General features: G+C 47.3%; 5 protein-coding genes across 13 annotated transcripts in view; 1 reads left to right on the forward strand and 4 right to left on the reverse strand.

Annotated features, from left to right (window-relative positions):
- Tmco4 (transmembrane and coiled-coil domains 4) overlaps nt 1–10,957 on the reverse strand; it is an 82,714-nt gene extending 71,757 nt beyond the window's left edge. The window contains exons 1-3 of one of the 8 annotated variants that reach the window (XR_008213529.1): nt 10,515–10,948; nt 6,881–7,018; nt 417–512 (exon numbers count right to left, since the gene is read on the reverse strand). Coding sequence is in view for 4 of the 8 variants with exons in the window: in XM_052715239.1 (XP_052571199.1) it covers nt 417–512; nt 6,881–6,938 (154 nt within the window). In the remaining 4 variants the exon portion in view is untranslated. Of the gene's footprint in view, nt 1–416; nt 562–6,880; nt 7,019–10,514 lie in introns of those variants that run through there. The other 7 variants (XR_008213530.1, XM_052715239.1, XM_052715244.1 and 4 more) reach the window with 7 other exon arrangements.
- A 4,561-nt stretch (nt 10,958–15,518) lies between these two features.
- Rnf186 (ring finger protein 186) lies at nt 15,519–16,809 on the reverse strand. Its single transcript, XM_052718491.1, has one exon. The coding sequence runs from the start codon at nt 16,652–16,654 to the stop codon at nt 15,812–15,814; it is 843 nt and encodes a 280-aa protein (XP_052574451.1). The 5' UTR covers nt 16,655–16,809; the 3' UTR covers nt 15,519–15,811.
- Nucleotides 16,810–23,563: 6,754 nt separating this feature from the next.
- On the reverse strand, nt 23,564–78,562 carry LOC128096204 (60S ribosomal protein L31-like). The gene is made up of 2 exons (XM_052715460.1): nt 78,378–78,562; nt 23,564–23,943 (listed from the first exon to the last, which is right to left on the reverse strand). Exons 1-2 carry the CDS (start codon nt 78,560–78,562, stop codon nt 23,574–23,576), a joined length of 555 nt encoding a protein of 184 aa, XP_052571420.1. The 3' UTR covers nt 23,564–23,573.
- Otud3 (OTU deubiquitinase 3) lies at nt 78,481–103,011 on the forward strand. Of its 2 annotated transcripts, none has more exons than XM_052715904.1 (8): nt 78,481–78,778; nt 83,691–83,839; nt 88,008–88,120; nt 91,753–91,875; nt 95,825–95,998; nt 96,428–96,524; nt 97,083–97,249; nt 98,073–103,011. In XM_052715904.1, the coding sequence occupies exons 1-8, from the start codon at nt 78,561–78,563 to the stop codon at nt 98,250–98,252; spliced, it is 1,221 nt and encodes a 406-aa protein (XP_052571864.1). In that variant the 5' UTR covers nt 78,481–78,560; the 3' UTR covers nt 98,253–103,011. The 2 variants fall into 2 exon arrangements, with proteins under 2 accessions (XP_052571864.1, XP_052571865.1); XM_052715905.1 differs by having other exon boundaries at nt 78,484–78,778; nt 95,825–95,956.
- Nucleotides 103,012–128,750: 25,739 nt separating this feature from the next.
- Pla2g2e (phospholipase A2 group IIE) lies at nt 128,751–132,097 on the reverse strand. The gene is made up of 4 exons (XM_052715089.1): nt 132,058–132,097; nt 130,730–130,868; nt 130,467–130,573; nt 128,751–128,893 (listed from the first exon to the last, which is right to left on the reverse strand). Exons 1-4 carry the CDS (start codon nt 132,095–132,097, stop codon nt 128,751–128,753), a joined length of 429 nt encoding a protein of 142 aa, XP_052571049.1.
- Nucleotides 132,098–142,879: the final 10,782 nt, after the last annotated feature.

The following is a 142,879-nucleotide window of genomic DNA, read 5'->3' on the forward strand; positions in this document are numbered from 1 at the left end:
AGGGCCCACTGGTCCAGGGAAGGCTTTTCTCGTGTTCAAAGCCAGTGGCCACCCAGGGAGGGGGTGAGGGAACACAGGAGTTTCCAGTATTAGTTCTGTAACTTCCTTTACATTCGACATCTCTTTGAAACAAAAGTCAAAAGAATCCACTAGGAGCATGTAGAGAACATAAAGAGGCTGTTTCTTGGGGCCCAAGTCAGTCTTAAGTGTCCATCCCCACTACAAACTAACCAGCATGTAAGATTTAAGAAGCATGTACTGGCACTTACCAGGTGCCAGACACCAGGCTGTCTGGTGGGGACACAGGGGGACTGTGCCAAGACAGACAGACAATGGCTCCCCTCGTGGGGACTCTAGGCTAGAGAGAGAGAGAGACTTTAAAGAAATGCAGCAAAGGAAAGCCCCAGGGTCCTTACCCAGGTCTGGAGAACCAACGTGGGCGTCCCTTTCTCTCAGTCCCAGGACAGGCTGTTCGGCTTCAGAGGGTTCTTCAAGGAAATATGCAAATTGCTCTAGAGACCAAACGAGAAAAACCAGCCATGGGTCCAGAGGGTGTGGAACCTGGAGCAGGTGGGAGAAGGGGCAGTCAGCCTGGGCTGTGCCCCTTGACTCACTCAGGTGCCTGTCCCAGCACAGCAGCAGGCAGCCTCAGAGTGCCAGGCACAGCTCGGACCATCTCACAGATGTCCCTGTGCCTTGGGCTGTGGCTACACTTGGTCCCTGGGTTAGCCTGGTCACCACAGGCAGGAATTATCTCTCTGTACGGCAGCTTGCTGGGTCCATGAAGCATCCAGCAGAGCAGCTGCTCAGAAAACACCTGTTTGTGAACAAGTTAATGAGCTGAGGTTAGATGGGAAACTTTCCACACCCTAACTGGACCTCAGATGGAAAGGGAGATGGGGCTGTGCATGAGATCACTCAGGGATGGTTCTGAACCAGGGCACCCCCAAATGTCAAACAATTTGGACTCCAGTCTGTCCATTTGTTTCAACATTGCCTCACACATGTGCTAGGCAAGGGCTCTACCAATGAGCTACAACCCTTTCTTTCCCATACACACGCATGCACGCATGCACACACAGAGTCCACTAAGTTGCATAGGCTATCCAGATCTTTTTATAAGATAGACACTCACTATGTATCCCTGACTGGCCTGGGACTCATTATGTAGATCAGGCTGGACCCAAACTCACAGAGATCCACCTGCCTCTGCCTCCCAGGTCTCCTGACTGCTAAGATTACAGACATGAGTTACTATGCCTTTACACCTTTGTTGGGAATCATTGTCCGTATGTCTGGGTGTCTTGTGTCTCTGCTTTGTCTGGCGATCTGTTTGTCTATCTTTTGTGCCTTCATGTAGCTTTAGAAGCCTTGAAAGCAGGGAGTGTTCTTCTTGTACTTTGTTCTTTTTCTTTTTTTTTTCTTCTCCTATTTAAAAAGTCATTGTGTAACATGGTACTGGCATCTCCAAAATGCTGGAATCTTCTATAGCAACTGGGGCTGCATTCCAATAGCCTTTCCTGGGCTCTCTTTATGGTGCCAAAACCTCAACTTCTCTCCATGACCCCTTCAACCTTGGGCCTTCAACTGTTACTCTGGCTGCACCTGCACCAATGGCCGCTCCTGGCCTCTCACAGTGCCAAGCCCCAGCTGTTCTCCATCACCCCTGCATGCCTTCAAAACCAGTACTGTGGGAGACTTTGATACATGACCCTGTTCAGCTACCAGCACAAGGTACAACTTTGACTGCCTCTGAACCACAGCTTCTGTATGCTGACTCTCAGGAAACACTTCCCAGAAGATTGCACCTCAGTGATGCTGGTCTTGTCTTAGTCACCAATAATTTCTCAGCTCCAGCTGACCAGCATCAATTATCTCAGCAAAGTAAAGGTTTTCACTTTAGTGGTTCTGGTCTCTTGCTAACCACAGCTGATTCTTCAGCCCCAGCTGACCAGAACCACAGATTCTTATTTCAAAATATGCAATGGCTTTGATCTTTTTTTTTTTTTTTTCTCGAGACAGAGTTTCTCTGTGTTGTTTTGGTGCCTGTCCCGGATCTCACACTGTAGACCAGGCTGGCCTTGAACTCACAGAGATCCGCCTGGCTCTGCCTCCCAAGTGCTGGGATTAAAGGTGTGTGCCACCACAGCCCAGCGATCAAGTCTTTAAGGGACCCTCAAACTTCCCTCTGGAACTTCAGAAGCCAGGTCTTCATTGTCTACATTTCTCCCAATATTGTTGTTTTCCAAGATCCCACAGGACAGCTCACCAAGGTTAGAGCACTTGATGGCTTTTCTAGTCCAAAGTTCCAAGTCCTTCCACAATCCCCCCAAGACATGGTCAGGTCTGTCACAGCAATGACCCACTCCTGGTACCAATTTCTGTCTTAGTCAATGTTTTCTGTTGCTGTGATGAAACACCATGACCAAAAGCAACTTGGAGAGGAAGGGGTTTATTCCACTCACAATTCCATTTCACTGTTCATCATGGAATGCAGGTAGGGCAGAAACTCAAGCTTGGCAGGAACCTGGAGGCAGTAGTTGATGCAGAGGCCATGGAGGGGAGCTGTTTACTGGCTTGCTCAGCCTGCTTTCCTACAGAACCCAGGACCATCAGTTCAGGGGTGCTCATACTCACAATGGACTGGGCCCTCCCCCGTCAATCACTAATTAAGAAAATGCTCTACAGGCTTGCCCAGAGCCTGATCTTATGGAGGCATTTTCTCAACGAATGTTCCCTCCTCTCAGATGACCCCAGCTTGAGTCAAGTCGACATAAAACTAGCCAGCACACACATCCAGCAAAGAATATTACTTTTTGCCTTTTTAAAAGCTAACCAAGTTTTAAATACTTCATCGGTGCACAAGAATCCCTAAAACTGAGGAGATTTAAATTGAATCTAATCACATAAAAACATGCAGAGAGAAAAAACATGATAAGGGCATTTTCCAAAATCATTCCTGAGAGGTAAACTGTCAGGGATGTGAGTGTATTTCTACTGTTTTCTGCCATAAACTCCTTTGAACTTTCTAGAAGGTGCCATATGCGTGCGTGCGTGCGTGCGTGCGTGCGTGCGTGTGTGTGTGTGTGTGTGTGTGTGTGTGTGTGTGTGTATACATGGAAAGGGAGCTACTGAAACCTGTGACAGGAGCTGACCATGGCCCACTCCACAGAGATAGAGGCTGAATTCAGGGTAATTTTCATATTTTTCTTTTATGTTTGTGTTTTGTGAATTCTTAATAATGGGTGAATATTGATTTTAAGATCAGAAAAAAAAGAGATTTAAAATTTAGAATATTGCTGCAGTTTATAAATCCCCCCTCACATGTCCAAGTGGAGAGAGAGGGCTTGGTGTTCGGTCTGCTATAGTGTTTGAAGGTGGGGTGACAGGGCAATCTTTAAGAGGGGGAGCCCAGTGGAAGAAAGTGATGTCATTGGGGTGCACCAGCTCCACCATTTCCTAACTCTCTGCTTCTTGGCTACTGTGGGGTGAACAGACTTCCTCCACCCCTCATGCCCAACATGATGCCCTGAGCTGCCACAGGCTCCAACAGGAGGGCCAAGTGATCCTGACGGAAACCTTTGAATCTTTGGGAACCTCATTGAATTAATTATGGAACCATCAGACGTGGGGGTGAAGCTGGCTCAGGCTGGCCCGTGGGCATCAGTTTTCTTCCCAGCTCTGTGTCCAGTGCTGCTGTTAGCCTGGAACTGACAGTGAGGGCATTTACACCACAGGAATTGGCAAAGGCTACAAATCCTGATTTTTTTTTTTCCTAGAGAGGTGGTTAACTTAGCATATTACCAGATACGTAATTTGAGTTATTCTTTAAAAATTTATTTATTTATTTATTTATTTTTATGTGCGGGGGCGGGGGGGGGGGGGAGTGTCTGCATATAGGTATGTGACACAAGTCCAGGTGCCTGAGAAGTCCAGAGGCATCACATCTCTAGAGCTGGAGTTACACATAGTTGTGAGAAACCTGATGTGGGTGCTGGGAACTGAGTTTGGGTCCTCTGGAAGAGCAGCAAGCGCTCTTAGCAGGGGGCCTCTCTTCAGCCCTCTAGTTACGTTTTACAAAATGTTTACAGAGTAAAAAGATCTGAAGGGAAATGTTCATGACCCTTTTCTCTTGGCCAAGGGACTAGTGGTTACTGGGTTCTATTTTTCTGGCATATTCTGTCATGAGCTTATTGATATTATTGTAATGAAAAGAGATAAATCAATTAACTTAGAATTACATTCTCTCTCTCTCTCTCTCTCTCTCTCTCTCTCTCTCTCTCTCTGTCTCTCTCTCTCTCTGTGTATGTGTGTGTGTGTGTGTGTAGGCACACATGCCACAGTGCACATGTAGAAGTCAGAGGACAACCAGCAAATGATGGTTCTCCCCTTCCACTGTTTAGGACCCCAGGATCAAACTCAGGCCCTCAAGATTGGCAGTAGGCACCTATACCTGCTGATCCCATCTCCCTGGACTAGAAAAAGATAAATTAAATGACAGTTCTGTTACTTTCTCCTTGGGCAGGGGGTGTTTTTGGTCAGAACGACAGCTCCATGTAGCCTAAACCAACTCAGTGGGGCCAAGGTCACCAAAATGTTCCATTGCTTGACCAACAGGCAGGTCAGTAAAACAGACGCCAGAGGCAATGCTCAGCCATCTACAGTGTAGGGATGAAGGAGCCTGGGGTTCCAGCTCTGGGTTATGTGATTGGTTGGGCTGCCCCCCTCCCCTCTACCTAAGGAGTGTGGTGGCACCTGTGGGGGGGGGGGAGGGAGCACCGCCTGAGCTGTGTGCACTGGTCCAGGGAGCCTCCACTCCTTGCCGTGGGTTAAGATCAGGACTCAGCCCAAAGTTAAACTGAGATCCTCAAGTGCGTGTGAGGAGACACTGATGCTAAGAAACACCGGATTCCTGTGGCAAGAAAACCATGCTGCTGGTCCCAGCATCTGTGGGCCCTGGGTTTCCCAGCAGTACTAGGGACAGGAGGTCATGAGGGTGGGAGTAGGCACCATTTCCCAGAGTCTCCGGGGGATCATGTCCAGGTATTGTAAAGACATCCAGGGACTCCAAGCAAGGTCCATGTTTGATCTAGAAGAACATCTATGCCAGGGGAACAACTTTTACAGCCTGAGAGCTGCCCCACCCACAGTGAGGCTGTGAACCCAGACTCATGCCGGACAGGGATGGCTCTGGAAAGACCTCATTCCTATCCTTGACGATTGTGACTTTTAGCCAACCAGCCACATTATCTACCACTAAGGAAAATGCTGGTCAAGTGATTTTGTCACTGGTGGGACTGAGAGTCAGGCATTCCATAAATAGTAGCCTTGTGCCCAGCCAGCACCAGTGCTGAGCACCCAGTGGGCGTTTGCTGACTGGCACCCAAAAAAAGGCAGTGTGATTTCTTTTTAGAGGAAGAAGAAAATCCCAAAGCCAGCATGGAAAAGGCCATCAAGCATGGTCAATATCATGCTTTAAGTCATCCTAACACTGCATGGCCCAGGCCCAGGCCTTTCTTTATAAGACCCCACACAAGAATGAACTAATGTTTTTCCAGCTGTGGCTCTTGCTGTGAGCAGTCTGTGAAAGTCAAGGTCAGATATGATAGGAATGTGTGTGTGTGTGTGTGTGTGTGTGTGTGTGTGTGTGTGTGTGTGTGTGTGCTCGTGTGAACAGAAGGAGGTGTTTTTTCTCTCCTTGTTCTGGTCATGAGTGAATTTTTAGATGATTCTACAGGGCAATCAGATAATTAATAGAGAGATGGCTATGGTGTCTAGGGAGGGCTGGAGACTGAAAACCCCAAGCACAGGGCCAAGAAAAACATTTATCTCAGAAGTCCATTTCAACACAGATCCACAGTAGCCTCCTTAAACCTTTAAGAGTATAATTGCAAACTCTCTCTCTAAGTCTCTGTCTGTCTCTCTCTCTCTCACACACACTCACCTACTCATAAGATAAGAAGCTTCTAGAAGCAAGGACTCCAGCTCCCCCTGCTTCTCCCCCACCCCAACACAATAATCACTCTATACCTCTACCTCAAAGTCTAGCTGGAAGCTAGAGATAAATCAAGTTTGTTAGGAGATCTCCATAGCAACACTTCCAACACAGAAGAGCCTAGAGGGTCTGGGACAACCACCTTACATACCAGAAGGAGGAGATGTTGGGCCTGGAAGGTACCATCGCCTCCCTTCAGCAGCCTGGAGTGGGACAGAAAGGGAGGATGCATGCAGGACAGGCCCTTGTGGTCTGTGTCCACATTTGCCACTGCTCCCTTTCTCCCTGCTGGGGCCCTGGCACACACCACCACCATTTCTCGTGGGGGGCACAGAGGAGCCTCCTCACTAGTCTCCCATGTCTTTCTGCCTTCGCTTATCGCCATTCATCATGTGTCCTGAAGACAGCACCATCCCAAAGAAGTCACACTGCATACACTCCTCTGCTTCCAACCCTTGGAAGAGCCCTTTCTCATCCAGTCCAGGCCTTGACGAAGGTGACAGGGCCATAGGCAATCTGGTCCTATGGCCTTACTACCCTCCCGTCTGTTTCCTCCTCCCTCACTCTGCTGTTGCCACATTGTCCTGCTGGTCCCAAGCCCCCCAGACACTGCAAGACCATGGCCTTTGCACTATGTGTCCCTTCAGTGAAATGTTCTTTCCCCCAGATGGCCATGGGGGCAACTAACCCCCTCACCGAAGCCACTCAGCCTCCCTTGGTCTGTGTCCCCATGTCCAAGTGGGGCCTTTTATATATAGCAATCATGCTAACAAATTCTGCTAAGATTCCCTGGGGCAGACTGTCACAACCCTTTGTGCTTCATAGCATCCTTATGAGGAAGACACCATCCTTATCCCCACCTGACACGATGAAACCAATGCTCACCAAAAGTGGGGGTCACATCACTGGCATGCGGCAGTCCCACCACGAACCCTAGGTGCATGTGACTTCAGATTCCAAGTTCTGGCTGGAATGTAGCCCAGTGACAGAGTGTTTATCTAGCACACACTATGGCTCCAAGAACTGAAAAATACAATAAGATTAAATAAATAAATAAATAAATAAATAAAGAAAGAAAGAAAGAAAGAAAGAAAGAAAGAAAGAAAAAATACAAATAAAAAAATAACCCAGAATATTTTTTCCTCTGTCATTTTACTAAGTGGACTCAGCTGCCATGAGCCTTTCTGGGTTTGTAGTGCTAACGTGGGTTCTACCTCTTCCATGTGCCTGCCTCCCTGGCCAAAAGAGTCAGGGAGTCAGTGGCTGAAGCCCAGGGCATCAGTGTGTCTGTCAGTCCACTCCACTCCCCCACGTCCCATAAGAGCTCTAGGTTCACTGCAACCCCATCACCTCGGCAACCCCATCACCTCGGCAACCCCATCACCTCAGCAACCTCATCACCTCGGCAACCCCATCACCTCGGCCCTGGGTAACTCTTCTGTCTTGATTTGTTTGCTCAAGATCAGTGGTTCTCAACCTGTGACTCAAGACCCCCTCAGGGATCACATATCAGATATTTACATTATTATTCCTAACAGTAGCAAAATTACAATTATGATACAAGTAGCAACGAAATAATTGGTCACCACAATATGAAGAACTGTATTAAAGGGTCACAGCATTAGGTTGAGATCTGCTGTGAATCAAGATGATGTCTCTCCAACTAGAAAGTGGCACTTGGGTTATGTTACTTGAGGTACCCTGCGATAGCATCTGGCAGAAACAGTGCTGAATGAATGAATCAATGAATCAGTGAATGAGTGAATGATGAATGCCTCTCTCCACAGCTGAGAAATGACTTCAGTATATCCTTGCAAAGGGAAATGTAGTTTTATGTCCAACAAGGTCCTCAGCTTTCTCAAAAGGTTCTTTCTACCAATGGCTTTCTCTACTGAACACCTAGCAAGCAGCCTCAGACCAGATCCTAGAAGTCACGCGCTCCCTAGCACATGTGGGGTGGAAATGAGAGTTCATTGCCACCTGGACTTAACCTCTGACACACAGATCCCATGACTAGAGTGGCCTGGGCCTTTGGAACACAGAGCTGGGCTGGGCTAAAATCTGATGAGCACGATGTTTATCAGGAAAAGGGGCAGCGCAGAGGTGAGGCAGGGGACTGTTTGTGGGCACTCTAAGCTAGAGCAGGCACAGGGGAAGGACCTTGGAGTCCGTGACACATGGATTTTGCTCTTTACCCTAAGAAAACAGGGAGCCGGGCAGGTTTTAGGCAGAGGCACCATGGCCTTGGTTCAGCTGCCTGTGTGGGGAGGTCAAATGGAACAGACTGAACTCTGCCTGCTGTACCAGGTTCAAGGAGGACCCCACTCCTCTGCTCCCCCAACCTTTGCTGGATAGCAATGTCTCAGAGACCAGGGATCTCAGTTGAGAGAGTGCTTGAAGCATTCTGTGTGCTATTCATGCCTGCTTGAAGCACTGTGTGCTATTTTTAGCATCACAAAGTCAGGTGTGAGGGCACACATGTTTTATCCCAGCACCCAGGAGGTGGTGGCAGGATGACCAGAAGAGCTAGGTGGTCTTTGGCCACATAATGAGTTCAAGACCAGCTTGGGCTACACGAGACTTTGTCTCCAAGAAAACAAGAACTACTGAAGGCACGTAAGATGACTATTAACTGCCTAATGTAATGGACCATCTTCAGGTCCCACAGCTGCCCACCCAGGTTCTGGTCTAGCCTTCCCAGTCCCATGGTATCCAGGTACAGGCAGAGTCACAGCAACCTAAACCATTCTGTTGTGTCCTCCCAGCCACACACTGAAGCCTGGGCCTGTAAAGGTCCCAAGGGTGCCAGACATGGCCCTGCTTTGCTCCAGTCCCCTGCCAAGCTTGCAGACAGATTATTTTGTAAATGAAGCCAAGGTGTTCCCGTGAGGCCATGGCTTGCTGAGGAACACAACCGGACTGTCTGACCCTGTGTGAGTCTGTAGGAGTGCACAAACCGGAAATGCAGACTGTGAGGTGTGCGTTGTGTTTCCAACCCCAGAGGGAGCCTCAGCCTCCTCACCTGGAACTCAACCACCCCCAGCTCTGCTTCTAAGATTTCTCCACTGAGAGCAAGAACAGGTTATCAAGTCGCTAGACCTCTGAAGAAAGTCATCTTTGCTTGCTTGAGGTATTTGATCCCCAGCACTCAAAGCAAATATTTTAATCCCCCCTCCTTTTTTTTTAGACAGGGTCTCTACATAGCCCTGGCTGTTCTCGAACTCGCTAGGTACACCAGGCCAGCCTGAAACTCACAGAGATCTGCCTGCCTCTGCCTCCCAAGAGCGGGGATTAAAGGCGTGCGCCACCACACTTGGTATTTAATTTACTTTTGACTTGGTAAAGACCCTCTGGACTGTGCTTTTGCGTTCACGAAGCATTCCGACAGTATCTTCAGCTCCAGGAGGAATTATGATCCCTTTGTGTTATATAAGGAAACGTAGGTCCAAGGAGACACCCAAGGCGATGGGGAGCGGAAGCGGCAGGAGCACGATTTGCCAGGTTCCTAGGTTCACTGAGGGCATCTGTTAGGCCCAGGAGATTCATTAACCTATTCCCCAGATCTTTGGGAAGTGGGAAACTCAGGCTGGAAGAAGCATTTCAATGAGGCATAGACCTTCAGAAGGTTTAGTACTGTTCTAACTATGAGGAAGGGTCCCCGGGTCCCTGCTTTCTCCACATCTGGGTAGTTGGGAAGATTTCGGTGGTCTGCCCAGTCTCCAGCTGATTCATCCTCTGGAGAGTACTCCCGAGGAAGGCTGTTCACTGCTGTGTCTTCAGAGCCTAAGCAGTGTACACACTGACACACGGTAGGTGTTCGATAGATACATAGTGAGTGAATGGAGGCCTGGGAAGCCTCAAGGGTTTGGTGTTCCCACTACTTCAAGGCAGCAGTGGCCTCTGGATCAAACCCACAGTCTTAGCCAGGCTCTGCTTCTACTCCAGGCCACACCTGGGAAAGACAAGGACATCAAGGAGGCCAACTTTGAATCTAACCCTGGGTCAAACTCTGGAGCCAGCTCACTCTTGTTATCCTCTTTGCTCCGATTGCCTGGTCCTAGCCAAACTCACCCCCCTGTCCCCAGCCTCCGTTTTCTCTGTAAAATCTGCTCCCACGTCAGTAGCAGGAAATGTCCCCAGTTCTGTAAATACCCGCCGGGCGAGAAGCCACGCCCCGGCCACAGTAGGACGGGCCAGACCTTTCCCGGACTCAGGGGCTTCCCAGGCCTCTGGGAATTGAGTCTAGGGACTTGGAGAGCGGGAGCGGGAACCCGGGGCCCCCAGTATGCAGGGGGCGTCCAGTGACCCTGAGTGACCTTGGGCAAGACCCTTTCTAACCTTCCAGCCCAGCCCCTTATCCTTAGGGGAGTGGTTTGGTGCCTTGGGCTGTGCTGGCCCGCGTGCTCCACAGGCATCAGTTTCCCCTCCTGCCGCCCCGCTCGAGTCCTAAGTGCACTTCCGGGTCCGAAAGCGCAGCGGCCGCGGTCTGGGGGGCGCTCCCGGCTCCCGGCTGGCTTACCTGGAGGTGGCAGCGGCCCATGGGACGACGACTTGGATTCCGGCGGCCCGGCTGCTCCCGCCCCGGCGATCCCCGCCCGTCCTCGCCCAGGCCCAGCCGCCCCACACCGGCCTCGGCCGGTCCCGCCTGCGCAGCCCCAGAGCTCCGACCTTCCGGGCTGGGCCGGGCGCACCGCCACCTAAGCCACCAAAGCCACCACCCCGGGTGCTGGCCTCGGGGAGGGACCCGCAGATCTGCGCCCCAGGAAGCGAGAACGCGGGGCGCAGAAGGACTCTGCAGAAAGTGCTCGCCAGGGGCTCGGCTGGTAGGAGAGGGTTACGCGCAGACACTTAAGAGGGAAGTTTCCAAATTGTGCCTCCACACATTGAAAAAGCCTGTCCTAGAAGCAGCCTCTCTCCTGCATACACTGCTCTGTGAAGTTTGCAACATTCACGCCTCCGGATTCTTCTTTCACTTTCTCTAATGCTGCCTGCCAGTCTGTACCCGCAGCTCTTACATCCCCCAGGCCTCCACTTTGGGACCCCCATTCCTGTGAGACTTCCCTAACCACTCACTCAGCTTTAGCCATTTAACAAAATTTGCTGAGCACCTACTATGTGCCGGGTCCTGTTCCAAGGCCATGGATTGGCACACCAGGTATTCAGGCCCGTAATATTTTAACCATAGTACTTAAAACTGTGAAGTCGATCGTTTTCCTGTTTGCCAAGTTACAATCTGTGTATCCCACACTAGTACTTAAAAGGCCCAGAAATGGGAGTCTCCCATGCCTCATTCGCTGCTCTGTGCCCAAGCCTCAGGGACGGTGCCCCAGCACTTGGGAGATGGCTCTTGTTGCCCTGGTAACCTGTGAATTTTCATCACACCTAGTCTTACAGGCGGGGAAGTAGGCGGCCATCCTGGTCAGGGTTGGAATATGAGTCACCATGACCTAAGCAATGACCCCTAAGGCCGTCGCTCTTTCTCCTGGAAGGTAGGTTGGAGCTGGAAGTGGGAATAGTACACTAGCGGGCAGGTCAGACATGCAACGTTCCAGCCCAGAGCCTGTGACTCAGGACCCCGCTGAATGCCATGGGCCTCCGTCACCTGATCTCCCTATCGGCCAATCAGGGCCAAGATCAGCTAGCGGGTTATTGTAGGTCAAAAGGATCAGTTATGGAGGGCAGAGGGGTTCCAGCTGAGATTCTGGGCATCACTAAGGGCAGGCAATAGCCACACGGAGGTGGCCTATCCCGCCCCTTCCCCCTCCCGCGCGCCCATAAAAACCGGAATTTAGAAAGATCCTATTGTTGGCTATGAGGAATTCAGGACAGGCGAGGCCAGAGGGTTCCAGGCTGAAGTACCCAGCCTCGGCCTGAGCAACTAAGAGGTTCTCAGGCTTTCAGTCGTGAGACAACTGCTGTTCCTATTTCAGCATAGGCTGATGTAGTACAGTCTTGATATAAATAAGTAAATAAATGTAATTCTAAAAGTTAAAAAAAATCAGCTTCCTTTGCTAATGGAGGAAGGAATAACAATAGATAAATGAAATCAATATGGAAAGTAATTTTAGAAAATAAGTTACACTCAGTACAAAGTGGTCCCCTAGTGGGTTTTGGGACAATAAAGGCATTAATTAGGAAACTGATTAATGAAGCCTCTGCTTTAGACAATAGCCACATACCAATATTGATTTTTTAAAATCTTGACAAATGTATCAGTGTTAAGATTGGAAACCAGGGCAACGGGCACATGGATTTTTGCTAAGAACCCGCCACTGTCTCTGCAACTATCCTGTCAATCAAAAACCCTTCTAACACACAACATTTGCTAAATAACACAGAGATTGAGTCCTTCGTGTAGTTAGCAGCCACCCTGAGCTAAGCCCTGATTTGCCTTTGTTTAAACAGATTATCAGGCCTGATGGTGAAGGGCTGAAATCACAGCAACTTGTAGGGACTTAGCAAGGCTGAGGCAGAGGGATCACAGGCCCAAGGTCTTTCTGGGCTTTAGAGTGAGTTAAAGGTCATCCTGGATAATTTAGTGAGACCGTGTCTCAAAAATAAGAAAGTGGGACAGAGGTTCCATCCCCCAGAATCCACAAAAAAGGATGGTTCTCTCCTGCTGGGTGACCGTCCAGAGTCTGAGGGCGTCACACCACCTTCTCCACAGAGACCTGAAGGAGATGGTGTTCTCCAGGTGCGATCTGAGAACGATCAACACGTGTTCATGGACTGGTTAAAAATGTGTTGTGTATCACCAGGATATGAGTTGCAGACATTAAAATGATGTATCAGATTGGGGACAAATGCCAAGGATTCTCTTTTCTTTACTGGAGGTTGGACCCAGGCTCTCAAAGCAGTGCTGTACCACTGAGGTGAACCCCACCTTCATTTTAGGTCAGAGGAGGGCATCAGCATTCTGCTCTGTCACTCTCCACCCTTTTCTTCTAAGGCAAGGTCTCTCGGTGAACCTAGAGCCACCCTCCCATAATCAAGAGGACAAACCAAGGCTCAGATACATTCTGGAACTTCCTCCAGCGCGGGCCAGAGCCCGGCACTGAGCCCAGGGCCTCTCGGCTGGTCCCTTCCACTCACACTCACCTGTCACGCTGCCTCATTCCTCTGCCCTCTCCAGGACAGCACTGGCCTTGACTGCACCCTTGTCCCCAAGCTTTGAAGTTCCAGAAGATGGGACCAGGTCAGCTTCAAAGGGCCAGAGGACTGTAGTGCTAGACTACCTTTGCTCAGAGACCCCAAAGATGCCTCGGTTGGGGGCCAGAAACGACAAGCCAAGGCTCAGGACACTAGTCATGTGATCACGAGGATGCACCTCAAGCCTGTACTCCAGTGTTCCCCCCAGTAGGGTTCCCTGCAGGGAAGGCTGGAGGGGGAGGCAGCAGGCCAATCCTGTTTTTATCAATCTTCCTTCTAAAATGCTGATCTTTGAGTCCCGGAATCTCTGGTTCCTGGAGTTTGTCTCATATTTTCTACGGCATTTCTCCCAAGCCCATAGGTGGCGATCAGTCTCCAGGTCGTTCTGTGGACAAAGGAGGCCTCATGTTGAGACAAAACTTGGGGCTAATTCCCCAAAGATCTCTGGCATAGACTGGCTGTGCAACCCTAAGCAGGAAAATCCACCTTTCTGATGGCAGTGTCTTCCTCTGCAAGAGGGAGCACCGTGGTTTCAACTTCACAAGGCTGTTAGGGACCCATAACTTGGCTGTTAGGGGAACGCCTGGCTATCTTGTGAGCGCTGAATAAACACGCTCCCACCAAATGGTAACAAATGGTATTTCCTTGATCAACTGAAGACTTCGGGGTGGATTTTGTCTCCAGGAAGTACAATGGGCCTGGAGGAGCAGGTGGGGAGACAACGTCCTTTTGCTGTCTGACTGGCAGCCATCCCAAACTGCACACACCCAAGGCCAATGGGGGAGATGCTTGAAGGCCCTTTCCATCTGCTCACCCTCTGGAAAAGGGTATTCTTCAGGCCCACGCTGGCTGACTATAAGAGCCTGAGTCCATGCACACACCCCCAGCACTCTCTTTCTGCGCTGAGAATTGCCTGACCTCCTAAGAAAAGTAAGGAGGCACTGTGATTTTCAGGACAGTGTGCTGCACATGGACTTTTGTTTACTTGGGCACTTATTTATTTCGTGGCGTTGGGGATGAGTGGAACCCAGGCCTTCACATATTCCAGGCAAACACTTTACCACTGAGCTCCACCCTCAGCCTGCCACACAGTGAGACAGGAGTCCTTGTTGTGACCTCCTTGCAGGCATTCACAAGAGTTTGTCCCCTCCATCCACCTGTGGCTTGAGCCATGCCCTGAGCAGTTGGGACAGCCTGGAGTTTTTAAGACTAATTGATTCAGACTTACTCAGTCTGGGGAAAGGGAAGGAAGCTGAGAGCCAGAGACCTTGCTCAACAGCATGTGACTACTGACCAGTGGCAGAGCCCTCTCATCACTCCTGACAAAGGTCCTGTCACCATGAACTGTGCCCTGTCTGCCTGTTATTCTCCTATTTCAGGAAATGGAGAGTCCCTCTGGAGTTTCACATCTGTCGCCACTAATCATAAGGACCTTCCAATATGCTAATAGGCGCCACAGGCATATGTTGATGGATGGGCCAGAAGTCCATGCTTCCAGCTCCCATGCTGGACCTCTTGTCCTCCCATTTCCACCCTGGCAGACCCTTAACCTGGAACCCACCAGAGCTGACTTCTGAGGGCAGATGCTTCCCTGTGTGAAGAGGAAGCTCAAAGGGTCTTGAAGAGATGACCCAGGGACCTTTCTAGTGACTGTCTCGCTGAGTCTGAGGGGTGGGGGATGTCATTGCTGAGGACCGTTGCATTTACGAGATGTCTTATCTTTATGGCAAAGGAGCAAATAGGACTGTAGATGTGATAAGGAGGGTGGTACCATTTGGAAAGCTTTCGTTAGGTCATGTGGGTCTGGGAGTCTGATGGAGAGCTGGATCCCTTTCTCTCTCTCTCTCTCTCTCTCTCTCTCTCTCTCTCTCTCTCTCTCTCTCTCTCTGTCTCCTTATAACCCTCAGATTCTATGAGTTGGGCCAGATGGTACACAACTGATGATCTCAGTGAGGAGTCTGGGGACAATTCCTGGACCCACCCTCTCCACGCCTCCCCAACTCTGTCTGCTGAACCTGGGGTATGCCCCCTCCCCAGCTTTACAAGTTCACCTCCATGTGGTTTCTTTCTCTCCCACGCTGGGGTGGACCCTGTGGGAAACCCTGATGAGACCTTTGCCGTGGAGGGTTTAGGATGGGTACAGTCAGTGACTCTGGAGAAAGCCCAGCAGTGCTCGCATGGGCTCCGGCATCCCAGGAAGGAGAATGCACAACACCTAGAAACAGCCACAGACCTCGCGGCACACCAAACAGAAAAACCCGTACAAGAAAATGCAGCCAGCTACAAGGATTACAAAAGAGCCTCTGGTTCTATTTGCTTTGTAGTAAGGCCAGTGTCCCAATATGTCCAGAGTGATATATACAAAACCCAGGAGCTCAGGAAGAGGGGTAGGGACCCCACCACCTGTGAAGTCACTCATTCAGGGAATTTGTCTCCTCCCTTTCCCCCCTAAAAGTTGAGCTATGCTACACAAGGGCAGGCAGACAGGTCCAAGCCCATCGTCCCCGCACTGAGTCCTTGATCCAACACAGCCAGTCTGGCTTTGGCATTCAAGTCCAGTTCGCATGTGATTTCGAAGGGAGGCTCTTAGCCCCTTTCCCGTTTGGGTTATAAGATCTGGGGAAGGGGGAGCCATGGCAGCGCTGGTCCTGTAGGGATCCGGATCTCTTAGGCAATAGAAGTGATCTGGGCTTGCTTTTGTTTTCTGCAGAACAGAGTCCTGGGGCAAGGCCAGTTGCTGCTCTGGCTGTGAGGGTGACAGCAGAACAAGGTGGACATCAGCAGTGCCAGGGCGATGATAATGGCCAGCACCCACCGGATGATGCCAGGGTAGATGAAAGGCAGGATGAGGACAATGAGAAGAGCCAACAAGAGCAGGTGTACGGCCAGGCGCCGGGCAGCGACACGGTTCACATTCACTATGTCCTGATCATCTTCTCCTGTCCAGTTGGCTGGCCGCGCTGCTGAAGAGGCAGAACCCACTAGCCCCTGGGGACATAGGCGCACCTCTGGGTATGGCAGGGCCAGCCGCCTCACCATCGCCTCCTGGTCTCGCAGGCTGCAGATAAGACCTCCTGGGACAGCGGTGACCTTTCGGCACAGTGGACAGGGGATGGACCAGGTGTCTTCCTGCACATAGAGCAGAAGCTTCAGGCACACGGCACAGAAGGTGTGCTGACAGCTCAGCAGCTTGGGGCACCGGGCACAGTTGTAAGGCTCTCTGCACACCAAGCATTCCAGGTCAGCCTCCATAGAGATGCTGAGGCGCCCAGTGGGTCCCAAGGCAATGATGGTGGTCGTGGTGGTGGCACCTGCTGAGATAGGCTGGGGGGCCTTAGTGCAGGATATTCTGGGTACGGAGTTGCTGAGATGAGGCTGTTCTGGGCAGGGGCATCCGCAAGGAGTGTCCACCGGTGCTGCCGGAACTTGCATGGATTCTGGCCCTGTGGAGACGCCTCCAGCCTCCTCTCTGCTCTCTCCAGGTACCTGCTGACAGCAGACGTCTGGCATCTTTCTCTCCTGGTTGTCCAGCTTGCTTCTCAGCTTACGTCCTCCCCTTCAGTTATTATTATTACTTTACTCGAAACCCAGGGTTAATCAGTAACTTGGAGACCTGGAGACTTTGAATTACCTGATAGAAGGGCCAAAGGGGGCGGAGTCTCATGAATCAGGACTTTCCTGTTGGGGCCCTGCCTGGTGAGTGTCTGTGTACATGACAACCAACTAAGACGCTGTGATGACAGAGGTCCCTCCTAAGCTCTGGGGTGCATCAGCGACCCCCCCATCAAGTTTCCTGGTCTGGGTAAATGAGGGGACTCCCCACAACCTTTTTAAAAAATTACATGTATTCTGTGTGTGTGTGTGTCATGGAACACATGTGGAGGCTGAAGGACTCTGAGAGCCTGTTCTCTCTTCCCACCATGTGGGTCCTAGGGATCAAACTCAGGTCGTCAGGGTTGATGGCAAGCGCCTTTACTTGCTGGGCCCCCTCACCAGCCTTTAAAAATGCAAAGTGCCGGCCTTCAGGGCTCAGAGAGGTGGATGTATTAGGCCTGGATGGGGTCTAAATAGCCAAACAGTTCACAAACATTCATGTGGTCCTGAGGAGGGTGACTGGGGAGCCTCACTTGGAGAAAGGCCTCCAGAGATGGGTTTCTGACCAGATCTGGGTTCCAGAATCAATGAGGCAAAGTGTGTGTGTGCTTTGAGCACATGGGTAAATGGTTGACCTGATGAAAAAGAGATGTGGTAGGGGAAGTGTTGGGAGCAGAAGAGAACAGAAAACTGAGTCTATCAAAGTATCCGTTGGCCCATTCAGCTCTTTGTCATCCTGACAGCTGGATTAGCAGCCACTGGTCCCCAGGCATCTCATCGGTGTACCACAGGAACAGGGACCTTAAGAATAGGCACCATTGGCTGTGTCCTCGGGAACCATGAGCACAAGCTGCCGTTTATTTGGGCCTTCTCAGAGCAAACTCTCAGAGAAGAGGAGGCCTGGGTCCTCATCTGTGGTCTCCTGGAATCCCAGCTCTATAAGGAAGGTCTGGGCACAGGAGCAGGGTGTTGGCCTGCTGGCTGCCCGCCAAGGGGCCTTCCACAGGGGCAGAACCCAGTCGTGTCCAAGGTCTGGTTCCCAGTCTCGTGGAACTCAGCCATGTCAATAGGTGCAGGTTCGATTGACCTCCAGGCAGCCGGCTTGAGCTGGCAGGACTCACATGGGATGGCAGATAGGACACAGCATGGCAGTTACGAAATTCTGTCCCCCTTACTATGCCTGGGATGCTAGAGCTGGGATGGATGTCCTCACCCTCAAAAAAAAAAAAAATGCCTCCGCAGCCACCCCAGAGATTGCTATCAGTGGCTACTGGGGTCCAGCTCTTTGAATTAAGCCCTTCCCTCCACCCCAAGGGTGGTGCTGCAGGCTCAGCCCCTGTGTGTGGAGCCCCCAGCAGGCAGAGGCCGCTGATTTTTCCATCCCCCCCCCCCCCCCCCCCCGTGGCCCTCTCACTCTGAATCCCAACCCCAATTTCTATTCTTTTCTGCCTTAGGCTGGGTAAACGGTGATTTTTCTCTACCACAGTTTCTGCCAAGTTCACTTAAAGGGGCCTTGGCTCTAGCACTGGATATCTGTGCCCAGTACGTTTCCCACTTTCTGACTGACAGTGGCCTGTCTTCACTTTGGGTGATCACTGCTCCCCCATAGCCCTCTTGTGTGGCCCCACATCATGGGCTTCAGGGTGGAGACTGGTTGATGCCTTGAGATTTAAGGAGGGAGGACCAGTTAGCATATTCCATCCAGCTGCCTGCAATGATTGGTTCTGGCCTAAGCAAAGCCAATGAGATTGGATTCTGGGACTCCTGTTGGAACTCCTGTTGAGGGTGGCTTTCTCCTGGGTTCCCAAGCTTAAGCCCTTGAGCAGGGGACAGGGCCACAGTGTGCAAAGAACTTGCCCAGGAAGAAGATCAAGGCCTGAGACAGTCTTTTAGCACCTGGATCTGGCCATGCCTGAAGTCAGAGAAAGTTATGTGTAGATTTTTCAATTATATTAATGATGAAACCTACTTCTCTTTTTCTTAGTGCTCGGACTAGAACCCAAGGCCTCATGCACCCAACTCCCCAGTTCCTAGTAAGTCAGTTCAAACTGGATTCCTGTTTCCTGAAAGTGAAAGATACCTGGATAGCACCACAGCAGCTGAGGAAAAGCAGCCTCTGCTCTCTTGTGAGTGAGAGTCCACAAGACAGCATGCACACAGCCACGGGTGACGCAGCATGTCACCCTGCTAAGATACTGGCTTTCCCTGCTTTAGCCTCAGGGAGCATTCCTTTCTGTTTGCTGGGTCTAGACGGGGTTGAGGAGGGAAGGGGAGAAACTTGTCTGGCCACATTCATTTATTACATAATAAATACATAATAAAATTAAAAATTAAAAAAAAATCAGGCAGACTGCAGAGAGACGTGGGATGGCCAATGTCTTCTCTCTCTCCCACCCACCTACGGGAAGTCAGGTTCTCAGAAGGTCCTTAAGGAAGGGCTAGGGGATGTAGCTCAGTTGATAGAGTGTTTGCCTAGTGCATGAAGCCCTGGGTTCAATCCCCAGAGCAGCATAAACCAGGCCTGGTGGTGCACACCTGTAATCTCAGCCTTTGAGAGATAGAGGCTGGAGGATCAGGAGTTCAGGGTCATCCTCAGCGACATAGTGAGTTCATGGCAGCTGGAATACATAAGACCCTGTGTCAGAATGTGGGGGGGGGGGGCAGAGAGACAGCGCGGTGGGGGAAAGGACTTGCCATGGAAGCCTGCGGACCTGAGTTTGATCCTCAGAACCCATGTAAAACGCTGATTCCCTGGTGTGTGAACATCTGTAATTCCAGCACCCCACGATGGGGGTGGAGAGAGGAGAATCATCCAGAAGCCCAAGGGCCAGCCAGACACAAGTTCAAAGCTTTAGCAGCAATAGCAACAAGGACCCTGCCTCTCAACAAGGTGGAAGGAGAGAACCAACTCCCAAACGTCATCCTCTGACCTTCAGGGGAGCACAGGGGAGCGCACAGGTGGGGGTGGACATGAGGGAAGAAACACTGAGGAGACTGAAATGTGATCAAGGAAGGACACTTGGGGTTCCTGTCTGAAGAACAACCTTTTGATGTCCTTGGGTAACTGTCAAGGGACTGAAAATGTGGGTTAGAGGCAGATGCTGCTCCAGTGTGACCGAGGCCCTGGGTTGAATCTTATCAATGCAAAAGATAAAATCATAGTCGAAGTAACCAAAAAATTACAGAAAGATACAGTGGAGAATATGAACCGGGAGTGGTGGCTCAGACCTGCAATTCTAGGACTCCAAATACTGAGGCAGAAGGATGGCATATAAAGGAGGGCCTGGGCTAGATGGTGAGTTCTAGGCCAGTGTGGGCTATAGAATGAAACCCTGTGTCCAATAAAACAAAGCAAAGTAAAATGTGACCATTCCTTTTACTACTGCCCCTGAGACCTGACCTCCGTTATCAGTGGGTCCCTTCACGTTTTCTTCATTTTGGCTTGCAAACTGACTTTGCCTCCTCTCCCCCCTCCTTTTCCTTTCTCCCTTCCTTTCTTTGCTGATACAGGTCCTCCCCATGTAGCTCAGGCTGGTTTTGAATGCAATCCTCCTGCCTCACCTTCCCCAGCGTTGTGACTATAAGTGTGGGAGTCCACACTTAGCCTCACAATCTTGTCTCACGAAGGCTGCCTGATGTAGCCATCATCTGAACCAACTTCCCAGCTGGAGATCTGGCTCCTGTCGATTTGCTGTGTGCGGTTTGGCAAGACTTTAAACCTCACCGAAGCTTGATTTGATAGAAAGGGGACAGCAACAGGTCGGAACATTTGGAAGCCCCTCATCCTTATTGGATCCTGCTCAGGGACCAGTGTGCTCTGGTAACTGATCTGGGTGTAACTCAAGCCTCTCCCAGGGACTTGAGAAGACCTGAGCTGATCAGGTAGGGCGTCTGAAAGGGAAGTGACTCTGACAGGCTTGGGGCACAGCCTGAAGTCATCCATCCCCAGGGAAGAACAAACGGTTCCTGAAGACTGAACCCGCCCAGCAGGGTAGAATGCACCCTGTGGCGCATGTGCCGTGGTGTTGGGATCCTTCCAGCTCTCCAAGCCAAACTTTCATTTGTTTTATCATACAGATTGTACATTGTTGTACAGATACAAACCTTAATTTTCAGTAAAGCTTGTGGGGTTCTGTTTGTTTGTTTGTTTTTGCTTGGAGCTGCAGACTCTCCATTCTGAGGCTTCCGAGCCTGGGGGTGATACAGACTTGCGTGATGGTGGAATGTTCTGCCTCAAAGCCAGTGGAAACCAAGAGGTAGCAGTTAGAGGGGACTGTCCTGGAAGTCACACTGCTGATGTCACCTGATCAAGATACTTCCACCTAGCTGGGCAGCGGTGGCGCATGCCTTTAATCCCAGCACTCGGGAGGCAGAGCCAGGAGGATCTCTGTGAGTTTGAGGCCAGCCTGGTCTACAGAGTGAGATCCAGGACAGGCACCAAAACTACACAGAGAAACCCTGTCTCAAAACAAAACAAAACAAAACAAAACAAAACGATACTTCCACCTGAGCTTTAGGTCTAGCCCATGCCTGATCCTCTTGGGATCAGCTCACCTGGGGATGCAGACAGCCAAGTCCTGGCCAGCTACACACACACACACACACACACACACACACACACACACACACACACACACACACGCTTCTTTTATCTTCTGGAACTGGCTACCTTCAGTCTTCTCTCACGTTTTTGTCCCAGAATTCTCTGCTATGTGCTTTTAGACCTTAGCGACAGTAAAAACTAAGTACCAAACAAACTTGATTCTGTCAATCCTGACTTTACCACTAACATATTTACTTGCGGCATCCACCCCCAGCCTCTCCCCTATTTGGGACAGTGCTGGGAATCAAACCCAGGGACTCACTCCGTCATCGGCTGCTTTCTCAGTCTCAGAAACCTTATCTTTTTTAGATTTATTCCTTCTACTTTTCTGCATATGAGTGCTTTGCCTGCATGCATGTCTGTGCCCACAGAGTGCAGAAGAAGACATGGGATCCCCTGGAACTGGAGTTATAGATGGTTGTGAGCTGCCTTGTAGGTGCTGGGAATCAAGCCTGGGTCCTCTCCAAGATCAGCTAGTGCTCTTAACTACTAAGCCATCTCTCCAGTTTTCTGAAGGCTCTGGTGGAGTTGTGTTTTGGGGACCACTCTGACTGCTTTCTCCAACAGTTTTGAAACCTGTTCCTATATCCGGAGGCCAGGCCAGGACCCTGGATGTGACAGTCCTCAGTATCCCCTCACACAACATGGGAAACTGGTCTAGAGGAGATGAGCTTGAAGGGACACTTGGCTTCCCCGATGGTATGTTCTGTCCATCTACACCACTCAGATTTTCTGAACTGTACAGTTGTCTGCTTCCCAGTTTTACATTGGCTACCAAGCAGCTCAGCCATGGTTAACAGTAAAATACCACTTTTAGTACACACTGCCCTACTCTCTCAGCTTGTACTTTCTACTCCACTTTATGGCCTACCCAGTCTTGGTGCCTGGTATTTGATTTGTTTGTTTGTTTGTTTTTCGAGACAGGGTTTCTCCATGTAGTTTTGTTTTGGTGCCTGTCCTGGATCTCACTCTGTAGACCAGGCTGGCCTCAAACTCACTGAGATCTGCCTGGCTCTGCCTCCTGAGTGCTGGGATTAAAGGCGTGCGCCACCGCCGCCCGGCCGGTATTTGATTTTTGTATTTACATTTTGTTTGTAACCATTTCTTGTGAGCAATCCCAAGGCTTTCTGATTAAGAAGAAATGAAGATTAAAAAAAAAATGAAGTAGAGGGAGAGACGGCAAACAGGCTAGAAGGCAGAGATGGCAGGGAGAGTGGGCACTACCTGGCGTCCTCAAGACTAAAACCCTGGGGGGGGTCTCCCTGGAGTTGGCGTGTGCCTATCGTCGTGAGAACATTTCTCTGCCTGTTCCTACTCACATTCCAGGGAGCAGAGATGGGGATGTGGTTCACTGGACCGTGTGAAATTAAGCCTCCCAAGTACAATTTGTGATCCATTACGTTACTCTCTGGGGTGTTCAGCCTGAGCTCAGGAGGTTACGTAATCACCCCCTCTTTTCTCTCCATGTGTCAGGTTTCACCTTCATGGAAACTCCCCAAAAGAAAGAACATTTGACTAGAAAAGAATGAGGGTCCTGAGCACATGGGCTTTAGTGGCAGGTGTAAAGACTGCTTTTCTGAGTAGACTGATAGGTCAAACAGACCCTGAGTTCAAACTCGAGCTGTGCGTCCTTGGGGAACCAGTTTAACCTCTCTGATTTTTAGTTTAACCATCTTCTTAATGGAGATGAAAATGGTGTGCTTTTTGTTCCAAATCTTTCGATTCTAAGAGTTGAAAAATTCAACTCGAGCTGTGGTAACTCACAGAGACTGAGGACGCTCTGTGGCTCGTGTCACAGAATTCCAGAAGGGGTGTGGTATATTTCGAGCACGTGGCTCCTGAGAGCTAACATTAGGTAAGTGCGGTCCTTGGTGTAGTCATCCACAACACACCTGAGAAGTAAATATCATTTCTACTTTGCACAAGAGGAAACTGGGTCACAGAGAGATTAAGTCGGATTACACAGCTCACAAATGGAACGGCACTTGGGACACAGTCCAGAGAGTCCTGACTACTGAGCCAACACTCCATGGGCTGTGTGACTGCCTCCCTGCTGAGGCTCCCCCAGGTGGCCGTGCATAGCGCTCAGTGCCACCCTCAGTTTCCTCACCCATAAGGAGTTCTTTTGTGCGTATGCGGGCGTGTTGGTGTGACTACACATATTCATGTGTGTGCTTGTGGAGGGCAAAGGAGAACCTCAGATGTCATTCTTTTTTTTTCAGTTCTCCAACTTTAGTTGACACTCAGCAGCTTAGTTCTCATCCACACTGACTGTTTGAACGTGGTAACAGGTACATAATTTACCAATGTGTAGAGCTTGTTTGGTGAGTCCTCATCCTCATTTCTGGACAATCGTACACGGATACGGTATGGAACATTCCTTATTCCGACGGCTTTATGGAGCCTGGTATCAATGCGCACATCTGGAGTCCCCATCTCCTTCATGGCAAATTTCTGGATTTCTTTGAGTGCCCTAGGGGCACGCTTCTTGAAGCCCACTCCATGGATGCACTTGTGAATGTTGGTGGTGTGTTCTCGGGTCACCACCTCGTTGGTGGCAGAAAGGCCCTTCTTCTCACCACCCTTCTTTGCGGGGGCCGTTCTGCCGGGCCCAAGTTGGAAAGGACCCAGCTGTCATTCTTTAATTAACGTTTCATGCAGGAATTGTGCTGACTTGATTTCTGTCAACCTGACACAAAGTGGTGTCACTTGGGAAGAGGGAACCTCAACTGAGGACCTGCCTCTTTTCGATTGGCCCATGGGCATGCCTGTGGGGCGTTTTCATGATTGTTAACGATGTAGAAGGGCCCAGTCCACTGTGGGTGGTGGCATTCCTAGGCAGGTGGGCATGGCTAAATTACAAAAGTAGCTGAGTAAGCCAAAGAGAGCGAGCCAGTAAACAGCATTCCACCACGGTCTCTGCTTCGGTTTGTGCCTTGAGCTCCTGCCCCGGCTTCCCCTAATTATGGACTGTGACCTCTAAGCCAAATAAACCCTTTCCTCCCCAAGCTGCTTCTGGTCAGTGTTTTATTACCAAGGGAAAGCAAACCAGGACATGTGTATACTGTATTTACATCATTTCCACTCTGGTCTCTCCCCACAATTCCTCTGGTGTCCCCTCAACTCCTTCCATAATTATTAACGTTTTACACATAAACACATATAACCCGCCAAGCCTGTTTAGTGCTGCTCTTATGTACATGCACGTGTGTTTAGGACTAACTACTTGGGGCTGGAGAACTTACTGGGGGCTTCTCCCTGGAGAAAACTGATTCTCCTGCCCTCCACAGCCATCAATTGCAGTAGCTTTCCTATAGGGATGGGGTCCTGCGATATTGTCCCCCATTCTCTTTGGCTTGTTGACTAAGGTGTTCCTAGTGCAGGTCTTGTGCAGGTGACCATATTGCTGAGATTGCGTGGGTGCCGAGCCCCTGTTGTGTCAAGAAGATACCGTCTTGCCGCAGGTATCTTGGCCCTGTACCTTTTCCAATCTTTCTGTTACCTCTCCCACTATGTTCTCTAAACCTTACACGTAGGAGGTGTGTTATCAGTTGGGGTTGGTACCCACGATCACTTATCCTCTGCATTTTGGCCAGTTGTGGATCTTTGTAGTAGCCTCCATCTGCTGCAGAAAGCAGCTTTTTTTTTTTTTTTTAAATGAGAGGTGACAGTTGCACTTATCTGTGGATATAAGGATAAGTATTTAGAATATAGTTAGAAATTATATTGGTTTAGGAAAACTGCTATGGTAGATTCTCCTCTGTGGTCTATCACCTCTCCAGCCATAGTCCTCAGCTAGGTTCACTCTGTCAGGTGTGAGCTGGGCCTGTTTGCTGGTTTTGGGACTGAGTCTTCCATGGGCTTGGGGCTCACCAAACATGCTAGCCCGAGAAACTTCTTTTCTTTATTCTTTTTTTTAAAAAGATTTATTTATTTAATGTACATTGAGCTTTGCCTGCATATATGTCTGTATGAGGGTGTCAGATCCCCTGGAACTGGAGTTACAGACAGTTATGAGCTGTCATGTGGATGCTGGGAATTGAACCTGGATCCTTTGGAAGAGCAGCCAGTGCTCTTAACCTCTGAACCATCTCTCCAGCCTAAGGAACTTATTTTCTGCTGGTTAGCTCTCATGGTGCTGGAAGGTGCTGTTCAGGCTGCTGGGGGAGAAAAGGCATGAGCAGTCTTACTCCTCAATGGATTCTGTGAGCTACAGTACCAATCTGCTAGGCAAGGAGTGGCCACTTGGGCAGCAGCGGCATGACTCTTAAGTCGGCAAAGCAACTGCTTTCTGATTGGACTGGAGAGCTGCTGGGGTCGGGGGTCGGGGTGGGATTCATGTCCAATGTCATAAACCTGTCAAAAGCCTGGAGAGGTCATAGGCTAAAGTGGGGAAGCTAATACTGCTGCCTTACTAAATGGGCATGTTACACTTGTCAAATCGCCTTCTAAATCCTTGTGTTATGCCCACAGATGAGTGCTGCTGTCAACTCTTATCAGAGATGCTTCTTTTTACATCAGGCAGCAGATACTTCAGAGAGTCCTAGTTGGTCAGGGTGCTGAGAATAAGTGACCGATGAACACTCCATCCTAAATGGGATATAGCTCCAAGGCTCATGGGACATTGCAGAACAGGGCTTAGAAAGAAGGTAACAGCCAGAGAAAGGGGTGGAGTGATGTAGAACACCGTGTTCCAGGGGTGACATAGCCACTGTGCTCTTGAACCCTCAGGGGCTGTGATTGTCTGCCTGTCAACCTCTGTCACAGAAAGCAGAGGGTCTCATGAGGCCCCACCTCTCCTTGAGGAGTTCACGGTTTCTGGGGCAAGGAGAGTCGTTTTCTTCAGTAGTGTAGCCGCTGCCAGGGCACCCGTGCTCCAGAAAGAAACACACACACACACACACACACACACACACACACACACACACACACAGAGGACTAGCCTGGAAGAGAATCAGCTGAGGGGAGCTGAGGAAGCCTTGGGTGAAGATGTAAAGAACAGATGAAGTCCTGAGTGAATGCATACAATTCAATCACAGATGGAGCTTGTGCGTGAGAGAGAGTTCACGAGATGAGACAGGAATCCAGAGAACTGGGGACGGGCCAGCCTTGTTATTTTATGACAACCCTCTTGCAAGAACAAACCAAGGTCTCATGAGAAAGTACATCAGTTTCTTCCAAGGGTAATATCCTCAATGACCTAATCATCTCTTACTTAAGGGTTCCACCCTCTTCCACATTGCCATCCTGGTGACCCAGCTTCCAGCACTTGAAACACTGACACTGAAGGCCATATTCAAACCATAACCAATGCACAGGACATGTGACCCAGCAATGCCACACCAGGTGGACACCCAGCAGAATTGAAAACAGGGCCTTGGCTATCTGTCCACTCATTCCCAGCATCTCCACCAATAACAGCTAAAATGAGGAATTCACCCAGGTGCCCATCAGTGAAAGCAGGTGAGCAGATTGAGGTAGAGCCACCCATGAAGGTATTACTCAGCCTCCACAATGACGGTAGTTCAGACGCGAGCTGCAATGATGTGCTTTGAGGACAGTATGCTAAGTGAAACAAGCTGGTCATAAAAAGGAGCCTATGATTCCATTTATGTGAGGCACTTAGAGCAATCAAAACATAAGGCAGAACGTCAAGTGCTGGTTGCCAGGGACTGGGGGAAGGGGGAATGGAGAATTATTGTGTAATGTTTAGAGAGTTTCAGTTTTACAAGATGAAAAGCGTTGTGGGGGGTGGACAGTGATGACGACTGCGCGTGTTATGCAAGTGTTCAATGCTAAAGATGTGTTTGAAATAAAGGTGGTAAGTTTTATGTGATATGGATTTTTACAACAATAAAATGAGGCCATACCGTAAAGTTGATAGAAGCTTAAGGTGAACAGCAGCGTATCTTCCAGGGTGTTCTACCATCAGTGTTCAATGACACTGTTCGTATCTCAGTCCGTCCTTTCTACCATCCTATCTTACACAAGCCAAGTCCGTTTGAGGTATCACCTCATTTGGTCTCCCTTAAATGTTTTCTTTTAAATAAGACCAGCAATCTTCTACCTATATAGAAGTTTTTTTTTTTTTTGCTAAAGATTTGTTTGGTTTTGTTTCATGTGATAGGTGTTTTCCTGCCTGCCTGTATGTATGTATGTATGTATGTATGTATTGTATGTATATGTATATATGTATGTATGTATGTATATCTTGCGTGTGCCTGGTGTCGGAGAAGGTCAGAAGAGGGCATCAGATGCCCTGGAACTGGAGTTACAGATGGTTGTGAGCCACCACATGGGTGCTAGGAATGGAACCTGAGTCCTCTGCAGCAACAGCCAGTGCTCTAACCACTGAGCAGCCTCTCCAGCCCCAGTTTTGTTTTCTAAGATAGGGTCTTACTATACATTCCAGGCTGGCCTCAAACTCACCATGTATCCCAGATTGGCCTGGAGCTTGTGATCTAGGGCTTCCCTCATGCTTGGGGATGCTTCTCTTTTAGCTCAGCTGAAGCAGGATCTCATTCATCACTGACCTCCATGCTTCCAGGATCAGCGTGTAGTCCTTACTCCGTCGTTCACTCATGCGAGGCAGTGGTGTCCTCTGCCTTCCTGTCACTTTCCCCTTTCTCTATGGACTCCCCCATGCCGTCTACTCGATCTCGCCCCCCCCCCCCCCAGTCACTTCCCAGTCTCCCTTGCTGATCTTGTGTCTCGAAATCGCTTGTGTTGGAGGAGCCAGCGCTCGGGCCTCCACCCTCCTTGCTTCCCGGCCCACAAGCGCCTGCTTGGGCATCTCATCCATCACCATTCACTCTGGGTGTCACCTGTTGTCTTAGTCAGGGTGACTACGGCTGTGATGAAACACCATGACCAGGGACCAGGGAGGGAAGGGTTTATTTGGCTTACGCTTCCACATCACTGTTCATCACCGAAGGAAGTCAGGACAGGAACTCAGACAGGGCAGGAACCTGGAGGCAGGAGCTGAGGGAGAGGCCATGGAGGGGTGCTGCTCATTGGCTTGCTCTCCATGTTACTCAGCTTGCTTTTTTATAGAACACAGAACCACCAACCCAGGGATGGCACCACCCACAATGGGCTGGGCCCTCCCCCATCCATCACTAATTAAGAAAATGCCCTACAGGCTTGCCTACAGCCAGATCTTGTGGATGAGTTTTCTCAGATGAGGATCCCTCCTCTCAGATGACTAGCACACCTATACACCAACATGAAGCTCGAATTCTATAACTGGTCTTTTAATAATAATAAAAAAAAATGGAGCCAGATATCGGGGTAAATGCTGAAAGATCAGAGAGATAAAGGAACAAGCCACTGCCACATCTCACCTCGCAACTCCACCAACCCTCTCACCGAATGTCTCTGAGTCCTCAGCCGAAAGACTTCCTCAGCCGAAAAGCTTCTAGTTCTGTCTCCTCACGCCTTATATACATTTCTCTGCCCAGCCATACTACTTCATTCTTAGTGCTAGGATTAAAGGCATGTGACTCCCAAGTATTGGGATTAAAGGTGTGTGCCACCACTGCCTAGCTCTGTTTCTCTCCTAGACTGAGTTAATCTCATGTAGTCCAGGGTGGCTTTGAACTCACAGAGACCCAGACGGATCTCTGCCTCCCGAGTGCTAGGATTAAAGATGTGTGCCACCACTGCCTGGCATCTATGTTTTATCTAGTGGCTTGTTCTGTCCTCTGATCTTCAGGCAAATTTTATTAGGGTACACAATATATCACCACACCAACAACTCCTAGGCTCATGTCTGAAGCTTGTCCCTGAACTCCAGATTTGCATATGCGGCAGCCTGCATCTCCTTTTACGTGACTGACATCTCAGCCTCTGAATGTCTGTAACTGAACGTCTGTCTCTCCCCTCCCCCCATCCCAGAAGGTCCAAGATGTTTGCATCTTCTTCCTGCCCTAAAACAAAAGGACTTTCATTCTTCAGAGCAATTTTAGATTCCCAGCCAAATTGTGAGGAGTGAGTACAAGCTGGCGAGATGGTTCAGTGCTCAAAACACTTGCTGTGCGAACATGAGGAGTGCAGTTCAGGTCCCCGGGTGAGCAGGACAGTCAGCCTGTCATCCCAGCACCGTTCCCTAGGCAGAGATCCTGGATATACATGTATAACTATAAACAGAGAGAGGGAGCTGAGCAGCACGCGGTAGGGGTGGTTGTCTGTGCTTTACCCCCAAAGAAGCACCACGCCTAGCAGGCAGCAGATAACTGCTAGGTACCTGCCCCCACCAGGCATGGCAGAGGCGGGGGGGGGGGGGGGGGGACCCTTAAGACCTGAAATGCGCACATGCTCGCTCTCTTGACTACCTCATGGTCTTGGATGCTGGATGCTGGTATGGCGGACCAAGACAGAGTTCTCCAGAGAACTGCATTGGACTGTGCCTCACCTCTCCCGGATCCCACGACCAACTCCCCTTTGCTTGTTGTAAGTTAACTCAAAATAAACCCCTTTGACTATCAGACACACTCTGTGGAGTTGTACCAAATTGCCCTTTATCTGGCACCCGTGGCTCCCTCCTTCTCTAAACCCAAGCGTATTGCTGAAAGAAAAAGGCTAAGAGATTCTGTCTCATATCAGAAGAGCCATCTGGTGTGGGACAGGAGAAAACCAATAATTTAGGGACCATTGTCATCTAGACTCTGTTTCTCTCTATACATGTGTAGCGGGACAGGCCCATAGGGTTGAGGAAATTGGCTGAGACCAGTAGCCAAGGCATGGACATAATGCACGTTAGCACATGAACTCACAGTTCTCTTCTTCCTGCTGTGGATATCATGTGACCAGCTGCTTCAAACTCCTGCTCCCGTGACTACCCCAATACGATGGACTGTGCCCTGGGCTAGGGGCCAGAATAAGTCCTTTTCCCCTTAAGTTGCATTTGTCAGAGTTTTTTTTTTTTTTTTGTTAAATCACAGCCCTGGGAAAAATAAACTAAGACAGGAACTCAACTATGTGACCTCATTTAACTTAATTACCCCCATAAAGACTCCATCTCTAAACACAGACACACGAGGGACTGAACCTCAACATGTAGGTTTGGGGGGATGCAATTCAGTCCAAAGAGGGTGTTCTAGTTTGCACTTTCTTGCTGTGATAAAGCAATCAGACCAAAAGCAACCTGGTGGAGGAAAGGGTTTCTTTCAGCTTACACTTCCAGGAAACATTCTATCGTAGAGGGAAGTCAGGTCAGGAACTCAAGGCAGGAACGGTTGGGGAAGGCTGCTTACTGGCTCACTCTCCTGCTCATGCTCAGCTAGCTTTCTTATACAGCCCAGGCCCACCTGCCTAGAAATGGTGCTGCCCACGATGGGCTGTGCCCTCACAGATCAATCATCAGTCTTGACAGTTCTCCATGTCACAGGTCTTGACATGACAGCATGCCAATCTGATTTAGGCAAAACCTCAATTGAGGTTCCCTCTTCCTAGGCAACTCTAGGTTGGATCAAGTGGGGGAGCCCACAACTGACTCAGTTTCCCAGTTTGAATCTGAAGTCTATTCTGAGTCAATAGAGTTCAGACTTGCTTGCTCCAGGGCTGTGAGAAACTCCTGATTAGCCCATGGGAAGGAAAATGCTATTCAGCTAGACACAGGCTGCTGACGCCAGCCAGAGGTACATTGAGATAGAAAACGAAACTGTCTGCTCCTTGACGCAAGGACAGGATAGACAGTGGTTGAATGCGTGTGCTGTGCATTGTTCTACCTCTGCCCTTCAAGACTGTGTATAAGCGGGCTGTGAAATAAACTCGGGGCTGTCCAGCGTTGACTGGCACTCCTCTTTTTCTGTTCTCTTTTCCATTGTCTCTATAATCCACAAGCCTCCACCCAGATACCCGGCCAGTGGACTCGTCAGCAGGCTCCGACAATCAAGTCGACGATAAAACTAACCAGAACGAGTACAAGCAACGACGTAGTCAGTAAGGTGGGCACTGAGGACACAGTGGTGACCATGACTGGCAGTCCCGCTCCGGGAATCTGAGAACAAGTAAGCCTACAGTAAACAGAAAAGTGTAAAAGAGAAGGACAGTGTAGCAGACTTTCTTTTGGGCCACCAACCAGCTCCCAAATCCATGACATGGAGACTTATTGTTAGTTATCAAGCTCAGGCTTAGCTTGTGCTTGTCCCACTAGCTCTTATAACTTAACCTGTTTCTCTTCATCTACGTTTTGCCTCAGGCCTTTTTTTTTTTTTTTTTAATCTTTCTTTCATTTTGTGTGTTCTACTTTTCCTGCTTCTGTGTCTGGCTGGCTGGCAGCTGCCTGGCTGGCCGACCCTGGGCATCTCCCTCTCTTTCTCCCTGTTCTCTCTTCTCTTGTTCCTCTCAAGCCTAGATTCCTCCTCCTACTTTTCTCTCTGCCCGCCAGCTCTGCTTATCCCTCTACTGCCTAGCTATTGGCCGTTCAGCTGTTTATTAGATCAATCAGGTGCCTTAGGAAGGCAGAGCAGCACATCTTTACATCATTAAACAAATACAGCATAAACCAATGTAGTATAAACAAATGTAACACATCTTTATATAGTTAAAGTAATATCCCACAACAGACAGTAGTAAAAATTACAGTAGGGTGATATAGTCCTAAGTCATTGGGGAAAATATTTAGATTGAGAGTCAGGAAGTAATGGGTAAGCTGAGTTCTGAATGAGTGTTCAATCATAAAGAGCCACTGTTCTCAGCTATGAAAGAAAACAAACCCATGACTTGGGTCTGTTCTTGACCTTGCCTACCCTTTCTTGGTGCTCTTGAGCATCACACTTAATTGCTCCAATTCTTAGTTTTCTTATCTAAAAAAGAAAACTCCTTTTGTCTCCTTTCTCTCCCTGAACAGCTTAGTCCTAGATAGGGAAGATAAAACCACCAGAGAAAATCCATGCCTGGGAAGATTGGAGTGGTGTGGAGGTTAAGGTTGATTCTTGACTAGACAGGTTCTAGAATCACCCAGGAGACAGCCTCTGGGCATGCCCGTTAGGGAATGTCAAGATTAGGAAGAGGTGGGAAGACCCACTTAAACTATGGGCGGCATCATCCCATAGGCTGGGGTCCTGGACTGAATAAAAAGGAGAAAGTGAGACTGAGGATGAAATGTTGGAAACTACACACAGGGAGTCCCTTGGAAAATACTGGTGACTTATAAATTCCTGCTATTTAGGGGAGTTTCCATCCGTTTATTGACTATCTAGTAAGTGTACCAAACTTCAACGCACACACAATCAAGAATATGAACTTTCTATATAATTAGTTTATAAAAGCTGTGAAATGAACCACACAAAACAACAACAAACAATTTTAACAAATAGCAACAATGATCCCTTAGGAAGAGGAAGAAAATCAATTCCCAGTATTGCCACAAAGTATTACTTCAAGTGTTTAGTTTTCAATAAAGATTTAAGAAACATACAAAGAAATAAGAAAATATGACAGATTCAATAGGTGGGCTGGGCAACCAATCAATAGACCAAAGAAGCAATGGTATTGGGTTTAATAGACAAAGACTTCAAATGAACTATTTAAAATATATTCAAGGACTGGAGAGATTGCTCCATGGTTAAGAATGAGTTAAGAGACCTCTTACATAGAACCTGAGTTCAGGCTCCAGCACCCATATTGGCACTCACAACCTCCTGTAACTCCAGTTCCAGGGCAATCTGACACTCTGGACTCCATGGGTACCTGCACTCATGTGCACATACCCACCCATATACATACAACTAAAAATAAAATGAATCTTAAAAAAATATTCACAGAGCTAAAAGAAAATGCCTCTAATGACCTAAGTGGAAGTATGAGAATATCTCATGAAATAGGGAACTTTTTAAACAAACTTTTCAGAGATCTCAGAGTTGGAAAATTATAACTATAATAAAAAGTTCACAAGAAGCTCAAAAGCATATTTAGAATAGAAGGAAGACTCAGGGAACTTCATGATAAATTGAGAATATTCAGTTGGAGGAACAAATGATAAAGGAAGGGAAAATGACCAGAGCATCAGCTAGGTTTGAAGTACCATCAAATGCACTCATGGATGCAGAATGGGTGTATCAAGGAAGAGGGGAGAAAGGGGGGCAGAAAAAAAGTACCTGAAGAAACAGTGGCCATGAACTCCTCCGGTTTGATGGGTAACTGTGATGGATGGATATTGTGGTGGTTTGAGTCAGAGATGTCCCCCACAGGCTCATCATGTATTTGAACACTTGGTTCCCAATTGGGAGCACTGTTTGGGGAGGAGGGGTGGAGGGGTGGGCTCTGAAATTGTGTGGTCTTGCCCTACTTCCAGCTTACTCTCTGTTTCATGCCTGAGTCTGAAGAAGCAAGCTCTTAGCTTCCTGTTCCTACCAAGTCTACCATTGCTGCCATGCCTGCCCATCATGGTAGACTCTTATTCCTCTAGAAATGTAAGCTAAAATAAACTCTTTCCCCATAAGTTGTTTTTTTAGACTTGTTTTTATTATTTTATCTGCTGTGGATATTGCTCTGTATAAATAAACACTGATTGGCCGGTAGCCAGACAGGAAGTATAGGCGGGACTAACAGAGAGGAGAATTGAGGCAACAGGAAGGCAGAGAGGGAGATGGCCTGGAGCCGCTGCCAGGACAAGGAAGATGTAAAGTACCAGTAAGCCACGAGCCACGTGGCAAAGTAAAGATTAATAGAAATGGGCTAAATATAAGAGTAAGAGCTAGACAATGATAGACCTGAGCTAATGGCCAAGCAGTTTGAATAATGTAAGCGTCTGTGTGTTTATTTTATAAGTGGGCTCTGGAACTGGCGAGACTTGGTGGGACCTGGAGAGAAAAGCTCTCCAGCTACATTTATCTGTATGAGTGTTTTGTCTGCATACATGTTTGTGTATCACATGTGTACCCAGTGCCTGAGGAGGTGACAAGCCTCCATGTGGGTGCTGAGACTCGAACCTGGGTCCTTTGCAAGAACAACAAGTGCTCTTAAACACAGAGCCAACTCTCCAGCCCCCATGAGTTCCTTTTGATCATGGTGATTTATCACAGCAACAGAAAAGACATATCCAAGAAGCTCAATGAACTCCAACTAGGAGGAAATCAGAGTTCCACATCTGCATACTGTCAACTGTCATCAAACCTCCAGAACCAAAGACTAAGGGGTGAAAATCATGGAAGCAACATGAAACTATTCTTCATGTGCAAGGAGGGTCCTCCATGAGGTAACATCTGCTTTCAGAAGTCATGGAGGCCAGAAGGCACCGTGGGTTAAAGGCACATTCAACTAGGATATAAAGACTTCCCAATCAAGAATTCTATACCCAGCAACACTATCCTTCAAAACATTCAGAGAGTTCATCAGTGGTAGGCCTGCTCTACAAGGGATCATTCACGATGATGTGAAAATACACTACTGTGGTGAAGATGTGTCTCTGCCAAGGCACCTTCTGATTGGTTTAATACAGAGCTGAATGGCCAATAGCTAGGCAGGAGAAGATGGCAAGACTGCTGAGAAGAGATCGGAACTCTGGTAAGAAGAGAGGCAGGATTCGCCAGTGAGATGCAGAGCAAGTCAGACGTATGGTACTGAGGAGAGGTAACAAGCCACGTGGCAGAGCGTAGGTTAGTATAAATGGGTTAATTTAAGTTTCAGTTGAGAAACAAGCCTAAGGCCAAGCTTGCCAATAAAAAGTCTCCAAGTCATTATTAATCTGACTACACACTATGCATAACTTAAACCCTCATCAAAAAAGACCAGTACATGCAGCGTGTTTCCTTATTGTTGTTTGGTTTGGTTTGAGACAGAGCCACATTGTAGCCTAAGCTGGGCCCAAACTTCCCATGTAGCCAAAGATAACCTTGAACTCCATCCTCCTGCATCTACCTCTCTCTAGTGTCAAGGTTACAGTTGTGCACCACCACACCTAATCTTATGTAATTCTAGGAATTAAACCCAGGGCTTCATGGATGCTAGGCAAGCACTTTACCAATGTCAACTATGACCCTTTAGGGCTTTAAAGGTAGTTCTATAAGTAATGTAAAAGACAATATAACTGTACTTTTATAATACTTTTGGCCCTGTATGATTCAGAATACAACTATATAGGCCCAATTGTAAATAAGTATTGATGGACATAAAGTGCATGCAGGTGTAGTTTATATGGCAATAACGCAAAAAGGCAAAGGAAGGAAATAGATTCATAGTAATAATCTGAATTTGATGATGATAAACTGAGATGATGTTGCAATCCATAGAGCAACCACTAAGAAAAGAACTGAAAGGGCTGGAGAGATGACTCAGGGGTTAAGAGCACTGGCTGCTCTTCCAGAGAACCCAGGTTCAGTTCCTAGAATCTACATGGCAGCTCATACCTGTCTATAATTCCAGTTCCAGAGCGTCTGACACCCTCATACAGACATACATGCAGGCAAAACACCAATGAACATAAAATAGAAATAAATTATATATATAATATATATATATGTATATATATATATAAAAGCATCTGAAATGTATGCAGTGAAATAAGGGACATGGAAATTAATATTTAAAACATGTTAAAGTGTGTGTGTGTGTGTGTGTGTGTGTGTGTGTGTGTGTGTATGCATGTGAGTGCAGTTGCCCACCAAGACCTTCCAGGAACTAGGGTTGCAGGTGGTTGTGAGTCATCTAATGTGGGTATTGGGAACTGAACTCAGGTCCTTTGCAAGAGGAGTACATGCTCTTCACCATTGAGCAGTCTCTCCAGTCCCAGGGCAAGGAAATTAAAACAGCACAGGTGACAGTTACTACGTAGCACAAATAAGGCAGTCAGAGAAGCAGGACCAACAGCAAAGACAAGACATTAGAAAACAAATAGCAAGTCTTGTGTTGTTGGTGTCCATCTCATCTGTAAACTAATCCAACGCTACAGATGGCTCAGGTGATGAAGTGTCTACCATTCAGGCATGAGGAACTGAGTTTGGATCCCTGGCACCCACATCAAAAGTCAGGCATGGTTGCTCACATATGAAATTCTAGCACCAGATGATCAAACAGGAAGTGAAGACAGATTGCTTCAGCTTGCTGCCCAGCCGGTATACCAATGGTTGAGCTCTGGGTTCAGTGAGAAACCCTGTCTCAAAAAGGTGGAGAGCCATGGAGGACTCAGCGCTTAATGTCACCTGTGGCTCCCACGTACATGCACATGTGTGTAATCACACACACAAATAACCCAAAGAAGATTCTAGAAGACAGTTTCTTGTCTAAAAGAGATATGATTTAAATTCAATGTCAAAATGTGCTGAAAGTAAAAGAATAGGAAAAGACAGCATGAAGTGGTACCAGAGTGCAAGCAGAGCCTCCTAGTGCCAAACCAAATAAACAGTGTTGTGAGAGGTGGTTATCTATTAGGAATACAGAACTCTTATAGACGTACAGGGGAAAACAACAGAGTCCCAAAATACATTAAGCAAAACTTGTCATAATCATAGAAAACAACAATCATTGTTTACTAGGTCAAAGAAGGCAGCCACTAAAGGCCAGACATCCCCTAAGGTGTAGTGTCCAGGACAGGTGAATAAAGAGAGTCAGAAGGTCGGTTAGAAGCCGCGGGGATCAGAGGGTTGTTAAGGAAGAGTCAGGGCATCACTCGTGGATACGGGGTTTCTTTTGGGGGTGTCAAATATGCCCTAAAATTAGATACTGGTGATGACTGTAAAATATTACAAATGCATAAAATATCATGGAAGTATACATATTAAATAGGTGAATTTTTGTAGTTTGATAATTATGTCTCAATAAACAAGTGAGTCCAGGGCTTCATTGCTGGAGAAGGAGGATGCAGGTTGAGAAAGGGAGAAAAGTCAAAGAAGTGGTAAGAAGTGGTTCTGTGTATGTTTTGAAACTGGAGCCTTGGGGGATGGGTAGAGGGACAGGAGAGAGAGAGAGAGAGAGAGAGAGAGAGAGAGAGAGAGAGAGAGAGAGAGATCTCATAAATGTATGTGCATGGCCATACATGCACATACTTGAGTGCACACATTCCTCATCTTGTCCCCTTTGGGACCTAGGAGCAGTGACATCCCACAGCAATGAACACGAGAACCCCAGCCAGATCTTGGGTTCTCACTAATGTTTCCAGCCCAGGATTCTATTAAGAAATCCAAGGAACCAGGGCACCTTGGGAAAGTGACTGACAGCAGGACCGGGGTGGAGATGGTACATGATGGGTTGGAAGCTTGCTACGTCAGAAACCGAGGATGTGCTCAGAGCCCTGTACCCACCCATTGTCCAGGTCAGGGGCAGTTACTGCAGAAAGGACGGCAGAACTGTATCCAGATAGAAGTTAAAAATGGATATGACGGAGGACATCTGCACTGATTACAGAAGCATCATTTCTTAGTGGGAAAGCAGACATCACCTTAGTTGGGATGAATCACTGATAACAGGATGTGTCTACGGATTTCTCTCTGGGAGGATGTGAGGAGAGGGACTCAGCACTACTTCTGCATGATTTCCCACCAATTATATAAAACATCAGTAGAATTGTGAAGAAACAGCAGTTGACCCCAAATTTAGGGACATTTTATAGAATAGCTAGCATGGAATCATCCAAAATGTGAGGGGTTAGTGGACTGTGGGATGGTTCTGTTGGTAAAGAGCATTCTGCACAAGCCAGTGTGTGTGTGTGTGTGTGTGTGTGTGTGTGTGTGTGTGTGTGTGTGTGTGTGTAACCTGAGTTCACATGCTCAGCACTCAAGGGAAAGGACTGGACTGTGCGCCCACATCTGTAATTTTAACACCAGGGAGACAGAAGGATCCTGGGGGCTTGCTGACCAGCTAGTCTAGCTGAACTGGGGAGCTCCAGGCCAATGATAGGTCCATCTCAAAAAATAAGGTGACCTCTGATAAAGGCTCCTGATGTTGACCTCTGGCTTCTACATGTACACACAGGTATCTGTGGCTACACACACAGACACACACACAGACACACACACACACACACACACACACACACACACTCACACACTCACACACTCACACACACACACACCACATACACACACTGTAGCTGGAGTTTTCTCTCCGGGTCCCGCCAAGCCCTGGCAGTCCGACAGCCCATTTATAAAATAAACACACAGACGCTTATATTATTTACAAACTGTATGGCCGTGGCAGGCTTCTTGTTATCTAGTTTTATAACTTAAATTAACCCATTTCTATAAATCTATACCTTGCCACATAGCTCATGGCTTACCAGTATCTTAACATCTGCTTCTTATCATGGCGGCTGGCAGCGTCTCTCTGACTCAGCCTTCCACTTCCCAGAATTCTTCTCCTCCTTGTCCTGCCTATACTTCCTCCTGCCTGGCTACTGGCCAATCAGTGTTTTATTTACTAACCAATCAGAGCAACACATTTGACATACAGAACATCCCACAGTACTTCCCCTTTCTTTTTTTCAAAAAGAAAGGTTTTAACTTTTACATAGTAAAATTACAGATAACAAAACAATTATCAAGCAAGAATTACAGTTATAATATCTAGTCTATTTATAATAACTAGTCTATTTGGCAAAATTAAAGAAGATATCCTATCTATCTTATATTTGTGAATCTAAGATTTCATATCTAACTTATCTTTTATCATAACTAAGGAAAATTATAACTATCTCTAGTCTTCAACTACATCAAAGACCTCAGAAGGATATAATATTACCTGAGAAATGGGAGAAGGATGCAAGCAACTTTCGGGAGTCTTGCAGGGTAGACAGAGACAGCTGGCAGCCTGGACAGTCATCCAAAGTTCTCTTGTAAAGTTGGGGCATCTGTCTTCAGCCCACAGGCCTAGAGTCTCTCAGTCATTTTTCTCTGTGTCCTGTAGAATGTCTGGCAGTTTCCTCTGCGAAGCAGGAACCTGAAGGACCATTTTGCCATGCAAAGTTCAGTGGTTACCTTGTTATGGGTCCTGCATGTCCAGTCGATCAAACAGTCCAGGCAAGAACAGTTTCTTGCCCAAATGGCTATTTTTGCCAAGAAGAAGATAAACTCCATATGGAGTGTCTTCGATGCCCATCCTCCTCTCTGAAGTAAATTGGTGCTGCCAGGAGCAGACATGTCTCACTATCCAGAAAGTCTAAATTTTTAAAAATATTTGAAATGCCATATTCTGTAGGTCTTTGAAGTGTTTGAAGATTACCTGTCTATCTGAAATATATCTATGTGTACCTAGAAAACTTAACTAACATGGCGTCATTTGTAGCTAGAGAGTTTCTCTCCAGCTCCCGCCAAACCCCGGCAGTCCCACAGCCCACTTATAAAATAAACACACAGACTCTTATATTACTTAAACTGTTTGGCCTAATGGCTCAGGCTTCTAGTTATCTAGTTCTTACATCTTAAATTAACCCATTTCTATTAGTCTGTAAGTTGCCACATGGCTTGTGACTTACCGGTACCTTACATCTCCCTTGTCATGGCGGTGGTACAGTTTACCACCAGCTCTGGGGCTGGAGCTATGTGTACCATCAACTATCAGAAGCAGTTCTATCAAAGCAGCACATAGTCCTAAAACTTTTTTTTTTTTTTTTTTTTAATGAGCAAAGGCTAAATCCACCACGCAGCAGAGTAAAGTATCGCTTGCAGACTCCTCATTCTTGCCATACTGCAGGTCAAACGCACACACTAGGAACCCACCATAGTAGCTCAAACCGGCAGGCTGTCGATAACTTGAGAGAGACAACTAGGAAGCTGTTTTTAGCTCCGTTTTAGAATCTTTTTTCTCAGGTTTTAGGTGGAAACTCTTGCCAACCCGTTGGGTGCCAACACACCACACACACACACACACACACACACACACACACACACACACACACACCCCACATGCATCACACACACACACACACACACACACACACACACACACACACACACACACACACATCACACACACTAAGTAAAACAAGCAGAAGCACAGGAGAAAGGGTCTTCGTGTCAGCGTACGCTGTCACCTTCCTGACTCTCTTCAGTGACTTGTGTTGTCTGTGGTGGGAATGCACCGTCACCCCTCAGCATCCACAGGACACTGGACACCCCGAGAAACCCAAACCTGTGGGCGGATGCTCAAGTCCCTTATGCAGCGGGGGTGGTGTTTGCACGCAGCCTATGCCGTCCCTAGTGTGGACCGTGTAAACCGTCTCTCAGCTGCTCGCTGAACCCAGTGCGCTGAGTGCTGAGTAACGCCGTGGGCTGTGTTTAGTGAGTAACAAGGGAGTCTGCGCACATCAGTGCAGAGGCCACGTTGTCCTCAAAATTTTTGTCTTCAAGTGGTTGAATTCACAAATTCAGCAGAACCCACGGAAACAAAGGCCAACTGTGTTTACTCTGTGAAAAGCGGTTACAACCGGCTCTTCTGTTCTTTTGTTTTCTCCACCGCTCTGGCCTTACTCACCCTGAGCTGGTGTGCACTTGTGTGCACATTCCTCATTCTGTCTTTGGGGACATTTTTTTATGTGTATGTATGTATGTGTGTGTAGATAGATGATGCATGTATATGTGTATATATGTGTAGGTGTGTGTATATGTATGTATGTATGTACAGTGTGTGTATGTATCTCTGTGTATATGAGAATATATATGTATGCATGTGTGTATGTATGTGTATACATATGTGTGTATGTATATGTGTGCAAGTGTATGTGTGTGTATCTCTGTGTATCCATGTTTATGTACATAGATATGTGTGTATGTGTGTGTGTTTATGTGTATGTGTGCATGTTTGTGTGTATGTGTATCTTTGTGTATGTATATGCGGATACATATGTTTGTATATGTGTGTGTGTACAAGTGTTACAAGCATGACAGTGTATTGGTGTAACCAAACATGCACACATATGTGGAACCAGAGCAGGAGAGGATGTTGCATGTCCTCTGTAGCCGGAAATTTCTCTGGTCCCACCCGACCCTGTGGTCCAGACGAATCTCTCCCACCCGTGGTCCCACAACCGCTTATAAAATAATCACTCAGAGGCTTAATAATAATTACAAACTCTATGGCCTATGGTTCAGGCTTCTTGCTAGCTAGCTCTTATAACTTAACCCATTTCTATTAATCGCCACATGTTCCATGGCTTTACCTGTGTCCCATTATATGTTGCTCCTTGGATGGCAGGCTGGCGTCTCCCTTCCCGCCTGTCTCTTTCCTGTCTCTCTCCTTGGATTTCCCGCCTGCCTGTAAGCTGCCTTGCCATAGTCCAGTGCAGCTTTGTTTATTAGCCAATGGGAGCAACACATATTCACAGCATACAGAAAGACATCCCACAGCAGTCCCCCTCCAGAACTCTCTGCTCTATTCCTTGAGGCAGGGTCTCTCACTGAACCACCGCTGGTTGGGCTGGGCTGTCTGGCCAGAAAGATCCTGGCATCCACCTGCCTCCGCCTGTCTCAGTGCTGGGGGTATAAGCACACGCAGACATCCCTGGATTTTTATGTGGGTACTGAGGATTCAAATCCAGGTCCTCACATTGCACAGTGGTCACTCTTACCTGCTGCACTATCTCCCTAGCTTTACATGTCATCTCTCAAACTTTTACTTTTTTGTAATTGTTTCAAAAATTTATTAAAATTTTAAAGAGAGAAAGTGATCTAATAAGTTGCTGCTTAGCTTGAACATGGCTTGTAATAAACACACAAGCAATGTTTTGGAATATTTTATAATTAACAGGATCAAATCTCTGTGTTCACTGGTATTCTGAGAAGTCCTGTAGGTGGGAATCATTGTGCCTGTTTCAGAGATGAGGAACTTGGTAAATTGTGACCTTGGTTTGAGGACAGAAGCTTTCTCCAGTCATCCTTTTCTCTTGGCATCTTACAAGTGGAAAGGCTAGCTGTAAAGGACTCCAAACCTCATGCACATGCTCGTTTTAATGTTAACCATACACATGCTTCATGAATACATTATCATAATTTTTAAAGATTTATTTTATTTTTATTTGTATGTGTGTGTGTGTGTGTGTGTGTGTGTGCGCGCGCGCGCGCGCGAGCGTGAGCATGCATGTGTATGAATATGTCACAGGAGTGCAATGTGCTCAGAAGTCAGAAGCCAGTGTCAGATCCCCTGAAGCTAGAGTTATAGGTGGTTGTGAGCTGTCTAAAGTGCATGCTGGGAACAGAATTCAGGTCGTCTGGAAGGGCAGCAAGCACTCTTTACCATCATCAATTTTAATACAGGGTTGAAGTTGGAGCTCAGTCAATGCAGTGCTTGCCTGGCACACAGGAAGCCCTGGGTTTGCTCCCCAACATCATACAAAGTGGATAGTGGTAGGTAGCCCTTATCTGTGAGTCCACATTTGGGGGAGGATAAGGAACTCAAGACCATCCTCATTTCCATAGCAAATGGAGGTCCCCCTGGGCTACATGAGACCCTGTCTCAAAACAATTAACAAACACAAATACAATTGAACACACTAGAGGCAAGTTTAACCACGTTCATCAGCCTCCCACCCAAACCCCTGAGAGCAAGCTTCCCCAACAGGCCTTATTCTATGCACGCGGGTTTTCCTCCAAACCAGGCTTGTAGGGTGTCTTAGCCTAGCTGGCTTCAGCAATCAGGGCTGCAGTGTTCCCTGGCAATGATCGCTCACACTCTCCCAGATTCTCAATTGTCAACTTTGATTTCCCCTCACTCTTTCATGACAAAAAGGACAGTCAGGCCTAGGGAGTGTAGCCCAGGGGCAGAGAACTTACCTTGAGTGTGTGAGGCCCAGAACTTAAAAAAAAAAAGTCTTCACTGTGCGGCCCTGCTCTACCCAGAGGCCTCGAATTTATTTCCATCTCAGAGTGAAGTTCTAGTTTGTAGAAGCTGTCACAGAAAAAGTCTCACCAGGGTTGCTGCGTGGTTCCTTAACAGAGGTCTGTGCTCCTTAAATAACTGTGACTGCAAAAGGGAATCGAGACAGAATATCTTACATTTAAAAACGAGAAAGAACGCGTGAGAAGGGTGCTAGCCGGAAGGTGGTGCTCTCGCTGGTAGCTGTGGGTAAAGGAACCTTTATGAAGTCAGTTTACCCAGAGCCTTCAGAAAACGGACTGAGCTGGCAGCTGAGGACACCTTTGTTCGTGGGTATTGGGACATAGGTCAGAGCTCTAGGGCTGGCGGTGTGAGCTTCCTGCCTGCTACGGGTTTGAACTGGGAATGTCCCCCAGACGCTTAACACTTGGACCCCCTATTGGTGGCGATATTTGGGGAGGTTATGGAACCCTTGGGGGTGGAGTCTTGCTAGAGGAGTGGGGGTGGGCTGTGGGAGCTTATAACCTCACCCCACCTCCAGTTTGCTCTGTTTCCTGTGGAGAGGTGGAATGGGAGTTTTCAGCTCCCTTCTGCCACCATGGCTTCCCTCCCACTGGGGACACATAGCCCTCTGGAACCATCCTAAATCGGACAAACAAACACACAGAAATGAAACAAAAAACCCAACAACAACAAAAAGCCGCCTTCCTTAAATTGCTTTTGGTCACGGTATTTCAGCAGTAGAAAGGCAGACTGGAACACTGCCCAAGGTTCTGTATGCTCGGAAAAAAGGACACGGCACTGAGAGCAAACAGAACTCTCTGAGAGTCCTAGTAAAACGATAAATGAACGTGACATTCTCTTAAGCTGACCTGCTCTACAGAGGGAGGTGTCAGGAGGGTCGAGAGAAGTCCTGTGAAGGCCACCCTCGGCCGCCTCAACAGGAGAGGGAGTCATGCCTTTCTTCTTCAGGTTCTAGTCTCCACTCCCAACCAGGACTCATCCTTGACTCACGCGTGGTGTGAGGAGCATGGAACACACTACTGTGTGTGTGCGATGGTTCTCTGCAATACTCATTTATATCCGGATCCTAAGAAGACAGCCGGGAGCGGGGATTTCTAGGCCCTTTTTATCACAGGTCCCCTATCCGTGTCTAGGATTTGGGTGGCCGGAGTTGGATTGTGTGGGACTCTCAGAGCTCCAAGAATCAACACCACCAGGCAGATATGAGTAAGAAGAAGATAGGAAATCCTGTAGCCCAGGCTAGCCTCTATGTATATGTGTTCCAGGATGGCCTTGAACTCCTGACCCTACTACCTCCACCACCCAAGTGTAGGGATTCCGGGAGCTCACCACCATGCCTGGCTTAGAGGAGGAATTTGAGAGCACTCCTTAGAGAAAAAGAAGCATGGAGGTACAGGTCAGAGATGCTGCCTGGGCGCTGGGACGTGGGACCAGCAGACGCTCCACTGAGACCATTGGCCTAGGTTTGGCTCCAAGGCCGCAGAGATACCACCTTGAAGATTAGTCTAGGGTGATGGGTCTGGCAAAGCCTGGCTGAGGATCATAGGGCTCTTCCCTGAATCTTTCAGATGGCACGATTTCCTCAGGACATTTGCACAACCCCCAAAAGAGAGGGGCCTACAAACCGTGGCCAAGATGGAATTTTCCAGAAGCCAGGGAGGTGGGGAGAAGGAACTTTTTTTTTTTTAATCCAATGATCAGGGAGCTTGACCCACACCCACTATATAAACACTGACTTTGAGCCACAGACAGTCTCCATCCTGGTACCTTAAATTTGATCTCTATGGGTGGATTCGTTTAATAGTTCACAAGAGTCTCACGTTGCATTTTGGCAGCACAGAAGGCAGATGTCATCTTGTTTGCTGAAGCCTGGGGAGGAACTTGACCCACATATGCGTCCAGGAGGCCTCCCTTGGGTGTCACTCTTGAACCCGCTGGCCTCAGGAGTCCCCCAGAATTTCCTTGCTTAACTCTCACTCCACTGTTGGCCTTGTGCCCTTGCATACGAGGGCACCCTATGGGTGTCGCTTCTCGGTGCTCCAGGCCTGGCTGTGACCCCAGGAAATCCACATAGAGATGTGTCCCTCTTGTATTCACCCTGTTCATATGATTACACCTGCTGTGGGCACTTCCTACGGCCAGCTCTGGGCGAGGCATTCTCAGCGGGCACCTCGCTTGCTCTTGTGTGTGGAGTAAAACCACCTGTGGTGGTTTGGATGGGAAATGCCCCCCATAGGCTCAACCGTTTATCACTCGGTCTCTGGCTAGTGGTGCTGTTTGGGGAGGTTATGATGAGGTGCAGCCTGGTTGGAGGAAGTTGTTTCACTAGCTGGGGGCGTTGAAAGTTTTTAGCTTTATCCTACTTTCTGTTTGCACTCTCTGCTTCATGCTTGTGGTTGAAGATGTGATCTCTCAGCTTCCTGCTCCTGCCATGTGCTGCCATGGCTCCCCATGATGATGGACTCTTACCGCTCTGGAACCATAAAAAAAGCTGAAATAAACCCTCTCTTTCGTAAGTGGCTTCTGGTTGTGGTGTCTTGTCACAACTATAGAAAGCCGCCGATACTGCCTGAAGTTTAGAGGTAGACATTCAGAAGGTCATTCAAAGCCACCCAGATAGGAACTGGTACCACAGGGATTCCCACCTTCCTTCCCTGAGTTCAAACTTCGGGTCTGTGAGTTCCCAGGCTTCTGGCTATTTTCAAAGAGAAAGTTAAGGTCGAGGGCTGGTGGCTTGGCTGGTAGAGCAAGCACTTACCCAGCAGGCGGGAAGCCCTGGGTTTGATCCCCGGCACTCATAAAATGGACATGGTGGTGTACACCTCTAATCCCAGCACCTGGGAGGTGGGGGAAGATCATCACAAGTTCAAAGCAATTCTCGGCTACATAGCAAGTTCAAGGTCAGCTTGGATTACGTAAGACTTTGTGTGTGTGTGTGTGTGTGTGTGTGTGTGTGTGTGTGTGTGTGTGTGTGAGAGAGAGAGAGAGAGAGAGACAGAGAGAGAGAGAGAGAGAGAGAGAGAGAGAGAGAGAGAGAGAGCCGAGCTATCTACCCTGCTCTGCGGTTGCCCAAGGTGTAGGACTCAGTCTTGACTATTACCTTAGACACGTGGCCACAACAGCAACCCTAATTCTTGTGCCTCAGTGTCCCCAAGTGAATCCCATGGAACAAACAGCTGTTGCACTGGATGTTTTGTGATCAAGAGAAGCTGCCGGCAAAGTGTGGGGATGTGGTTGAACTGCAGAGGGACGAGTGGCGTAAATGTATCTTACAGGGTTTCCCGACCCTTTTTGACTATAGAATTTCCTTGGTATTATACCTGAGATAAAGAATTTAAAGGGAAGAAAGAGTTAATTTGGCTCCGGCTCTCTGAAGTTTCAGTCTGTCGTTGATTGGCTCCGTCACCATGGGATTTCAGTGAAGCAGAGCATGGTGGCTGATGGGACACGGAGGAGCGAAACTTCCCACATTATGATACCCAGGGGCAAAAAGAGAGAGAAACGAAGGGGCCAGGGATAAGATACAGCCTTCAAAGTCATGTTCCCGTGACTGGCCTTCTCAAAGTAGGCCGCGCTTAGGGGTAGCTCGGAACAGCATGACCTTGTGAATTAGTCTACTGACAAATTCAGAGCCATCTTGACCCAGCCAGCTTTCTGGGGTCCCACTTCTGAATGCTGCTGTCTGGTGACTGAGCAGTCAACGCAGGAGCTTTTGGGGGGAATGTTCCACATTTAAAGCACACCGTGGGACCCCTTCCAGAGCCGCGTGAAGCAGGAGGAAGCTTTCTGACTCCACCATGGTCTCGCCACAGTTCAAAGCATTTCAGTTTCTCCCTCTAGCCCCCGACAACCACCAAAGCCATGTCGGTGGCTGCCAAGAACCTGAGGAAAATCTGCACAGATGCGCCTGTTCCTAGCAGAAGGGGGTGGAATTGACAGGCACAGTCTGAAGGCTAAATGATGCCAGAAGCAGCCCCCTCAACTTCCCAAGGGACAGCTGTGTCCAGAAAGAGAAGATGAGGCATCCTAGCCATGTAGCCAGGACTCCAGCCCCAGAGTCTCCATGCTTGGCATCAAGTGGTTAAACCTCACCAAGATGCAGGAACTTTGTATGTTTTTATCTTGTTTAACTTTGAAAGAACATGTGTACACAGAGCATATGTGCTTTTGACTTCATGGCCGTAATAACCATAAAAAGTAGAACGCCAGGCCATAGCCAAGAGGGCCAGCTGCATAGGATTTTCAGACAGAAACAAATAATACTTCTACTAAAAAATAAAAAGTAAACCTATCCATCACTTATCTGTATTTTTTTGTCCATTAACTACTAACTTCTACATGGATCCAAAGCCCTTGGAAGACTTCTGGCTACTGTCCAGAAGGAAGATTGGAAGCATTTTGATATTAGGTTAGAATCCTAATTTGGTTGTTTGCAGACTTTGTGACCTTGGATAAGTTACTTAACCTTTTGGTGCCATGAAGAGCTGTATTCAAATTCACTCAAGTCTCACTTCCAGGAAAGTGAGCTGCACAGCACCCGGATGTAACTGGCCTTCAAAAGACGGCAGTTATTTCATGATTATAATTTTCTTATCACTTTCTCAGGGGCCTGTCCTGGTGAGAAAGCATGAATGTTGATCCTCGGGACATCATTTGGACATAAGTACATGCCCTCACCACCCCACCACCCCATCCCACTATAGCCAGAAAGATTGAAAGCATGAAGTGCTGTGTGCTCTGGCAAGTGTAGCTGCCTACTAGGGAAGACCCAGGCCATGCAATTGGGTGGGAAGAGAGTTAAGAAAAAGAATATAAAATCATTATGTGGGGGCGTTAGATGGGGCCTGCCTTGGCGTGTTAGGTTCCTTAGTTATGTACTTAACCTACAGAGATACTCACTTCGTATTCATTCTTAATTTTGAATAGGATTCACTTTCTTTTGGTAGCAATATTTCTAGCTTTAAAAATGACAGGTAGCTCACTATTACATGCTCTCTTACAGCTAGGCACGGCTGTATGACCTAATTGTGGCCAAGGGATGCCAGCTTCAGGGAACCAGGAGTTCAAGGTTATTATTGGCTGTGTGAGTTCAGGGCCAGCCTTGGCTACATAAATCTCTGTCTCAATAGCAAAGTGAAACAAAACAAAGCATTCTTTCTTGAAATGAGGATGCTGTGACAGTCATCTCACCACCCAGGGAATAAAAACTACAGGTTAATATGGCTGATGAGAAAGATGGAAGACGTCTGGATCCCTGGAGGCATCGTGGAGCTGCTGTGGTTGTTCTGGACTGTCTGTTTCTAGAATTCTTGGGTGTGAAAAATAAATCCTTTGATTCTAGACACCTAGTCTGGTTTTTTTTTTTTTTTTTTTTTTTTTTTTGACACATGGAGTCAAATACAGATTTAGCTGGACCAGCAGCAGACTGGTGCTGGGTTCCAACTCTGACTCTGACACTATTTTTGTGACTTTGGTCAAGTTATCCAAATTCTCTGAAATTTGATGGTCATATCTGTGACAAAAAAATCTGTAGACTCACTGTGTGTACGGGAGCTAGTGTATAACAGAAGTCGCTCCACAAACCAGTGTGGGGACAGATTATTTAGTAGGTGGTGCTGGTGTTTAGTGGGTGGTGCTGATGTTTAGTAGATGGTACTGGTATTTAGTAGGCAGTGTTAGGGACATTGTGCTATAAGAGGAAAATAAAGTTAGATCATTATATCCTATAGTATGAAAATATATCTAGATAGACATACCTAAGAAAGATATTTAAAGAAAAAAATCAAACAAACTGAGCTTCATTCTTAAGTCACAGACTTCAGAAGAATAAAAATGAACTTAACTGTTTAAAAAATAGTGTATTATTTATTCGTTAATTTTTCAAAAACACTGAGCTTCACCCCCAATTTACAGATTTCAGAAGCAAAAAAAAATGAACTTAACTGTATAAAAATTAGTGTATTATTTATTCATTAATTTTTGTGTTTTGTTTTGGAGAAAGGGTCTCTCTATGTAGCCCTGGCTGTCCTGGAACTTGCTATATAGACTAGGCTGGCTTCAGACTCATAGAGATCCACCTGCCTCTGTCTCTCAAGTGCTGGGATTAAAGGCGTGCGCCACCATGTCCTGCTTAGAATATTATTTAAACAAAGGATGCCATTAGCAACTAACAGATAAGTAGAGCAAGGACTGACTTTGATATTAAGACAAGTCTGGGACAGTGGTCGTCAGCCTCCCTAATGCTGTCTGTGACCCTTTAATGTAGTTTCTCATTGTGGGCCCCCAACCAGAAAATTATTTCATTGACACTTCATAACTGTAATTTTGCTACTGTTGTGAATCATAATGTAAATATTTGTTTTTTCCAAAGGCCCTGTGAAAGGTTCATTTGACCTCCAAAGGGGTCATTGGCCACAGGTTGAGAACCTCTGGTCTAGGGCCTGGCATGGATCTCAGTGGTAAAGCACATTCTTTTTTTTTTTTTTTGGTTTTTTGAGACAGGGTTTCTCTGTAGTTTTGCGCCTTTCCTGGAACTCACTTTGTAGACCAGGCTGGCCTCGAACTCACAGAGATCCGCCTGCCTCTGCCTCCCGAGTGCTGGGATTAAAGGCGTGCGCCACCACCGCCCGGCATAAAGCACATTCTTAACATGCATGAGGCCCTGAGTGTGATCCTTAACACTGTAAAAATATATATTTTTACATTCTAGTTCTGAACTGTCCCACCTAGTGCTAACTAGTCACATGTAACTAGTTTTTTACTTAGGACACTGTCCAGATTGAGACATACTTGTAAGACACACATCAACTTTCAAAGTCTTAGCATCTTCAAAGGACCATGCAACATCTCCATGGTTTTATATCCATGACACCTTGAAGTGATTTTTTTTAGAAAGATTTGCTTATGAAAACACATTGCTAAAATTAACTTTACCTGTTCATTTTTACTTTTTAAATATGACTATTGATTAAAAAAATTTGAGGGGCTGGAGAGATGGCTCAGTGGTTAAGAGCACTGGGTACTCTTCTAGAGGACCTGCATATGGTTCTCAGCACTCACATGTCAGCTCACACTGTCTATAACCCTAGTTCCAGTCATTCTGATGCCCTCTTCTGGCCTCCTTGGGTACTGCACTCATGTGATGCATATACAGACATGCAGGCAAAATACCCATCACATGAAATAAAAACAAAATTTAAAAATTTTTTAAAAGAAAAAAATTTAATTACGTGTGTGTTACCTTACATTTCTATTAATCATCACCATTCTAAATTGTACAAGATATTTCCATACATCTGCAGGCATAAGGAATGGAGTGCCCAATATGAAAAATGAACCAAAGTTGCAAATTAGAATTCACTCCCATGCTAACTCTATGAGAAAATATGGCCTTACTCACAAACAGAGGAAACAGTTGCACACAAGAATGATTCTGACTTGACACCCATCAAACATGTGCACGATTTATCCCATGGCAGCTGGCAGAATGGAAGGTGGAAGCTACCTTGGCATCTGCAGAAAGAGGGGCTGATAGGTAAAATCTAAGACTTCAGTGAACTGTAAACCCTTGGTTGGGGCTGGAAAGATGGCTGAGGTGGTAAAGTGCTTGCTGGGCCGGCATGAGGACCCGAACTTGATCCTCAGAAACTATGAAAAAAAAAAAAAGCTGAGTGTGGTGGCATGCTTGTGATCCCAACACGGAGGATCCAGAGATCCCTGGAGCTGCCTGGCTCTCCGGCGAGCCTGATTGGCAAGCTCCAACCAGTGAGAGAGCCCGTCTCAAAAAGGAGGACTCAGGTGGTGGTGGCACACGCCTTTAATCTCAGCACTCAGGAGGCAGAGCCAGGTGGATCTCTGTGAGTTCGAGGCCAGCCTGGTCTACAAAGTGAGTTCCAGGACAGTCAGGGCTACACAGAGAAACCCTGTTTTGAAAAACAAATTAAAAAAAAAGGTCAACAGCATCTGAGAAACAATGCCTGAGGACACACACATCATGCACACACACCCACACACACCACACACACACACATCATACACCCCCCACAACACACACACAACACACACACACACACACACACACACACACACACACACACATCACACACCCCCCACATCACCCCCACACACACCACACACACACACCACACATACACACACCACACACATACACACACACATACACCCCCCCACATTACCCCCACACACACCACACACACACACCACACACACACATACACACACGCACACACACACATCACACCCTCACACACCACACACATACACACACACCACACACACACACACACACCCCACATCACGCACACACACACACCCCCACCACCCCCCATCACACACACACACACACACACACACACACACACACACACACACCTCCCTACACACACATCACACACCCCCACACACCACACACACCACACACACACACACACACACACACACACACACACACACACCTCACACACACATCACACACACACAGTTTGGACAGGTCTCAAGAGGTAAGTGTTGGGAAGGGGGAGGGAGAAGGAATGGTGAGAGGCACAGAGTAATTCCTTTAGTTTGAATTAGAACAGAAACACAAACAAATCAGCAGGACACTGTTTTTCAACTTTCTGCCTACTTCAAAATAAACAAGGGAAGGCAAGTTAGACGCATTTGCATTAAGTGTGTTAGCGCTGGGGCTGATGGAGAGACAGAAAAAACGGAAACAGACTTAGGGCATGGGGACAGGGAGAGGAGAAAAAAACAGTAAAATAGAACAGAGTAATAAAATAATAAAACCAACATATGCCTTTTCCCCCAGTTGTCCAGTTTAGTCAATGACAATAACGACCATCCGATTAAATCCGAGGGACAGGTAAGCAACACACCACTTTGCGTGTGCATATCAAATACGCCTGGTTAAATTTGCGTTTCTGAGAAGTGCCTAGTTGTAAAGTTTATCAGGTACAGTTGTTGGTAACTAGGTCCCTGATTCCTGTGGTGACGTCTGTAGGCGAACCCTGGCACTAACTGTATCTGTCACTAGGTATCACCGGGAACTCTGTCCTCAGCAGGACTGTCAGTCTCTCAGGGTCTCTCTGGAACTTTCTAGTAAAAAGCCACTCCTGGTGCATATTTAACCGAGGCAGTGTTGAAGGCCGGTTACTGGGGCCATCCTGAGAACATCCAGGCCACCTTTTCTCACATCACCAGGGGAGAACTCCTGAGAAGCAGGGAGAGAGAGAGCAGGTAGTGGGGGAAGTCACAGGCGTGATTGCCCTTCCAACCTTGGTGCACACGTAATCACAGCACAGGAGCTGGAAACAGAAGGACCATGGGTTTGGGGCCAGCTTGCTGCACAGTGAGACTGGGTCTCAAGACCTCAGCCTTAACTAAGTCTCAGTTGCTGTGGGATGGTCTGTATGTCAAGTGTGTTGCTGATTGGTCAATAAATAAATCACTGATTGGCCAGTGGCTAGGCAGGAAGTATAGGTGGGACAAGGAGGAGAATAAAGCTGGGAAGTGGAAGGCTGAGTCAGAGAGACACTGCCAGCCGCCATGATGACAAACAGCATGTGAAGATGCCGGTAAGCCACGAGCCACGTGGCAAGGTATAGATTAATGGAAATGGATTAATTTAAGCTGTAAGAACAGTTAGCAAGAAGCCTGGCACGGCCATACAGTTTGTAACTAATATAAGTCTCTGTGTTTACTTGGTTGGATCTGAGTGGCTGTGGGACTGGCAGGTGAGAGAGATTTGTCCTGACTGTGGGCCAGGCAGGAAAACTCTAGCTACACTCAGTTTTGTGGCTTAGAGGTTGCTTCCCTTCTGAGCCTTTGGGTTTTCATCAATAGAAATGGGAGAGAAAAAAAATTCAGATCCCTCACAAGGATCACAATAGAAGGGAAGGAGAGGGAGGAGGGGGAGGGAGGAGGAAAGAGGAGGAAAGAGGAGGGGGAGGAAGGGGGGACCATGTACAGGGCACTGTGCAGCTACTGTGTATATATATATATATATATGTGTGTGTGTGTGTGTGTGTGTGTATAGAAAAATACAGAAAGAGATAGAACAGTGGCTGAGTAAATACTAAATGAAATTGATCATGTAGTGCTTGACACATGATAATCAATAATGTCAATTATTATTCAGATCCAGCGCTCACGTAACAAGCTGGAACTGGTTATGCACACACCTAAGACCCCAGCCTTGCTGAAAATCCTTGAGGCCTGGGTTCAGGGAGAGACGCTGCCTCAAAGAAGCAAGGCAAAGGGAGATAAGAGCACACCAGAGCACTCCTCTAGCCCACTAATGTGCACACGAGTGTGCACCTCACCACACACACACACACATATACATACACACTATGTACACATACACTACATACATAGACACAAAATAGATAAATAAATAAATAAAGTTGGAAGCGGGCCAGCATGGTGGCTCTGCAGTACAGGCAGTGTTGCCAAGCCCCAAGACCAGAGTTTGATCTCCGGGACGCACGTGGTGAAGGGGGAAGAGACTCTGAGTTGTCTTCTGACCTCCTTAATGTTGACTACATAGCTAATGTGAGGCCAGCCTGGGCTACCTGAGACCCTCTCTCAACAAGGAGGCTGGAGAGATGGCTCAGCAGTTAAGAGCATGGCTGCTCTTGCAGAGGACCTGAGTTTGGTTTCCAGCACCCACACTGGGTAGCTCACAACTGCCTGTAACTTCAATTCCGGGAGATCTGACACCCTCTTCTGCCATTGTGGACATCTGCCACTCACAGGACGTACATACAGACAAGGAGCAGACATACATACACACAAATAAAGAATAAAAATCAAACAGACAACAAAAAGAAACAAGACACAGACTACTAGTAGCCCAGGCCTACCCAGAGTCAGGATCATGAATGTCGCTGTCCTCGCCACATCTTGTCCCCAAAAGGTCTCTGTCCCACAGTCGGTCACCTCCTCTGGTAGCAATGCCCACTTTGGAGCATGGCCTGAAGAACCCAGCTGAGGCTTCTCAATGACGTTTACTCGGTTGTTTGGTTTAACAACTCATTAACTCAATTCATTATCACAGTTGGTTGTTGCTTTGTTTTGTTTGCTTTGCTTTGAGACAGGCTCTCACGTAGCCCAGGCTATGTGACCCCAAACTGCATTGTTAGCCATGGCAGAGTAAGACTTTGAATTTCTGATGCTGTGTTGCCCACATGCTTGGATTGCCGGCCTGCACCACCATCCTAGTGGATCTGCTGTGGAGATCCAACCCAGGGCTTCATGCAAGTGAGGTGAGCACTTTACCTACTAAACTACAGCATCCCTGCCCAAATGGACCTTTTTTCCTAATCAGGCACACTGACTAAAAATCTCCTGCCCCTATTCAGGTCAAAAGAAACAAAACCTCTTCCCTAAGGTAAAGGCTCCTAGGAAGGACGCTCAACAGCTACAGTTTTATTGCCTTCACATAAATATTTTCTCCCCCGATTTTAGGGGAACTCACAACATTCCCTGCTGTTTGCTTGCTGGTGCTTTAACTGATGAAGGCCTCCAAAATACAGTATCCAACTCTATCTGTTGAGCGCTTAAAAATGAAGAAGCAAGTAAGTGGTTGCCTAAACTTGGGAGGGGTGGGAGCCATGCTGTGCGGGTGAGGTTATTTTTTTGTTTTTGCGTTTGGTTTTGTCAACGTGACATAGATTAGAGTCTAGGAAGAGGGAACCTCATCTGGGGAATTCTCTCCATCAGATTGGACCCCTAGGCGAGTTTGTAAGACATTTTCTTGTTTAATGACTGATGTAGGAGGATCTAGCTCACTGTGGGTGGGGCCACCCCGGGAGGTGATCCTGGCTGTTGTAAGGAAGCGGACTTGAGCACATCATGGGGAGCAAGCAGAGAGCATCCCTCCATGGTTTTTCCCACAGTTCCTGCTCCCAGGTTCCTGCTCGACTTCCTGTTGTGACTTCCCTCGGCACTGGACATGGGAGCGTAAGCCAAATAAACCCTTTCCTGCCCCTCGTGGCTTTTAGGTAGTGTTTTGTTACTGCTGCGTGTATGGTCCTATGTGTGGCTGTAGTTTGCATAAGCACAGACCCTCTGCCCTCCAGGCCGGGGAGCCCCAGTGCCCATAGTTCTCACACCCTGTAATCTTTGATGAGATTATGTCTCTGATTTGAGTATTCTCTGCATTGTGTTTTCATTGGTATTTGAGATAGACTCCTTTTACTTATTAAAAAGTTCACTATAAAGGGCCAGGGCTGTAGTTTAGTAGGTAAAGTGCTCACCTCACTTGCATGAAGCCCTGGGTTGGATCTCCACAGCAGATCCACTAGGATGGTGGTGCAGGCCGGCAAACCAGGCACGTGGGCAACACAGCATCAGAAATTCAAAGTCTTACTCTGCCATGGCTAACAATGCAGGGATGCGGAGACCAGCTCAAAGGGTGGGGCTCTGGGCCAAGTGTCTCTATGCTTCATCCTGAGCTAAAATGGGGACAGGACCTCCCCAGAGGTGCCCCTGGATAGCAACTGAACTTCATGCAACGTTGAAAAATGACTCAAGGGACACATGCCTGCCTGGCTCTTGGAAGTCGGGGTGGTGGAAAGAGCATTCCTAGGTGTGTCCTGGTTGTCATGTCAACCTGCATGTCAGTCATTCTGTACCTACCCTGCTGTTTTCAGAGAAATCCTCTGCTTTTTCTAGTTTCCTTTGATCTGGGGTTCAGCTCCATAGCCATGGCTGTTTTTCTATTATGTTTACATGTTCATGTGAGGAATGGACATGTAGGTACAAATGTACTCGTGTGTGTGTGTGTGTGTGTGTGTGTGTGTGTGTGTGTGTGTGTGTGTGTGTGTGTAAGTGTTAGAGACAACAGGAGCTGTTCACCAGGCACTGTTCCACTTTTTGTGGACATCCTCAGAATATTTAGAAGTGCATTTGAAGCAATACATGTGTTTTTATACAGTGTCCGTGTCCGTGTCCGTGTGTGTGTCCGTGTGTGTGTCCGTGTGTGTGTGTGTGTGTGTGTGTGTGTGTGTGTGTGTGTGTGTATGTTCACGCATGCCCTCACTTGCCATGACCCTTGTGAGGAGCTCAGAGGAAAACTTTCAGAAGTCAGTTCTCTCCTTCCACCGTGTGGGTCCTGGGAAGCAAACTCGGGTCATCAGGCTTGGCAGCAAGCATCTTTACCCACAGAGCCATCCTGAGAATTCTAGAATCACAGCTCATCTCGAGGTGGGCAAGGAAGACAATGGAGGGTCTCAGACTTCAAAGTGCCTGTTGTTTCCTCACGAGAAGGATCCGTAAGCATTTTACTCCCAAGGCTTGGTTTCCTAATCTGGGAGTGAGGTTAGCAACTGAGTCTGTAGAGGATCGTGGCAGGTTACATGAAGGACTACAAGAAAGTGCTTGAATGACGTCATGAATGCAACCAGCAGGAAGGCTTCCAGGGTTGAGGGGCAGGTGTTGGATTCTGATCTCTGGGGTTGATTCACCTGCTTGGGCTGAGAACTGGCAAAGTGGGCAGGACAAAGTGTTTCTCTGTTGCGGCCCCACCCTCGCCTTCTGATTTACGGGGCTGACAAGAAGTCAGTTTGGTCGCTAAGGTGTTCTGATCTCCCCTGAAGATAGCTGTATGGCAGTGGCAACAATGTTGCAGTTTACAGAACGGAAGCCTGAGGAAATTCCTCCCTGTTCCTGGAACTGATTTAGTCTCATGCACATGTGGGGTAAAAACACGGAGGTTGCTACTGACAGTCCATGGATTGATATTTGGGTCTGAATCCATGCGGTAGGACAGATGATTCTCAAGTCCTTGACTTTTGTTTAAAACTTTAGTGTGGCTGGGAAGCAGTGGCGCACACCTTTAATCCCAGCACTCGGGAGGCAGAGCCTGGAGTGAGTTCCAGGACAGGGTCCAAAACTACACAGAGAAACCCTGTCTCAAAAAACCAAAAATAAATAAATAAATAAATAAATAAATAAATAAATAAATAAATAAATAAATAAATAAATAAAAATAAAAATAAATAAATAAATAAATAAATAAATAAATAAAAATAAATAAATAAATAAATAAACAAATAAATAAATAAATAAATAAAATTTAAAAAAAACTTTAGTGTGTGTGTATGACACACACACACAGGTTAATAAACACACGTCTAGCCCCAACCATTTCCAGACAGCATGAATAGAAAGGAATCTATACTTGGACATTTAATGATGGAAACATTAAATGTTAGACTCTGATGGCTCCTTATTCTTGGGACACCCTTCCATGGTGCCCATTCTAGCCAAATGCTATCCACAATTCAAAACTTGCTTCAGATCTAATAAATACCACAATGTTTCTGATCCCTCCTCTTCCTCCTCTGAGGAGGCCCAGCTCTTGGTTCCCACAACATCCTGAACTTGGCTTTTCACACTCATGCCTCGAAATGAATTCTTTCTCTTTTTTTTCTTCTCTTTCTTTCTTCTTCTCTCACACAATACATCCCAACTGCAGCCTCCTCTCCCTCCCCTCCCTCCCATCCACTGCTCCTCTGTTGGCCTTCAGAAAAGAGCAGGCCTCCCAGTGATATCATCTGAACACACATGCGATAAGACAAGGCACAAACCCTCATATCACAGCTGGATGAGGCAACCCAGTAGGAGGAAAAGGGTCCTATGAGGAGGCAAAAGAGTCAGAGACACCCCCACCCCCATTGTTAGGAGTCCAAGAAAAACCCCAAGCTAAACAACCATGACATGTATGCAGAGGGCCTACCACAGACCCATGCAGGCTCCATGGCTGCTGATTCAGTGTCTGGGAGCCCTAGGAGCCCTGCCTAGTTGGTTCTGTGGGCGGTGTTCTCATGGTGTCTTCGACCCCTCTGGCTCCTACAATCCTTCCTTCCTGTCTTCTTCAGGGTTTCCTGAGCTTCATTAAATGTTTGTCTGTGAGTCTCTATGTCTGCTTCCATCAGCTGCTGGATGAAGCCTCCGATAACAATTGAGCAAGTCATTGACCTATGAGTATAGCAGAATAACACTAAAACTCATTACATTGACTTTTTTTTTGTTAGTCATGTTTGGTTCTATCCTAGGTCTCTGAGCTATCCAGCTTCCAGATCCTGGCCATCCAGGCACGGTCAAGCATGGGCTCTCAGTTTAGACCAGACATTGGTCGGCCACGTCCACAAGCTCTAAGCTGCCATTGCCCCAGCACATCTTTCAGGTAGGACAGGTTGTGTGTAGGTTTTGTGGCTGGTTTGGTGTCCCAGTCCCATCAGTGAGCACCTTGCCTGGTTACTGGAGAAGACCAATTCAGGCTCCGTATCCTCCATCACTGGGAGTTCTTAATAGGGTCACCCTCATAGGTTTCAGGAAGTTTCCACTGCACTAGGGTTCCACATGGCTCCCTCAGTTCCAGTCTTCTTTCGTTGTGCGCACCCTCCCTCCACCTCCTTCCCTCACCTGGCCCCTCCTGCTTCCATCTCCACTGGCCCCAGGTCCACCCACAAAAATCTATTCTTTATCTTTCTTTTTCTCCACCAGGAGAGCTTCAGGGTGTGTTTATATCACTCAGCCTGATTCCCCAGAAAAGGGCTGAGAAAAGCTTGCTGAAGGACAGAGTTACAGGTATTCTTGAAGCTGCACTCTTCTCATCCCAAACAGAGACGATGGAGCCCATCTCATGCACTCTCTCTAGTTACATGAGATACAATGTATGGATCAGACACTTACAGTATCACACAGCCATGCTGCACTACAGCATGCCCAGCCCTACCCTCCAGGGAGTATGTTTCCAAAGCCCTGTGATGGATGTAGGAAACTGTAAGCACAGATGGTACCAGATTTTGTGTGTGTGTGTGTGTGTGTGTGTGTGTGTGTGTGTGTGTGTGTGTGTGTGTGTGATGTTTCCTATACTCACGATAAAGTTTAATGTAGAAATTAGGCACAATAGAAATAAATCATAATAATTGGGAAATAGAATAATGATAACAACATATTGTAATGAAAGTTATGTGAATGTGCTCTCCCTCCCTCCCTCCCTCCCTCCCTCCCTCCCTCCCTCTCTCTCTCTCAAAATACCTCAGCACAAGGACTGGAGAATATCTCAGTAGTTAAGAGTGCTTCCTGCTCTTCCTGACCGGTGCACTCCAGTTCCCAGCACACATCTCAGCAGCTCACCACTGTCTGAAACTCCAGCCCAGGGGGTCCTATGCCCTCTTCTGCCTCCACAGGTAACTCCCACGCACAAGCACAGGTAGACTGACACAGACACAGATACACACTCACACATGCACACACAGAGACTCACACATACACAGACTCTCACACACACAGATGCTCAAATAAAAATTAAAATTTTTTTTTTAATGCACTGCATTCACTCTCCTCTCTTTCTTAGTCCTGGGGTACTGAGGATAAGCTAGGGCTCGTGCGTGGTAAGCAAAGAGCTCTGTCACTGTGTGCCCAGCTCTCCTTTTTCTGATAAGGATGTGACATGGCGCAGTACATAAGTGATGGGATGAAGTGAGATGGCTGATACGGGCGTTGGGACATCACACCGGGGTTGGCACGGGCATCTGGACACCACAGCAGTGAGTCTGTTACCCAGACAGCGGCCAGGTGATGAGCGGCTGAGCAGCATGTACAGGGTGGACACAGTGAGCAGAAGAGGGAGGTTCACAGACCCAACAGGACAGAGCAGGACACACTAGATCTCAGCGTGCTACCTGGACCACTGTACCATTTAAACCTGGTGAACTTGGGGGGCTGGTGAGTTGGCTTCGTAGTTAAGAGTCTGTACTGTTCTCCCAGAGGACCTGGAGTCTGATTCTCAACACCCACATCCTGCTCCAGGGGATCTGATGCATCTGGCCTCTGCAGGCACCTGCACACACACACACACACACACACACACACACACACACACACACACACACTCAAAAAATAATAAAATAAATAGGAAAAAAAACACTGAGAAATTGTTTATTTCTGGAATTTTCCAGGGAGTAGTTTTGAACCATAGTTGGCCATGAGTAACTGAAATGACAGGAAGTAAAACTAAGGACAGATGGTGGTGGGGACTATGGTGTATTTGATTTCCAATAGGATCAATAACTCTTTATTACAGAACAAGCTATCAGTCCCGTCCCAATTGACAGTGACAGTTCACCGGGGTAAAGGGAGGCTGTCTGTTGAATGCCTATGGTGAGCCACGTACCCTTCTATGAGCTATGTAGCATCATCTCAGTTTCAAATTGATGGAAGCATGAAACATCCAGTCATCCACGGTATCTACGAAGGGAACCCGTCCCAAGGTCCCCCTCACAGGGACCCAAAACCCATGCCCATATGGAGTCCCTTGAAACAGTGTTGTACATAGTGTTGTAGAGACACTGTGTGTTTCTTCCTGTGTACTTTAAATCACTTCTACTTACTTGATGTACCCAATACAATGACAACACTATGCATATACTTGCCCTGCTGTATGTGAGAGAACTAGAGAAATATCCATGCATATTCGACACAGACACAATTAACAGTGTATTTCCAATCTACAGTCGGGTGCAACTGTGGTCATGGACCTTGAGGACATGGAGGGCCCGAGGCAGCCTGCTCCTGTCTCTTTAGATGCTTGAGAATGGAAATACTCAGGGAGATCTCAGCCCAGAACTGTTCTGGAGAATGAGGAAGGAGAAAGAGCTGGTTTGTGCTCAGGGAAAAACTCTCATCTGCCAACTCAGGGCTCAAGGAAAGAGAGATGGCCATGGGGCAGGCATCTCCCCTCTCCTGTCCGCAGAAAACCAAACCAAATAAAACAAGCCCCTCTTGTTAGCATAAAAGTCTGCAAGGCCCTGGGGACTCTTAGTGATCTTAGCCCAATGTCCTTCCTCCTGGAGTCGCAGCCTTCTAAGAAATACACATCCCAGTCAATTAGAACCATCAGCTCTGGAAAGGGTGAGGATGGGTGAGAGCTCAAAGTCTCGAGACTGACAAGGAAGGGGTCAAATCCCACACCTGGTGAAGGTAGCACTCCACCAGTAGCCACTGGGGGTGGGTACACCGCCTCCCCCCCCAAAGGTGGCAGACTGTAACACACTCATTCCACACTCGTACTGTAGGGTTGTGCTAATCAGTGTCATGCTAGGTGCTGACATTTCAGAGACCCTAGGATTCCAGCAGCTTCACAGCCCAGAAGTTTGTTTTCTCCTTCTTAACCATCCAATGGGACAACGGACATTTCCTCCACATGGGGACTTGGGGATCTGGGTCCTGTGCCTGCATGTTCTGGTAACAAAAACCTTTCCCATAGCTGAAGGACAGAGAAATGGAATCCAGAATCCAGAATAGAGCAGTCGTTTTTCAGCAACCACTTCCCTGCAGCTCTGGAAGGTGGCCCGTGAATTTTTGATGGACAGCTAGCCATCTCTTTCTTATCTTCATTGTTACAATAGTCACGGTCACTCCATGTGTGAAAGCTCCAAAACCTCAGTAACTTCCCCAAGGACCAGAGCAAGTGGGTGGAGAAGGCAGAGTTTGAATCCAAGTTGTTTGACTGTAATTCCCGGTGCTTACCACCTCATTTGGCCAGCCCTCAGGGTATATGCCGGAGGATTTCCACAAGGTTGAAGCCGCTCTGGTCTGTAGAGTGAACTCAGGCCAACCAAGACAATAGAATGAAACCCTGTTTTAGAAACCAAACCAAACAGAAGTAATAATTGGTGTCGCATACCTGTAATCACAGCACTTGGGAGGCGGAGATAGGAGGATCAGAAGTTCAAAGTCACTTTCAGCTGAGATAGCTGAGTTTGAGCCCCATGCCTCCTATTCTCTAAAAAAGAAAAACAGAGCCTGGGCTGGGGAGGGGGTTCAGTCAGTAACGTATTTGCTGTGCAATCATGAGGACCTGAGTTCAGATCCCCAGCACCCACGTGGAAAGGTGTCGTGGGCCTATACGCCCAGTGCTGGGGAGGCAGAGACAGGAGGATCTCTGGAGTTCACTGGCCAGACAGTCTAGCAGAATTGTCAGCTCCACCTTGTCTCAAAAATAAGACTGGGAATGGTACAGGAAGCCATCCAATGTGGACTTCTGGCCTTTACACACATATGCTCACATGTAAGCATGTACCTGCACCCCACTGACATTTACACATACAAAACACGCACAGTCTTCTCTCTCTCTCTCTCTCTCTCTCTCTCTCTCTCTCTCTCTCTCTCTCCTCTCCTCTTCTCTCTCTCTCTCTCTCTCTCTCTCTCTCTCTCTCTCACACACACACACACACACACACACACACACACACACACACACACACACACACACCCTGAGTTCTTACTCTCCAATTTTCTGCTGAGGCAAGGCAAGCCAATGATTGGCAGCTGTGACGGGTCTTGGCATTAATGGATTTGCTTACAGATTGTCACAGTGATACATCTGCATGAATCAAAGTCAAGGGCGACCAGACTGGAGGATGAGGGATCTGACATTCTCCCTGAAGAACCTGTACATTCTGGTGCTGTGTGCAGCTTGGGAGCAGGCTGAGAGCAAAGGGCCAGGTGTCCTAGAGGCTGCTCACCCTTTCAAATGCTTTTCTTAGGAACATCAGCAAGAAATCTGTGTGGTCTGAAGTTTAGAAAGCTGTAAAGCTGTAAACACACAAATAGTGCAAAGAAATGAGAGCCCAGAGGCAACCAGCTTACCATGGGGGTGGGGGCGGGGAGGATATGACTCTGTCTGTCTGTCTTTGCCTTCTTTCTTTACAAACTTTCTTTTCATCCAACAACACACTCTACACACCATTCCAACCCAGCCTAGCTGCTATCTTCAAGGAGACTCCAAATGGTTCTCCTCTCCCTCTCTCTCTCTCTCTCTCTCTCTCTCTCTCTCTCTCTCTCTCTCTCTCTCCTTTATCCTCTCAATCCCTCTCTTTCTCTCCCCTACCCCTAGACAGGATCTTGTGTGTTCTGGCTGACCCAGAACTCACGATGTCACCTAGGCTGGCTTTGAGCTGATGGCAGGTCCTTCTCTGTGCATGGCTTTTCTTCAGTGGAGAGAACATAGTTTATTTGAAAATTCCCCAATACTCAACACTTAGTTTGTTTTCAACTTTCCCCATGATCCTAAGTGCCCCGTGATGGCTTTGGACCTAGCAATTGAATTGAATGGCATATATGGGCCCCTTTCAAGTATGATGTATTTTCTGCCAGAAAAGTGGAGAAACCCCAGCAGATCTAGCTATGAAAAGGCTAATTTTAAATTGAGTTTGTGATTTTTTTAACGAGTTATTTCATTATTTAATTGTGTGTGTGTGTGTGTGTGTGTGTGTGTGTGTGTGTGTGTGTGTGTATGTGCATGTGTGTGTACACACATGAGTGCAAGTGTCTGGGGAGGCCAAAAGAGGGTTTTAGATCCCCTGGAGCTGGGATTCCAGGTGTCTGGGAACTGCCCAACATGGGTGCTGGGAATGGAACTCCAATCTTCAGGAAGAACAGCAAGTGCTTTTAACTCTTAACTGATCCACCTCTCCAGCCCTGAGGGAGTGATTTTACTAAGTAAAATTAAAATGCTTATTTTTATTTAGTAGATCTGCTCCAAAAGCGTCTCTTTGACCTTGATCATTTGCTTCTAAGAAAACTCCACAAATATATCTAACTGCGTGTCTAATCTTCATTTCGGCTTTCTATATCTGCATCTAATCTCTATGTCCAGATCGAGAGGGGTGCTTATCTTTGGGTTACTAAGTGATGGAAATTCCAGACTGCCCTTCCTTTTCAGATGCCTTTGAGTTTAGGATTTTGTATCTGGCAACTTTGGAGAGAATGCCCACTTGTCTGGAGATAGCCACAGTCTGAACATATTAAGGGAAAAATTCCAGAAAGAAACAGCGTGTAGATTTCCAGTTCTGTACCTGAGCAGTGTAATAAAATCTCGTGCCATTCTGCCCCATCCCCGCTCGGGCGTGAATCACGCCTGTGCCTGGCATGTCTGGCTTATGTAACGCTCCCCGCCCATCTGCTACTCAGTTGTTCTCTCGCTTATCAGATCAACTGTTGAGATGCCTCAGGACTTGAGTTCAGCTAAACTTATTTTATGCAATAACGGCCCCAAGGGAAGAGTGGGGAGACCAGATGGAAGACACATCAAGAATGCAGGGCTGGGTCTGCGGTCTCAGGCCTCCTCTAGACTCCATAGATCTCCCATGGAGGGGGGTGGGGGTGGGGGTGGAGGAGGTGGGGGGTGAGGGGTGGGGGGGGTGTGTGACCATTATACTTACATCTTAGGAATGGAAACTGGGTCCTTCTCTCTCCTCCTACATGGTCTGGACAGGGTGCCGTAGTACTCTGAGTCTAGAAGTGACATCAGGAACTGTTTGCCTCTCCCAGATTCAAGAGTCCCTCTTGTTATTGTCAGGGCTGCTTGCCCGAGCATCAGAGCTTTGTGTGTGTGTGTGTGTGTGTGTGTGTGTGTGTGTGTGTGTGTGTGTGTGACAAGGTGTCATGTAGCTCAGATGGGCCTTGAATCCACTATGTAGCTGAGACTGGTCTTGAACTTCTGACTCTCCTGTCTGCTGGGATTACAGGCATACACCTGTCAGGGCTGCTTTTTTTTTTTTAAGCACACCAGATTTCATCTTTTTCCTTCTCACCTTTGACCATTCTTCTCTAAACCTGCTTGTGGGGCTCCTGGGGCACCACAGAGGGCTACGACTGGCAGAGTCTTGAGCAAATCAGAACACTTAAGAGTTAAATAAATAAATGAATAAATAAAAATAAGCTGGGCCATGTGGAGTATGCCTTTAATCCCAGCTATCAGGAGACAGCTGCAGGAGGATCTCTGTGAGTTCCAGGCTAGTCAGGAATATACAGTGAAACTCTGTCTCACATAAATAAAGCAAATGAGGGAACAGAAGTCACATGTGTCAACATGGATAAGAAAATTAAAGTATCTGTACACTGTTTAGACAGCAATAAAGATCATCAAAGATAATATCCAGTTTGGTCTTCTTTATATGAAGTTGGACATGGTAGGCAACAATACATACTATCTGGGATACAAACCCAGGCACAGAAAGAAACACCCAGTTTGTGAGTTGGGCTCGCAGGGAGGGAGGGGGTTCCTGAAGCTGAGAGATAACATAAGGGATTTCAGTTACAGTATGACATTGTATTTCTCAAGCACTTCTAGACACATTTGCAACTTCAGACTTTAAAGACACACACATGTGCATATGTGTAGAGTACTATCTTCATTTTGTATTTTAAAATGTTTTATGTTTGACATGGAGAAAAGGGAGCAGGTTAGACCACACAAAGCTTTGATTTGTGTAGGGCACAAATGGTCAACTAGGATTAGGCATGGTGGGTCAGTCCCTAATCCCAGCACTCTGGAGGTTGAGGCAGGAGGATTGCCCATGAGACTGAGGTCAGCCCAGGCTACATAGTGAGTTCCTGGTCAGCCTGAGCTACGAGGAGAAACCCTGAGAGAAGGGGAGGGGTGTCAAATAGCAACAGTATCTTAGGGCTGAACCTGACACACCAAACAGCAGCAACGATCGTCTCGTCTCGAGAGTGTGAATATGGGCCACTTCTTTGTCTTTTTACAACGTGACGTCATTTTGAAGTTTTTATATCATGAACATGTTTTGTCTTTTTCATGTTTGAAAAACCTCAATGCTCATGATTGCAGACCCCAGGGGCTGCTCGGGTGAGGGAGATGGGAGGTCGTGGGCTGTTCTCTACGCTGCCACTTACCAGCAAAAATGACTCACAGGCCCAACTCAACTTCTCAGGGCTGAGGTCTTCTGGAGGGGTGAAACAGCAGTGTTGCATTAGTGCACACAGTTTTTTAGAACACCTTGGATGCTGCCCAGATGTGCCAACCCCAGCACGTCTCTCTGCTGCCCCCTTGTGGGCTCTGTGGGACCAACCGACATCACTCCCTGCCTGCCTGCCTGCCGGGCTCCTTGCATGGCAGAGTGGGCGTGGTCCTGCTGCCAGGCACAGGGAAGGATGGAGCAGTTGCAAGTAATGAGTTTGTGTAGCATGAGGATTACAACAAACTCCTTGGGCAATTCAATCCTGGCACAGGGATGCCAAACAAAGAAATTGCTTTGGAGTTGTAAAAGGTAAGCCTAGGGCTCAGGGGCCAGCAAGTTCAAGAGAAGTCTGAACAAGCCCTCCGGCCCCACCCTTTGCCCATTTTCCCCATTCAGGCTCAGAGATAGAGAGATAGAGTCACCTGCAAACAGAAACTGATGTGTCTTATTTCCCCTAGGCGCAGTTTGCTAGGAAAGTAATAATGGTTTTTAAATTCTTTGTTTGCATATATAAATAATTTAGTATGTGGACTATTGGGTTTATAGGAGAGTGGGGAGGCAGACGGTGGAGCTGGGAGAGATTGTGGAAGCACTACTGTGCTGGTGGCTGTGAGGGGCAGAAATGGAAAAGGTCCCGATGGCATCCTTCCATTCCAGAACATTCCCTTTAGATCCTGTATGTTAGGAGGGTGAGACAAGGGGCTCTAGAAGTCCTGAGAAAAAGGACAAAGTCATGGAGGGCAAGTGGGACTAACAGGCACAGATGGTGGCCAGTAGCACCACCACCAGCAGAAACCACACAGAAGAGGAGAAAGGGGAGGGGCTGGGAAAATGGAACTGGGCCTGCGGTGTAAGCATGGGACTGGAGGTCTATCCTCAGCATCCATGTAAAGCTGAGTGTGGCTGTTAAGTGTGTAATCCAGGCACGGGGAAGGTGGAGACAGGAAGATCCCTGGGGATCAAGGGTCAGCCAGCTTAGTTGCATCCATGGGCTCCAGGTTCAGTAAGAGACCCTGTCTCAACGAGTAAGGTGAGGAGCCATTGAGGAAGCTCCTGGATGACTTCTGGCCCCCACACAAAGGGACAAGTATGCACACATACATACATGTGTGTGAAAAATAAGAGGAGAAAAAGGGCCCACAAGTTGCATTCTGTGTGGACACATACAAACATGCAAATATACCCACCAAAATAGAAGCAGAAACACACACACACACACACACACACACACACACACACAGAGAGAGAGAGAGAGAGAGAGAGAGAGAGAGAGAGAGAGAGAGAGAGAGAGAGAGAAAGCTTTTACTGAATGTCATGCTTCACTGTGGCCCACTAGAAGATTGTCACAGACATCATATGTTACATATTTGCAGCATCAAGAACAAATACCAAAAGTCAAATCCCATCTATAATGGTACCATGAACTCTACAGTAAAATCCCATCTATAATGGTACCATGAACTCTACAGTAAAATCCCATCTATAAATGGTACCATGAACTCTACAGTAAAATCCCATCCATACTGGTACCATGAACTCTACAGTAAAATCCCATCTATACTGGTACCATGAACTCTACAGTAAAATCCCATCTATACTGGTACCATGAACTCTACAGCCTGGGCATCCTTCTTAGCGATTGCACAGACAGCTGCCTGCACAGAATGCTGTGCTGAGGTCACTGACCGAGTGTGTCTGGGTGGTGGGCAAAGGGGTGCTCCATGTCCTGGTTGAGTAGTGATGCCTAATTTGTTCTCTGTGCCCAGCAGGCAGAGTGAGACGCCATTTACAGAAATCCTAGAGATGCCCAGCCTGAGACAATTGGACACGGCTGAGTTGACACTTGACATTGCTTAGGGAGTCTGCCTTCATGACAAGAGCAAATGGACAAGATAATCAAGATTGATCCAAGGGTGTCATGGAGACAGCACAGTGCCAAGAATCCCTAAGGTCTTCGATGACCAATGCCCCATTTCTAGAAGAAAGTAATAAGCGTATTATGAGTTCATGTTTGTTGATCTCACAGAGCTCTGTAAGGCTCCAGTTTGAAAGAAATAATATATTTTGTTACTAGAGGAAAAAACCCAATGAATTATAATTACACAATCATAATTACACTTGAATCCAATGGTTCTTGTGAAAAAATACATTAAAAGTAAGAGCAAGGCCTTTTTAAAAATTCTTTTCTCCCTTGTCAATGTAGTGTGCATTTTCCCAAACCATTTCCCTTGTCTTTCAGTCTGCATGTATGTATGTTTTCATCTAAGTATTTAACATGCTTTGAGCATATCCCCTGATATCCTAACTCCATTGACCTTCCAGCCCCCACCCCGCCACCCTTTTAGTCCCTTGTTTAGAGACAGCCCACAGAGTGGCATGATATTCTGGCTAGCTGTACATCTGGCAGAGAATTAATATCTAAAACACACAAAGGATTAAAAAAAACTCAATTAAAGGCCAGGAGATGGTAGTGTACACCTTTAATCCCAGCACTCAGGAGGCAGAGGCAGGTGGATCTCTAAATTCAAGGCCGGCCTGGTTTACAGAGAGAGTTCCAGGACAGCCAGGGCTATGCAGAGAAACCCTGTCTTTGATAAACAAACCAACAAACAAAAAGCAAAAAAAAAATTATAAAAAAAAACCCCTCACCTTCTGATATCTTCTCCAATTTCTTTCTTCAAAGACTTGAAGTTCTTTTCATATAGGTCTTTGACTTGCTTGGTTAGAGTTACTCCAAGATATTTTATACTGTTTGTGGCTATTGTGAAAGGTGTTGTTTCCCTGATTTCTTTCTTAACCCTTTTATCATTGGCATATAAGAGGGCTACTGATTTTTTTAAAGTTAATCTTGTATCCAGCTACCTTGCTAAAGGTGTTTATCAGCTCTAGGAGTTCCCTGGTAGAATTTTGGGGGTTGCTTATGTATACTATCATGTCATCAAATGTGGTACATTTACACAATGGAGTATTACTCAGCTGTTAAAAACAATGACATTAGGAAATATGAAGGCAAATGGATAGAACTAGAAAAAAAATCATCCTAAGTGAGGTAACCCAGACCCAGAAAGACAAACATGGTATGTACTCACTCATAAATGGATATTAGCTGTAAAGGGTAACCATGCTTCAATCCACAGACCCAGAGAGGCCAGGTATCAAGGAATGCTCCAAGGGGGAACACAGGGACCTGGGGAAGGGGAGAAAGAAGATATCTCCTGTTGGACTGGGGGAGGGTGGGCATGGGAACTTGAGGAATTGGGTTGGGGGTGGGCAGAGGGGGAAAGTGCTGAGAGAGATGCCTGGAAAGGGCAGAAGCCTGATGCAAGGGAAACTCCCACGAGTCTCCAAGGATGGCCCAGCTAAGACTCCTGGCAGCAGTGGATGAGCTGGCCATCCCTGTGATTGGATTGGTGACTATCGCAGTTGTCATCGGAGAACCTTCATCCAGTGACTGATAGAGGCAGATTCAGAGACACTGGGCCACCTTGGGGAGTCCTGCTGAGATGGAGGAGGAGGGATTGTAGGAGCCAGGGGGATCAGGGACATCACAGGAAAACCCACAGACACTGTTAGCCTGGCTCATGGGAACACACAGAGTCTGAGCCAATAATCAGGGAGCCTGCATGGGACTGACCTAGACCCTGTGCATATATGGGACAGTTGTGTAGTTTGGCTTATTTGTGGGATTCCTGGCAATGGGAGCAGGGCTGTCCCTGGTGCTTTGGAGGGCTCTTGGGAACTTATTCCTCATGCTGGATTGCCTCGCCCAGCCTGAATACAGGGGGAGAGGGTGCTTAGTCTTACAGCAGCATGCTCATGCTTGCTGATGCCCGTGGGAGGCCTGCCCCTTTCTGAGTGAATATAGAGTAGATTGATGGGGGCAGGCAGAGGGGAGTGGGGAGGGAGTAGGAGGAGAGGAGGTTGGGGAGGCTGCAGTCGGGATGTAAAATAAATAAATTAAAGAAAAGAAGAAGAAAACCACCTTACTCTGGTCAGAATGGCAATCATGGACAAAAACAAATGATAACTCAGCAAATGCTGCCTGGGATGCTGGACCAAGGGAGCCTCTTCCATTTGCTTTATGTGGGTGACTCTGCTTTACACAAAGGCCACACAGAACGACTCATTCTGCCATACGCTGTGTATAGGAGAGCTGCCCATGTGACTTGGTCTTATTTTCCCCTGGCTTCCTTCTTTTAAATGCTATGTGGTGTTTGATGACTGTTCCAATTCAGGGGAAGTGATGCTCCTGCTGAAGCAGACTGAGGTTGTTTCTAGTTGTTTGTGCTCACACATCAAGGGCTCCTAATAGACGCACTCCTCATATGCAAGTGCACGATTCTCTTTAGGAGGGATGAAGAGGTGACTGGGACATGACAGACATACTCCTCCCTCCACAGAGTCCAACTTCACTTCTGTTGCTGGGATAAAATACCCGACAGGGGCTGGAGAGATGGCCCAGAGGTTAAAAGCACTGGCTGCTCTTCCAGAGGACCTGGGTTCAATTTCCAACATCCACATGACAGCTTACAGCTGTCTATAACTCCAGTTCCAGGACTTCTGACACCCTCACACAGACATACATGCAGACATAACACCAAGGAACATAAAATAAAAATAAATTATTTTAAAAAAACCAACAAGGGGCTGGTGCTGTGGGATGTTCTGTATGGCAAATGTGTTGCTGATTAGTCAATAAATAAAACACTGATTGGCCATTGGCTAGGCAGGAAGTGTAGGCGGGACAAGGAGGAGAATAAAGCTCGGAAGTGGAAGGCTGAGTCAGAGAGACACAATGCCAGCCGCGATGACAAACAACATGTGAAGATGCCGGTAAGCCACGAGCCATGTGGCAAGGTATAGATTAATAGAAATGGATTAATTTAAGCTGTAAGAACAGTTAGCAAGAAGCCTGCCATGGCCATACAGTTTGTAACCAATATAAGTCTCTGTGTTTATTTGGTCAGGTCTGAGTGGCTGTGGGACTGGCGGGTGATAGAGATTTGTCCTGACTGTGGGCCAGGCAGGAAAACTCAAGCTACAGGCTGGAGAGATGGCTCAGAGGTTAAAAGCACTGGCTGCTCTTCCAGAGGACCTGGGTTCAATTTTCAGCAACCACATGGTGGCTCACAACCGCCAATATATAATGAGATCTGGCGCCCTCTTCTGGCATGCAGGCATATATATACAGGCAGAACACTGTATGCATAATGAATAAATATTTTTTTAAAACCAACAAAAAGCAACTTAGGGGAGACAAGATTACAGTTCATCACAATTCTAGTCTATCTTTGCAGGGACGTCCAGGCAGGAACGTGAAGCAGCTCATCACACCCCAGCCACTGTCACGAGCAGAAGGAAATGAATGCGTGTATGCTCAGTGCACAGCTAGAGTTCCCTAATCTTACTGCGTCCAGGGCCCCAGATCGGGTCATGGTGCCGTCCACTTTCAGACTGAGTCTTCCCACATCAACTAACGTAATCAAGACAATTCCTACAGATAAGCCTGTGGACCAACCTGATCTGGACAGTCCCTCACGATACTCTCCTCCTGGGTCATTCTTGATTGTGTCGAATTGACAAAACTAATCATCACAATTCTATTCCTTGTCAACTTGACACGCAGCCACGTCAGTTGAAGCCATAATTCTCTATCCCTGGTCCTCAAGGTTTGTCACGTAGTATGAAATATAGCCTTTTAAATGTTCCCAAGTCTTTGAGAATTCTAACACTTCAAGTCCTAAGTCTCTTAACTATGAGCAACTATAAAAGAAAGAGAAGTTATGAACTTGCAACATACAATGCCAAAGAGCAGACATTCTTATCCCAAGAGCGAAGACCTGGACCATAGTAAATGAGCAGTTGCACCAAAGCAAAACCAAGACCTAGCATGGAGAACATCAAATCTTGTAGCTCCATGTCTAGCATCTGGAGCTTGGAATTGAATCTTCTGGGCTCCAAAGGGCTCAGTTAGCTCCACACTTTTAGCTCTGTCATCTGCCACAGACACTGCTTCTTTCAGGCGCAGGCTGGCTCCATTCCACACCTGCGTTATACATTTCTAATGCATAATGGCAGATGCCCACCATTCTGGCACCTCCAATATCCTAGGGGCTTCACTGCAACTGAGGCATCACCTTCACAGTTTCATGGAATGGCCTCTCAGGACCTCTTTGTGGGAACTGCGACCCTGGCACATGGTGCCTGGCCTCAAATGTCCATGCTGGCTAGCTTTCATGGCAGTAGAAGGAGCTATGTGTCTACTGGGGGAGAAAAGACATTGATGGTGTTACCCAGCTGTGAACCATATAAACTACAATACCAACCTGCCCAACAAGAAGTGTCCCCTTGTGCAATAGTGGCATTGACTGAGATGGAGGTAACCAATCACTCTCTGATTGGATTTGTGAATTCCCTCACAGGAGAGAATTTATGCCTTGTACTGTAAACCCTGTCAAAAACCCACAAATGAGGATGTCCTAGACTTTTGAGGGAACTTACTGCTGTTTTGCTAAATTAGCCTGGTGCCAAACTGCTTTCTAAATATTTATGTTTGTACTCCTAGACAAATGCTACTCTCCACCTTGTCAGAGAAGCATCGCTTTGCAATGAATGATGTGAGTGGAAAGAACCATCCATGGCTGCTCAAGGCGCTGAGAATAAGTGACAGTTGCATGCCCAGCCTTAAACAAGGTATTTATACCCCCGCCTCCTCAGGCTCCGGGAAATCACAGAAGAGAGGGCCAAAAGAATGGAAGAGATGGACGATAGGGAGAAGGGCTGGGCATAAGACAGTCACTGCAACCGTGTTACAGCAACTGCAACCACAGTCATAGCAACCGTGGCTGTCCACACAAGAAAGATTGGCCTGTCAACAGTCAGTCATGGTAGGAGCGGGGCTCACAGGGCCCATCCCTGTTTGCTAAACTCTTGGCTACTGATGGATTCTTGAGGAGGGGCAGCCATGTCACCAGTTGTGTGCTCACTGGTGAGTCCACTGGCTCCCAGGTATGGCTCCAAACTCGTGGCCTTTGCCGATTTCATATGTGTTTATAATGTGTTCTGATTACTGTCACCCCGCCCCCCACAGTCTCTCTTAGCTCTCTCCTATCATGTCGACCCTCCCTGCCTCCCACACTCAGGGCTCTTAGTGTCGGTTTTCATTCAGCCAGGGTTCGTTGTTTGGTTCCCAGCTGCTGTGTCACTGACACTATTGATCAGTCATATTTCCTGTGTCACTGACACTATTGATCAGTCATATTTCCTGTGTCACTGACACTATTGATCACACATGGCGAGTGTCTGACAGCAGTGGCCCTCTGCTGCTTGTCCTCAGACATCGAGTTCCTGGCTGTCAGATCTTACCAGATGTAGACTAGCTTAGTTCACTTGTTTTGTGTTACTATAATAAAATGCACTAGTTTGGGTACTTTGTAAATGAAGAGGTCCATTTGGCTCACAATTCTGGTGCCTGTAAGGTCCAGACAGCATAGTGCTGATATCCTAGCAATGGCCTTCTGGTACATCACAGTCCAGTGGAAAAGAGAGGGAGCTGGCTTCACGCAGAAGAGACCAAGGAGTTGGAGGGCCTCTCTTTGTAAGAACTCATTCTGGAAACACAGAGTTCATCTTTCACCAGGGTGGAGCTCTCCTGAACCACTTCTGGAAATACAGCATTTATCCTTCATCAGGGTGGAGCTCTCACGAGCCCACGTCTCTTTAAAAAAGATTTAATTTTTATTTATTTGTGTGTACGCATATGCGTGCATGTGTACATGAGTGCAGTACTTGTGGAAGCCAGAAGAGGGCTCCAGGTATTCTGGAGCTGGAGTTACAGGTTAGGAGATGCCCTGCATGAGTGCTGGGAACTGGACATCTATATTCTGAGAGAGTAGCAAGTACTCTTAACCACTGAACCAGCTCTCCAGTCCCAGACCCCACTTCTTAAAGGTCCCACCACCTCAGCAGTGCCACGCTGGACACCAAGCTTCTGATGCACGAACCTTTGGAGGATGAACCACATGCAAACCACAGCATGGCTTTCCTTCCATCTCCTGCCTCAGGGCTCAAGCCTCACATTCCTTCAGTTCCTCAAAGCCCAGGTGTGGTGCTGGAGACCCAATACCCTCTGCTCTGGACCACTTCTACCCATCCCTTTAAGCTTCAACTGAGAATCTTCTCCTCTGAGAAGTCATTTTGCATCTTTTGACAACTTCTCTTTCACCCTGCTACCTGCTACACACCTTCCTAACAGCATTTGTCATACAATATTGTCATCACTGCATCCTTGCTTATAATAAAACCTTTGGATTCAGGGCTCCCTGTAGGCAAGGGCCATGTCTCTGATTCTGCAGCTTGTCTGTTCTGTGTAGCAATCTCCTCTGAACCAAAACATTCCTTCCAAAAAGGAGGCTCATGAAACTCAGGAAGTGAACAACCTGTAAGTCTCAGGAAGTTCCTGAAGCTAATAAAAACCAGTTTATGGAAGCAGATGAAAGAGACTCTTTGGCCTGGTATGTGGCCTGCAAGTCATGCAGGGAGCTCTGGAGATGCAACTTTTCTGAACTGGGACATTCAGCCTGGGGTGGGTCTCAGTGATGCAGCTGCCTTTGAGTCATTCCTGCTTCTGTAAATAGCTCTTTATTCATACTCCTATAAGTCACCCCAATAAACTTGTTGGTTTACCAAGTTGGCCTTTGTGAAATCATTTATTATTGATTTTATGAGACAGTGTCTTCTCACTCTAGCTTAATCTAGCCCAATAGCACTCTGAAGCCCAGGTTGTCTTCAACTTCATGGCACTTTCCTGCCTTAGTCTCCCTACTGTTTGGGTTCTAAATGTGAGCTCCCATGCCTGCTTTGTGTTCCCAGGATAGGTAATGAAAGATCTCAATTGGATAGAAAATCCAAAAGAGAAGACAGTGACGTTATTCTGGAAAGCGAGAGGGTAAGATAAAGGAACCAAGATGAGAGAAACGTGATTACTGGTGGTGTTAGCTCCCAGAGCAAGTAGGCATGGCTTAGGGCAATCAACTATCCTGGTTTCTGCAGCACTATCAGTTTTGAAACAGAAAGTTCTGCATCCCAGGAACAGCTTCAGTCCAGGCAAACCTAGCTTAACCATCTCAGGATGGAATCCAGATTAATGGACAGAAGGGCTCTCTCCTTTGGGTTATTGGGAAAGGGCAGGAATAATGAAGCATGTGGGCTCCGGATCAGGGCAAAGCCTTGCTTCTCAACAACTGGCCCTTACAGTTACTTAACCTCTTGGGTCTACTTTCCTGTAATCTGGAAAGGAGGAGCAACATAGAATTGTCTCTCTCAATGAGGACTCGCATTTGTGTATATGTGTGTACCTGTGTGTACGTGTGTACGTGTGTGTGTGTGTGTGTGTGTGTGTGTGTGTATCATGTGGAAGCCAGAGGTTGGAGGTCAGAGGTCAGCATCCAGTGTCTTCCTCATTTGCCTTCCACCTTTGTTTTTGAGAATATTAACCTATTTTTATTTTATGTGTATGCGTGTTTTGCCTGTATGCGTGTGCTCGAGTGGTGTGTGTGCACACACCAGGTGCATGCAGTGCTGCAGAGGCCAAAAGAGAGCCCCAGATCCCCTGGGATTGGAGTTCCAGATGGCTGTGAGACATCCTGAACTGAACCCAGGTCCTCTGTAAGACTCACAGGTGCTCTTAATCATTGAGCCATCTCTCCTGCCCCCCCACTATTAAAATTGAATATCTGTTATTTATTCTTTGACAATTTTGTACATGTAAATAATGCATTTGATTTTATACACCCCAAACTTCTCCCCCACATTCTACTAGGAACCTCCATCACATGCCCCTTGAGGTAACTGATTAAATTAGTGCTTCCTTTTGGAATATTGACTGACCTTGTTGACTTGATCTTGTGCAGGTAATCATAGCCACAGTGAGCTCATGGTCCACCATTTTCTTGTGACAGGTTCTCTCATTGAACTTGGAGTTCACTGATTGGCTGAGCTGGCTGGCCGGTAAACTGTTGTGGATTATCTCTGCTTCCTCAGTGATGGGATCACAGGGCTCGATGACACGCCTACTCTTCTTTAAAGCAGGTGTCTTAATTAGGAGTTCTATTGCTATGATGAAACACCATGACCCAAAAGCAAGTTGGCGAGGGAAGGGTTTATTTGGCTTACACTTCAGCATTGCTGTTTGTCACTGAAGGAAGTCAGGACAGGAACTCAAACAGGGCAGGATCCTGGAGGCAGGAGCTGATGCAGGGGATGGAGGGGAGCTGCTTACTGGTTTGATTCCCATGCCTTACTCAGCCCACCTTCTTATAGAAGCCAGGACCAGCAGCCCAGGGATGGCACCACCCACCATGGGCTGGATCCTCCCCCCATTGATCACTAAATGAGAAAATACCTTACAGCTGGATCTCAAGGAGGCATTTCCTCAGCTGAGGCTTCTTCCACTGATGACTGTATAACTTGTGTCAAGCTGACACACAAAACCAGCCAGTACAACTGACTCCTTGTCAACTTGACACACAAACACATCACTATTAAGCCACAACCCTTCCTTTCTTATTCATCCCCAAAATCTTAAATAAGTTTATAAGTCCCACAGTCTTTTACAAATTCAAACACATTAACATTTCAGTTCCTTTAAAATAGTCAATCTCTTTAAAAATCTGAAGTCTTTTAAAATTCAAAGTCTCTCAACTGTGGGCCCCAGTAAAATACATTCTTACTTCAAGGGGGAAGAATCAGGGCACTGTCACAATCAATGCAAAGCAAAACAAAATTCCAACCGTCCAACGTCTGGGATCCACCCATGATCTTCTGGATTCCTCCCAAGGGCTTGAGTCACTTCCCCAGCTCCGCCCTCTGCACACACACAGCTTGTCCTCTAGGCTCCGGCTGGCTCCACTGCTGCTGCTGTTCTTGGTGGTCATCCCATGGGACAGACACCTCCAAAATGCTGGGGTCCCTTGCTGCAGCTGGGCTGCACTTTCACCAATAGCCTCTCATAGGCTCTCCTCATGGTGCCAAACCTCAGTTTCTCTGCATGACCCCTTCAGTCCTGGGCCTTCAATTGCCACCGAGGCTGCACCTTCACCAATGGCTTCTCCTGACCTCTCACAGTGCCAAGCCTCTGCTGCTCTTCATGACCCCTTCATGCCTTCAAAACCAGTACCACCTGGGTGACTCTTACACACTACCAAGTCCTGATGCCAACATGAGGTACAACCTTGGCCCCTCTAGAACACAGCTTCTCTGTGCTCTCAGGAAACATTTCCCAGAATGTTTATTTTACCTCAGTGATGCTGGTCTCTTCTTAATCACCGCTAATTTCTTAACTCCAGCTGACCAGCATCAAGTATCCCAGCAAAACAAAGTTTCACTTTAGTAGTTCTTGTTAATCACAGCTGATTCTTCAGCCCCAGCCAACCAGAACCACAGGATCTTAATTCAAAATAACAAATGGCCCTGGTGGAGTCTTTAAACTTCCCTCTGAAACGTCACAAGCCAGGCCTCCATTTTTTGCACTTCTCTCAACATTCTTATCTTCCAGGTTCCCACAGAACAGCCCACAGAGCTCTTAATATTCAATGGCTCTTCTAGCCCAAAGTTCCAAAGTCCTTCCACAATCCTCCCCAAACATGGATAGGTCTGTCCCCACAACACCCCACTCCTGGTACCACTTTGTCTTAGGGTTTCTATTGCTGCAACAAAACACCATAACCAAAAAGCAAGTTGGTGAGGAAAAAGGGTTTATTAGGCTTACACTTCAGCATTGCTGTTCATCACTGAAGGAAGTCAGGACAGGAACTTAAACAGGGTAGGGTCCTGGAGACAGGAGCTGATGCAATGCGCATGGAGGGGTGCTGCTTACTGGCTTGTTTCTCAAGGCTTACTCAGCCCACCTTCTTATAGAAGCGAGGACCAGCTGCCCAGGGATGGCACCACCCACCATGGGCTGGGCTCTCCCTCACTGATCACTAAATGGGAAAACGCCTTACAGCTGGTTTCAAGGAGGCATTTCCTTATCTGAGGCCCCTTCCTCTGATGACTTGTGTCAAGCTGACACACAAAACCAGCCAGTACAGTGGATGATGGTGATCCAAACTCAGGTTCTCAAGCTTGTGGCTGGCGCAAGCACTATACCAACCGAGCTATCTCCCCAGCCATGTAGGCTTAGTCTTTAAAAAGTCTGTGCATGCACGCGCGTGCGTGCTGTGAAACCGAACTTGGATTTGCCCATTGTAGACAAGCATCTTCCCATATCACCTGTCTTAATTTCCTTCTTTTTCGAATTTTTGCATCTGCTCTAAACTCTTCTGACATCCTCAGTCTGTATGTATGTCCTTGACCTTCACTGTCTGGTCCTACTTGCTCCTCACTGAGCACTGCCTACCACTAGAGGGCAGAAGAGACCCAACCGAGACAGGTGCTTCTCTAGCTCTCCTAGAGCTTTCTCTATGGTGCCTGCCGGCCCAGCCCTCCAGGGGGCGGGGCCACCACCACGTGACCCGGGTGCCAGGCGACCGCGCCGGCGCAGTGGCCGTGTCGCCGTCGCCGGGGCTCCGTCCCCGCTGCGCCGCTCCGCCGGGTAGCCGGCTGAGGCTGCGGCTCCCGCTCCGGCTCCTTCCGCGGCGGGCCGTGTGCCGCAGCCATGTCCCGGAAGCAGGCGGCGAGGAGCCGGCCGGGCAGCGGCGGCCGCAGAGCCGAGGCGGAGCGCAAACGGGACGAGCGAGCGGCGCGCCGGGCGCTGGCCAAGGAGCGGCGGAACCGGCCCGAGGCGGGCGGCAGCAGCTGCGAGGAAGAGTTTGTGAGCTTCGCCAACCAGCTGCAGGCCCTGGGGCTGAAACTGCGGGAGGTGCCGGGGGACGGGTGAGGCGGACCGGGAGTGCGGGAGGTGCCGCTGGGGATGCGCCGGCTCGGTCTCCGTGAGGGAAGCAGGGACCGGGCCTGGTGGAACGCTGCAGCAGGTGCCCCGAGAGCCCGGGGCCGGACTGAGAGGTGACCTCGAGGTGCACCTGTCATGAAGCCGGATGGGAAGGGACCTAGGTCCCGGTCGGTGTCATGCTGGGTCTCCTGGCGTCCTCGCTTCCTTCCGCACTGGGGTCATGAGGGCGGAGAGCTGAAGGCATCTTCCCACGGCTTGGGTTCCCTAAGCAAAAGGGCTTACCCACTGCATGAGAATCCCGAGCCAGCTCTTTCGGGTAACCCGATATAACACTAGTAGCAGATGGAAAGAGGGAACGGAGGAAGGTAAGGGGAAGGAACTTAATGGAAAGGGGACGTGGGTCCAGGAGCGTGGGGAGAGAGAAGGAAAAGGGTAAAGAGACGGGAGAAGAAGGTCCGAGATTGCCAGGTGTGTTGTTGCAAGAGGCAGGTTGAGCCGCGGGAAGAGTAGATAGAGCTAAGGAGCATACAAAGCCAGATGTGGTGGCTCCTGTTTGTAATGCTAGCACTGAGGGGTTGCTGTGAGGTTGAGACCAGCTTAGGCTGTAAGAGTGAGAGGGTTTCAAAAAAGAAAGAAAGAAAGAAAACCAAAGAAACTTCGATAGCCTTAGAAATTGTGGGAGAAAGAATTGCTTTCTTTCTCCCTTCCTTCTATTTTTTTTTTCCTTTTCTTTCTCACTATGTAGTCTCGGCCAGCCTGGAACCCCCTGTGTAGACTAGGTTGCCCTTAAAACTCACAGCCGCCTGCTGGAATTAAAAGGTGTGCACCTCCACCCACTGCACACAGAAGTATTTTTCTTCATTTCATACTGCGCTGAAGTGTATTGATCAAGAATTAATCAGTCAGCCCCATTTGTCTTTCCTGCCTTCAGAGCTTCAAGCAAATTGGATTTTGTTCTGTTCACAAAGAGTTGGGTACACCTTCCTGCCTAGGTATTTTTGCTTAAGTTGCAATTAGAATTTAATTGCATTCAGCCACCACTAGAACAGTTCCTGGGTCATAGAAGGCATCTACCACTGCTTCCCAGTGCTGGGATTAAAAGCATGGGCCATCACCACCCAGCACTTTTTTTTTTTTCATTTTTTCCTGAAGGAAGGGATAAAAAGTATCAAGGGAGGCCACCTATCTCCAGCAGAAGCCAGACACTGCTGTAGACATCGAAGAAGCAGCTGAAGCCTGGCCTGGTGGCGCACGCCTTTAATCCCAGCACTGGGGAGGCAGAGGCAAGCGGATCTCTGTGAGTTCGAGGCCAGCTTGGTCTACAAATCAAGCCAGGGTTGTTATGCAGAGAAACCCGGTCTCTGAAAAACAGAACAAGACAAATGAAAGGCATCAACTGAATGCAGGGGACCCAGGTGGGACTGGCCTGCACATGACTGGACTGTGTCAGACGGCATGTTTCTCCATGTCACAGAATTCTGCCGGGGAAACAGGTACTTCCCAGTTGCTCATGAACAGCAGCCAAGGGTCCAGAGTGAGAGTCCTGAGGACTTCCATGAGGTTCTGGGCAACTCTGGGAGTATTTACTCTCTCCTTCCCCCAGGAGAGCAGATTTCTTCAGTTACTCCTCACACATTGCTTGAATGGAGTGCTGGAAACAGGTAGATGGCTAAGGTCTAGAAGGGTTCACAGTTGAGAGACATAACAGTAGGTCACTTATATTCCCATCTATGACCCCTTTGTGTTCTTAAAGATTTCTGAGGAATAAACACATGCACAAGTGCTGTATGAGCCAAGCTCCGTATTTACAGGAGTGTTCAGGCGCACACCCATGCTTCCAGACAGTAGCCCCCCCCCCCAACTCAAACTTAGAGATTCACATTTCTATGCTTCCGAGTGCTGGGATTAAGGGATGCCCCACCATGCCCAGTGAGATGGTAGCCTCTTGGAAACTACTGTATACTTATGAGAGAATGAGAATGAAGAAGATAAAGATTTTTGTTTTGAACATATGGACACCCTGAAAGGGTCTCACGAATTTAATTAACTTGGGGAGCAGTTGCTATGGGGAGAGCAGTTTGACCTATTCTTAGTAACTGATGACAGTGGTGCTGTTGAAGGAAGTGGCTAACATGCCTTGAAATGTCCAGGAAGACCTCTTCTTACTCAGCCAGCAAAGAGTCAGTGACTTCCATGTGCAAGAGGCCTCTCAGAAGACATGCTTGAGCCCTTCAAGAAGGAGCAATACACTGGGCAGTGGCGGCACACGACTTTGATTCCAGCATGTGGGAGGCAGAGGCAGGTGGATCTCTGTGAGTTCGAGGCCAGCCTAGGCTACTGAGTGGGTTCTAGGACAGCCAGAGCAACACAGAGAAACCCTGTCTCGAAAAACCAAAATAAAAAGGAGCCATAGGAGTTTCCCAAGAGAACATTCCCGGATGAGTGCCACGCAGACGGCCTGGAGCGCACCTCACCGTATCTGCTAGCTCCTGTGTGGTGGAATGGGAGCCCAGTTTAATAGGAGTAGTAATGTTGGAAGTGAGAGGGCAGGGGCTAGCCTACTTCCCAGTCTGTTCTTTGGCAGTGTTAGGTGCTTCCTGAAGCTAGCCTGCTGTACAGAGAGCTGTGCTTGGGTGACATTCGACGGGCTGCTGCTGCTGTCGTCATCCGTCATTGCAGTGAACGGTGTTTCCATGGATGTGGTGGTTTGGGAAGTGGCAACTGAGTCTTTCTTTTTTTTGTTTTGCAAGATAGGGTTTCTCTGTGTATCCTTGGCTGTCTTGGAACTTTTGTGTAGACCAGGCTGGCCTCGAACGAAGAGATCTGACTGCCTCTGTCTCCTAGAATTAAAGGCATCTACTACCATTGTTGTGCCCAGGTCACAAGACCACCATAGAGCCGGTATCGGATGCAAGCACAAAGAGGTTTTTAATAACAAAACAAGCAAGCCCGGGGCTTGGTCCTTGAGTCCAACATCCGACACAGCGGGTGGAGGAGGATGGCCCGAGCACTCACCTTAAGGGGTTTATATAGGAAAGGTGCACATGCAGCTTGGGATTGGACGAGGGGGCTAGGGGTGAGGTAGTTCTTTGAAGTTACTGGCTGAACTATAAACGTGAGGTTACTGATGGCTAACAGGATTCAGGGTATCTATAGAGATGTAAATTTTTTACTCCCCATGTCCTGCTTTTGCTGAACCCAGGATATATACATTCAGAGTTATTGTTCCAGTCCTATTTTCCTATAAGTTCAGTTTCTGGCCAGTTGAGTCCATTACTCCCCATGTCCTGTTTTACCAAGTCCAGGATATACAGATTTATTGTTTCAGCCTTGTCTTCCCATGAGTTCAACTTCTGGTCGGTTCTAAAACTGCTGGTCAGCAAATACCTTTAGAGGGGGAGGGGGGAGGGGGGAGGGAGCATCTCTCAAGAGGGCTACTGATTTCTCCCTTTCACCACCACCTGACTAACAGACTTTTTTATGCATTAATATTTGTTGAGTAGTATTAGGTTAAAATATAGTGATGTTTTGCTAATATAAAAAATAGTTACAAGTTTCCACTGTTTCTCTTATGTCCTGATTATAGTTTGGATGGCCTAAGATGGTGACTTGCTGTAGGTGTGTTTCGTGTAGCATTCTGTAATCGGTTGTTTTTCTGAACTCAGATGCAGGGCCTTACATCTGTGTATCCCTAAAGCACAGTGGTTCTCCAGCAGAGATGGTTTTGTCTCCCGGGGGCAATTGGGACTGTCTGGAGACATTGTTGGTTGTCACAGCTGGTGAGGAGGGAGGTGGTGTGGGCCTGGCATCTGGCGGGCAGAGGCTAAGGATGTTCCCAAGGACTGGCAGTGAGCAGGACATTTCTAGCAGCACAGAGGGACCCCAGGTGTCGACAGTGTGGGCACTGAGAGGCCCGGCTGCCCTGCAGGGGTGCGGGTGGACACTCAGGAAACAGCCGGATCTCCTGGAGGCCCTTAGGGCCATGATTTTGTTCTCACTGACATCTGTAGTGTGTTTGCAGGGCTTCCTAAGGGAACCCAGGTCACTGAAGTGTTTGTTAGGTTTCCTGTGTCGCCACCTTGTAACCCATCAGAAAAACAAGTCATCACAGTGTTTATGACATGATGTTAGCGGGCAAATAGAGTACGGCAGATGAAAAGTATATTAGTTGAACATGGGGGTAACTATGGCTAATATTTTGGTATTAATGTTTGGCAGAGTCATGACTAGAGGGGGGTTGCTCAGGTTTGCATCTTGGTCCCAACACTTCACCCACTAACCATTTTGCTAGCCCTGTTACTAGTATTATATAATTATATAATTTTAGAAAACGAACATGATGCTTAACAATGGCATTGTTGTTCCCTGGTGACAAGGTGAGCAGGCAGGGTCCTGCCTGTCCCTGGTGTAACCTTCTGTGTCCAGGCACTTCCTCCTCGGTTTTCGCCACGGTGTTCTTAGCTCCCAGACATGAGGTAGACTGCAGTTTGTTTTATCAGCTTGACAAGCTGATGTCTTTTGAGTACTGAACGAGAGATGTCTTAGCTGGGCAGTTTTAGTGAAGCTTGGTTCAGAAAGGGATCGGTAGGTGTGACATCATTTTGGAAGGGGTCTGGAGTAGTTTGTGAGGTCTGCACCCTGTATTGAGGAGCTGGTCATCAGCTCCACCATTGAACCGACTGAGGCCCTGAGGAATTTAATATTTGTTTTGAGCCCACCAGCTGGTAAGTGGGGCAGGAATCCTTATTTGCTGCCTTTCCAGTGGGTGATCTGCAGAGCTGAGGTGTCTCCTCTCCTGGTGAGAGACTGCCGAAGACAGCTAGGCACAAGACGCTGTGCGTTAGGTGAACTAAGTCTAGTTTTGAAAGACCTTGACCAGCATCTTTGTTTCGACAGCAATTGCCTATTCAGAGCTCTGGGTGATCAATTGGAGGGTCATTCTCGGAACCATCTCAAACACCGACAGGAGACAGTTGACTACATGATAAGGCAGCGTGAAGATTTTGAGCCCTTCGTGGAAGATGATGTTCCTTTTGAGAAGCATGGTAGGTTCACTGTGGGACCCTGGGTCCTTCAGGAGCCATGCTGGGTCATCAGCCCACCAGCATCCCACCCCCACCGCCAGGGTTCGCTTCTGTAAATTATGCCATTGGCTCAACACACACTTATTTGCATATTCTGTGGTAAGCCCATGCTATGCAGCTGGGAATCTAGATTTGGATGTATGTCTCCTTGAATAAAAGAGGCGGCCTTGGTGGGTAAGGGTGTGGCGGCTCAGGGGTAGAGTGCTTGCCTCACAGGACTTGGTCCTTCCTCAGCATCACTACCACCTCTAAAGAAAAGATGGAGGAGATGATGATAATTGACAGAGGCTTTGGCCTCCTACCAGTGGGGTGGGAAATAAGCTGTAAGAGTGCACACATACAGAATCCACTTTTTAAACTGTGCGTGCAGGGTGGAGGTCTTTATTGCTTCTTTAAATTTTTATAAAAAGGTGATAGTAAAGCACCTATCTGAAAGGATTTTTGGTTGTTGTTTTTTTTGGGTGAAGATTAACTTAGATAACAAAATTAAATTCTTAAGTTAGCTGTCTGGGGATGATGGGGCTGTGGATAGTGTTAATTGTCTTCTGTAGATTTTTTATTTTAAATAATCATGTATTTATAACTAGAAAAAAGAAATCAGCAAGCCCGTGTTAACATCTCATCAAAAACCTAAAAATACACCCTCCCCCCTTTTTGGAAATAGTGTCTTTAAAACATAACTGTGTCAATACTTAGTTTTGGGTGTGTATATAACCTGACCTTTGATCCTCCCAAGTGTTACACCTGCCACCACACCCTGTTTATGGGGTCCAGGGGGTGGAACTCATGGCCTCTTCATGCTGAGCAAGCTTTCTCCCCACTGAGCTGCATCCCCACACACAAACAGCATCTCCACCACAAGGCTGACGTCTGTGTCTTACCAGGACGAGGGCATGGCCTCTGTTTGGAGGACAGTGTGGGGCCACATTGAGAATGGAGGGGAGCAAGTCTGGAAGGGGAGGCTGGTGAGGAGGCTCTCCATATGGGCAGTTCTGAGAGGGATGTGAAGGGCCAGTCCCAGAGCAGTTGGAGGGGTAGTTTACCCAGGCAGGGGTACCAGGGTGGTTCTGAGGTCTGGCTTAACAACAGCTCCAGGCATGGAGGACGGAGAGGGGGCAGTCTGGAGACACTGCTGGCCGTGTCTTCACTGGGAATGGATACATGGAGCCCTGGAGCAGGGAGGGTAGTCTGTACCTGTCACTGAGCTCTGGTGGTCACTTTTCAAGCAGACGGGCAGTTTCAGAGTTAGCATTTTACAGATTTGTGTGTGTGTGTGTGTGTGTGTGTCAGATTTTGGAGCTTTGTGCTGTTTAAAATGAGACGTGTTGCTGGGTGTGCTGGTGCACACTTGTCCTAGCACTCAAGAGGCTGAGGCAGGAGGATCAGGAGACTGAAGCCAGCCTGCATAGAAAAAAATGAAGAACCTTGTCACTTTTCAGTGTTACTTTGGATAAAGTTCGTGATCTGATTCCACTTGAACATCATTAGGAAAGATCTTGTAGTGGATTGGGGAGTACCAGTGTGTCAGGACAGGAGCTCAAAGCTCCGGGTGCCAGTGTGATGTCACTTTAGTTGTGCAGTGGAAAGATGTTTTCTTGAAATGTCACTGCATGACTGAGTGCTGATGCATCAAAGTGTGAGCATCAAGGAGATGGATGACGAATGGCTTTGACTGCCAGAGCAGAAATGAAGCTCGGCAGGGAGTCTGCACATCCTTGTGTGCTGAAGGTCAGACCCATCGCCTTTACCTCTCCTAACCAGTTACCAGTTTCGAATGTCTGTCTGCATTAGTATGCTGGAAGTTTCTCAGGGACAAGGTGTTGTGCCTTTGTTCCGGATCCAGCCATATCTGACATTTGAGGTATTCATATAGTATTTGCTGGTTTAATAAGTGAATGTCTCATGAGGACCAAGTGACTATTGCCCTTGGCTCTATCTTCAGGATTATTCTCATCTTCTAGAATGTGGCTCTGAAGAATCAGCACCTTCTCTCCCCATCTGTACAAAACCTGGATCAGAACTTGAGCTGTTCGTAATGCCTCATCTGTCTGTCTCCTGTTACCGGTTCCTTGTCTCTTGGCCTTTTCCTCTTCCCCTTACCACCTGTGTGCTTAGTTTTTCTGTCAACTTGCTACAACCTGGAGTCACCTGGAACGGAGGTTCCCTCTAACCTCAGTTGAGGGGTTGCCTAGATCAGACTGGCCTGTGGTCATGTCTGTTGGGATTGTCTTGGTTGCTAAGTGATGAAGAAGGGCCCAGCCCGCGGTGGGTGGCACCATGCTAGGCTGGTGGTCCTGAGCTGCATAAGAGAGCTAGCTAAGCATAGGTTTATGAGCCAGAGACAAACCAGCAAGCAGCTCTTTTTTGGAGCCTGCCTCCAGGTTCCTTCAGTAACAGACTGACCTGGAAGTGTAAGATGAAATAAGCCCTCTTTTCCTCTACATTGCTTTTGGCCATGGTGTTTGTCATAGCAACGGGATGAAACTAGAACATCACTTCTGAACTCGGGTGTGGTAGCCATTTCACCAGGAGCCTCAGTGCAGTGTGGACTGACTGTATGTCTCCTTGATCCCTTCAGCCTGTTCGAGATCAGTCTGAGTTGTGATCCAAGGTTGTTTCCCTCCAAAATCTGTTGCTCGTTCCCACTGACGTGAGGGCTGAGCCTGCACTTTATAGCCCTTCGTGACCTGTGGTTTTTAATTTCTCTCCTCTCTCCGTTTCTTACTGTGTGTTCTCCCTCTATCTCTGCCGTCGGTTCCTGCCCTACAGTATAGTCCAGGCTCTTGTTGTTTGGAATATCATCCCTTGCTCCTTTGAACTCCTGCTTGGCCTTGGAGCATGCTTAGTAGTGTCGGCTTAGCAGCTCATCTGATGCACCATGTCCTCCACCCTTCCCTAAACACACACACACACACACACACACACACACACACTCTCTCTCTCTCTCTCTCTCTCTCTCTCTCTCTCTCTCTCTCTCCTCTCTCTCTCTCTCTCTCTCTCTCTCTCTCTCTCTCTCTCTCTCTCTCTCTCTCTCACTCTTTGTGTTTTTGACTTGAAGCTAAGGTGTGAGGGCACAGCTGTGTAAGATTCCCTCATCTCTGACACTACCTGCAGGTTTCAGATTGGCCCACATTCACGGGAGCTGTTCTGGCAGCAGTGGTTTTGTGGGGAAAGGGAACAGACCGAAGTCAGCCGCCGGGGAAGACTCAGTCCAGCACAGTCCGCTCTGAGAAGGTCCCAAGCACAGTGCTTCTTTGTCTTTGGAAAACGTTTTTTTTTTGGAAATGCTCTTGGCATTTCAGCGCAGCAGTACACACAGTGCTGTCAGCAGGGAAGCCTGCTCCAACCTCAGAGTCCAGAGTTTGCTTTTTGTTCTCTATTTCTTTTGTGGTAGCATGTAGCTGCTGTATGGTCTGTTAGCAGCTGTAGTCTAGGGCACATCATGAAAGAGCAAGACTTGCCCTTCTCCTTTGGAAATTCCAAAGGATTGGCAGTTACTTTACAGAAGCCTGGGGTAAAGGCCAGGTCAGCCCTTTGCTGAAGCACCCGTTTTTCAACACTGTCCATATTGTTCTGATTGTGGTCTTCTCCAGGGCATAGTGACAGAGTGGCCACAAGCCAGGGCTGTGGAGTCAGCTGCTGGGGTGAAGCTCAGCTCACCAAGATCAGGCTCTGGGGCCTTCGGCCATCATTAGCTGTCCTCACCTCCGTCTGTTCATCTCTCTGGTGGCGAGTGTGATAATCCTTCCAAGCGTTGCTCTGATAATGAAAAGTGATGGTTTCTGAGAAATTATCAGCACTGCTTGACACATGCATGTGCATCCGTTAGTGCGAGCCGCTACCATTCTCTGTCTGTTGTTGTGCACGCCATGTGTGTTGGGCAGCTGGGCAGATTGGAAGCACGCAGCATTTCCTGAAGGAATTAATCAGCAGATCCTTCTCTGATGACGAGCACCCCCCGTGTTTAGTCTGTGTATTGTTCGCCTCTAACTCCCTAGACTGACAGCTGGTGACCTTTGCAGATGTGTGTTCTCGCTTCTCACTGCTTGCAGCCACGTAAATACCAATCATGTTTGCATTTGCACTTTCCATCATAAAGACTTCATTTTTCTCTCCTGTTTCCATGCAGTGGCCAGTTTGGCAAAGCCTGGTACTTTTGCTGGCAATGATGCAATTGTAGCCTTTGCAAGAAACCATCAGTTGAATGTGGTGATCCATCAGCTTAATGCCCCTTTGTGGCAGGTAGGTCACCTGTTTAGGAATGTCCTTAAGATGATGGGGCTTGACCTGTGATGCTGAACTCCTAAGAAGAGCTTAGACCATGAGCTAACCAAAGACAGGAATCTTGTGGTGATTTGGAACTAACCCCAGGCAGGTGCAAATGGAGTCTGGAGTGTGAGTGAAAAGTATTTTATGATCCTGGGATATTACTCAAGAGTTAGCTAAGTGGGTATTTGGGGACAGAGCCTAATGTGGAAATGCGTCAGATAATTTTATTAAACTATCTTAGCATGTGAATGTTTAGTACACACAAACTGTAGTTTTGAAGTATGCCTGTTCCCTGTGGTTTGTATATGTGTGGTTTTAGGAGTAGAGAAGCGTCCGAAATCCATTATAATGACTATATTCACTATAATGACTACAGAGTGTTTTCTGAACAGTAGAATGCTGTTTTTATTCAGCTTCAGTTCTGTGCTTTGCTTTTTTGTACAATGAAGATTTTATAGCAAATGTTTGCTCCAGGCTGAGACAGTTGTTCAACCACAATCCTCCACTGTGAAGTATCTGCCCATTCGACTCCTTTTCTTTCTCTGTCTCCTACATTAACCTCATCTGTCAGTTCATCAATCCACACATTCTAGAGCACATAAACCAAAGGTTGCTGACTACGTGCTCACCCTACTCCCCTGTTCATCCTCCCAGAATTCACAGGGCTTTGCGTCACTCTGTGGCTCAGCCTCAGACACTGGGCATGTGCTTCCACTGACCCTCTGCTCTACGTCTCTATTTTGAACTTTTATTTAGAAAGTCAAAACGTTTTAATTGAAGAAAAACCGGGAAGTCAGAAAAGCCCCTTGAGGTGGGTGAGAGTCACTGGAGTCTCACTGACTGGAATTAGGGCTGTTAGCGTTTTTTAGTCAGTGTCCTACCATTCGCCCCACACTTGGCCATATGATTGGGGGGGTGCATATCATGGTGTTTTTATAATACATTTTAAACACATGTACAAGAATTCACTCACCACGCGCGTGCACACACGTGCGCACTCACATGCACACCCAAACACACCTGCGTGCGTTAAGGTAATGGCATCTTTTCTTGGTGTGCTGCCTGCCTGCACCCTTTGTAATTCCCTGAGTCGTGGCCTGCACTCTTTTCTTTTAAAAAGAGGGTCCAGTTTTTAGAAATATAAATGACACATGCCAGAATTCACCCTTTTCTGATTTATATTTCTATGTTTTGATGTACATGTAACACCACATCAACATATGGAGTTAGCTCCACTCTACCAAGAAGTTAGCGCCTGTCCTGGGCAGTCACTACCCACTCATCTTTTCCCAACCTCTGGTAGCTACTGGTTTTTTCCTTTATTTGTGCTTTTCTGTCACATGAATGGAAGTCTTCAGCCTTTTGTATCTGGGACAGTGTCTTTTTAACAGAGTTACGCAGGACAAAGTGACGGAAATGCTGGCAGGGCTGGTGAGAACATCTCCCTCAAGGATGCAGTGAGCAGGAGGGAAACAGGGTCCATGGCCTTGGTCCAGTGCTGCCAGATGTCTGGATAGCAGGGAGGGCAGCCGTGTTCAGGGGGTGCTCTTCAGAGTGATCTGCTGGCCAGGAACATGGTCACCCCCCAGTTCCAGGCGTTTGTTACTAGTGTACACCGTCAGTGGAGTTGTCAGGACACTTGAGTACACAGTGTGGGGAGCCTGATCTGGAAGGAGAAACCCACGTCAGTGAGGTAGCCGTCCGCTGCTTTCCCTAATGATAACATTTCTTAATTGCCCTAATTCTTATATTTTTTTTTTTTCAAATCTGTTCTGTAGCGTTCTGGTTTATGACTTGCAAAACAGTGGAAGTATATACTCATAACAAGTGTATCCCGGGATCTCCCCTGCCTGGTGGTACAGCCGCTGTTCTGAGCTCTTGCATTAATCAGGAGTTGGCTCAGACTGAACGTGGACACCGGAACCTACATTGTCTCCTGCATTGGCGTGCACGACTGTGTGAGCGGTTTCCATGTAGCCAATGACAGGCTTGTTAGGCGTGAGCCTATGGCCATGGCTCCTAACAGTTTTGGTGACTCTTCGAGTTGGTTTTCTATTCATAACATCCATACGTTGTTACTAAATATGCTAATGCTTCAGGAACTTTGTCATGTGAAGACAACGTGAAACATGTCCTCCATCAGTGTCCTTTCTGGGAGATAGTGCTGCTGCTGCTGCTGTCTCTCCTGTCCATCTAGACTCACTGTCTCCCAGACCTGGACGTGCTACTAGAGAAGCTTTTGCACTTTCCACACAAGATCTGTGTGACCCCTGCTTGTCCCATGGCTGGCTGTATTTGTGGCGGGTTTTGTTTGTTTGCTTTTTCTTTTTTTTTTTTTTTTTTTTTTTTTTTTTTGGTTTTTTGAGACAGGGTTTCTCTGTGTAGCTTTGCGCCTCTCCTGGAACTCACTTGGTAGCCCAGGCTGGCCTCGAACTCACAGAGATCCGCCTGGCTCTGCCTCCCGAGTGCTGGGATTAAAGGCGTGCACCACCACCGCCCGGCTGCTTTTTCTTTTTTTTTTTGTTTTGGTTTTTGTTTTGTTTTTCATTTCTCTGTATAGTCCTGGAACTCATTCTGTAGACCAGGCTGGCCTCAAACTCAGAGATCCACCTGCCTCTGCCTCCTGAGTGCTGGAATTAAAGGCGTGTGTCACCACCACCTGGCTGACTTGCTGTTTTTGGATATTGAATACTGTTAATGGTCATCTCAGATTACTTGGGACTTTTAGTGAAAATAAGGAGGGCTGATGTTTTAGAATTTTAAAGGAAGAATGGTTACCTAGGGACAGAATCGAAATTAATTTAGTTTCTGGTTTATGGGTGTTTTGGAGGAAATCTACCCAGCTCAGCACTTAAAAGTTTTGTATGCTTTTTTTGCATGATTTTAAGGAGCCGATTCTTGTAGTATCCCAGGTTACTGTTGGAATGTAACACCCTGTGGCCATTGCCCAGAGCTGCTCTGTGTGCTCAGGGCAGTGTGGACAGTGCCCAGGGTTGTGAGGTGTGCTCTGGGCAGTGTGGACAGTGCCCAGGGCTGTGAGGTGTGCACAGGGCTGTATGGTGAGCTAGTACAGTTTTACTCTGTGGGATTTTGTCTTGGAACTGGTGCAATGGCAGGTTTTGAGATTGTTGGTGCTTATAAGGAAAAGGGAGGTGAATTTATTGCAGCTAACAAGCCATGTCAGGCTGGGTTTGTAGGGTTCCATTTTAAGGTCTTCAAGAGGGTCTAGAAGCTTCATGCTTGACATTTTACTTCTTTTTTTCCCCCTATGATAATCTTCAGTCTGTTTAAGCTTCCGGCTCAGCAAATCTGCGTCTGCTTCTGGGTCTTCCCATTGGAAGGAGCCTGTGCACTGGCAAGGCCAGGCAGTTAATTTTATCTGACTTCACTGCAGGCCTGCCTCTGGCTTGTTAGTCCCTTCCATATGGAGTCACTCGCATGTTGGCAGATGTTACATGGGCATGTGGAAGCCTGCAAGCCAGAGAGCTCAGAGACTCTCATAGCTAGAGTCCCAGTCTGTTGTATAGGGCCCACTGGCCTGGCCTCCTGGTCAGGTCCCAGTACCCACAGGCCCCCACCTTCCAGATCCTCTCTTGTGTCTGCAGATTCGAGGTACAGACAAAAGCAGTGTGAGGGAGCTCCACATCGCCTACCGGTATGGGGAACACTACGACAGCGTCCGGAGGATCAACGACAACTCAGAAGCGCCGGCACATCTTCAGACGGATGTGAGTGATGCCCTGGGTCCTTCTGTTCCCTCTGCTTGCAGACCTGCAGGAGCTGACCACCAGGGACCAGCTGTTGCTGCTGCTAATGAAAAGCTGCCGTCAGGGAGCTGTGGCCCTGATTGTTAAAAGTGTTTCAGCCGGTGAAACCCTGGCTGCCCAGCCTGAGGACTGGGGTTTGATCCTAGGAATCCACATAGTGGAAGAAAAAATCCAGCTCACACAAGATGTCTTCAGACATGCACCTGAGATCATGACATGGGTGTGCACACACACACATAAATGTAAAAAGCTAAATGTATTTTGTATTTCTTTTTAGTGATGTGAGAGACAGTTGCTTGTTGTCCCTTTACCTTCCTTCAGTAGGCCCCGATGGTTAGGTGTATACACAATCTGTACCATGTGTGGTACATGTGCCCTTGGAAACCAAAAGAGGGCATTGGATTTCCTAGAACTGGAGTTATAGATGGTTGTGAGTGTCCATGTGGGTGCTGGGAATTGAACCTGGCTACTCTGGAAGAGCAGTCAGTGCTTTTAACTGTTTAGCCTCCTGCCCTTTTTTGAGACAGGGTCTTATGTAGCCCAAGCTGACCTTGAGGTTTGTTTGTTTGTTTTTGTTTTTGTTTTTTTTTTTTTTTTGGTTTTTCGAGACAGGGTTTCTCTGTGTAGCTTTGCGCCTTTCCTGGAACTCGCTTTGGAGACCAGGCTGGCCTCGAACTCACAGAGATCCGCCTGGCTCTGCCTCCCGAGTGCTGGGATTAAAGGCGTGCGCCACCACCGCCCGGCTAAAGGTTTGTATGTAGCTGAGGATGTGAACTTCTGATTATTCTGCTTCTACCTCCCAAGTGCTCAGATTATGGACACATGCCCCCATGTCTGTTTTATGCTTTGCCAAGGATAGAACCCAGGACTTTTTATATGCTGGACAACTATTCTGTCAACTGAATTACATTCAGAGGCCCTTAATTGGAATCTTACTAGATTAATAGATTAAAGAAAAATTGCCGTCTGTTTGACTTAAGTGGTCCTAGGCAGGGCCTGGTGAGCTTTGTTGCCGGATGTAAGCTCTGTGGGAGTGTTCTCTTCAGATGGAGTGTAGCTAGAGTTTTCCTGCCTGGCCCACAGTCAGGACAAATCTCTCTCATCTGCCAGTCCCACAGCCCCTCAGACCCAACCAAGTAGACACAGAGACTTATATTAGTTACAAACTGTATGGCCGTGCCAGGCTTCTTGCTAACTGTTCTTACAGCTTAAATTAACCCATTTCTATAAATCTGTACCTTGCCACATGGCTCATGGCTTACCGGCATCTTCTCTTCACATGCTGTTTGTCATCGTGGCGGCTGGCAGTGTCTCTGACTCAGCCTTCCACTTCCCAGAATTATTCTCCTCCTTGTCCCGCCTATACTTCCTCCTGCCTGACTACTGGCCAATCAGTGTTTTATTACTAACCAATCAGAGCAAAACATTTGCCATACAGAACATCCCACAGCACTTCCTCTTTTCTTTTTTTTTTTTTTTTTCCAAAAAGGAAGGTTTTAACCTTAACATAGAAAAATTACATATAATTTGGGAATTTGGGCGTAGCTTCTCTTACTGCTTCCTGCTGGAGGGGGGCACTGTATCTTATGGGGACACAAAGAAAATTTTAGGATTATGGAGTAGTCTATGAGGCTGTACTGTCTGAGCCAGTTGCCTTCAAACTGTTCTGGATGTTGGATCATCTGGGCCATGGTGTCATCAGAGACCTTTCAGGGGGTCTTGGCTGGTCAAACCTGATGTATCTTGATCTGGAACAAATCCATAGCCTCTGGCTTTCTGTGGAAACAAAAGCAGAGCCTCCTTTCCAAAGCAACACATCCTTACATCCAAATTTTGAAGTCAAGGTATCTTTAAAATATACATATTGGTTTAACTCAATATCTTTTACGATCAAATGTTTTTCTGCAGTTAAAAATCCCAAAGACAACACAATCCAGATTCTCTGTAATATTCATCTTTACGTGGCTTATTTTTTATATTAATTTTACTGTCTCTTTAAAGACTTTATTTTTTAAAACTATGTATTTGTTTATATAACTGTATATATCACCTTTTTTGTCTCTTTCAAGCCTACGTATATTTTACACACATTGTAAACTATTACATCTGAATCTGTCTTATTGTGAATCTATTGCTTTAAACTGCAGCATTTGTAAGACTGAAACGGCGCTATGGCTGTTGGCTCCGCCCACCTCAGCTTCCCAACATGGCGGTGGTACGTTTACTGCCAGCTCTGGGAGCTATTGTGGGTCTATGCTTATATCCAAGCAGCGTGTACCCAGAAACCTCTTTTTTTGTTTTGTACTAGCAAAGGCTAAATCCACCATGCAGCTTAATGTGCCACTTGCAGAGGCCTCATTCCCACCATATGGCGGCAGGTCGAGCGTGCACGCTAGGAACCCACCAGTAGCTCAAACCGGCAAGCTGCCGCTCATTTGAAAGAGACAATTAGGAAGCTGTTTTTAGCTCCGTTTTAGAATCTTTTCTCAGGTTTTAGATGGAAACTCTTGCCAACTCGTTGGGCGCCATTTGTAGCTAGAGTTTTCCTGCCTGGCCTACGGTCAGGACAAATCTCTCTCGCCCGCCAGTCCCACAGCTGCTCAGACCTAAGTAAACACAGAGACTTATATTGCTTACAAACTGTATGACTGTGCCAGGCTTCTTGCTAACTGTTCTTACAGCTTAAATTAATCCATTTCTATAAATCTGTACCTTGCCACATGGCTCATGGCTTACCGGCATCTTCACATGCTGTTTGTGATCATGGTGACTGGCAGTGTCTCTGACTCAGCCTTCCACTTCCCAGAATTCTTCTCCTCCTTGTCCCGCCTATACTTCCTCCTGCCTGACTACTGGCCAATCAGTGTTTTATTTACTAACCAATCAGAGCAAAACATTTGCCATACAGAACATCCCACAGCAGTGGAGCTTGCTTATTTTTGTTTTCTTGGTTTTTATTCTTAGATATTTTGTGCTTTTTCCTGTTATAAGAAGTGGATCTTTTTCTCTTCATATTTCCTAGCTAGTTATCATTTGGATGAAACCTCTTGACACACCCAGAGATCCTGTAGAATTCTCTCTTACACACTGAGATCAAAGCCTCCTACCGTGAAGTGAATCACTTCACATGTAGTATCTGCTGCAGCTGGGACACCCCAGGCTTCCTTGACCACGTCCTCTGTTGGTTCCAAAACCGTCACACCTGGCTCTTGATCATTGCTTGCCCGGCCCTTTTCACTTAGCATAGTGTTTTTGAGAGTCAGCCATGTTGTAGTGTGTGTCAGTACTTTTTAATGGTATTCCATGGTGTGGGTGTATCACACTCTTAGTTACTTTTCTTTTGCTGTGATAAAACACCATGACCAAGGCAACGTATAAAACAAAGTGTTTAGTCTGGGCTTAGAGTCTGCGCTAACCAAGGGTTAGAGTCCACGATGGCAAAGCAAAGACATGGCGGCAGGAACAGCTGAGAGCTCACATCTTGATGGCAAATAGGAGGGGGAGAGAGAGACACTCACACGTCTCTCAGATGAGAGTTGGATACTTGTGTTTTTCAAGGCTAGCATTTTAAGTTCAGTAGCTTAGCAGGTGTGAACACGGGGACCCTCTTCTGTCCTCAGCAAGCAGAGGCAGATGTGTGCTGTCAGACTGGGCCGTGATTACCCAAGCACTGCTGTCTAAATACTGTGGGAGCCTTGCTGCTGTTCTTCCTGGGTGACTCCTCTCAGCTCTGTACTCAGGGCTGTCCCGGATTCTCCTTGTGGGTGAATCTGGCCGCTGCTCTGCTCTTGAGGTTGTTCCTAGAATTCTTCCTCCTGAGTTTGGATGGTTTGTGATTCAGGTGTCTTTCTGTGTTAGAGAGCTGAGTGGCATTTGCTGGAGCCCATGGTTCCTATGCTGTTTCTTTTAGTTCCAGATGCTTCATCAAGATGGAGCAAATAAAAAAGAAAAGATCAAGACAAAAGGGGTTGACTTTGAAGATGGCCCACGAGATGAAGTGGAAGATGCTGTCCAGAAAGTTGGCAATGCGACTGGATGCTCAGTTAGTATCCTTCCCCAGCCATGCCTCACAGCTGGATGCTCAGTTAGTATCCTTCCCCAGCCATGCCTCACAGCTGATGCCCAGTTAGTACCCTTCCCCAGCCATGCTGCATAGCAGGTGATGCCATGCCATAGCTGGCCTGCCAGAGGCCCAAGAGAGTGGGGAGCTGTTAATTAATTTCCCTTATTTGCTGGATTTCACCCATCAATGCTCAAAATCCTAAGGAGTGGGTTAATCTTTTCTGAGAGAGATTTGCCGTAAAGGTGTAGCTTTATAAAGAAAATTTACTTATAAATGCATTGGAATGGCTACTGCATGTGATGGCCTTGTTTGAAATTATGTTTCTTGGTGGTTGAGGTCTTGGAGCCTCGTCAGTTCCTCTGTTGGTGTTTGTGTGTATCAGGCTGCTGAAGCAGAACTCGTGAGCATGACACATTGAGAGTCTTGAGTGTCTCTCTGCTTCTTCAACAGGATTTTAACTTAATAGTCCAGAACCTGGAAGCTGAAAATTACAATATTGACTCTGCAATAATCGCCGTACTTCAGATGAACCAGGGGGAAGGAGACAGTAAGTTCACAACCTAGACTGTGAGTAAGCTTCAAGTGTTATGCTGGTGGCGCCCTCCAGCTAGTATTCACAGTCTCCACGATTGCTATAGTGTCCACACTGAGCATCCGTCAGTCATGATGGTGAGCAATACTGCCTCAGTTTGTGCTGCACAGTGTGGTGCAGTGCGCATGTGCAGGATGAGATTGGGCCTGCATGGTGTGTGAGTTTTAATTAGTTTAAAGCTTAGCAGCTATGTGTGCCTGTGGCCACTGTATTGGACAGTGTAGGGTTAGGTCATGTTTTGTTCTAGATTTGGGATACAAATGAATGCTTTATCCCTAAAAATTCTCTTTAAAAGTTCATCAGAGAGAACAAACACTGCTGGCAGAAGTTGACTGTGAGCCTTAGAGCCAGCCAGAGGCTCCAGATGCTTCCTGCATCCTTCCTGACCATTGACTTGAGAGTCGAATTCCATCTCAAAGGATCTGGGGACCCGGGGATCCTGCAGTCATGTAACTGCGGTTGCTTTGTGTAACTGTTGGTTCTTGGCTTTAACAAAATGCCTTTCTTTGGAAGATGCGGAGGAGAACCTTGAGCCCAGTGCCCAAGTGTCGAAGCAGTGTGACGCTTCACTGGAGGAGGCAGGCAGCAGCTCCAGGCTCATGGAAGGCCGGAAGGAAAACGGTACAGCCCAGGCCAGACCTAGTGAAGAGAAAAGAGCAAATAAAAGCCAGATCCTAAAGGTACGGCGTGGTTGGGAGGCACGGACACTGTGGGGGTTGTTGTAGCAAGGGTGGGCGGCTGATTTTCACCCTAGTGTTCCTGGTGTGTATAAAAGTAGGTTCTTGTAAGCATGGGGGGGGGGGGGCACACAGAAGCATACTAAGATGCAGAGTGAAAACTTCGCTTGTCCCACAGTCACAATAGTCAGTAGCCCTGTGTACAGATGCACAGCTGCCTTCTCCCTTCTCATGTGACTGTCAAGGGTGCGAGTGTCTTTGCATCATCTGTAGTAAGCAACTTGGTGTGTAAATCTTTGCATGTTTTCCTGCATGGTGTCCCCGGTGAAATGGAGGGTGTGTCTCTAGAGCTGCTTCAGGCTCTTGGTAACTTGTCAGGTGTACACCTCCATCCCTGCTCCGACTCCCACGAGTGGACAGGATGTCACTCATTTACCCAGTTAGAAACTCATCTTAAAGGCAGATGTTTTGGGCTAGACCACCACCTAATGAGCGGGAAGTGATGCACAATCTGAGAACTTCATTGCCCTTACCTAGAGTCTTAAATGATGGGGAAAGTGTCTCCAGTCCCCTGCGGTTGTCGTCGGTGGCTGGACTTGGCACTGTCCTGGTGGGCATTTGGGTTGTTTTAGGAAGAGGATTGATATTACTTGATGCTTCAGGAAGGAAACATACATTTCCAAGTATATTTGAACAATAATAGAAGAGGAACCCTGTAGTCTGCTGGCCTGGTTTTCCCTGTTCTTGCTGAAAGCATTCTGGGCCTTGTGCTCATCAGCCCCCAGCCTCGCAGCTCTAGTGACCCCCACGGCCGTCGCTCTTCCAGGTCACAAACAGGCAGCGGAGGGAGCAGCAGCGGCTGGAGAAGAAGAGACGGCAGGAGGAGAGGCACCGGCACAAAGCCCTGGAGAGCAGGGACAGCCACAGGGACGCCGCCAGCAGGGGCGAAGCAGATGCGAACACACAGGTCACCTTGGTGAAGACCTTTGCCGCCCTGAACATCTGACTCTCGGGACCCAGAGGTGGAGGATGAATGCTGCGGCCCAGGCGGCCCAGCCAGGTGGCCTCTGACAGCGCCCACACAGAGCCCACAGGAGTCAGTGTCCTTCAAGCTGCCTCTTGTGTCTTGAGCTTTGTCAGTGTTTTGTTGGGTGACAGTAGGTGAAGCCATCCGCCTTCTGGAACACAAACAAAGTACTGAGTCCTCGGTGGGTCATGGGGCAGAGGTGGCTTTGGAGCGAGGCTTTATTTGCCCTGCAGTTCAGAGCATGGTGATTCTAGGCTCTTCCTTGACGTGTGGCGTGGGTTTGCTGTAATTATTCTTGAAGTCGTTTAGCACAATCATTAGAAATCCAGTGACAACTTCCTTTGTTTCTCTTATTTTCAAGCAGGGATGCACGTCTTGGTTTACCAGCTCAAGAGTGTGTTGAGATAGGATTTGCTTCTGATCCAGGTTACTTGGACATACCAGTGATAGGATGGGGCGGGTAGCTCACAGCAGTCAGGGAAATCAACTACACCTTCCTTCTTCCTGTCTCTGGTATCACCTCAGAGAGTGTGGCTGCCCTCCCCACTCCAGCCATGTGGTGTGTGTCCCTGACTGTGGGTGAGCCAGGGTTTTGTGGGGAGCTCCACAGTGCAGCAGAGTTTGGGGTGCTTTTCTGGGCAGTTAGGAAATGGTGTGGCCCTGTTTGTGGCATACCTCTGAACTCTGATGTGCAGGGCTGAGTCTATGGCTGGGAGGTGGGAGGGGATCTGAGGTTTTTCCTCGGAAGAATCTAAAGACAGCTTCTATGGGAGAAGTCTCCAGGATGAAGTTTTCCATGCTTGAATTTTAATAACTATGTGGGGGTTTTTTGTTTTGTGTTTTTGTTTTGTTTTGTTTTGTTTTTGATACGTTAGACTCAGAAAGATGCCTACAGAGAAATAGCTGGTCATTTGATCTTACAGGTTGCTAAATTTTCTTAACATGTGAAAATGAAATGAAATCCCATAGCATAGCTGGGCATGGTGGCTCAAGCCTGTCATCCCAGCACTCGAGCCGAGGCAGGATTGCTGCAAGTTTGAGGCTAGCCTGGGCTATGTAGTGAGTTCCAGGCTAGCCAGGGTTAGAATAAAAGGCCCCATTTTACTCCCTACCTAAGGGAGAAAAATCTTACAGCATGTATCCTGTATTTGATTATTTGGGTTTTCAGTACTGGGGAAGTACTTGGTGGCTGAGGCTGCCTGTGGCGAAGCTAGATTACAGGGAGGAGAGGGGAGAGGCCTGTGCTGCCTGCCAGAGGCCTGTGCATGACTCCGCTCTGAAGCACCTTCAAGTAGGGAGAGGTGCTGTTCCCCAGGCTGTGTTGTATGAACGTTTACTTTAAACTGTCATGTGTCGGTGAACAATCAGGACGAAAGTCTTTGCTTTCTGGGAGCCTGGTGTTCAGACTAACGCTGTATGCTGGCTCAAGAGAGAAATTACTTGTTGTCACTAGAGGCAAAAAGAAAACATGAAGACACAGACACCACTGGGCAGCTTGCGAGTCCGTCCCGTTGTCTTACCAGCAGACTATTTACTTCCTCAGTTTAATGTTGTCCTTCAGTTTTCCATTTGTTTGGCTTTGGGACTTTGTGTTTGGAACCCCAGAAGTCTCCTGGAATCTCTCCCAGGATGCTGTGTTACTTCCTGCGTACAGGACATTGCAATAGTGTGCAGATTTACAGACTACATGGCATTTTTTTTTCCTCCTCAGCTGGAGACCCAGGCCTCAGTCCCAGAAAGGGAAGGTGGTGGCTGCCATGCCCTAAGGGATAGGAGCCAGGCTGGCTCTGGGAGCCAGTGTTCTCTGGGGACACCCAGGACGGGGTCTGGGTTGGCTGAACTCATCTGAATGAATGCTCTCTGTTCCTGCTTTGTACTGCCTGAGTGCAGGATGCCAGGGCCTCGCAGAAAGATTAGCGTTGTTTACCAAACCCAGGGGTGGAAGTCAGAAGTAGCAGACCTGGGCTAGCAGGCTCAGTGGTAGAGACTTGCCCAGTGTGTGGGAAGCCCTGGGTTCCATTCCCAGCACTTAAAAAGCCAGGCTGTGGCTAGCTCTCAGTAGCCCCCTTGGGTACTCAGGAGCTGCTGTTTACCTGGCTGGGGACGGCCTCTCTAGTGTCAGAGCTGCTGTGGGGCTTGTTAAAGAGTGCTTTTATTTACAGACACCCATTCAGTTCTGAGCTCCCCGCTTCGGGTGGCGGCTGTGCAGTCTTTCTGGATCACAGTGGCAGTCTCTTCAAAGCACTTCCCTTTTGTCACTGTCCACAGCTTTCCATTTTCATTGGTGTTTCTTTAACGTGCTGGTTATTGAAAGTGGGGTACCTGCACCCAGCTTCAGTGTGTTGTCCAGCTCAGGCTCTGAATGTGACTTCACTGCCCCAGTCTCACTGAGTGAGAGGTGTGTGTGTGTGTGGGGGGGGGGGGGGGCTGTAGGCATCACCACTTTAGTGGGCACCTGACAGTCACCTCATGGGCAGCCAAACAGGCCCAGTACGGTGAGCTTCAGGGTGATGACGGTTAACACTTCCTCGGTCCAGGTCCTCACAGGGAAACTGTTCTGGGAAGGGAACCTGCCAGCCTCAGGCTGTGTCTCGACTGCTACCTGAGAATGTCATGGTCCCTCCTTGTGGGGGCACAAAGGAAAGCCACAGTGCTTCATGGCAGTTCACTGCCCTTATAAACTCTGTGGAGGGGAAGTTCTCTAGATTTTAAGAATAATTTTTTTAAGGTCAAAATAGGAAAAAACAAAAAACAAAAAAAACAACAAACAAAAACCCAACTGATGGCAACCTCTGCCCTGGAGGCGGATGAATTAAAACAACCCAGCCAGACTTCTAGACAGTGCAGCCCACTAGGAGATTGTGCCAGGAATGTAGGCTCAGTTGGGTTTTCAACAGAACATCTACCTTCAGGGAGCAAAGTCTGCTCTGCTCGGGGACTGGCAGGAAGAAGAATCTGAAATGTCCACCAGGGTTGCCTGTAGTTTGTCCTGTGAGCTCTGAAAACACTTCAACCCCGTTTTGATTGTGAAAGCGAAGTGGGCTGACCTTGCAGAGCAGCTGGAGTAGGGCTCAATGGGTAGCCTTTCTGTAGGCACATTACCCTGCTGCTTCCCTGGGGAACAGAGCAAGGGGAACTGCTGGGCCAGGGCTGGGACAGTGGCTCAGGTTCCCTGGTAGTGTCAGGTGGCCTGTGCCAGTGGACTGCACTCCGAGACGGCACTTCATGTTCTGAGGAACTACTGTCTGCCTGGGTTTTACCAGGACAACACAGCACCCTTTTTTACCTCTGAAATGTTCAGCTCAGACATCCGGCTGGGTAGAGGAAACCAGGATCCTCAGAGAGAGTGGACTCACCCTGAGCAGGGTGTGAGCAGAAAGGAGGAGCCTCCCAAGAGTTGTGGCCTTGGTGGCCTGTCTGGAGCCCCATGTGGGCATGCAGCTTCTCACCTCTGACCTCTAGGCCCAGGCCGGGTGCAGGGCTTCAGTCTTGTCCTTCCCTTCACCTGCTCTGTGCTTCCTTTCCCCTGAAGGTTGGGGGTTGCTTACGCCCAGCATTGCCCCAGCAGTCCAAGAGGCACTTTTACAGGCGCATGTCCCTTATCCCCGCAGGTCTACCGTTTCCAAGGTCATTGTTGAGTTGAAGATAGAGCTGCGTATTTAGATTCTAAAAGTTGAGTGCTGGGCTCAGTTGATTGTTCCTGCTGAATGGAGGCAATACCATGCCTCTGTCCTAAGTGGGAGTGCGGGGAGTGAGGCTCAGGAGAGAGCTGTGTCCTGGGATAGCCTGGCCCTCTGTCCCAGGTAAAGTTCTGACAGTTTCTTCAGCTGGTTCTTTCTAGAGTCTCACTCTTTGTTTTGTATAGCTCAGTTGAAATGTTGATCTCCTCACGGTCACTGGAGACGGCTGATAGCCGTGCAGAGGATACTCTCCACATAGCTGCACACTTGCACAGTGAGTTTATGTAAGCAGGGCATACCTGCGATCCAGGGCTCCTTTTGCTCTGTCCTGGCACAGGAGGAGCCTTTGGGGTCTGGCTCAGATCCTTCCTTGCACATGAGCATCCTGCAGGCCCCCCGTTCGACCACCACAGCAGTCAGTGAAAATCATCAGCCCTCTGCCTGTGGTTTGAGCTCTGACAGTCCTCTGTTGAAACCTGAGCCCTGCTGGTGTGGGGCTCTTTTAAGTCTTCCTATTCTTGGGGTTCATTTTCCATGGTGGCTACCTTCCCAGCATCCCTCACTAAGCACTAAGCTGGGAGAAGGGGAGACAAGGGCCTTGGGTTGGGCTCAACACCCACCACCCTGCTCTCTGTCCTGAGTGCTGGTGTTTGTCGGCCCCTCCAGAAAGAGGGCCAGTGTGTCTGCCTTCTCCTTTTTCTAATTGCACTGTCTTTGTTCTAGCTTCAGTCTAGAGATATCGAAGCTCTTCTTGGGGTCATGACCCATAGGCTTAGTAAGTCTGCCTTAGCTATGGAGCATAGAGGTGAGAAATAATTGTTTTCTGGCGTCTGAAGCCCATTTCCCCTAGGCTGTCTCTTTACACAGATTGTGTTCATCTGAATCATTTTATATTTTATTTACCAAAGTACTGTACTTGGCTATTTGCAGTGTTTTAAGAACCAAATGTTTTTTGTGTTTTTGATCTTCAACACTTGGTGCAATAGAAGCCGCAAAGACGTGCCACTTTATCTTTGAAATGGATTTTGTATACCAATAAATTCTAGTTTAAAAGCAGAGTTCAGGTCGGTTTGTTTTTGCTTGCTTGCTTGCTTGCTTGCTGCCTGGGAGTGTTTGAAGCATGCACTCTGCCGTGGAGTTACAGCCTTGACTCGGATTGTTCTCACCAGTATCCGACCACCACTTTGAGTGAGAGGGACTGAGAAAACATGTTGGGAAATGTCCTTTCCAGAGACCTTTGTGTGGGAGGCTGGAGGTGCTTAGACTAGGGATTCCAGCTGGGTGGTCATTTGGGACCCGGCAGAGGTAGCGTGGATGCAGTATGGCCATCTCATGACCGGGCACACCATTGTTAAGACCTACCTGGCAGCCAGGTGGTGGTGGCGCACCTTTAATCCCAGCACTAAGGAGGCTGAGGCAGGTGGATCTCTGTGAGTTTGAGGCCAGCCTGGTCTACAGAGTGAGTTCCAGGACAGCCAAGGCTGTTGCACAGAGAAACCCTGTCTCAAAAAAACAAAAACAAAACATACAAACAAACAAAAGAACTACTGGCACTGCAAAACATGTCTGATAAGCAGTGTGCCACCTTGAGAATTAAACCCTGCAAGACACCACCAGCATGGCTTCCTCTTGTACTGCCCTTCAGGGCACGCAAACAGTCCATGTGCCTTGTTCAACAGAATTCATCAGTTGCCCTGTTCTGATTCGGCTTTGGCTGGGCTGCTTGGGAAATGTCTGCTCTTAGACCACACTGATGCACACTGAGAGCTTTGGGCTTAGGAGGAGGGAGACTAGTCCAACTGCTTCGTAGATTCTGGCTCTGCAGAAGGAAAAGGCTCTGAGTCATGGTGGAGGGGTTTGGGTATTCTGTTTGTGCTAAGTTTTGTCCTAGCTAGGGTTTCTATTGCTGTGAAGAGACACCGTGACCGTGGCAACTCTTATAAAGGAAAACATTTAATTGGGGCTGGCTCGCTTACAATTTCAGAGGTTCAGTCCATTATCATCATGGTGGGGAGCATGGCTGCTGGGAGTATGGTGGCTTCTAGGCAGACATGGTGCTGGCTACGTATTGATCAGAAGGCAGCAGAAAGTGGTCTGTGTCACTGGATGTGGCTTGAACATATATGAAACCTCAGAGCCCACCCCTACAGTGACACACTTCCTCCAAGACCACACCTACTTCAATAAAGCCACACTTATAGTGCCACTCCCTATGAGCTTATAGGGGCCAACATACATTGAAACTACCACAAGTTTAGTCACCCATCCAAACATCTGAGAATCCATCCTAGAATGACATACTCTCTGGGTCTTTGAAAACAACCAGGGACCTGTTTACCAAAGGCTTCCAATGTAGGAATGAAAGCAGACATAACCATGACTCAGGAGAACATGTGGAGTGGCAACTCAGTTGAGAGTGTGCTTGCCTTGAAAGCATGAAGCCCTGGGTTCCATCCCAGCACCACATAAGGGATATGGAGGTGCATGTAGAATAATCCCAACACTTGGGAGGTAGAGGAGAATCAGGAGTTCAAGGTCAGCCTGGGCTATATGAGGCCCTGTCTCAGAAACAAAACAGCAAAGGAACCCAAACACACAAAACCAAACCATGATCTAAAAAGAAAGGCTGAGCAGATGGCTCAGGAATTGAGAGAAATTAAGGGAAGCTTCGTGTTTTTGCAGGAGAGGGGAGGTAGATACAGAAATAAGGAAAGTGCTCTGTAGCAAAGGACCAGCGTAAACCAAGCCCCGAGTGGGAAAACCGTGCTTTTAGTGTAGGGCTTATCTAGAATACACGGCAAGTTTGGAGGGAGACTGGAAACATTTTGTCAAACGCTTCTTGGAAGACCAGTGCTGTGCTGCTTCCTGGGTGAGGTCTAGAGAGGAGCATGCTTAGGTCCAGCTGGGCTGTGTGTTGGGGGTGTGCCCTTGGCTCTCCTGCATCGTGTTCTGGGGATGTGGCAGGTAGCAGCCCTCCAGGAGAACTCCCACAGCATCTCTTCTGGCAGCTTCACCTATTTGCCTTGGGGACATCAGCTCAAAGGCATTGAAGGCTAAAGGCTCTCAAATATGCATCCACTGAAGTTCTTGCTCCCATGGTAGGGGAGCCTAGGGGCTGGTCAAATGAATTGGGGTGGTATTTACCAACGGCGTATGGTGCCTGTTTCCACAAACCGTTCCAACTGAAGCAGGCATTTAGAAACTGCCTTTGCTAAGAGCACTGACTCTAAAGCTGGGGCTCAGAGGCAGCTGAAAACTCGCATCCCTGCCTTCATTTGGTGTCTGTCTCCTTTACTCTGGCTCAGACTCCTGCTTGACTCTGCAGGGACCAGTCGGTTTCTATGGTGCGTCTCTCTGCCTAAACCTGTCTCATCTCCCTTCAAGACCAAAAGACCATTGTCTAAACCTGCAGTCACCTTGGATTCCAGGAAGAACAAATCGTGCAGGACATAGAACTCAAAGGATGATGTCCCTGTAGAGGCTGCAGCCTAGAGTAGATCATCCTGTAGAGACCAGATTGGACCCTTGGTGATAGCAGGAATTAACAGATTAACATTCAGGACCAGAACCGAGGCCATGATGGGCAGGCTCACACCTTAAACCAGGACTGCTCACACATGCCTCTTGCCTCCTGCCCCAATTATTCCTCTGTTTAAATGTCAAGTGCTTATCAGCATTCCCGAGATCAGTGTGGGATCATGAGGCCTCCACTCTGTTTGTTCCTCTTCCCAGGCTGTTATGTAAATCTCCTCTCTGCTCTTTAGCATTCTGTTTTGGGTTTTTTGTTGTTGTTGTTTTTGTTGTTTGTTTGTTTGTGGGTTTTTTGCTTGTTTGTTTTTTGAGACAGGTTCTTTTGTAAACCAGACTGGCCTCAAACTCACTATGTAGCCGTGGATGATTTTGAACTCTTGACCCTTCTGTCTCCATCTTCTGAGTGTTAGAAATATAGTCTTTCAACGGGAGGTGGTGGCATACACATTTAATCCCAGCATTTGGAAGGCAGAGGCAGGCAGATCTCTGTAAGTTCAAGGCCAGCTTGGTCTACAGAGTGAGTTTTAGGACAGCCAGAGCTACACAAAAAGAAATGAAGGAAAAAAAAAAAAAAAAGAAATAGAGTCGTGCTTTACCATCTCCGATTTATGCAATGCAGGGACGGAACCCAGGACTTCCTATATGCTAGGCAAGCACTCTACCAACAGAGCTACGTTGATTTTAGAATTCTCTGGCTCTTCCACTGGGTACTGGAGATCCACCTGCCTCTGCCTCCCAAGTGCTGGGATTAGAGGCGTGCGCCGCCGCTGCTGCCGCTGCTGCTGCTGCCGCCGCCACCACTGCCACTACCACCACCACCCGGCTTCCAGGCACTCATTTCAATCTCAGAACTTCTCGGGAGGCTGGTGGATCTGCCCCGTCATAATTAGGTTCTTCAGTTAATGCAGGAATTCTGTTGTGACGTCTGCTCATTTATTCAGCACCTATTTCATGCAGCACGTGGTGCATTGCTTTTGTTAGGAGCAGTAGCACAGACAGGAATAGGCTGGTCCAAGATCAAAGATGGGAGCGGAGGCAGGACGTGGACCCAAGGCTGCCTGCCATGAAGGGCCCCAGATAACTGGGATGAGTGGCACCAGGAAAGATTCGGACACACGCCTTGGCAGTTTGGCAGAGGTTGCCACCCACTCCAGTTTGGAAAGGTGGGACTTGGGATGCACTTGAATTGAAACACATGTGCTTCTGTGTTGAGGGAGCTGCTGCACAGTGGACCGACAACAAGCAGCCCACGGGCATGTCCTGCAAACGGTGAGGATGTGGAGAGGGGTCCCAGCCTTGGCTGGGTGATTCTGAGAGGAAGCAGACCCATAAATGCTCTGCAGGAGTGAGGTCTGTTAGGACAAAAGACCGCCAGACCATGACTGGGCCTTGAGGTGAGAGAGCATTAAAGAGGAACGATACATTCAAATCAATTTAGCACACCAGGCCTTAAAGGAACAGGGAGGCTTTCCCTTCAACCCAGAGAGGAACTTTGCTAGGAGCTTAAAGGAAGATAAGGCAGAGAGCCACCATGGACAGCATCCTGTTGGGCGTGGGTGTCATAGAAATCCCACAAACAGAGGATATGTGACTTCCATAAGTTTTCAGGGGCTGGCAGGAAGTTTTATGTGGTATGAGTTAGTCTGGGATAGCCTGCATGGTTTACAAGGATAGCCTACATGATTTATGGGATGAGCCTACATGACCAGAGAATGGAGGCGCTAGGTACGGGTAGGACCATTAACTAGGGGCTGTCAAAACTACAGCATAGATTGGCTTCTTAACTCTGTCCTAGGGAGAGCTGTGGTGGGGTGAGGCCTGATTTCTTCAGACTGTGCGATCTGGCCTCTCAGAGTGACCACTGTCTTCAAAGGACAAGCCTGTGATCTAATAGTACGAAGCCTTAAATGCCAGGGGCTGAGGGACCACAGGGAGCTGCTGAGGAATTGTGAGGAACCGAAAGGAGAGACACGGTAGAAATCAAAGAGGGTATCAGCGGGTAGGATGGAGACTGGAGAATGGAGGTGTCTGTCTGCCGCTTGACTGTAGCTTCTCTCTACAGCATCATGGGAAGAAAGAATAAACGTGAATGAAGTATTGAGCCTTCAACCCACAACTGCAAAGAACCCCAAAGAAGCAGATGAATGGCTGTGATATCATAATTAGGCTCTTCAAATAACTCAGGAATTCTGTTGTGTTTTATAATCACTTATTCAGCAGTGATTTAATGGAGCACTTTGTGTTAGGGGCACAGTAGGAACAAAAGGAAAATCAATCCAGATGCTCACATCATAATTGGAGAGAAAAGCTATGAAATATCCATGCTTCCTCCCCAGCCTTGATGTAGCCCCTTGTTTCATTTACTCATTCATCCATCCCTTCATCTATCCATCCATCATAGACCCATCCATCCATCCATCCTCCACCTTGCTCCTACCCAGACATGCATCCGTGCACACGCTGTTGTGAGATTCTGAACAAAGATGAGACCTGGAAGCAGCTTCAGGAAAACAGACTTTAATCACGTTAACAGTCTCAGTTGAAAAAAACAAAAACCAAGGGACTGATAACAATAAAGCAGGGCCTGAGCTGGCGCACGCCTTTAATCCCAGCACTTGGGAGGCAGAGGCAGGCAGATCTCTGTGAGTTCGAGGCCAACCTGGGCTACAGAGTGAGATCCAGGACAGGCACCAAAACTACACAGAGAAACCCTGTCTTGAAAAAAAAAAAACAAAAAACAAACAAAAAAACCAGTGAGGTGTGTTTTCACATTCTAAAAGCAACCCCAATCTGTGTAGGGTGGCACAGACCTGTCACCCCAGCACTCAGGAAGCAGAGGCAGGTGGATCTCTGTGAGTTCGAAGCCAGCCTGGACTACAGAGTGAGTTCCAGGACAGGCACCAAAGCTACACAGAGAAACCCTGTCTCAAAAAACCAAACCAAAACAACAACAACAACAACAACAACAACAACAACAAAAAACAGGGCCTGACCTTAAGGTGGGATTCCAAAGAGGCCCGGATATGGAGGGAGGCTGATCAGGAATGTAGCAAGGTGTCTTCCTTAGGGTTTCTGTTGCTGTGAAGAGACACCATGACCACAGCAACTCTTATTAAGTAAAACATTTAATTGAGGTGGCTCGCTAATAGTTCAGAGGTTTAGTCCATTATTATTGTGGTGAGACGTGGTGGCATGCAGGCAGACATGGTGCTGGAGAAGTAGCTAAGAGTCCTACATCTTGTAGGCAACAGGAAGTGGTCTGTTTCACTGGGTGTAGGTTGAGCAAAGGAGATCTCAAAGCCCAACTCCACAGTGACACACTTCCTCCAACAAGACCACACCTACTCCAACAAGGCCACACAAACTAATAGTGCCACTCCCTTTGGGGTCATTTTCTTTCAAACTACCACATTCCACTCCCTGGCCCCCAAAAGCTTGTAACAGTATCATAATGGAAATGTGTTCAGTCCAATTTCAAAAGCCCCCATAGTCTTATCACAGTATCAACAATGTTTAAAAGTCCAAAGTTCAATTTCTTCTGAGATTCATGCAGTCTCTTAACTGTAATCCCCTATAAAATCAAAATCAAAAAGCAGACCACATACTTCCAACAGATAATGGCACAGGATATACAAAACCATTCCAAAACGTAGGGAAGGGAGCATAGTGAGGAAATACTGGACCAAAACAAGACCTAAAACCAGCTGGGCAAACTCCAAACCCTGCATCTCCGTGTCTAATGTCAAAACGCTCTTCAGATCTCTTTCAGCTTTGTTGACTGCAACCACTTCTTTCTCTTGGGCTGGTTCCACTCCCTGTTAGCAGCTCTCCTCAGCAGGTATCCCATGGCTCTGGTGCCTACAACATCTTGGGGTCTCCAAGGCAATCCAGGCTTCACCTTCACAGCTTCATGCAATGGCCTCTTTTGGCCTCCATTCAGGGACACCACTGAGACATGCCTGGCCTCAGCTTTCCTTAGTCACAGAGCAAATTTCATAGCCCCTTTCTTCTATTCTTATAGCCAGAACCACATGGCCAAAGCTGCCAAGCTCTGCTGCTTACTGAGGCTGGAACATGGCCTCCTTGTTCAACTACATCTTCACCAGCTTTCTGTTTTTGATGGTTCCCTTCACTGCCTAAGCTTGGCTGTTCTGAAACTGGATCTGGAAAACAGACTGACCTCAGACTCAGAGATCTGCTAGCCTCTGCCTTATGAGTGTTGGGATTAAAGGTGTGCACCACCACACCTGGCTCTAAGCTTTTCTTTAATTTCTTTCACAAATTGGAAACTTAGCTGGGTGGGATCTTGCCCTGAGGTCAACACTCCCTTTATTCCATTTCTTAGTCTGTTTATCTCCTTGAACACAGGATTTAGCTCCATTCCACTTCCTGGTGCTCCTTTTTGCCTCAAATTTTACATTTTCTTGCTCCTTTTCATTATAAATATGTATAAGAGTGACCAGTAATAACCACACAACAGAGTCAATACTAGGCTGTTTTGAGATTTCCTCTGCCAATGGAATTAATCCAAATTTCTTCACTTTTACCTCAGGCAGATGTGAGAGCCAACCATACATTTTACATTTTAATTACTATGCCTAAGCGATCAATGAAACAAAAATTCCTCTGATCTACAAGCCACTTGCCCAAGAACAGATAGTTCATGAAATGCTGGAAGCTATTGTTTATGGGAGATAACGAGTCACATGTTTTTCATTCCCCTAAACAAGTTTGCTTGACCCATCCGCACCGATGTGCTTGATCACATGTGGGCAGGAGGTTCACAGGCTGGAGGTATGTCAGGATGTATGCTTGCCCCTGATTGGACCTGATGAGAAATGCAATGAATTATGGGTTTTCCTTCTTAAGCTGCTGCAAACTGTGATTCTGGGCCATTTCCTGAGAACCTAGGTATGGACTTGGCCAGATCTCATCCACCTGGCCAGTATTTAACTACAGCTTCAAATCTGGCTTTAAACTGTGGTAGTGGTCTTAGTCTCAATTGGTGGGATTAACATTTTCTGGAGGCCCCAGCAAGATTCAGACCACCCATCCAAATTCTAAAGCTGGACCTTCACTCCAGAATTCCGGGGCTGAGGGGCCACTTCAGAAGGCATGTGCTTTGAGATGTTCCAAGGCTCCAAAACTGCCTGAGGTTGGCAGACTATCAGAGTGACCTGCCATGCTGAGAAATGCAGCAAGCATCTCCGGAGGCCTCCTGGTTAGTCATAGTCTGGTTCTGTCCTATGGGATCCCTGTAGCCAGAAGTTTCTGTCCCACCAGCAACTCCCAAATACCCAGCAGCTATTTCCCAAATAATTGACTCAGAGGCTTAATATTACTTATCGATGCTTGGTTGGTAGCTCAGGTTTATTAGTAATTAGCTCTTACACTTAACCCATAGTTCCTATCTATGTTTAGCCACGTGGCTTGGTACCTTTTCTCTGTGTGGCATTTTCATCTTGCTTCCTCTGTGCCTGGCTAGCGACTCCTGACTCTGCCCTTCTCCTTCCCAGCATTCTCAGTTTGGCTTTCCCGCCTAACTTCCTGCCCAGCTACCAGCCTGTTAACTTATTATTAACAATAAGAGCAATGCACATTTACAGTGTACAAAGATTATTCCACAGCATTTCCCCCTTTTTGTCTAATTAAAAAAGGTTTTAACTTTAACGTAGTAAGATTATATACAACAAAAAACAGTTATTAAGAAAGAATTACAGTAACACTATCTAATCTATTTGCATTTGGCAAAATTAGAGAAGATGCTTAATTATCTACCTTATCTTATCTTGGTGAGTCTAAAGTTTTGTATCTAATTTACTTTCTATTAGAACTAAGGAAAACTATTATAACTATTTTGTCTTCAACTCCATCAAAGACCCCAGAAAGGTGAAATGTGTTACCGAATGACAGGGACCTCAAGCTGCCTGGACAGTCACCCAAAATTCCTCTGCAACATTGGGGCATCCATCTTTGGCCTACAGGCCTAGTATATCTGACAGACTCATTTGTGAAGGAGGATTTTTGAAGAACTGTCCAACCTATTCTTGACAAAGTTCTACAGTCAGTTTCTTTTGTGTCTTGCTTGTCCAATTTGTACAACAAACTGTCAGCAGTTGAGGCAAAGGCACTTTCTTTGCCCACATGGCTAGCTTTTGCCATAAAGAAAATAAACTCCAGCCGGGCGGTGGTGGCGCACGCCTTTAATCCCAGCACTCGGGAGGCAGAGCCAGGCGGATCTCTGTGAGTTCGAGGCCAGCCTGGGCTACCAAGTGAGTTCCAGGAGAGGCGCAAAGCTACACAGAGAAACCCTGTCTCGAAAAAAAAAAAAAAGAAAAGAAAAGAAACTCCATATGGAATTTCTTCGATGCCCATCATCTTCTCTGAAGTAGATTGGTGCTGCCAGGAGCAGACATGTCTCACTGTCATGAAAAGCCTTAGGTTATTAAATATTAAATGCCATGTTCTGTAGGTCTTTGAATGTTTGAAGATTGCCTATCTATCTGAAATATATCTCTGTATGACCTTGAAAACATACCTAACATGACTACAAGTTTGCTAATATAGATGACTGTTAATCTGTATTTCTTAATTATATATTACATTTTAAATGAGCTGCATAAACATAATACCCTAAAGAAGAGTAGAAATATACATACAGTATAACAAAATTAACTGTAAATTTGTATCAATAAACCCAAATCCATACTAATATAAAATATGTAAAATTAATAGTTGTTTTTTTTTGGATTAAAGTAGATTCAATCATCTACCCTTTTATCCTATCATTTCTATATCCCCCATTTTCTTTTCAGAACAAGATCCCTAAATCTAATCTCCTTTGTTTAGCTTTTTCCCTGATCATTATCCATAACTACTTGTAACCAACCCCCTTAAATAATGACAAATATCCACAATTTGTTTTTGGGAATATGGGCATAGTTCTCTAGACTACTTCCTGACTAGGGGTACTGATAATCTTTGGGGGACCCTGAGAAAATTTAGGATAATAGTTAAGTCTTTGCTGGAGTAGTCTATGAGGCTGGATCATCTTAGCCTTGAAGCTGTTCTGGATACAGAACTCAGAGGAAACTGCAACAGAGGTGCTCTGAAATGTTGGATCATCTGGGCTATCTGTTCCCATCAGAGTTTTTCCAGGGGGTCTCCCTGATCAAACTTTAGTTTTCTTAACCCAGAATGAATCCACAGCCTCTTATTTCCTGTGGAAACAAAAGAATAACCTCTTCTCCAAAGCAACATATCTTTTGACTTAAATTTTGAAGTCAAGGCATTTTTAAAATATAGGGGTTGGATTAATCCATCAACATTTATAATCAAATGTCTCTTAGCAGCTGTTGCTCCTTCCTCAGCTGTCAAACAGTTCAAAGACAACACAATAACATGCAGTATCCAGACTCTCTGTGTATTTTCCATCTTTATGTGGCTTTTTATATTACTTTACTCCCTTTTTAAGGATTTTATTATTTTAAACCTATGTATTTCTTTTTTATGACTGTCTATACCTTCTCTTTACTCTCCCAAGCCTACACATATTTTTAAACACTGTAACCCGCTTAGAGGTTTTTTGTTTTTGTGTTTTAATCTATCTTTATATCTCTATCTTTTTCTGACCACATGAGCATTTAAGCTGATAATTGGGCGTAGCTAGGACTAAAGCTGCAGCTTCAGCAGCTAGCTCTGCCCCATTCCTTGGTTCCTTGAGAAGCTAGTCTCATGGCAGAGGCACATTTACAGCCAGCTCTGAAAGCCATGTTTCCTGTTCCAACTCTGGGGAGTTTTGGGGTCCACACCACCACCAAGTAGTGTGCCACCCACAGCTCATAAACCCCATTTAAGTGTTTAGCAGCTGAGCCTCTTAAAAGAGCCATGCAGGTGTTGTGGCTAACACTGAATCAGGAAACCATCTCTTAAAGGAGCCACGCCTCTGCTCACTGCCAGCAAACAGAGGCTACCTGAGAAAAGATGGTTACCAAGAAGCTTTGTTTGACTCCATTTTTGTGTGTTTAGAATCCTTTTTTAAGCTTTCTCAGGTTTTATGTGGAAATTCTTGCCAAACATATGGACGTCACATATAGGCAGAAGTTTCTGTCCCACAGCAACTCACAAATACCTGGCAACCACTTCCCAAATAATTGACTCAGAGGCTTAATATTATTTATAAATGCTAGTTATAGTTTTCCTTGTTACCAGATTCAGAAAAGAAATTCACTAAAGAGGTGTAAAGTGTATAAGGTTGAGAGACATTAAAAGATAGTTTTGGTAATGCAAGTTAGACTAGAAAGTGAATTGGGTGCAACCTTTAGGACTCACCAAGTTGGGTAGATATGGAGAATTTTCTCTGAATTTGTCAAATGTTTATGGACTAGACATTGTTGATGTATTTATTGCCTGTATATACTGTATGTAGTTATTGTACTTATTGTATATAGTTTTTCTTATCAGTTATAACCTTTATTAAAATTTTAGACAAAGCCGGGCGGTGGTGGCGCACGCCTTTAATCCCAGCACTTGGGAGGCAGAGCCAGGTGGATCTCTGTGAGTTCGAGGCCAGCCTGGGCTACCAAGTGAGTTCCAGGAAAAGGCGCAAAGCTACACAGAGAAACCCTGTCTCGAAAAACCAAAAAAAAAAAAAAAAAAAAAAAAAAAAAAAAAAAAAAAAAAAAAAAAAAATTTTAGACAAACAGGGGGAAATGTCGTGATATTTTGTTTGTGCTCTAACAAATAAAGCTTGCCTGGAGATCAGAGTGAAGAGCTAGCCACTAGTTAACCATGGAGGCCAAGCAGTGGTGGCATATACCTTTAATCCCAGCACTAGGGAGGAGGAAACAGGAAGTGATATGGCTGGGCAGAGAGAGAAATATAAGGTGGGAGGAGACAGGTGCTCACCCCTTTTAGGCTGAGGAGTTGGCGAGGTAAGAGGTGGCTGTGGCTTGCTCCTTTGTCTCTCTGGTCTTTCAGCATTTACCCCTGTGTCTGACTCCGGGTTTTTATTATTAAGACCAATTAGAATTAGTGCTACAGATCCCTATCTGGGACGTGGAGGGAGTTTGACAGGACCTTAATATTCTCCTGTCCAGGGCATATATGAGACGTCACCTGCTCATTTGGTTCTGGTTGGAAAGTTTTTGTTTTTGTTTGTTTTCCTTGAAAAGTTTTGTCTTGTTGGAAAGTTTTATATATTTCTTGAGAAAGTTGTCTATGCTTGTTTTGTTGGAAAGTTTTGTCTCTCTGTGTTTTCTGGTGTGTTTGTACATTTTGCTGCAAGCATAGAGCTGAGACAGAAATGGGTCAGATATTTTTTCTGGTTCTGTGTGCCAGCCACCAGTGACCACATGGCTGCATTTATGGCCAAACTTCAGAATTTATCTTTGAGCTCTCTGGTCACTGGATTCAGGTTAGCAGGAGTTCAAATGTCTTTTTGGTGTAGATAATATTAAAAGTGTTTTATGCTGTTCTATTTTATTTGAAAGCTGGCCCTAGAACTGGACTGTGGCTCTCCCTTCACTAGACCCGGGCATGTTTAAAAGTTTCCTCTATGTCACTCTGTCAGTCTGAGCCCCTGACACAGTGACAGGGGAAAAAATAAAAGTAGAACAGCCAAAAAAATAGACTTTGTTTATGTGAACATTCAGTATCTCGAGATTTATGAGTTTATTTTGTTGGATATGGTTAAAAATCTGAAAAGAATGGTTAAAATTATTAACACTGAGAACTGATAATAAAAAAATCTATGCATGGATAATTTTAAAGGAACCAATCTATGCATGAGTAATTTTTAAGAAACCCTGTGACATGATTCCATTTTGGATTGCCACCATCTTTAGGCACTCACATAGCTGGCAGCCATCTTTGCTAGGATTAGAGAAGATGGATGTCATGTGATTTCACCACCATCTTCATTAAAGGTGACCACATGGAGCGGACCTACCAAGGTGGCAACAACAGGTCTCCAAGGTATTTCAGATTGGGATGGATTTTTGTGTGATAATTCCTGTCCTGTCCTGAAAACAAGGTTGATGAAAGACAGGATGCTTGTTTAATGATATATGAAAGCTGCACCTCCATGCATTCATGTGCAAGAATGTACCTTGCTCTGACAGCTAGACTTTGTAATTTAAGAGTCACCCAGATGATAATGGTTTTAAAGATTTGAAGGGATCACGGGGAACAGCTAAGGCTTGCAAACTGTGGCAGGGCTAGAGTTCATAAAGAGAGCCCAGTTGCAATGGTGGACCTCAGCAGTTTTAGAAGTCACCAGTAACACCAGCCACAATGAAATGGAGTCGGCTGGGATCTAGAAGGCAGGCTATGTGTATACTGCCAAGGACGGGGCCAAAGAGGTGATCCAAGCCCTTCAAGAAAACCCAAAGGACTGTGGATGAATCCCAGATACTGAACTTTGGATGGTTTGCACTATTGGAGCTTGGTTTTGCCTTATGCAGATTGTGGTTATGCCATGTATCTTTCCTCTTAAAGAAAAAAAAAATCAGGTACTTTATTTTTGACATTGCAGGAGCATAAAATTGAGTGATTATAAACTTTTTAAAAGGAAATTTTAGACTTTTATAGAAAATTTTAAAAAACGATATTTTTTAAGGAATAGTTTTTAAAATATTTAAATTTATAAGGCTATGGGACATTTCAAGTTTATAAAGTGTTTTATATTGTTAATATTTGAACTTAAAATAAATAAAAGGCTGAAAATTAAGGGTACAGCTATAAGCACCAAATATTAAACACCAGAAACTGGGATGTTCATTTCTTGTGATGCAGCAAAACAGTGACCTACACAGTCTGGCAAAGGGCTTGGAGCAGCCTCTCAGTCTGTGAGCCTGGGCCCTTGGGGGTCTGAAAGGCCTTTTTAAGGGGGTAGCCTAGGACCACCTACCTGTCAGATGTTTGCATTGAGATGCATAACAATGGCAAAATTGCAGTTGTAAAAATAGCACCAAGAATGATTTTATGGTTGGAGGGGGTCAGCACAACATGGGAAACTGTATTGAATGAAGGGTTGAAACATTGAGAAAGTTGAGAGCTACTGCCTTAGAGACTGTCTCCTTACCTAAGGTCTATTCATACTTGAGAATGTATATCTAGCTATTGCTGCCTAAGGGACCAGCCTGCAGAGAACCCAGGGCTCAAAAGGAATATACTAAAACTTTTCTATTTGAGAGGGTTAGGGAAAAAGACACTCACACACTCTTTTGATGGTTTCCTTCAGACCTTTTCTTTATTCTTCTTTTGCATTCTCTATTCTTTATTTTCCTGGTGATTTTCTTCTCTCATTCTTGATGTTTTCCTTCTGACTCTATCTTTATTCTTGATATTTTTCCTTCTAGTTCCTTCTAACTCTCATTCTTGATGTTTTCCTTCTAGTCCATTTTAACTCTTTAACTCTATCTTTATCCTTTCTCTTACAGCATATAACCCCAGCAAACTTTTTCAAGCAATATAAAAATTACAATGTGGTTTCATACTGTTTTTCAAGTGAATGACAACAATGAATACAAAACAAACAGTAAAAACCAGCATGTTTCCCATGTCCCTTACATGATAAACATTTTACTTATTACAGGTGAAAAACAAATTATCCCAAGAACCCACAAACGTTCATACCCAAGCAACTTGTTATAGATTAACCATGTGGACAAGTAAGGTATTCTCCTTAGTTAAGTCTTTTACTGGCAGGCTGCATTTTGCAGTTACAAAGAAAGGGCCAATTACTTTATTATTTACCTTGAAAGGTAATCTTATCAGGAATCTTAAAGGAATCACAAACTTAAACTTATCTTCTTGGGTTTTTCACCTCAAAGCTATTTGACAAAAACATCTAAGTCTAACTTTAAGTTATTTTCAAACTTTATTTCAGCTGTGATGCACTCTGAAACCTATGAATACATCTCCCAACATTAAGGTTAAAAGAATTTAAGCTAGCTGAGCTAACTGGGACTCAATTTTTTTTTTTTTTTAAATCATTAACCTAAGCCACAGTCTATACAGCTTCTCAATAGAAACTCATGTGTTCTAGCTGCATGACACTTCCTTGTATTTATTTTTATTCATCAAAGTTCTGTATAAGCTATCATTATTATTATCAATTAGGCAGTACAGCTTAGGAAGGAATCATCTTCATGACAATCTACAGATAAAATGCCCAGTAGAATGGGATGTTTCCATAAGATAAATACACTACAGTACAGGCAGTGGGGATCTCCCCACACCCATTCACACCATGCCAGATACCAGAGGAAGATGGCAGGGGCAAACATGTAAAGGCACAGCAGAAGGAAAAGGCACTCTGGGCTCTGTGGTCTCTGGGCCTTGCCTATCTGAGATTCACCCATCAGAGAGTTTCCTCCTAGTGGACTTCAGTTGCCACCTGCTGCTCCTCTGACATGGCCACCAGCATCTAACCTCCTTGTCTTTGCTAACTTTGTTAAGCTTAATCTGTTTTGATAAACTGAGTCATATAAGAAACTGTTATATTTTGTAATGTGTACTCTAAAAGGATCAGGATATTTCGTAGTCTCTCTGTGGACTGTGTTTATGAGTTAGAAGTTTTATTTTGATACTAAAAGGAACTTTAATTTAGAAACTTTGTTTTTTAAGACTCAAACTTAACAGAGATAAAGCTATAAAGTACTTTTCTCAAGGTCACGCATTTAGATAAAGCTCCCATTCCCTCAGGGGCTTGAAGAAAATTCCTGCTTGCTAAAAAGGAAGTCATTCTCATTATCTCTGGCAAAAGGAACTCATGGCCCTTCCATTAACATATGACTGGTGCCTATGAACTTGTCGAGGATAATGCTAGCTTCTAGGCTTCCCTAGTCCCTGCTTGCAAGTCCTAGTCTTATGAAAGCTAGTAAGTTATTATAAAGGAATTGCTGAATTAAACCAGCCTGTACACTTTAGGGACATCTTGATTTCAGAATGGAAGTCAGATAATGTGTTGCATCAGGGGAGAGGTTATGCTTTTGTTTCCACAAGAAACAAAAGCTACAGATTCTTCCAAAATTAATAAAGATTGGATTTACCCAGAGGAAACCTCCTGAGGATCTTGGCTGCAGACATAAGGGAGGAAGCCAGGAAAGACTGCAGGACAGGTGACATGCATCTGATCCCTCCACATGGGAACAACTCTGAGACTGGATGAGACATGATAAATCTTTTTAATTACCGAGTCCTTTTAATAGTTTGGTTATATGGTCCAAACGGACCTATAAAGTTGACAGATGCCTTTTACCTGCTCAAACATGAAACAAATCTTTAGCTGACTTGTGCTCACTGCACATTCCATACCTGTGTTAACAGATATGTATATTACCTTTAAAAGTTTGTATGTTTTCAGAACAAAAGGACCAGACACAAATAAAGACAAGATGGGTAGCCCAAATGATCCAGCCTCTCAGAATGCCTCAGTTACAGTTTCCTCAAAAATCTACATCCAGAACAACTTCAAAGCTTCTAGCTGAAATGGTCCAGCCTCACAGACTACTCCAGCCAAGACTTCAGATAAGCTCTACACTTTCCCATCACACAGAGACTAAACAAAAAACAAACAGCTAGCTCTCCCAGGACTTGACCATTATCTCGGTTTTCTAAGGGTCCCCTAGAGATGCTGTCACCCCAGGCAACAGGAAACAGTCTAGAGAACATGATGCCCATATTCCCGAGAGGTGGGTTGGGTGGTTTCTGGTCATTCGGTAGATGTTTGTCATTGTTTAAGGAGGGTTGGTTGCAAGTTGTTATTGGTCATGGTCAAGGAGAAACTAAACAAAGGAAGTTAGATTCAGGGATCTTTTTCAAAAAGGGAGGTAGATACAGGAAAGGGTGGATTATTGAATCTACTTTTAAACTAAAAAACAACTACTGGTCTCAAGTATTTCACATTGGTATGGATTTTTGTATACTGATACAAATTTAAGGTTATTTTGTTATACTGTATACATGTTTCTACTCTTGTTGAAGGTATTATACCTGTGAAGCACATTTAAAAATGTAATGTATAATTAAGAAATATGGGTTAGTAATCACCAATAATAATCAAACTTATAGTCATGTTAGATACGTTTTCAAAGTTAAGCCTAGGTTTGTTTAGCTCTGATATACAATAGATAATGGTCCTCAACTTGTCAGAGATCTGATGAATATGACATTTTGTTGGAGACCGACTCCGGACAGCTATGTCCTGGACTTTGTCAAGCCTTGACAAGAGGTTCCTGGCCTAATTGCAGGGTATATGACTAGATAAAAGCTTCCTGACCTAACTGCAGGAGATGTGACTAGATAAGACCTTCCTGGCCTAACTGCAGGAGATGGCAATTAGGTAAACTTTCTGGAGCCTGTCAACTGCAGGGGGCCTGGGATCAAAGCGACCTCGCCCCTGACCCCCTCCTTAGGAATTTTCTCTCTCCCTGCTTCCCCTGCTCCCCTCCCTACCTGAAGCCCTGTTTATAAGCCTCAATACCCAGTCAATAAACGAGACCTTGACGTGACTCAGACTGACTCTGTCGTTCCCTTATGCGCCTGGTCTCCTTTCTCTCTCGCCCCCATTGATCTTTCAGGAGGTGCCTCCTCAGGTCTCATCAAATAACCTGGCCCGTGGGATGGGACAACATTTGAATTGTTTAATTGAGAAAGCTTACTATGACAGAGACTCCCACCTTCTAGTAGTGACCCTGAGGTCTTCAAAGAAGATGACATGGCACCACAATGACTCTACCTGAGTTTGGTAATGCTAACCACTGGGAAAGATTGCCCTAATGCTACAACTGCTGCCAGGACCCTGCCCAAACTCTGGACAAGCAGGACACCGGAGAATTGAGTGCCCCACTTAGCCTAGATAAAGTAAAGTCAGTCTCCTCCATGTTTCTCCTCCATAGGAAAGCCTCTCACCTTCTGGGCCTGGCAGCTGAAGACTGATGCTGCCCTGGTACCTCTTCCCCCAAGGCCATGGAGACCGCAGGAGCCTGGGATGACTGTCTAGGTAATGGACTAGTCCATTAATTGATACATAGGCCATTTGGATTATACCCAGCTGAAGAGACAGGGAGCAATCACATCAGCTGGAATGGTCCAACATCAGCCTTCAGCAAGTCCAGGGCTCGCAGTCATTTGGAGCAGGTTGTAGTCAGCAGCTGATGCTTAGTCAGCCAGCCAAGTGGAAATCTGCTGAGACAGATATAGACTAGGGACAGAAGTTAAAATTTAGGAACTTAAAGGAAAATATTATGCTGTAATTTATCCTTCTCAGATCTCTGATAGTGTTGACAGCTAGGCCAGCTCTAGGCTTGTCAGCTTAGCGGCAGCAGCAGGCAACCAGATTCTTCCCCAAGGCTGCAGCCAGCTTGGTAGATCATTTCATATGTAAAACTCAAGCCTTGCTTTTTCTAGAGCTACTAGGTCTCCTGTAGAGAAAAGATAGACAGGTTTGCCTTCCTAACAGGCTTCATATTAAAAGATAAGCAGGTACAACTTTCCACGAAAGGAGCATGGTTTGAAATGACTGTTCTCAGTAATAACTGCTTGTGTCTCTGGTAAATGATTTGATGGAAAGAAAGAATGTTAAAGTCTATGCAAGTTTTGAGGGTCTAAGAAGATGTTCTAAGGTGTATAAAGGTCTGAGGATATGAGAGTCTATGTAAATTTTGAGGGTCTAAGATATAGAAAGGTCTGAGGATGTGAAAGCTTAAATCAGTTCTGAGGGTCTCAGAAAAATGATTTAAGATGTAAATGCAAGTTGTAAAGGTATAAATGAATGATTTAAGATATGTGAAATGTTTCAGATTTCTTTCCCCTTCTATGGTATAAAAGTTTAGAGTTTAACATTAATAGAGTTCTGATAAGCTGGTAGAGCAGTGACTACTTACAGTTCAGTCACCAGCTCAAGATTTTAGATTTCTTTTGGTTATCTTCTAAATATAGACTTAAAGGTGCTTCTCACTGGGCTAAAGATATTTCAGTCCAATCCATATCTGGCTCTCTGGACAGAAAGAAAATGTTCATGCTTTTTAACCTCCATAGATTTTGCTAGGACTCAAAGGTATGAATCAATTCCAGCTGTTTTACAGATACCTGTTAGCTGCTTTTTCCCTAATGTGAATTTCAGTACAGGCAGGTAATGCTAATATATCTAAAACTTTTATGTCTTTTTATAAACTGAAAAATTCATGTAAGCTTCAGAGAATCTGAGAAGTCATAAGACTTGAATCAACTTTCACAGGTCAAAAGGACTCCAGATAAATACAGTCTAAGTTTCCCTACCTGTCTATTCCTGAGGGTAATATTTCTCTCTCTCCTGGTCTTGAGACACCTCCCCTTCTCCAATTACTAGGACTATGGACCTGAAAGTTCCAAATATAATATTTTCCTTTAAGTTCCTAAATTTTAACTTCTGTCCCTAGTCTATATCTGTCTCAGCAGATTTCCACTTGGCTGACTATCTAAGCATCAGCTGCTGATACAACCTGCTCCAAATGACTGCGAGCCCTGGACTTGCTGAAGGCTGATGTTGGACCATTCCAGCTGATGTGATTGCTCCCTGTCTCTTCAGCTGGGTCAGTGAACCAGATGCTTCTGATGAATGCCCCATTGCAGGAATTCCCTCTTTGCCTTTGACTAGCATTCCAGACTTCCTGGGCTCTGACAACAACATCCTAGTTTCAGCAGGAAGTAGTTACAGATGAGAGTATGTTGCCCCTTGTCCCCCAAGAGGCTGAAATGCTAGATCAAAAGGAAACTCCCTGTCATAGGGACAAAATACCGACCTATAGTGTCTATTGGCATACCAGGAAAGGTATCTGTTCAAACCAAGTAGACCCAGATCTATCAACAGGCAGCTTCATTAGCTGAAATAGTTCTATAGGGCTATGATAGAGCACTCAACCTGCTCTCTATATAAAACAGAGAGGTTATTCTATAGCTATAAGAGAAAATTGTTGTTTCTATATAAACCACTCAGGAATCATTAGAAATAATCTAGTTGTACTTAAGAAAAATAAAGCATTGTAAAAAGGGGTACCTGAGATGAAATAAATAACTGATCCCTATTCTCATTTCTAGGTTCCTTCTAGATAGTAATTCTGATGTCAGTCATCACAGGACCTTTGGCTCTTCTGCTTCTGCTAATTGCTGTTGGCTCTTTCCTCATTGATTATTGGGAGCCACTGGTAGCAAAAGACTGTGGAGTATACAACAGTGACAACTAGAGTTCAGAAGGTCAATCTATCAGAACTAAGGGTTCTGCTAGAGGAAACCATCATGCAAGGCATTGTGGAATTACTGCCTTTTGAATGAACTGGGTGTTTCTTGTTATAAACTTCTTGTGCAATAACAACTATGATTCTCCCCATTTACTGTGCACTTCGATGTTATATGTACATGTAATCTCATGACTGCATCTCAATCTTATGGGCACACATAATTGTGGATAGTCTAGAAGATGATTTCTTATTTAACTGTATAATTTTTATGAATAGAAACATACTAAAATATGCTTCATACTAAGTCTATTGTTCCATGTGGGCTGTAGACATTTAGAAGTCTAACTCCCCATCCTTAGCCACTGACAAGGTAAATACTGGCCAGACAAAGTGTCTTTGTGGAACTTTCACAGAGCCAAACTGCAGGTGCCTGGCCTTGTTGGATCAAAACCCTTCAGAAGAATTATAGTGAACCAGAAGTGATAGTGCAGGTGTCTGGCCTGGGTATATCTTAGTGCTTCAAGAGATCAATAGCACCTATGTTACCCTAAGCTTCCTCCACCAGCACCTCCCAGCTCTGATTAAAAAAACAACTAACACTTTGCATATACTTCTACACCAGTTTTTAACGCAAGATTTTAGGCTCAGTACACTAATCAAATATGGGTCCTGAGATTCAGGTGACTAACAGAAAAAGGCTGTTAATTGACTAATCATATCTGGATATTATTGATCACATAATACATGTATTCTTTGCCTTTTCCTTAAATCTCTCATTGGTTTAATTTCCTTCCTTATAACCCTTGTAGCTAGGGTTTTTATCCGTTAAGAGATAGCCAGAAGTTTTTACAGCCTACAGCTGTTGTTAGTCACCAATTAAGCTGACCAAGTCTTTGGCAAGTGTGACTCTTATCAGAACACTTGTCCCTGAGAGTTTACTTTGTAGTTTTTACTAACAAGTTGTTAATGAATGGATATATATGTATATGCTTGGGGGAACAAAGAGCAGAGGAATATGGAAAGAACTAGGTAGATATGAGAGAACAGCAGAAGAGGGATTGAGAAGAACAAAGATGAGGACGGAGATGGAAAGAACTAGGTAGACGAGAGAACAGCAGGAGGGACTGAGAGGAGCTAAGTATGAGAACAGAAAAGAATCTGTGTAAATAGAATTGACTTTGAAGAATAAAGTGAATGGACTAACGAACTCAGTGTGCTTAGATTCATTGAATATCCCTCAGATTAGAATCCTTAGCTACTTGTAGCATCTGTTCTGGACCCTGGTAGAAATCTCCTTAAGGCGGGCACTTGTGGGGAATTCAGTAACTGATGCCTTAACTAAATGATAATTCCTGTTTGGGTACCATTAAGTTGATGTTTATTCAACCCCAATATAAACAGGTACCTATCACAGAGTCAAGGATTTGACTCAGGATACAACTGAAGCGGGGAATGTAAGAGCCAAAGTAACATTTTAAGTTGTAATTACTATACCTAAGAGATCAATAAAACAAAAATGCCTCTGATCTGCAATTTCTGCCCAAGGACAGATAGTTCCTGAAATGCTATTGTTTATGAGAGATAACAAGTCACACGTTTTCACTCCCCTGAACAAGTTTTTTGACCCATCTGCACATGGTCACATGTGGATAGGAAGTTCATAGGCAGAAAATACATCAGGATGTACACTTGCCCCTGATTGGATGTAGTCTAGAGGTACATCAGGATATATGCTTGCCCCTAATTGGACCTGATGGGAAATGCAATGAATTATGGGTTTCTTTCTAAACCTCTGCAAACTGTGAATCTGGGCCATTTCCCAGGAACCTGGATATGGACCTGGCCAGATTCCATCTACCTGGCCAGTATTAAAGTTTGCTTCAAATTTGGCTTTTAAACTGTGGTAGTGGTCTTATTCTCAATCAGTGGGATTAACACAGACTCTCCAGACAAGGGCAAAAGGCAGCCACTTTCTTAACCAAAATGTCACAAGAATGATCTCTAGGTAACATACTAAAATTCTTCTCCTCTGAAACCTCTTGAGCCAGCCCCCCATAGTTCAAATCACTCTTAGCACCGCTGTCTTCCATGCCTTTGCTGGTATGGCCCATTAAATAGCACTTAAAGTACTACCCCAAAGTACCAAAGTCCAAATCCCTCCAAACAAACACATGGTCAGGCCTATCACTGCAATACCCTAGTCCCTGGTACCAACTTCTGTCTCAGTTAGAGTTTCTGTTGCTGTGAAGAGACACCATGACCACGGCAACTCCTATAAAGTTAAACATTTAATTTTGGTGGCTTGCTTATAGTTCAGAGATTTAATCCATCATCATGGTGGCATGCAGGCAGACATGGTGCTGGAGAAGAAGCTGAGAGCCCTACATCTTGCAGGCAACAGGAAGTGGCCTGTCTCATTGGGTGTAACTTGAGCACAGGAGACCTCAAAGCCCAACCCCACAGTGACACACTTCCTCCAACAAGGCCACACCTCCTAATAGTGTCATTCCCTTTGGGAGCCATTTTCTTTCAGACCACCACACAAGGTCTCACATAAGCATTTGGCAGAGACTAAACCACATGGCAGTCTCTCTGATCTTCAAGGTCTCTGGGAAGGCTTACTAAGCAAGGCGAGGGGTGCAGGAGAAATGTCAAGTTTATGTATATTCAAGGACATTGAGCAGCCCATGTGACTTTTTTTTTTTTGCTTTTCTTTTCCCTGGCTCTCAGAGACCCCTACCACAACACAAACATGGATCCACCCATCCTCCATGGATCCATCTGTCCACCCACCCACTCATCCATGCACACATGCATGCATCTATGTGTCCATCTGTCCATGTATCTGTTTATCTATTAACTCATCTCCTCACCCCCACATATGTATGCATCTATCCATCACCCACCCATCCATTCATTCACTCCCCCCACATTCATGTACCTCCCCATCCATCCACCTACATATCCATCCATCCATGCATGCATCCATTCATCCATGCATCCATCCATCCTTGCATTCATCCATCCATGCATCCATCCATCCTTGCATTCATCCATCCATGCATGCATCCATCCAGTGAGTTCACATAAAGCACTCAAGGGCTATTCCGTGAATGCCAACTGCTTAATGTTATGTAGCATTGCTATTCTAACAGCCATCAGTTCTTAGGACACAAGTGCCTGTTTATATGGTAGGCATATAAATGTACTTCATATATATTTAACTAAACCTTAGCACAGGTTTGTTGTGCTATTCCATCTTACTCATGCCGACACTTAGGTTGTGACAGTTGGCAGCTCCTAGGTTTCCTACACACCTGAGGGTCCTATTAACCTATTGACTCTGCTACCGCAGGCCTGGCACCAGGGCTGACATCGATAACCATGTGGCTGCCACTGTCACTGCTTGCAGCTGCTGCTGATGTCTGTCCATCAGCCTCCTTGAGCATCAAGGGCCTAGGGCAATAATTCTCAACCTTCCTAATGCTGTGACTCTTTAATATAGTTCCTCATGTGGTCCTGACTCCGACCATAAAATTATTTTGATGGCTACTTCCTAACTGTAATTTTGCTACTGTTATGAACCATAATGAATCCGATATGCAACCCCCAAGGGGCCGCGACCCACAGGTTGAGAACCACTGCCCTAGAATCTGCTTCTGGGAAGTGGAAGGACACAGGTGTGTACTTGAATTAAGTTCAGGGTTTGTTTTTGTTTTGTTTTGTTTTTTTGCCAGCCATTTCCACAAGTCTTGAGCTCCGGTGTCCAGTGTTTGTACCGAGGTCACACACATGCAAATAGGATCTATACAGATTCCTCGACTCACTCATTGAATATTTATTGAGACCTGGGCAAACAGAAAGGCCCTATGGCCCACAGGCTCTCGGCCTGGTCTAAGGTCACGGCTGGGTCACTGCAGGCTGCTCACTCAGGAGTCTTGTTTCCACGTCTCTCACTTATGGGATAGGATAGTTATACAATCCGTCAAGAACATCCCATTGTACCTCAAATCAACCCATGCCCAGAAATAGCCTCTGGCCTTCCCGCCCGAATGGCACCCTGCAACCTCCATTGCTGGACTTCCCCATTTCATTAGGTCCATCCACCTCCTATGGCGGTGGTGAGGCCGCCTTCGGTGGTCTCTCGGCATATTAACTGTTGAGAGCATCACCAGCCCAGCATGCACTTTGCCCGCCTGATAAAGGTTAGGAAACCCCGGCCGGCATAAACCAGATAGTTTTCCTAACCATCTAAACGATGGACACCAGAGGGCGCTGTGGGACCACACTTTTTGCGGAATGAGGGTCAGTCAGGCTGGCATCTCTCACCAGCCACTTTTGCTTTAAGGCCTTGTTTCCCCGGCGGTTTGAGTCGGTTACAACAGACACACCTGCCACCCACCTCTGTCTTTTCAAGCAATGAGATGCGTCACCTTCAAAGTTCCCCGATGACGCATCCCTTTGATGTCACGCTGGCAGAGATCGTGTTGTACCATGAAAAGGACAAAGGGAGTGGATGTTTTTTATCCAGTGTCCCCTGTGAGACTCGCCCTGTGCAGTGTTTACGCGGCTTTGTGCGATGGAGCAGGCTCTTCTCGAGTAACCCTAGGCTACTGCCCACTTGCTACAGACGGTGGAGGTATCACAGCTGTAGCTGGGAGTAAAATCTGCCTGAGCACCTTGCTTCTGGAGTAGCGGCAGGCCTCTCCCGCTGGGAATCCTTTAGAGGGCCCAGCGGGGTGAACTCCTCTCTCTTCTTGCTGTTAGGAGCCTGAGTCAGCTGTGTGTGCTCACCTGACCTGCCTGGACATCTGGACTTGGCCTCTGTTAGGTCCGATCAACACAGCCACACCAGACTGGGATGATGAGGTAGCTGGTGCCAACTTCTTGAAGCAGGGGACGACCTGGAGACAACACCTCTTGGGAAGAGTGTGTGCTCTCTGGCCCTCAGATACCCATCCGTCAAAAAAAGGACTGGACTAGAGATGTGGCCCAGTTGATAGAGTGTTTGCTTAGCATGCATGAAGCCTGGGGTTCCATCCCCAGCACTTCGTAAAACCACTGTGATCGTTCATGCATGTAATCCTAGCAGTTAGGAGGTAGAGGCAGAAGGATCAGAAGTTCATGGTTATTGTTGACTACATAGCAAGTTTAAAGCCAGCCTGGGCTACATGAGTCCCTGCCTCCAAAAACAAAAACCAAAAAACAAACAAACAAAAGTTTTAAGTTTTTTTTTTTTTTTTTTTTTTTTTTAAGTGAGAGTTGGGCAAGATGGATCTAAGGCAACTTTCTAAATCAGTCCTTGCTGGTGGGGGCGTTTTGAGGACTGATGACAATGGGGACAGTATTTTTAGGTTAGCATTTTTTTATGCTTCTCCTAGTAAGCCATTTGGCCAGAAATGTTCCTTCCAGAGAAAAACATGACAGTCTTGGATAAGACTGTAGACAAAAAAAAAAGGAGCCTATCCCAGGTGTAGTGACGCACACCTTTCATCCCAACCCTCAGGAGGCAGAGGCAGGTGGGTCTCTGTGGTTTCAGGGTCAGACTGGTCCACATAGCGAGTTTCAGGCCGTGGACTGAGAAGCATGGAAGCATGGGAACTTACTGCTGTAGAAAACAAAGGATTCACATGCAGGCAGGAGCCACCATGTCCCATCTGTCCCTATTGCACGGCAGTGCTTAGCATTGTGCTGGCCCAGGCCAGGTGCTCAACAATGACTGACTGAATGGATGGACGAGTGAGCGAAGGAAACTACCATCTAAATTCTGGGAAGGCAATGGAAAAACGTTAGACTTGCAGGGAAATATAATTCTCTTGTTCAGAAGAGGGAACCGAGGTGCCGGGGAGACTTAGCTGGTCTTGTGTGTGCTAAAGGGTCCTGTGCCTCCTTTAGCTGATCCTGGGGAACAGGTGTGGTCCCAGAGGCCCGGGCCTGTGAGCTCTGAGGGGAGGGTCGGGTTTGCAGGAGAGCGATTTGGGTTCCAAGCTTCTCCGGGCCTGGGACGGCAGCCACCTGGGGCGGTTAGGGAGACGAGTGGGGCCTCAGCAGGGTGGGGTGGGCCCGGTGCACAGCTTGTTGGGGTAGTGGGCATACTTGCGGTTGTACGTGCCCAGGTTGTGGCGGAAGCAGAGGGCAGCCCTTCTGTCGCACTCACAGGTCTGCCGCTGGCAAGTGCTCCTACCAGCTAGAGCGGAAGACAAACAAGCCGGGGACTGGGATGGAGGCTCTGGCCCTCAGCCACTGGCTACTCTGTGGTCCAGGTCCCCAGCCCCAGCCTCAGCCACTTTCCCACTTCCTGTGGAAGCCCACACTCAAGGGGATGTCCCACACTTTTGCCAATTAAGGACTGGGTGGGGACTGGCTGGCCAGGCCCAGGACACTAAAAAAGCCAAAATTTGCCCTAGGGTTTTCCTCTCACATGGCATTAATCCTCTCCTGCCTTGAGAGGACACCAGCTTCACAACCTCTCCTCTTCCTCTGGCCAGGGCCATAACATCCCTCCCCTATGTGAGGACATGATTAGTGACGGTCCATGTCCAGGCTGGAGGCTATTAGACTAATGCTAGGACCTTCTCAGGGCTTCGGCCTGCCTCTGTCAGAGGAGACAGAACCTGCACCTAGCCTGAGCATCAGACTGCCCCACCCCCCCACCTCCCCCCAGAGCCAGATGGTGTCAGCATGGCAGGCCCCAGTTGCCTAGAAGCCTTATTTCAATCCATTGTGAGTGTCTGTTTCTGCCCAGAGTGGCTCTGGCTCTTCAGTCCCCAAGAATCCACCTCCCTGTCTAGAAGGGTCTGGTGCCTCATTTCCCCCTCAAAGATGAACATTCTTCAGGATTCTGTCCACACCTGCTGTTTCAGCAGGACTCTGAGAGGACTGGGCTCTGAGGTCCCTGACAGTGGGCGGCTGGGGAGATGGGCGTGGCCGTCTCAGTATAAGAGGCAAGGACTCATACAGGCTCAAAGGACCATGGTGGGCACAAGGCAAAGTACGTGACCTCTCCACCTGACTCCTCAGCTAACATCCTTTCAGCACCGTCTCACCTGGGGTCTAGCCCACCCTTGCCTGACAAGGACTCAGCTGCCCTGCTGAGGGATCATCCCCTGCAGGTTCGAGACTGTCCGAGCCAACTCGGCCTCAGTGATGCTGGTCTTGGCTCACTTGGGCACAGACTCTGAGTTCTGTGCTGAGCCCATTCCTTGGACTGTCTGGGTCCTTCCCTGCATCCCACATCCACCAGGCTCTGAACCATCCTGACTTTGCACTGGGAAGAAAGTTGGAACCTCTGATTCCAGGAACCTTTGGGCGTTCCTGCGCTTGGCTATCTCCCCAGCTGAGGCTCAGAGGAAAGCTAACAGGGCCGAATGGGCATTGAACTTGGCAATGAGGAGGAGGTGGGCCCAGCCCCGCAGCCCCAGTAGGAGGGAACAGCTTGTGAGGACAGGGCCCGCTGTCCAGAGTCAAGGTTCCTCCTGGCCCCTCCCAGGGGAAGGTTGTGTGAATCCAGCTCCAAGTGTGGCTCGACTCAGTCCTCTCTGCTCACCTCCCAGAGACTGAGGCAGGGCACGGGCTACATTGGTGGGTCACACCACCGTGGGGCCCAGATGCCCGGTAAGAATAGGAACAGATGGACAAGCGTCGCCGCTCTTATGTGATGATGGGAGGCCTCATGGGTCTAGCCCTGTGACAAGGACCTAGCTGGAGGGACTCCTGCCTACCCGGTGGGTGTCTGGCTCATTCCAGGGTTGGCCACCTACCACAGGAGATGGTGTCCCGCCCAACAGAGAAGAGGTACTTTTCCAGCTTGGGCTCACAGCCCAGCTTCTTCAGGCGACCATAGCAGCAGTCATGGGCGTGGCAGCACCTGTGAGGTCATAGTTAACCTAGAGGGGCTGGACGGGGCTGGAAGCAGGCGCTGCCGGGGTCCCAGGACTCAAATCCCTTTGGCCGAGGTGCCCCCGGCGCCTCCTTCCTGGCAGGCTGCCTCCCCACCTCCCCCCTCCTTCCTCCTCCTGCTCACCAGTCGGTCTGGTCCACTGGCCAGTTGGAACCGCCGACACCACAGTAGCAGCCATAGTCGTTATACTGCAGTGCAGACTTCCCCGTGATCCTCTCGATCATCACTCCAAACTGGACCAGGTTCCCGCTGGTTGGGGACACTGCCGAAGAGGAGGCAGAGGCCATAAGGTCCTCCAGGGCCAGTGAGCATCTCATCCAAGGCCCCATCATGAAGCCTTCAGATCTGACTCTAGACACTTCCCCAACTATTCAGTTAAGCTTCAAAGCATCCAGCTATCAATAACAATAACTATGATACTGATAGCAACACCCCAATGGCGAGCTTCAATCCCCTAGGTCCACCCCTGTCATTCCCTCTCCCCTCACCGTGTGTGTGTGCGTGTGCGTGTGTGTGTGTGCGTGTGTGTGTGTGACCCATATGTGCATATCCACGGAGGCCAGTGCTTGGTATCAGATGTCTTTTTTTTTTTTTCAAGGCAGGGTTTCTCTGCGTAGCCCTGTCTGTCCTGGAACTCACTCTGTAGACCAGGTTGGCCTTGAACTCACAGAGATCTGCCTACCTCTGCCTCCCGAGTGCTGGGATTAAAGGTGTGTGCCACCACCACAACCCGGCTGGTATCAAATGTCTTTATTACTTCACACCTTATTTTTTGAGCTGGAATCGCTCCATGAATCTAGACGTTGCCTGTTTGGTTAGACTGCCTAGCCAGCAAGCCAAGAGGATCTGCCTATCTCTGTCCCCCAGCACTGGGGTTACAGATGTATGCCACAATGCCTAGCTTTTATATGGGTCTTGGGGATTCGAACTCTGGTCCTCATGCTTGCCTGTCTTTGCAGTCTCCTGCCCACCTGGTGCTCCTCACTCCCCTCCACCTGCTCATGCTGTCGGGGCTCTCCACTGACTCTTTACATCTTTCTCAGAGAAATCTTAATTGCCCCACACCTCAGCCTGGTCTCCCCAGCAGCACTCTGCTCCCCACAAAGAGCTCATCACCTACCCCCTGTGCCTGTTTCCTTAGCCACCTCTATGGACCTCCCCAAATTCCTCCACACCCTTCTGATTGAGCTGTGGGGAGGTGCCCATCCACAGTGGGGATGCCATGGCCCCCACTCCCTTTCCCACTGCATTCTCCTCAGCACCCCCGCCCCCTCCAGTCAGTGCTAGCTCAGGCAGCACATGCCTCAGGGCCACCAGGTGGCTGGTGGGAAGGCAGGTGGCCTCTAGCACTTGGTACCCATGATGCCCTCTGCAGGGCCATGCTCAGGCATCCAGAGAGCTTCTTATTGCCAGATGGACTGGGAAGCGGGGAGGTCATGAAGGTCACTTACCCAGGAGGCAAAGGAAGGTCAGGGCAAGGGGAGGTTTCATCCTAGGGAAGGTAAGCAGGGGGCACGGGAGCCTGCTGCGGTGGAGGGAAGTGCCAGGGGCCTCTGATCTCAGGCCACCTCCCAATTAGTTAAATACACAGGTCCTGCCCACTCCCCGTCATTAACCCTTGAGTGCCCAGTGATGCAATAATTCTTCCAGCTTTGACACTTTGGCCAAGTTCCCAGGGGAGGGGCCAGCTAGTGCCCTTGGGACTCTGCCTCCAAGGGGGTGTGGGAACAGGGGTGGGGTAGTCTTGTGGTCATCTTTCTTCCTTCCCACCTCCCGGACCCCCACGTTTCAAAATTGTAATCCTTGCTCCCGGTGACTGTGTCCTGTTTTCCCGTGCTTGGTATTGCACCCATTCCGTGTAAACCGACTCAGTGGATGAGACCCAGTGTGGTGGACACACTGAAGTTCTCACAGGGCCAAGCACCAAGTCTGTCCCATTCCATGGCAGAAGTGCCCCCTCCTCATCCTTCCCTGACTGAGATAACCTGACCATCAGCTTCGCTCAACACTCGGGGCCTTCTGAGTCCATCCCGATCACAAGGCCTTTCTTTACCCCTGCTTGGGACACCAGTGTTCCTGTCCATGTTACAGAGACAGAGGTATCCTGCCTCACCTCCTTCAGGAGAACTAGGCCTCACTGAGCATGTACAGGGTCTCAGGTGAGTCACTCATAAATAAGGCCAGAGCAATGCCCTCAGTAGCCCCAAATGACTTGGGCTTCCATTATTCCCCTGTCACAGAGGAGGGAACAGATCCACACACCTCAGTAAATGGGGAGCCACAATGTGGACCCAGGCAACCCCAAAGGACTTACCCAAAGCCAACTTAGCCCCTTGTGGGGGAGCACAGTGCTTCTCAGGACATGACTTATTATAAAATCCAAAAAATTAGTATAATACGGCCCGGACTATGTTTGACTTTATATTACCACGATTATAAAACCTATCTTCCTATACTTTCAGTCTGGGGAAGTGACTAGGGCGCATGACCAAAGACCGCTCTCCACAACGTCAAGCCTCAGCTGCTCCTTAAGGGGCTGAGTCTGTCTTCTCTCCCTGGCCTTGCCTGGGCCTCAAGAGAAGGAATCCAGACACCCTGGGCCAGAGGCCCCAGGCCTCGGGGAGCATCTCCATAGAGTCAGGAGGAGAGGGCTCCCTGGGCTGTGTGATTTGGGAAGAAAGGTTTTGAACACAGGAGCAAAGCCCTGTAAACAAGACAGGGCCCAGGGCAGCAGCCCCACCTCCAGCCCTGCCCATCCACTTCCTGCTACTATCCCCACCCCCACCCTCACCCCCATCCTCCCCAACCCCCACCCCCTCCCGGCCCCTGGGTGCTCTGTCCCTGCTGCAGAAGTGATGGGGACCAGAGATGAGTCCACCTGCCCTGCAGCTGTGAGTCACAGTTTACTAAGACTGGTCCCCTTTCGTGCCATGTCCTTTTGATTTTAATGAGGGCTCTCCTGGCAGTCCCTCGCTTCTGGCCTGGGTCATGAGGCCTCAAACCATGAGTCACTGGACGAGCTACCTCCTTACAACAGGCTGACATCGCTTTCGTCCCCAAGAAGCATGGTCTTTAGCAGGGCCGAAGCAGGAGAAGAGCCTGGTTCTGAGAAAGTTGTTTTTGTGATCCATTTTGAATCCTGGCCCGGGGCAAGTTGGTGACCCTGAAAGTTGCCACAGCTCTGTACCTGTGGTGGGGAAATCTGGGCTGCCTGCCTGGAGGAGGCTCCCCACTGAAGTGCTGGTGGAGGCGGAACTTGCAGGGGTTCAGACATCCTGGCTGGGTTGGTGTGAGGGCCTCACACCTCTGGTACAATGTGGCAGAAATTACAGTAAGGCCAGGGCTTGAATGATAGCACCTTCCCTTAGGAGCTGAGCAACATTAGCTAGTTTTATCACCTCTCTGAGCCCAGCGTCATCATCTATAAAAACGGAAATAATTAGACTGACCTCTTAGGGCTATACGCCGGGTGAAAAGGAAATAAGACAGAAAGGCCTTTTATGGGCAGCCTTGTCCCCTAGGGGCAGTATTGGGTGCCCCTCTCTCGTCCCTCTTTCTCTCCCCCTCCTGAGTCCAGAGGAGACAATGTCTTGTGGGGAGTTGAAGGCGCTCACTCCGCCGGGGAGAGGCACACAGCAGCCTGTGTGTCCAGCGTTTCTTGGGACCACTGGACCACTTGGGACCTACTTCACAGAGTGTGGGAGGGGTGAGGTACAGGGGGATAAGTCCTCCTCTTTGGTGGGGCTGTAGATGCAGCCAGGTTGGTACCATGCCTGCCTGGCGAATGCGAAGCTCTGACTTTGGTCACCTGTTCTGCATGAACTGGGTTTTGGGAGCACATAGGGAACCCCAGCAGGAGGTTCAGGAGGCAGAGACAAGAGGATCCAAAGCCGACATTCATCTTTGGATGTATAGGAGTTCAAGGCCAGCTTGGGCTACATGTCTAAAAACATAAAAAGGAATAGGGGGTTTAGGGAGATGACTCAGTTGGCAAGAGTGCTTGCTGCATGAACAGGAGGACCCGGGTTCAAATCCCCAGCATCCACATAAAAAGTCAAGTGTGCTGTACACGCCTGTAACCTCAGTGGGAGGTAGAGACAGGAGGATTGCTGAGGCTGGCTGACTGCCAGCCTGGCTCCAGCTTCAGTGACAGAGCCTGTCTCAAGAGAGTTAGGTAGAGAGTGGTAGAGTTGACACTTGGCCTCCTCTGGCCTCTTCATGCACATTCATGGGTGTGTATACCTGAAAGTACATGTGCACAACACACACACACACACACACACACACACACACACACACACACACACACACACACACCCCTCTTTTAGCTCAGAAGTCAGTGCAATCATCAAATCAAAGACTACAGTTTATTCATTTCCTTCAGAGCCGTGAGCACTGTGCTGCGAGCCCACGGTTGCCCTTCACTGCCTGCCACAGGCTTCTGGTGTTTCCTAGAGTCCTAAGGACCTGGTGGAGCCCTCTGAACAAAGCGGCTGTGTCAGTCACCTTCCTGGTTGCTGTGACACGATGCCTGAAGAGAGCCACTTAACTGGGGAAGGGTCTGTTCTGAGTCACAGTTCGAGGGTGCACAGTCCGTCATGGCAGGAAGGGGTGGGACAGAAGGGTGAAGCAGCTGCTCACATCGCGTCTCCAGTCAGGAAGCAGAGGGAGGTGGAGGCTGGCGCTCAGCTCCATTTCTCCTTCCTGTTCATCCCAGACCTTGGAATGGTGACAGCCACATTCAGGGTGGGTCTTCCCTCCTCAGTTAAAGCTTTCTGAAAGTTTCTCCCGAGATATACCCAGAAGTGTTTCCATGGTGACGGTAAATCCTGTCAAGGTGATGATGAAGATGAGCCATCACAGCATGGTGATCTTATTCATGTTTCTTCAGTTGATAAACTAAACTGAGAACCTACTCTATGCTGGGGATACACTGGAGAGAGAAAGAAAGGGGGGGGGGTCCCTGCTAGTCACGGCCTGTGACAATTCTGGAAGTATGGGACCCTTCAGGCCTGCTTGGATCATGGAACACGTTCTATATGCGTTTCCGTTCTTTCTCCCCTGTTCCTTCTCAGCATCATTCTGGTGTTTAAGCTGACTTCTATGGTTGGAAAACAGTCGCATGTGTCGAAGGGCCTCTGGCTTCCTCCTCGCTGTTGGAGAAAACAGATAAGGCCAACCCTCTCCAGTCCTCAGAAGTCTTCGGCTTTGTTCTATGGACTCAACTTGGCTCCATGCTTGTTGCAGTGGGCAGCGGATGAAAGCTGGTTGGCTTGTCCTTCAGGGCCCAGCTGGAGTTATATGTGGTTGTGAGCTATCCAGTGTGGGTGTTGGGAACCAAACACTCAACCATGGAGCTGGCTCTCTAACCCCTCTGGAAACATTTTCTGTAAGCCCTAGGTTTCAATCCACATATCCCTCTGGTAAGTTTTGGGAGATATGTAAGTAACACCCAAGAAGTCAAAATACCAAGAATGGCACCTTGCCAATCAAGCCCCTGAAAATCTGAATTCTTTTATTCAAAGGGAAATGGTGAGCATGGGAAGAAGTGCCAGCAAGAGGTGATGTAAATGCTGACTAGCACTGGGTAAATACGATGTAAACGCTGGGTGAGTGATGGAGCTCAGTGGTAGTGTACTTGTGTAGCAGGTAAACAGTCCTGGGCTTTTGAGCCCCCACGACCTCAAACAAAAACAGTATGAGAGGGAGCTGGAGAGGCAGCTCAGCAGTTTAGAGAATTTGCTGTTCTAGAGAGCCCAAATTTGGTTCCCAACACTCATGCTGAGTGGCTCACAACCACCTTAACTCCAGGTTGGACGGTGATCAAAGGGCCACTGGAGAGACTGACACTGTTCTGGAGAGTGAGTGGACAATGGTCACAGCACCAGACCACTGTTCTGGCCTACATGTTTAGGTCGATTTTATGCTCTTTTCTTTTCCTTAGGGAGTTTATTTTTAACTATATGCATACGCATATGTATGTGTGTTTCTGTGGGGGTTTATGTGCAGGGTGCAGTGCCCACAGAGGCCAGAAGAAGGCATCAGGTCCCCTGAAGCTAGAATCATGGGAGGTTGTGAACTGATTGGTGTGGGCTCTGGGAACCACATTCAGGTCCTTTTCGAGAACAGCAAGCTCATTGATCTCCGATCCAAAGTCACTAGCACAGGCCTGCTTCCTTAGCAGTGTCTTCTCTCTTGGTGATTGACAGGCCTATTGGAGTTAACTCTTAAGGGAGGAGACAATGACCTGTCCTTGTTCTTCATCTAAAAGCCTCCTGCCAGATGGTAATCTCACGATCTTCCTGACAGTTCAGAAAGTCATGACTCCACCCAGGGTCAGAGATGCGTACAGTTCACATCCTATTCTTCCAATAAGAAAATCACACCACAGAATGGTTTTGTTTGTTTGTTTTTGTTTTTTTGTTTTTTTGATTTTTTGAGACAGGGTTTCTCTGTGTAGCCCTGGCTGTCTTGGAACTTGCTTTGTAGACCAGGTTGGCCTCAGACTCACAGAGATCCACCTGCCTCTGCCTCCCAAGTGGTGGGAATAAAGGCGTGTGCCACCACTGGCCCACCACAGAACAGATCTAAATGAATTAAGAAAGACAGAAATTAAATACATAATGCATAGGACTGGGTGATGGCTCAAGAGCAAACTGGTTGCTGAGCACAGGGACCAGAGTTTGGGTTCTTAGCACTCTCTTACATGCAAGTGTGGAGGCGTGTGTCTGTGACCCCAGCATTGGGAACTGGTGAGCTCCAGGTTCAGTGAGAGACTGGCCCTGTCTCAAAAATTAACGTGAGAGAGAGAGCTGTTGAAGGAAACATCACGTCAACTCTGACCTCTATGTGTGCCAGCACAGTGAAGCGGGTGTGTGCAAGCGCCTGTGCGTGTGAGTGCGTGTGTTCATATGCACGCACACAAAGTTGGGATTTACTGGGATGATACGGTCTTCCCTGAACGGGTCTCAGCAAAGCCCTGCCGCTTCACTATCCTCCCTCTTGTCTGCAATCTGTAGCTGTCCCTTCACATGGACTTTGAAATTTAAATTTTAGGGTAACTGTCATGAGCATGGTCCACTAGAAACATAGATGGGCACATCTAGATCTTTCCATAATGTCTGGATTTGTTGAATAACAGTAAATTTACAGGCCTCACTGGTTTCACTGGCTGTAGTTTACCAAGTAGTCCTGATTTCCCTAGAAAGCATGGCTGCTGGCAATCACAGGTCCTTTTATTATAATCTTAGTAACCAATATTAACTCAGAACACACAGCACATGCTTCACAGTTGAATATGTATGTGTGCATGTGTGTACTAATAGGTATATTACATATATGCTATAAATACACACACACACACACACATACACATATATATATGTAAATATGTTACAGAAAGAGGCCTTACTAGAGGCAGAGGCAGAAATCTGATGGAGATCCAGAATCACTGCAGGAGGATGATCGATATTAACATGTCTACGTGGAGAACTTCTAGGAGATAGGCAGAGCTGACCTGGGGTCCCGAGTTGCTGGGTCTGACCAAACCTGATCAACAGGGGTTGATGCTAACTGCAGAGGCGTGGGAGCATGGAGGTGAGTTGCAGACTGTCTGAATGGACAAAGGGATAGATGGATGGACATACAGATAGATGGCAGTTGGAACTGGGCCACGTCAAGCATCAGGGACCCACTGTTTGTGCTAAGCTGAAGCCTCTGAGACAGTTTCGGGGGGTTCCCTGTCTATTGGTTCTTTAACACACACACACACACACACACACACACACACACACACACACACACACCAGGTAGCTGGATGACAGATTGGCAGAATTGTTGATATTGTTGTATTAGGTGTTCTTTTTGTGGGACCCAGAAGAGGGTGTCCTGTCCTCTGTTGGTCAGGTGTGTTTGGTCAGTTTCATTCACATACCCATGAGTTCTCAATGTACTTTGGTAAGTGGGGTAAGTAGGTGGGGCTTTTGTAACTTTTGGGAATGAGTTATTATCTGCCCATGTCTCCTGGGTGGTGCTGGACAGGGTGGTGTCTGCATGCATGTAACACAGTCACCAGCCCCTGCATTTTTGCTCACAATGGAACTAAATGCTGCCCAACAGTTGCTGTTTCACCCAGTATGAAGGAACTGAGAACAGGGCCCAGTTGTGTCTCCACAGAGCTCAGTGGTGACATGCCCTCCCTCCCTTCCCATGGCAGCCCAAACTCTAAGGAGAAGCAATTACAGCATTTCCTTTTAGGCTGAGTGGCAGCAGGACACAGGAGGTGCGGCCCAAGGCTGACTATGAGGGAGGGATTTTTCCTCAAGGACCTCCAACCCTGCTTATTTTTAACTAACTACCCAGCTGTAAGAGATATGGGAGAGGTAGAGATGAAATTCTGTAGTCTGTATGTTGAAATATTTTTTCTAAATTAGTTGGGTGATGGGACTGGAGAGATAGCTCAGTAGCTAAGAGCACTGGCTGCTCTTGCAGGGGACCTGGGTTCAGTTCCAGCACCCACACTGGGTGGCCTACGCTGCCTGTAACTTCAGTTCCCCGGAGATCTAATGCCCTCTTCTGGTCCTTTCAGGTACTGCACGTAGGTGGTGCACGTAGATATGCTCAGGCTAACACACATGAATATATGATAAAGAATACATTAGTAAGGTGACATGCTCTTTCAGATCTGGGTTAACAGGAGGTTGACTGTGACCTTCATTGCAGAAGCTTTCTAAATGGAAAGCAAAAATAAAATAAGCAAAGATGTCTCCAGAAGTGGCCATGGTATAGGAATCACTATATAAGCTTCCATAGCAATGTAGCATAACTTCATATGTTGCAACTTTGAAGATAAACTAAATTCCCCTAAATCAAGGGGTGTTGGTCCTTGTTGCACTGAAAGCAAAATCTAACTATCACTTTAAAGATCGTGGCTAGAGAGTTGTGTCCACGATGAACAAAGCCTCCACAAACAGAGATGGGTGACGCCTGTCGGTTAAAATCCCACAGGCACAAACCCAAAGACCACACTCAGTCACTCTGCAGTGTTGATGGACACGTGGCAGCCTCGCAGAGTACCCCACAGCCAGGAGCTCCTTGTGCTCATAAATGATGGCCATGGAAGAAAGGACACCTCACAAAAGACACAGGATTGGGATCCCAAACACATTAGTGGAAGAAGAAAAGAAATTTCTAAGTGCTTTTTTTTTTTTTCTTTTTTTGGTTTTTCGAGACAGGGTTTCTCTGTGTAGCTTTGCGCCTTTCCTGGGACTCACTTGGTAGCCCAGGCTGGCCTCGAACTCACAGAGATCCGCCTGGCTCTGCCTCCCAAGTGCTGGGATTAAAGGCGTGCGCCACCACCGCCCGGCCTCTAAGTGCTTTTATTGTTAAGATGCACATGGCCCCTATGACTTCACTGGAGACTTTTTCAAGCATTGGGAAGAGAGGTAAACTGGAAGTAGACTTTCATGTTGTAGCAAGGGATGGGTGGTTATTGTTTTTACTTTATTTTTCAGTTTTGTTTGTTTGTGTTGTTTTGAGTCAGGGTCTCATGCATCCCAGGCTGTCTTAGAGCTCAATATGTCAACAAGGATGACTTTGAACTTCTGGTTCTCCTGCCTCTGCCTCCCGAGTCCTGGGATCACAGCTGTGTGCCACCATGCTCAGTTTTATAGGGTCCTGGGAATCAAACCCAGGGCTTTGTGCATACCAGGCACATCCCCAGCCTGAGGATGAGTGTTCTTATGTGGGAACACTTATGCCCTGCTCATGATGTTTCCTTCCGATGTGTAGACCATCCATTGGTGTAACTCCTCTGGGTTTCTCATTACCCATGCCCTTATTCCTTCCTGATTCTTCCATGATAGACAAAATTGACAGAGGACTTTGGGTATGTCCAGGTCATCCCCTCTCTCCTTGGTAGCTCAACTCTGCCTACCTGCAGAAGGCCTGTCCCTGGCTCTCTTTGGGTTGCATGGCCAGCTTAGCTGGAGAGGGCCCTCACACTCTGGTTGCTCAGGAGTGCTTGTGGCCAGGCTCGTTAGTCATCTAATTCTGAGGAAGTGGAATTAGGAAGTTTACTGCTTTCACAGTCATCGGCTACCTCCTCCAATTTAGCTTTAGTCAATACTTTTTGAAGTCGGGAGTAATTTATCTCTACTCGGTTGACTCACTTGTCTCTCAGTTGGTCCAACTCTAGACAGGGAAGCAAGGTGTCATTCTTCACTGACCTTGTCTCCAAGCCTCTGAGCTGATGACTGATCTGGGAGCTTAATAAACTAGGAGACGAACTGGGGAAGCCAAGTGCAAGTGGCATTTGAGGTAAGCTTCCAAGACAATCCCGGGAGACATGGCAGGGTCACGGGGAGGGGCAGAGCAAAGTGTGGGTGACAGCGTGGACTCCACAGGCTGTAGTACTTAGGTCACTGCAACTTGACCTTGAACTCCACAGAGCTCGCCTGAGCACAAGCTCGGGGGAGACCTGGAGCTGAGGAGTAGGGACCACTTCCGGTCTTGAGCAAGCCTTCTGTCTGCAAAATCTGCAGCAGCCTCTGGGGCCGGAACAATGACTTCAGGCCAGGCCTTTAAGGTCAACTAAATTCCTATATGCTTATAAAGGACAGGGCTGCCCAAAGTGTGATGGGGATTTTGTTAAGGATGTCCATTTGGTCTGAATTGAAGACTAAGATGTGGGCATACTGTGGGTACCAAGGTAGCTCCCTCCCCAAGACTATCAAAAAGATAGTTTTTCATCCTGACCACCTTTCACACCATCTCATCTTTGCTGTAGGGGCATTCTTGAACTTCATGGGTTGCTTAGCAATACTCCCAGTCTCCACCCAGCCGTGTCAGTAACACCCTTCCAGTTGCCACATACATGTTCTCCAGATGTTTCCAAGTGCCCCAGGGCAGCTAGTCACCCCTGGTTGAGAACAATGCTCTAGAGTTTAGTTATCTTGGAGGCCACTCAACACAATGGGAATGAACTAGCATCCAGAGAGACATCCAATCCTGTGATCAATTCTACTAGAAATTAGAGGTGAGCCCTGGGGTTGGAGGGATAGCTCAGTGGGTCAGAGTGCCTGTGATTCAGGACAAGGACATGGGCTGGTGCCCCACAAAGACCTGTAACTCTAGTTCCAAGGGACCCAACACCTTCCTGTGGCCTACCTGGGGACCCACATGCACGTGTGCTCATCCATCCATCCATCCATCCATCCATCCACACACATGAATAATTTTTAAGAAGGCTGGTTCTGGATATCTTGATTACAAGGCGGGTAGCAACTAATTGCCAGATTCCGCCATGGAAGGTTAAAAAAAAAGTTATGAATGTTCTATATATAAATATAATGTATCATCTGATGTATATTGAGGCACGGGAATTAATGCCATTAAGTTAGGATCTTGTTGACTTGAGGGTCAGAAAATGAAAAGAGCCAATGCTACACTATTCTGCCTCTAAGATCCAGATTGCGTAGGGAGTTTAAAAAGAGACCAGAATGACTTGAGAAGTGTGACTCAGTATACTTATTTTTTTTTCTAAAAAAAGGATCTGAACAGGAACAGTGAATGAAGGAAAATGAAATAAATACAGGAAGACAGGAAAAGAGATTCACACGGTCCCTACCAGCAGAATCAACATCAGCTGCTGTGATGGTTCATCCTGTCAACTTGATCACCATAGAAACAGATCTTCAGGAATGTTAGTAGAGAAGATTTAGACTGATTGAGGTGGAAAGGCCCACCCTCCATGTGGGTGGCACCATTCCCTAGGCTGGGGTCCTAACTGAACACAAAAGAGGAGGTCAGTGGACACCATCTCTCTGCTTCTTGACTATGGACCAGATGTGGCCAGCTGCCTCACGCTCCAGGGGCCATGCTTTCCCCACCATGATGGACGGTGACCCCGGGAACCACAAGTCAGAGTGACCTCTTCCTTCCTTAACTTGCTTATGTCTGGTGTTTTATCCCAGCAGTGGAACTATAAGCCCAGGGACCTAGTAGAAATGTAGACTCTTAGGCCCTACCCAGACCTGCTGAATCAGAAGCTCTGTGGATTGGACCCTGGAAGTAAAACTTAACTGGCTCGTTATGGTAATTCTGATGCTCACCTATGTGTCAAGACCACACTGCCTTAAGAGAAAGGTTGATGTACCAGGAATGACAAGAAACAAGAGGAAGCAAGCCTATGTGTGTGTGTGTGTGTGTGTGTGTGTGTGTGTGTGTGTGTGTGTGTGCCTTTGTGGACCTGTGCACAAGCCAGGGCTTGATAAC

This window comes from Peromyscus californicus, unplaced genomic scaffold (assembly GCF_007827085.1).
Source record: "Peromyscus californicus insignis strain IS unplaced genomic scaffold, ASM782708v3 Scaffold_5__1_contigs__length_169319896, whole genome shotgun sequence".
Classification (NCBI taxonomy): Eukaryota; Metazoa; Chordata; class Mammalia; order Rodentia; family Cricetidae; genus Peromyscus; species Peromyscus californicus.

Excerpts from the sequence above, each read along its gene's own strand:
- LOC128096204 (XM_052715460.1), bottom strand. The coding sequence starts at position 78,562 with ATGGCTGCGGCACACGGCCCGCCGCGGAAGGAGCCGGAGCGGGAGCCG. Across the intron at positions 23,944-78,377 it reads CCCCCTGGAGGGCTGGGCCG|AACGGCCCCCGCAAAGAAGG; the intron begins GCAGGCACCATA and ends TGGGCCCGGCAG.
- Rnf186 (XM_052718491.1), bottom strand. The coding sequence starts at position 16,654 with ATGCCAGACGTCTGCTGTCAGCAGGTACCTGGAGAGAGCAGAGAGGAG.
- Otud3 (XM_052715904.1), top strand. The coding sequence starts at position 78,561 with ATGTCCCGGAAGCAGGCGGCGAGGAGCCGGCCGGGCAGCGGCGGCCGC. Across the intron at positions 83,840-88,007 it reads TGTTCCTTTTGAGAAGCATG|TGGCCAGTTTGGCAAAGCCT; the intron begins GTAGGTTCACTG and ends GTTTCCATGCAG. Across the intron at positions 97,250-98,072 it reads ATAAAAGCCAGATCCTAAAG|GTCACAAACAGGCAGCGGAG; the intron begins GTACGGCGTGGT and ends TCGCTCTTCCAG.
- Pla2g2e (XM_052715089.1), bottom strand. The coding sequence starts at position 132,097 with ATGAAACCTCCCCTTGCCCTGACCTTCCTTTGCCTCCTGG. Across the intron at positions 130,574-130,729 it reads CCAGTGGACCAGACCGACTG|GTGCTGCCACGCCCATGACT; the intron begins GTGAGCAGGAGG and ends ATGACCTCACAG. Across the intron at positions 128,894-130,466 it reads GCGGGACACCATCTCCTGTG|CTGGTAGGAGCACTTGCCAG; the intron begins GTAGGTGGCCAA and ends CTTCCGCTCTAG.